Raw genomic sequence first — 142,318 nt, 5'->3', positions numbered from 1 at the left:
AATGGGAAGGGCTTGGAGGAGATAGAGGATTTTGGGTAAGATACACATTTTCAGGAGGTTACATCTGCCGAACCACGAGTGCAGCCCTCTATTCCAGTTTTCTAATAGGGTGTGGGCCTTGGTCAAGATACGGGGGAAGTTGAGCTCATATCTACTGGAATATGGTTCCTAAGTATTTTAGTGCTACAGCTGTTCACCTGAAACGAAAGTGGGCTTGCATTGAACGCATTACTGAAGGGGCGATGGCTATTCGCATGGCTGCTGATTTTGAAAAATGTATTTTTAGATTTGATAGCGCACCATAGGCATCAAATTCTTTAAGAAGATTTGGGAGGGAGATCCTAGGATTGGTCAAAGAAAACAGCAGGTCGTCAGCATAAGCTGAGATTTTACAATGAATGCCACCTAGGGAGAGGCCCTGAATATCAGGGTTCAGGCGTATTTTGCATAGAAAAGGCTCTAGTGAGAGCGCAAATAGGAGGGGGGACAACGGGCACCCCTGCCTTGTTCCATTCATGATAGGGAAAGGAGCTGAGAGGAGGCCATTGCTTTCACCTGCGCCGTGGGGTTAGAATAGATACTGTTGATCCAATTGAGCATCCTGTCTCCCAGGTCTATATGACGGAGCACTGCAAGCATGAACTTCCAGTTCACCCTGTCAAACACTTTCTCAGCGTCGGTGCTCAGAAATACGCAGGGAGAGCCCTCAGTGCTGGCAACATGGAGGAGGTTTAAAACTTTAATGGTATTGTCTCAAGCCTCCCTGGTGGGTATGAAACCCACCTGTCTAGATGGATTAAAGACTGGAGATGATTTGCCAGCCTGGAAGACAGGATCTTGGTGTACAATTTTAAGTCTGTGTTGAACAGAGATATGGGTCTATAGCTTCCGCACAGGGTGGGATCCTTATCCTCTTTGGGGGATCAAGGAAATGTGGGCTTTTAACATGTCTCTGGGAAGGATTGCTTCTGTCCCAATTGAATTAAAGAACGCTACCATTCGTGGGCCTATAATGGGAAGGAAGGTTTTGTAGTAATGAATGGTATATCCATCTGGGCCCAGAGCTTTCCCTAATTTCATGGAACTGATGGTCGTCTGCAGCTCTTCTAAGTTTATGGGTGTAAGCAGAATACAATTTTGGGACTTTAAATGAAGCGAGCATCAAAGACATGCCCGCCTCCATCCCTATCAAAATATTAAAAATGGGGGGAGGGGGGAGAAGGGAAGAAAGTGGGACTTTAGATGAAGCACACAGCAAGTAAACAAGTTGGTCAAGCCACTAGAAAGTTATATTTATTCATATTTCATAATCCATAATCCACCATAAAACATTTTGGGCATTAAGCCTCTAAAAAAACATTTTGGGCATCAAACCTCTATAAGGTGGATCTTGGATAAGCATACAATGTATAGAAAATGTATCCCAATCCGACAGACCTTAACATTTGAAAAAAGCAGCAATGATAATTAATGCATATAGTACACTTTCAGAATTTCATAATAAATTATATTGAATACAAATAAAATCAAATGATGTCTTATTGTTCCATCATTAAAGTAGAAATAAAAAATGATAAAAGCTTGACGCGTTTCGCGGCACGACAAACGCTCATCAGGAGCAAAATCATGGAGTAAATCTAAAATTAAAAATAAAAAAAATGAATAAAAAAAATGAACAAAAAATAATAAAAAATAAAATAACAGAGATTGAGCAAAAAATATAAGAGGAAAAAAAGTATAATTTTATAGTTAATGAGGGCTATGCATCCAACTCACGTCTGCACCCACACACCAGCAGAATAGCATCGGGGATCGCCACAACATCGCAGAGCACAACTCCCGGTCACCACAAAGGCCAGCATGGGCGATAACACCCACCACAGGCACCTCCAAAGTGAAAATGTGCATGTGTGAAGTGAAGTGTGAATGAAAATCCCAAAGGGGAGCCTAAGCGAGAAAAATTTAAAATAAAAATATATTAATAATGTGTACATGTTAGTGTGTCAAAGTGGTGAGAAAAAAAAAATTAACATTTAAGTGTACCTATAGCCATAAAATGGGCCCTGAAAAAGTGAATATGATCCGTCACGTAGAGCAGGTGCACCGACTTTGTCCCGCCCCCAGCACCACGCTGACCGAGACAATACCGACGAGAGGAATGCTTTCACCTGGGCGGCTCAGCCGTCCGGCGATTAGCGCCAGTCCATCTCCCCAGTGTGTCCAAGCCAAGGGATTATGAAATATGAATAAATATAACTTTCTAGTCACTTGACCAACTTGTTTACTTGCTGTGTGCTTCATCTAAAGTCCCACTTTCTTCCCTTCTCCCCCCTCCCCCCATTTTTAAGGTTATGGGTGTCTCTAGCTCATCTCTAACATCTGTAGGGAGGGTTGGCATTTGGGAGCCTGCTACATAGTCGTCAACATCTGATTGAGCGGCTTGACCTCGCGGTAAATTATATAACTTAGCATAAAAGTCGCCAAATACATTTGAAATCTGTTGTGGGAGGGTAGCCTTCTGGCCATTCGGGCCGGTAATATGAGGGATATAGGCAACTTGTTTTAGTTCCCTGACAGCTCTAGCCAACGTTTTCCCACATTTGTCCCCAGACTCATACGCGAGTTGGCGGCAACATTGTATGGCCGCTTTGGCCTTGAAATGCAGTAGGTCTGTGATGTGTTTACGGATTGTCCCAAGCTCTAACTCTAGGGCCTGGGAGGGTGCATGCTTGTGTCGTGCCTCTGTAGTCGATAAAGAAGCCAAGAGTTTTGAAAGCTGTGCTGATCGTTCTCTTTTTATTCTTGCTCCATGGCTGATTAAGAGTCCCCTCAGGACTGCCTTGTGGGCTTCCCATAGAGAGCCTGGGTTACAGTCTGGTGCATCATTCTCCCGGAAGTATAGAGTAATGCCTCGTACACACCATCAAACAATTCGGTGGAAAAGTCCGGCGGACAATCCGCCCGTGTGTAGGCTCCGGCCGACTTTTTTTTACCCAAAAGTCCGGGCTCGCATTTTGGCGGACAGTACGGCCGTGTGTGTACCAGGCCGCTGTACTTTTGAAATGAATGGACTTTTCCCGCCCGGAGAAAAGTCTGCTCATTTTGAGAGTGGCTCCAGGTAGCCGGGGCCAGCTAAGGAAGCGTCGCTGGCCCCGTCACCTGGTATGGACTTAAAGGGGAATCCCTACGCAGAAAAATCAGTGTGGGGGTCTCCCCTAGGTCCATATCAGACCCTTATCTGAGCACGCTACCCGGCCAGCCAGGAAAGGGGGTGGGGACGAGCGAGCGCCCCCCTCCTGAGCCGTACCAGGCCGCATGCCCTCAACATGCGCGCCCCCCCACCCCAAAGCACCTTGTTCCCATGTTGATGAGGACAAGGACCTCTTCCTGACAACCTTGGCCACTGGTTGTCGGGGTCTGCGGGTGGGGGGCTTATCGGAATCCGGGAGCCCCCTTTAATAAGGGGCCACCAGATCCCGGCCCCCTATGTGAATTAGTATGGGGTACAATGTACCCCTACCCATTCACCTGTGGGAATTAAAAAAAAACAACACAACACACAAGTTGTGTGTACGCGGCATGAGTATTAGTTACTTCCTTCAAGATTTCAGGTACTTGGAGGAGACTCTCATTCAGCCGTCAGAACCGTGAGTTGGCCTTCTGTCTCCCAGTAAGGGTATAGGTCAAGGATACAGGAGCATGGTCTGACCATGTAATATGGCATATGGAGGAGTTAGTTACTGAGTGTAGTTGATTGTGGGGTATCAAGAAGTAATCAATTATGGAGTAGAGTTTGTGAGTATGCGAGTAGTATGTGTAATCCCGTTCATCCGAGTGTTGCAGGCGCCATGCTTTCGATGGGACGGGGGTATTGACGAGAGGCCCGTGGAAGTATCTGATGTGGGGATCAGGGGCATGTTAAAATCTCCACCCAGAATCAACTGGCTCGACGTAAAATCACTCAGCTTGTCAAGAATGTGTGTGATAAAAGTGCCCTGGTGTTCATTGGGCGCAAATACCGTTGCTAGGGTCATTTGGACGTCCCCGACAATCCCCTTAAGGAACATGTATCGGCCTTCCGGGTCTCCTAGTACTGCCTGACACCTCCACGGGAGTTTACTAGAGATTAGAATGGATACTCGTTTAGTTTTGGCCATTGAGTTGGTAGAGTGGTATGCGATGGGGAAGAATCTGTTTTTGAGAAGTGGGTATTTATCATGTTGAAAGTGAGTTTCCTGAATAAAGGCTACGTCTGTCTGGGACTTCCAAAGGTCATTCAAAAGCATGCGCCTTTTTTCTGGGATGTTCAGGCCCTTGGCATTAAGCAAAACTATTTTCATAGAATCCATCACCTCGGCTGTGCAAGGGAGGGGGAAGGGGGAGAGATCAAGAAGGAAGAGGGGAGCACGGGAATGAGGTTAGATGAGACAGACAGGAGTTGAGGAAAGGAAAACAACTAGGACAAGAAAGGGGCCCAAGGAAAAGGTACAAGGTAGGGCCACTCTCCTGTGTGTGGAAAAGTAGTAGTGGTGGAGGTCCCAAGTATAGGACCCGACGCTCTATATAGACAAGTTAAAACTTGAACTGACACACTACCCTCCAGATCCTGGGGGTGTGCATAGGCCTATTTGGGGGTAAGGTAGGACTGTGACCGAGAGAGAGGAGGGGCCCCAGCCTCCCCACCCACCCGAACTCAAAGCTTGAAACTTCCATGGTCAAAGAGGAAAAATAACAATAACATGGAGCCGTCAAGAGATACCCTAACAGATACCCCACATTAGGCACTCAACCCTGGCAATTCTATTCAAAAAAGCAGAAACAAAAGTATAAGAACCCTCCCTGGCCAACAACCTCCATCTTATTAACATTTCACCAATAGATTACCTCCCCACTGGTGCTTTTTGCAGAACATGTCCCCCAATGCTCTCGGTCCACCGGACGGGTCTAAGCACATCAGTCAGGCTGCCCCCCTAACCAGAAAGTCATGAAGGTGGTGGGGACTCCGTGAGGGATCCCCCTTGTCCTCCACCGGTTCGCTCCCTATAACAGGGATCAAAAGTGGCGTATCGGTCTGGAGGTGGAGCCATTCCAGGCAGTCTCAACTGCAAATAGGTCGGCCGCTTGGGCATATGTTCACCCTGAACCCCACTCCCACCGTCCCAGGTGGGCAATAAACGAGCAGATAGACCCCGCCCCCACAAGCAATTCCGGGAGGAGGAGGGGGTGGAGTACAGCAGGAGGTAACAGTCGGCCCCCAACCCGGACACTGCCGTACAGGTGACACCTCTTATCAACATCCCACCCGCCCACCAGCCCAAGTCAAAGTTAAACTCTGACCCACCTATATAGGCAAGCCCCGGGAAATAGCAGTGGTGTGAGGGGAAGCGCATGAATGTCATGCTAGCTGAGGCTCCTGTAACAGAGACTCACAGTTGCCCAGGAGGGGCTTGATCCGCCCCATCTATATCCAGGTGTACACAGCCCGGAGGGAGGGAACTCCAGCCCCCCCAGGGATGGCCGGGGTCAAACCCAATGATCAATAGGGAGGCCTACGGCTCCCCCTAACCCAAGCTGTCCCCGGATGGCCGATATTCAGATGAAAAAAAAAGGTGGGGCCACAAGTCAGTGGGGGGGGAACCATAAGTCAAACCGCTAGGTCCTGGTGTGCAGAATCCGCTCGGCAGCTTCCGGGGCTGTTCAAGTCAAGGGTATACCCTTCACCTGCAGAGCGACTGGGGAGGAACCAAAAGTATCAGTTCAAGGCCAGGGGAAAGATGCATAGCATGTACTTACGCTTCACGGGCATCCTCTGGGAATGCTGTGCGAGACCGCCGACGACTTCTCGGAGGTCTGGGAGGCAATCCCCCGCTCACGCTAGCGCTGTTCCTGCGACCCTGGAAGCCGGGAATGTAACCAAGACAGTTAGGGATCTCTATCGGCTCAGCCCCCATAAATGCAAAGAGAGCTGGCAGTGACTCTGGCAAGCGAAGAGTAAAGGAATGTTGATCCCGCCGGAAGGTGACCGATAGGGGGAAACCCCAACGGTAAGTGATGTTTCGTCTCCTCACCAGATCCAAGAGGGGTTTCAGCATTGCTCTGTGCTGTAACGTTGCCCTGGATATGTCAGGCAGGATCTTTAGCTGTGCTCCATCCAACTCCAGGTCCTGGACATCCCACACCTTCCGCGCCACAAACTCCCTGTGGGTGTAGTGATGTAGTCTACAAATCACATCCCGCGGTCTGGCTGGGTCCTCCGACCTGGATCCCAGTGCAAGATAGATCCTGTCGAATGCAAGTCGGCCCTGTAGCTTGTCTCCCGCCACTCTGCGGAAGATAACCGCCACCGTTGCCTCAAGATCCACCTGTCCCGTAGCCTCCGGGAGGCCGCGGAGCCACAGGTTATTCCTGTGGCTTCTGTCCTCCATCTCTTCCAGGTGTAGTTGCATGTCCACTGTTCTCTCGGTCTGGAAACGGTGATGTGCCTCTAGCTCCGAGACTCTGCGGTTGTCAGAAACCATGAATCAGACTGAGACAGAAGTACAATTAAATCACACTTGTTTATTAATAAAAATAAAAAGGTAAATAGAAAAAGCGTGGTCAAGCATAACCAGTGTCCAGTAACCAGATCGGGTAGTCAGCCAGGCCAGAAGTCAGGGATCCAAGTAGAGCAACAGCAAGCAGGATAAGGAGCCAGAAGGGATGTCAGCAAGTGAGTCTTTAGACAAACCGCAGGAGATGGTTTCTAGTGATGTGACCAAGGCGAAGGCAGAGGTGAAGTGAGCTGGAAGGCTTTAAGTAGGCAGGTCAGACGAGCATCATCAGGAACAGCTGGTGGCTGTGGAGAGAGAAGAGAGTTGGCAATTAGCCGACAGCTGAGTAGCCAGCCCAGAGAAGGAAGGGCTAAGACAGCCCTGACAGCGGTCCAGCGCCAACACAGAACCCCCTCGCCGTAAGTCTGGTGGATAGGGACTGCACTTCCTGTTTCACTGCCTGTAACTCCTTATGGTGTGCCGCCTCAACCCGCCCGACCAGAGCTTCAATGTCTGCTTTTGTCGGGAGGGCTCGGAGTATGGCCCTTAGCTCTTCGTCTGCCCAATATGTCAGGGGAAATTGTGGTGACCCTCCCGGTACCGCTGAGATAGCTGACGGGGTGCTGCGTTAAGCTTAGGGCTTTGGGAGCCTGACAGCAAAGCAGGTTGAGTATCATGTTCTGCGCTGTGGGAAGCATGTGCCTCCACCATCTTGGGGTCCGGGGAGACGGACTGTAACTGCTGGAATAAACGTTGTATTTCCCCCGGGCGGAGATGCTGAAGGGGTCTGTTTAGTGGACCTCTTTGATGAGCGCTTCCTCGAGGAGAGCATAATGCAGTCAAAGGAGCAAAATAGATTGGGTAGGATAGGTGATGGCTGGGAGCTCCTCTCAAATACCTCTCTACTCCGCCATGTCCAGGCCACGCCCCAATATATCCAATTCTATACCCACAGTTAATCCATAGGAAGTAATGAGTAATGTGAAGAGAATGAGGTGGGTGATACTTGGAGGGGAGGGAGAGAGTGGGGGCAGAGTGAGGGGGGAAAAAGATAGAAAGAGAAGGGAGAAAGGAAGGTCTCTCTCCTTGCCACTGGGACAATGGGGGAGGAGAGGGGTTAGAGAGGGGGACGTGCTCATGGGAGTGAGAGACAGAGGGGGGTAAGGGGGAAAAGAGAAAAAGGGGGAAGGGGGAAAAGGGGGAAAAGAGAGGGAGAAAGGAAGGTCTCTCTCCTTCCCTGGGGAATGGGGGAGGAGAGGAGTGAGAGAGGGGGACATGCTCATGGGCGTGAGAGACAGAGGGGGAGGTAAGGTGGGGGGAAAGATAGAAAGAGAGGGTGGAAAGGGAGGTCTCTGTAGATCCCCCTAGGGGAATGGGGGAGGAGAGGGGGACGTCCTCATGGGCGTGAGAGGGGGGGGTAAGGGGAAAAAAGACAGAAAGAGAGGGTAGAAAGGAAGGTCTCTCTCCTTCCCCCTGGGGGAAGAGAGGGGGATGTGTTTATGGGCGTGAGAGATGAGGAGGGATGGGGGGGAAGAGAGAAAGAGAGGGGGGAAAGAAAAGGTTTCTCTCCTCCCTGGGGAAAGGGGGGAGGAGAGGGGGGAGAGAGGGGGACATGCTCATGGGCATAAGCATGCACATTTGGATGGACTTTGGCACACAGTAGCCTATGTAAGGTGAAATCTACAGGCTTGGAAAGATCAATTTGTAAATGGATAGAAAACTGGCTAAAAAACTAATTCAGAGAGTAGTGGTTAATTATTCTTACTCTGAATGGTCTAAGGCAGGGGTGCCCAACCAGTGGCCCACGGAGCCCTCTGATGTGGCCCGCGACCTCCTTCTGTGGGATGGCAGAATGGCAAGCCCAGATCATGGGTTGCAGACCCGCCATCCCAGAGCATCTGTGTTAATGAAGCCGGCAAAGCAAGCAGCTGTGGAGCAGAGCTGTATAAGCTGATGCTTCCTGTATAGCGCCATCTCTTGCCACAGGCAGAGTGATATCAAATGCACTCTGCCGGGGACAGCAACAGCCGGCGATACCTGAATGGAAGACTGTTAACCACTTCAATACCCGGCCATAGTCATATGACGGCCACAGATGGGATCTCGCATCCTGGGTGGACGTCATATGACTGCCTCGGTATTTTGCCGCTCCCCCGGGGGCCCACAGCACGGTGATCGTGGATGAGGTGTGTCCCTCGGACACAGCCCATCCCCTTTCTGTGAGATTTTCATCCCCATCCACCCCCTGATACATGTGACCGGCCGTGCCCAATCAAAGCCGGTCACATGTACTGTCCTGTTACAGGGCTCGTACACGTGCCTAAGGCGCATGCAGAGCGCCGATTGGGGATGCGGCTTGTCACCCTGACACAGCCCAGCCCCGATTGCAGTAAAGAGCCAATGAAATTGGCTCTTTATCAAGTGAACAGCCGGTCACAGAATGTAAACAAACCACGGTAACAAGATGTTAACGGGTTCTCCACCTCACTCACTGATCGTGTGTGAGGATGAGATTGCGATAACATCCCGTTACCGCCTAGTGTACACCAATCACACACTGATTACCCCCCCCCCAATAAAGAGGACCTGTCACCACCCACAAAGTACCTGTCATCACCCATCACAGCCCATCTGAGTACCCGAGTACCTGTCCCAGCCCATCTGAGTACCCGAGTACCTGTCCCAGCCCATCTGAGTACCCGAGCATCTGTCCCAGCCCACCTGAGTACCCGAGTACCTGTCCCAGCCCACCTGAGTACCCGAGTACCTGTCCAAGCCCACCTGAGTACCCGAAAACCTGTCCCAGCCCATCTGAGTACCTGTCAGCCCATCTGAGTACACGAGTACCTGTCCCAGCCCATCTGAATACCCGCGTACCTGAGTACCTGTCCCAGCCCATCTGAGTACCTGTCCCAGCCCATCTGAGTACCGGAGTACCTGTCACAGCCCATCTGAGTACCCGAGTACTTGTCACCGCCCATCTGAGTACCCGAGTACCTAGGTACCCATCACAGCCCATCTGAGTACCTGAGTACCTGTCACAGTCCATCTGAGTACCTGTCACAGTCCATCTGAGTACCCGAGTACCTGAGTACCTGTCCCAGCCCATCTGAGTACCTGTCCCAGCCCATCTGAGTACCCGAGTACCTGTCACAGCCCATCTGAGTACCCGAGTACCTGTCACAGCCCATCTGAGTACCTGAGTACCTGTCCTAGCCCATCTGAGTACCCGAGTACCTGTCCCAGCCCATCTGAGTACCTGTCAGCCCATCTGAGTACCCCAGTACCTGTCACAACCCATCTGAGTACCCGAGTACCTGTCACAGTCCATCTGAGTACCTGTCACAGTCCATCTGAATACCCGAGTACTTGAGTATCTGTCACAGCCCATCTGAGTACCCGAGTACCTGTCACAGCCCATCTGAGTACCTGACACAGTTCATCTGAGTACATGTCACAGTTCATCTGAGTACCCGAATGCCTGTCACCAGCCCGTCGGAGTACCCGAGTACCTGTCACCAGCCCGTGGGAGTACCTGAGTACCTGTCACTGGCCTGTCGGAGTACCCAAGTACCTGTCACCAGCCCGTCGGAGTACCTGAGTACCTGTCACCAGCCCATCGGAGTACCCAAGTACCTGTCCCAGCCCATCTGACTACCTGTCAGCCCATCTGAGTACACGAGTACCTGAGCACCTGTCAGCCCATCTGAGTACCCGAGTACCTGTCCCAGCCCATCTGAATACCCGCATACCCGAGTACCTGTCCCAGCCCATCTGAGTACCTGTCCCAGCCCATCTGAGTACCCGAGTACCTGTCACAGCCCATTTGAGTACCCGAGTACCTGAGTACCTGTCACAGCCCATCTGAGTACCCGAGTACCTAGGTACCCATCACAGCCCATCTGAGTACCTGAGTACCTGTCACAGTCCATCTGAGTACCTGTCACAGTCCATCTGAGTACCCAAGTACCAGAGTACCTGTCCCAGCCCATCTGAGTTCCTGTCCCAGCCCATCTGAGTACCCGAGTACCTGTCACAGCCCATCTGAGTACCCGAGTACCTGTCAGCCCATCTGAGTACCCCAGTACCTGTCACAACCCATCCGAGTACCCGAGTACCTGTCACAGTCCATCTGAGTACCTGTCACAGTCCATCTGAATACCCGAGTACTTGAGTATCTGTCACAGCCCATCTGAGTACCCGAGTACCTTTCACAGCCCATCTGAGTACCTGTCACAGTTCATCTGAGTACCTGTCACAGTTCATCTGAGTACCCGAATGCCTGTCACCAGCCTGTCGGAGTACCCGAGTACCTGTCACCAGCCCGTGGGAGTACCCGAGTACCTGTCACCGGCCCGTCGGAGTAACAGAGTACCTGTCACCAGCCCGTCGGAGTAACAGAGTACCTGTCACCAGCTCATCAGAGTACTCGAGTACCTATTTGCAGCCCATGCCTCATAGAATAAACATTGGGGTGTTTGCTTTCCAAAATGGGGTCATTTTGTGGGCAATTCCATTGTCCTGGTGCTCCAGGACCTTCAAAAGTGTGATAGGTAGGAACGAAATGAGATGTGTCATTTATGCTCCTAGAACGCCTGAAGGTACCACTTCCATGTTGGACCTCTGTATAAGGCCAGGCTGTATAAAGGTCTCACACATGTGGTATCGCAATACTCAGGAGGAGTAGCAGAATGTGTTTTGGGGTGTAATTTTTGCTATATACATGCTATGTGTTAGAAATATCTTATAAATGGACAACTTTGTGTAAAAAAAAAAAAAAAAATTAAATTTTCTCTCCATGTTTTCCGAAGACTTGTGTAAAAAAATTAGCTGTTCAAAAGACTCATAATGCTTCATAGAATATACTTTGGGGTGTTTGTTTTCCAAAATGGGGTCATTTCATGGGTTAATACTTTACAAATATAATAGGTCGTTAGGAAATTAGAGGTGTCATTTATGCTCCTAGAACACCTGATGGCGCTCCCTGCATGTTGGGCCTCTGTATGTGGACATGCTGTGTAAAAGTCACATACATGTGGTATCGCCATACTCAGGATGAGTAGCAGAATGTATTTTGGGGTGTAATTTTTGCTATGTACATGCTTTGCTTTGAGTTAGAAATACCTTATAAACTGACCACTTTGTGTAAAAAATAAATGTTTTCATTTTCTTTCCATGTTTTCCGAAGACTTGTGGAAAAAAATTAACTGTTCAAAAGACTCACTGTGCCTCATAGAATATACATTGGGGTGTCTGCTTTCCAAAATGGGGTAATTTTGTGGGTAATTCTACTGTCCTGATGCTCCAGGGCCTTCACAAATGTAATAGGTCGTTAGGAAATTAGAGGTGTCGTTTATGCTCCTAGAACCGCTTACGGTGTTCCCTGCATGTTGGATCTCTCTGTGTGGCCAGCCTGTGTAAAAGTCCCACACATGTGGTATCGCCAAACTCGGGAAGAGTTGCAGAATGTATTTTGGGGTGTAATTGGAAGTATGCATATGCTGTGTATGAGAAATAACTTGTTATTATGACAATTTTGTAAAAACAAAAAAAACTAAAACATTCTTTTTTTTCCCAAGAATTGCGGGAAAAAATTACAACTTCAAAAAACTCACCATGTCTCTTACTAAATACCTTGGACTATCTACTTTTCCAAAAAATTTTGGGGGGGTATTTGTACTTTATTGACATTTCAGAACCTCAAGAAATGAGATAGGCCTTCAGTACATCAGGTGTGATCAGATGTGATCAATTTTCAATGATTTTCACCATAGCTTGTAGACTTTATAACTTTCAAAGAGACTAAATAATATCCACTAATTTGGTTTATTTTTCCAAAGAGATGTAGCCGTATACATTTTGGCCCAAATTTATGAACAAAAATGACTTATTTGCAAAATTTTATCATAGAAACAAAAAAAAGTGTTTTTTTTTTCAAAATTTTCGCTCTTTTTTCACTTATGTCGCAAAAAATAAAAAACCCAGTGGTGATTAAATACCACCAAAAGAAAGCTCTATTTGTATGAAAAAAATGATAACAATTTTGTTTGGGTACAGTGTTGCATGACTGAGTTATTGGCATTCAAAATGTGAGAGCGCTGAAAGCTAAAAATTGGTCTGGTAAGGAAGGTGTATAAATGCCCTGTATTGAAGTGGTTAATAAAGGTCAGTTTATTACTAAAATTGCAGTGTATACATGGGCATATCTGTGTAGTGGTTACTGGGCTTCTTTCAAACTGATCCGCAGGTGCAGTGCACCTTCAGGTTACCTGCACTGAGGCATAGACTTCTGTTATTACCTGCGGGTTTGGTGAGCTTTCAGAAAGTGCACCACACCTGCAGGATATAATAGAAGTCTATGGCAAAGTGTAGCTAATCCGCAGGAAAGACACAGGTGCACTGCACTGCATTAGTGTGAAAGGCCCCTTTCTGTCCAATTAAATCAAACCCTCCATTCACCTCTATGAAACGGCAGATGTAAACAGATTTCCCTATCCCATTGATCCTTTTTAGCTATCTGTAAGGAGGTAATTCTTCCCAGTGACCACCAGTGTTCCTTTGTGTTGAAAAGGTTGAGAAAGGCTGCTCTAGAGTCTCTGCTTTCAGAATATATATAACATTTGGGGGGGTTTATGTCATCTTCAAGCCTAAAATAGTTTTTTAAACATGTAAACAATAAAAAAAAAAAATATTTGCAAAAAATGCTCTGGCAGTGATAGGGTTAAGTCTCCTTATTTCTGGTCATGTGACTACGATTTTACATTTTCCCTGGACTCAGGTCAGCCTGTCAGTTTTTTTTTCCCCACTGTAAGAATTTAAAAATAAATGCTAGTTTGTCTTGCAGTTCATTTTTAACATGAGATATGGATGGACAGATAGACATTAATGTATCTAATATTCAGTTATATTTTGTATATACAGGGACATGAAATCACCTGCCAGCATTATTTTTAAATCCTAACTGAAATGTTAGTTTAAATTGCCTGAATTTTTTTAATATTAATTTCTAACATTGATTTACCCTTGGCACCATGAAAGTCCTGCTTCCATACTAAACAAAAATTCTATATATTTAGGACGTGGTGCCCTTTGACCTTCCCTCTTCCCAGCATTGGTTATGGTTTATATTAATGACATCAATTTATATTATTTCTATCATTACATTAATATCCCCATTGCACTGCACAGGTCTCATGGCTTGGGCACTTTACTCCTATGCCCATATATGGTATTGTCTTGGACACATGCCAAGATTCTGGCAGTTGGTATAGGAGTGGCAGTTGGCAGTTGCTATAGCAACGGCAGTAGATATAAGAGAGGCCAGTTGTTGTCAGAGTCAGTTGTTGCTGGGAGTGTGAGGAGGTAGGTCATGCTTTGCTCTGCACAAATTGTAGAATATGTGTGTGTTTGTATAAAGGGGGGCAGGGTGCCGGTACATGAAAACCAAAGCTGGGCATAATTCTATGGTATGTTCTCCTTACAAAACAGCCATAGTCTATGTAGAAAAGCCTCCATACAATATTATTTATTGCAATATGGCAATTTTTCTTTCAATTACATTACACTAATTACATTAATTATATTAATGAATAACATCATTGCATTATCACAGTAATTCATAACATTTCACAAATGATATGATTATATTAGATCAATTACTGCATTATATTACATTAGTTAATTGGAGAAAAGGGGGCGGAGCAGCCAAGTCTGTGATTTGAACTATTTTTAGATTCCAACTGATCTTTTAGTTTAAATCACCTGCAAGCCGGTACATGATATCCAAAGCTGGGAATAGTCCTAGAGTATGTTTTCTTTAGAAAGCAGCCATAGCCAATGTAGAAAAGCCTGCACTAAGGAAGTGAAAGGGTTATTCCGCCGTGGGGGAAGGGCAGTAAAAGACTTTTCCCTCAGCCCTGCAGTGACATCACTGGTTCTATCTAGCATATTATTGGGAATTATATTTTTTTATAACTATATTATATAAAAGAAGGAAAGAAGAGTGAGAGTTTGGGTTTGCTACCTTTATCTCTCATTTCTTTACCTTAAGGCCCCTTCCACACTGGGGCGGTGCGGGCGTCGGCGGTAAAGCGGTGGTATTTTTACTTACGCTTTACCGCCGTTATATCGGTTTTAACTCCCGCTAGCAGCCGAAAAAGGGTTAAAACTGCCCGCAAAGCACGCTGCAGTGGCGCTTTGCCAGCGGTATAGCTGCATTGATATTGATATATATATATATATATATATCAATATATCATCAATATCAATATATCATCAATATCAATATATCAATATATATCTATATATATATCAATACATCAATATATCAATATATATATTGATATATTGATTTCAATGGGTAGGAGCGGTGAATACACCGCTCCAAAGATGCTGCTATCAGGACTTTTTTTACCGTCCTGCTAGCGCACCGCTCCAGTGTGAAAGCCCTCCGGCTTTCATACTGGAGTGAAAGGAGACGCTTTTTTCAGCCGCTATACAGGCGCTATTTTTAGCGCTGTAGCGCCTGAAAAAACGTGTCAGTGTGAAAGGGGCCTTAATACATCGATCCCACAATCATTGGTGTTTACTGGCACTCTATACCCCCCCCACACCTCCCAACTTTTAAACAAATGATCCCATCATCATAGGTGGTCAGCGGATCTTTAAAGGAAAAGGGATTAAAAATCAGTTAAAATCATAAGACGTTACTACCTTTGCCTGTGGCTCTTGTTCAGTAGTTGTTTAATGTTTAACATTAGTTGTAGTTATGGTCAATGACTTTGTGTGATGTCTGGTTACAAGAATTTATTACTAAATATTGTCTTTTTCTATCTTTACAGATTTAGTGGCCGACAACTTTTTGAGATTTGAGAAATTTGAGGTTTAGCAGGCGTTTGGTAAACGTTTGGGAAACGTATTCATTGTCTTAAAGAGCATCCGATTTTATTTGGAGTTTTCAGAGACAAATTTCAAGATGAGCTATTCAGTAAGTATCTATATATTTTTTCACTATTCTTATATGACTTCACACTCACAACTGCACATACACAAAGGAGAACAAAGGCTCTTGACATTATTGACCTAATATGGTCAGACTTTTTCGCTACATTTTCACTTCCTGTGAAGAACGCATTTCCTGTCCCTGGGTGACTATACTCACTCCTCCACTGTATCTATGTAAGAACTCATTGCTGCCACCCAGGCAGGACTACAAACATGTCTGCCTTTGTTTATTCCAATTACATGGGAGATGGGAAAATTAGCAGTTTACAGAAGAAAGATTAATTTGATAATGCTGTCTATTCACAGCATTTTTTGACAGGTCAGCGGGTACTTTCTGTACTTGCTGAAAATCATGAAAAATGAAAACTAAAGCAGCCATCACATCTAAGGACTATCTAACTTCAACATATTAAATGTTTGTTCTTGACTTTAATTGTCCTTTAAAATTCTATGTGAAGACGTTTATAATTTTTGTATAGAGTGGTGAGAATTTAGACACTGTGTTGAGTTGTTATTGTTATCTGTATTGCCGCTTAGGAGTGGTAATTTAAAAAATTCTGAGCAATTGGGGAGGTAAAGTCTTAAAATGGGGACACCCAATCCTGTGACAATTAAGATAGAAATTACATTCATTTTAGAGAGATTTTCTCAAATTTCCCGTTGCATCTCTAGGACAAGAAGTGATGAGAAATCTCCTGATCACAGGAAAAAAAGAAAAACTCCATAGGGGTTTTAACTCTTCCCTATACTATCTAAAATTATAACAAAAGGTTGTGGCTCAGCATACACTTTAAGAAAACTGTATACAGCGAGGAACGATGCCAAACATAGTCAGAAATAGAATATGAGTTTACATTCACCTCATGTAATGCAGATCAAATATGAACATTTTTTTCAGAAACTTCACAATCATATAATAAACCATACAAAACAAAATCCAAATGAATGCCAATGTTACGCAACTTTTAAATATGAATTTAGGCTGATCTTCTTCTTTTCATTCATAGGGAAAAATGAACACCATCAACTATAGGAGAGTTGATGAGGCGAGCAAATGGGATAAAGTAAGGAGTGTAAAGGAGAAGTGGTTGGAAGAAGAACGCAAGAGAGAGGAGGCTAAAGAGAAACAGAGAAAAGCAGAGGCGAGGGCTAAAGAGCAGAAGAGAAAGGAAAAGGAGGAACAGAGAAGGAAGGAACAATTCAGAGAGGAGGAGGAGAGAAAATGGGAAATCAAAAAAATAGAAGAAAAGAAGCTGCTGGAAGCAGTTCGCAAGAGGGATGAAGCCAATTGGAGAAAAGCAGAGGAGGAGAGAGAAAAACAAAAGAGAGAGGAAAAAGAGGAACAGCAAAGGGAGGAAAAATGCAGAGAGGAGGAGAAGAGAAAATGGGAAAACAAAAAAAGAGAAGAGAAGAAGCTGCTGGAAGCAGTTCGCAAGGGGGAGGAAGCCAATTGGATAAAAGCAGAAGAGAAGATCGATGAACAGAAGAGAAAGGATAAGGAGGAACAGGGAAAGGAGGAAAAACTCATTAATGAGGAGGCGAAAAAATGGAAAAACAGAATAGGAGCAGAAAAGAAGCAGCTTGAAGGGGATCGCATGTACGAAGAAGCTACTTGGAGAAAAGCAGAAGAGATAAGAAAAGAACAGAAGAGAAAGGAAGAAGAGGAACAAAGAAGGATGGCAAAAATCAGAGATGAGGAGCAGCGCAAATGGGAACAGAAAAAAAGAGAAGAAAGGAAGCATCTGGATGATGATCGCAAGAGGGAGGAAGCTCAATGGAAAAAAGCAGAGGAGAGGAGAAAAGAACAGACGAGAAAGGATAAAGAGGAACTGAGAAGGAAGGAAAAATTCAGAGATGAGGAGCAGCGCAAATGGGACAAGAAAAAAAGAGATGAGAAGAAGCAGCTGGAAGAAGATTTTGAGAGGGAGGAAGCCAATTTGAGGAAGACAAGAGAAAAACAGAAGAGAAAGGAAGAGGAGAAACAGAGAAGGGAGGAAAAATTAAAAGCTGAGGAGGCGGAAATATGGGAAAACAGAAAAAGAGAAGAGAAGATGCAAAGACTAGAGCAGGAGAGGCTGCAAGAAAATTACAAGAGGGAAGAAGCTGAATGGAAAAAAGCAGAGGAGAATAGAGAAAAACAGAAGACAAGGGAAGAAGAAGATCAGAGAAGGCTGGACAGAATCATAAATGGGGAGGCAAGAAAATGGGAAAACACAAAAGAAGAAGAGGAGAAGCTGCTGGAAGAATATCGCAAGAAAGAGGAGTCTAAATGCAGAAAAGCAGAGGAGAAGAGAGAAGGAAGGAAGAAAGAGAAAGAAAGGGAACAGATAACAATGGACAGACTCAGAGATAAGCAGACGCAAAGATGGGAAAACAGAAAAACAGAAGAGGAGAACAGGCTGGAAGAAGATCGCAAGAGAGAGGAGGCTAAATGGAGAAAAGCAGAGGAAAAGAGAGAAGAACAGAAGAGAAGGGAAGAAGAGGAAAAGAAAATCTTGGATGAACTCAGAGATAAGCAGACACAAATATGGGAAGACAGAAAAGCAAAAGAGAAGAAGCAGCTGGAAGAAGACCGCAAGAGAGAGGAGGCTAAATGGAGAAAAGATGAGGAGAAGCGAGAAGAACGAAAGAGACAGGAAAAAGAGGAACAGAGAAGGATGGACAAATTCAGAGCTGAGCAGGTGAGAAAATGGGAAAACAGAAAAGCAGCACAGGAGAAGCAGCTGGAAGAAGATCGCAAGAGAGAGGAGGATAAATGTAAAAGAGCAGAGGAGAGGAGAGAAAAACTGAAAAGATGGGAAAGAGAGGTACAGAAAAGGGAGGACAAATTGAAAGAGGAAGAGGCAAAAAGAAGGGATAAAAAATTAAGAGAACAGTGGATGCAGCAGAAAGAAGATCGCATGAGAGAAGAGGCTAGAAGAAGGGGGCTGATGAAAAAAAGGGATGATTAATGTGAAGAGAATGAGGGGGTTGATAGTTGAAGGAGAGGGAGAGTGGGGGGAAAGTAAGAGGGAAAAAGATAGAAAGAGAGGGAGAAAGGAAGGTCTCTCTCCTTCTTACCTGGGGAATGGGGGAGGAGAGGAGTGAGAGAGGGGGACATGCTCATAGGCGTGAGAGACCCCCTTTCCACCCTCTCTTTCTATCTCCCCCCTTACCTAAGAGAGAGGGGGCTAAATGGAGAAAAGAAGAGGAGAAGCGAGAAGAACAAAGGAGAAGGGAAGAAGAGCCGAGAAGAAGGGGGCTGAAGAAAAAAGAGATGAAAAAAGAGATGAGTAATGTGAAGAGAATGAGGGGGGTAATAGTTGGAGGAGAGGGAAAGAGTGGGGGGAAAGTAAGGGGGAAAAAGATAGAAAGAGAGGGAGAAAGGAAGGTCTCTCTCCTTCATACCTGGGGAATGGGGGAGGAGGCTAAATGGAGAAAAGAAGAGGAGAAGCGAGAAGAACGAAGAGAAGGGAAAAAATGGAACAGAGAAGGATGAAGATCGCATGAGAGAAGAGGCTATATGGAGCAGAGCAGGGCTCTGGGCGGCACAGTGGTGTAGTGGTTAGCACTGTCATCTAGCAGTAAGAAGGGTCGCTGGTTCAAATCCCAACCACGACACTACCTGCCTGGAGTTTGCATGTTCTCCCTGTGCCTGCGTGGGTTTCCTCCGGGTACTCCGGTTTCCTCCCACAAACCAAAGACATGCAGGTAGGTTAATTGGCTTTAATTTAATTGGCTTAATTGGTGTCTTTATTCAACTTTAATAACTATGAAACTACGAGAGAAGAATAGAATACAATAAAAAATATTGTACAATCCAATATACCGAATTCTTTTTTGATGCAAGGGAGAGTTCCCAGCATTACAACCAATCTGAAGATGCAACATGTGTACTTAAAACAGTTTCTACATATTTAGGTTACAGATAACATTACAGAGTCCATTGAAAATATACCGTATATACTCGAGTATAGGCCGACCCGAATATAAGCCGAGGCCCCCAATTTACCCCCAAAAAAACTGGCAAACTTATTGACTCGTGTATAAGCCGAGGGTGAGACATGCCTGTCCATCCCTGTGTGTGTGTCCGTCCATCCCTGTGTGTCCGTCCATCCCTGTGTGTCCGTCCATCCCTGTGTGTCCGTCCATCCATCCCTGTGTGTGTGTGTGTCCATCCATCCATCCATCCCTGTGTGTGTGTGTCTCCATCCATCCATCCATCCATCCCTGTGTGTGTGTGTCTCCATCCATCCATGTGTGTGTCTCCATCCATCCACCCATCCCTGTGTGTGTGTGTATCCATCCGTGTGTGTGTGTGTGTGTGTGTGTGTGTGTGTGTGTGTGTGTGTGTGTCCAGCCTACCTGTGTCCCGAGCCTTTGTCCCGAGCCTCCGTCCCGTGCCTTGCCTCCTTGCCTCCGTCCCGTGCCGTGCCTTGCCGCCGTCCCGTGTCGTGCCTTGCCTTGCCTCCGTCCCGTCCCGTGCCGTGCCTTGCCTCCGTCCCGTGCCCTCTTCGTCGGCGCCTCGGCGGCCATTGTAAAATTCAAAAAGCCGCGCCTCCTCCTTCGCCTGTGATAGGCGGAACACTGAATTTCCCAGCAGCCTGTGTTCCGCCTATCACGGACATCGTATCATCCTCGTCCGTAGTACGAGGATGATACGATGTCCGTGATAGGCGGAACACAGGCTGCTGGGAAATTCAGTGTTCCGCCTATCACAGGCGAAGGCGGAGCCGGAGGCGCGGCTTTTGAATTATAGAATGGCCGCTGTCTGTCTGCTCGACACGCTGATCGAGCGGGCAGACAGCGATGACTCGAGTATAAGCCGAGGGGGGCACTTTCAGCCTCAAAAAAGAGGCTGAAAATCTCGGCTTATACTCGAGTATATACGGTAGGTGTTAAGATGGGAAAAGAAACAGAGGGGGCAAAGTTAGAAAAGAGAAAAGCAGAGGTGGGGGGGTTCGTTAGCCGAGGTGAGAGGTGGCGCCAGAATTTGCCTCCTGTGCCATGAAATTATAGCTGGTTATTGGCCATTTATGGCCCTCGGAGGTTAATTCCCTCATCTGAGTAAATAAAGAGGTTCCAGATAGCCCAGGTAGACAAGTATTTCTCGTGTTTATGTTATGCAGTAAGTACCAAGTCTTCTAGCTTACTGCATTCCTCCACCTTACGGATCCAATCTGCCACTGTCGGCGGGCTCTGCTGTTTCCAACGAAGCAGTATACATGCCTTCGCTGCATTCAAAAGATGGCGAATCAGTGATTTCTTGTATTTTTTGATCTGTATTTTTGACAGGTGTAAGAGGAAGAAGGCTGCGTTATCTGGTATTAAATAATCCGTAAATCTTTGGGTAAAGTTCCTAACTGTTCTCCAAAAATTCTAGAGTTCAGAGCAGGACCAAAAGATGTGAAGCATTGTGCCCTCCTCCTGCTCGCACTGCCAACAGCGGTCCGAAGTGTTGGGGAAGCATTTGTGCAACCTGGAAGGCGTGAGGTACCACCTCGTCCAGATTTTATAGTTAGTCTCCTGTGTTTTTGTGCAAATTGACGTTTTGACCGCACAGCTTACGATTTTCTGTTTTGGGTTTCCAAAAATTTGCAACCAAGCTCGCCCTCCCATCCAGCCAGACCGAGTAGATAAGGTTGTGTGGGTGGCGAGTTAATCAGCGAGTACATTTTGGACAGGATTCTTGCCAGTGGCTCAGTACCTGTGCAATACTCTTCAAAAGTGGTTAGTGGACGGGCAAAGTCCTGCGGGTCTGAGATCGAGTGAAGGAAGTGGTGTAACTGCACCACTTTCCAGAAGGGTAGTCGGTAGGTGCCTACCCCCTCAGTCAGTTCTGGTAAGGTGAGCCAACGTCCCGCTATTACAAACTTAGCGACATGGTCCAACCCTGCGCACCGCAACCCACCAAACTCAGAGGACTGAAGGCCTGGTGTAAGATCAGAATGTCCCAGAATTGGGTAGAGCGGAGAGTTGTGCGAAGTGAGGGACGACTGTCTACTGTGACGTAGTGTGGTACCCATGAGTGGATGTGTTTTCAGTCTTGAGGGGAGAGAGGCGAAGCACCATAACGCTCCCTTTAATGGGATGTTTGTCTGAGCTTGCTCAATCTGCACCCATAGTTTAGTCCCTCTATTTCGTCTCCAGTCTAGCAAGCGTCCTATGTGTGTGGCCTGAAAGTATTGTTTAATGTCCGGTACTCCCAAGCCTCCCTGCTGTTTGGCAATGACATCTGTACCCTATTTAAGTGTGTTTTTTTGTTGGCCCAGATAAAGCGTGAAAAAAGGGCATGGACCTGCTTAAAGATAGAGTGTGGTATATGAATGGGAAGGGCTTGGAGGAGATAGAGGATTTTGGGTAAGATACACATTTTCAGGAGGTTACATCTGCCGAACCACGAGTGCAGCCCTCTATTCCAGTTTTCTAATAGGGTGTGGGCCTTGGTCAAGATACGGGGGAAGTTGAGCTCATATCTACTGGAATATGGTTCCTAAGTATTTTAGTGCTACAGCTGTTCACCTGAAACGAAAGTGGGCTTGCATTGAACGCATTACTGAAGGGGCGATGGCTATTCCCATGGCTGCTGATTTTGAAAAATTTATATTTAGATTTGATAGCGCACCATAGGCATCAAATTCTTTAAGAAGATTTGGGAGGGAGATCCTAGGATTGGTCAAAGAAAACAGCAGGTCGTCGGCATAAGCTGAGATTTTACAATGAATGCCACCTAGGGAGAGGCCCTGAATATCAGGGTTCAGGCGTATTTTGCATAGAAAAGGCTCTAGTGAGAGCGCAAATAGGAGGGGGGACAACGGGCACCCCTGCCTTGTTCCATTCATGATAGGGAAAGGAGCTGAGAGGAGGCCATTGCTTTCACCTGCGCCGTGGGGTTAGAATAGATACTGTTGATCCAATTGAGCATCCTGTCTCCCAGGTCTATATGACGGAGCACTGCAAGCATGAACTTCCAGTTCACCCTGTCAAACACTTTCTCAGCGTCGGTGCTCAGAAATACGCAGGGAGAGCCCTCAGTGCTGGCAACATGGAGGAGGTTTAAAACTTTAATGGTATTGTCTCAAGCCTCCCTGGTGGGTATGAAACCCACCTGTCTAGATGGATTAAAGACTGGAGATGATTTGCCAGCCTGGAAGACAGGATCTTGGTGTACAATTTTAAGTCTGTGTTGAACAGAGATATGGGTCTATAGCTTCCGCACAGGGTGGGATCCTTATCCTCTTTGGGGGATCAAGGAAATGTGGGCTTTTAACATGTCTCTGGGAAGGATTGCTTCTGTCCCAATTGAATTAAAGAACGCTACCATTCGTGGGCCTATAATGGGAAGGAAGATTTTGTAGTAATGAATGGTATATCCATCTGGGCCCAGGGCTTTCCCTAATTTCATGGAACTGATGGTCGTCTGCAGCTCTTCTAAGTTTATGGGTGTAAGCAGAATACAATTTTGGGACTTTAAATGAAGCGAGCATCAATGACGTGCCCGCCTCCATCCCTATCAAAATATTAAAAATGGGGGGAGGGGGGAGAAGGGAAGAAAGTGGGACTTTAGATGAAGCACACAGCAAGTAAACAAGTTGGTCAAGCGACTAGAAAGTTATATTTATTCATATTTCATAATCCATAATCCACCATAAAACATTTTGGGCATCAAGCCTCTAAAAAAACATTTTGGGCATCAAACCTCTATAAGGTGGATCTTGGATAAGCATACAATGTATAGAAAATGTATCCCAATCCGACAGACCTTAACATTTGAAAAAAGCAGCAATGATAATTAATGCATATAGTACACTTTCATAATTTCATAATAAATTATATTGAATACAAATAAAATCAAATGATGTCTTATTGTTCCATGATTAAAGTAGAAATAAAAAATGATAAAAGCTTGACGCGTTTCGCGGCACGACAACCGCTCATCAGGAGCAAAATCATGGAGTAAATCTAAAATAAAATAAAAAAATGAATTAAAAAAAATGAACAAAAAATAATAAAAAATAAAATAACAGAGATTGAGTAAGAAATATAAGAGGAAAAAAAGTATAATTTTATAGTTAATGAGGGCTATGCATCCAACTCACGTCTGCACCCACACACCAGCAGAATAGCATCGGAGATCGCCACAACATCGCAGAGCACAACTCCCGGTCACCACAAAGGCCAGCATGGGCGATACCCACCACAGGCACCTCCAAAGTGAAAATTTGCATGTGTGAAGTGAAGTGTGAATGAAAATCCCAAAGGGGAGCCTAAGCGAGAAAAATGTAAAATAAAAATATATTAATAATGTGTGTCAAAGTGGTGAGAAAAAAAAAATTAACATTTAAGTGTACCTATAGCCAAAAAATGGGCCATGAAAAAGTGAACATGATCCGTCACATAGAGCAGGTGCACCGACTTTGTCCTGCCCCCAGCACCACGCTGACCGAGACAATACCGACGAGAGGAATGCTTTCACCTGGGCAGCTCAGCCGTCCGGCGATTAGCGCCAGTCCATCTCCCCAGTGTGTCCAAGCCAAGCGATTATGAAATATGAATAAATATAACTTTCTAGTCGCTTGACCAACTTGTTTACTTGCTGTGTGCTTCATCTAAAGTCCCACTTTCTTCCCTTCTCCCCCCTCCCCCCATTTTTAAGGTTATGGGTGTCTCTAGCTCATCTCTAACATCTGTAGGGGGGGTTGGCATTTGGGAGCCTGCTACATAGTCGTCAACATCTGATTGAGCGGGTTGACCTCGCGGTAAATTATATAACAGCATAAAAGTCGCCAAATACATTTGAAATCTGTTGTGGGAGGGTAGCCTTCTGGCCATTCGGGCTGGTAATATGAGGGATATAGGCAACTTGTTTTAGTTCCCTGACAGCTCTAGCCAACGTTTTCCCACATTTGTCCCCAGACTCATACACGAGTTGGCGGCAATGTTGTATGGCCGCTTTGGCCTTGAAATGCAGTAGGTCTGTGGTGTGTTTACGGATTGTCCCAAGCTCTAACTCTAGGGCCTGGGAGGGTGCATGCTTGTGTCATGCCTCTGTAGTCGATAAAGAAGCCAAGAGTTTTGAAAGCTGTGCTGATCGTTCTCTTTTTATTCTTGCTCCATGGCTGATTAAGAGTCCCCTCAGGACTGCCTTGTGGGCTTCCCATAGGGAGCCTGGGTTACAGTCTGGTGCATCATTCTCCTGGAAGAATAATGTAGTAATGCCTCGTACACACGATCAAACAATTCGGTGGAAAAGTCCAGCGGACAATCCGCCCGTGTGTAGGCTCCGGCCGACTTTTTTTTACCCAAAAGTCCGCGCTCGCATTTTGGCGGACAGTACCGCCCTGTGTGCACCAGGCCGCCGTACTTTTGAAATGAACTGACTTTTCCCGCCCGGAGAAAAGTCCGCTCATTTTGAGCGTGGCTCCAGGTAGCCGGGGCCAGTTAAGGAAGCGTCGCTGGACCCGTCACCTGGTATGGACTTAAAGGGGAATCCCTACGCAGAAAGATCGGTGTGGGGGTCCCCCCTAGGTCCATATCAGACCCTTATCTGAGCACGCTACCCGGCCAGCCAGGAAAGGGGGTGGGGACAAGCGAGCGCCCCCCTCCTGAGCCGTGCCGTGCCCTCAACATGGGGGGTGCCCTGGGGAAGGTGGGGCCGCGCGCCCCCCCACCCCACCCCAAAGCACCTTGTCCCCATGTTGATGAGGACAAGGGCCTCTTCCCGACAACCCTGGCCGTTGGATGTCGGGGTCTGCGGGCGGGGGGCTTATCGGAATCGGGAAGCCCCCTTTAATAAGGGGCCACCAGATCCCGGCCCCCTATGTGAATGAGTATGGGGTACAATGTACCCCTACCCATTCACCTGTGGAAAAAAAATAAAAAAAACACAACACACAAGTTGAGTATTAGTTACTTCCTTCAAGATTTCAGGTACTTGGAGGAGACTCTCATTCAGCCGCCAGAACCGTGAGTTGGCCTTCTGTCTCCCAGTAAGGGTATAGGTCAAGGATACAGGAGCATGGTCTGACCATGTAATATGGCCTATGGAGGAGTTAGTTACTGAGTGTAGTTGATTGTGGGGTATCAAGAAGTAATCAATTATGGAGTAGAGTTTGTGAGTATGCGAATAGTATGTGTAATCCCGTTCACCCGAGTGTTGCAGGCGCTATGCTTTCGCTGGGACGGGGGTATTGACGAGAGGCCCGTGGAAGTATCTGATGTGGGGATCAGGGGCATGTTAAAATCTCCACCCAGAATCAACTGGCTCGACGTAAAATCACTCAGCTTGTTAAGAATGTGTGTGATAAAAGTGCCCTAGTGTTCATTGGGCGCAAATTCCATTGCTAGGGTCATTTGGACGTCCCCGACAATCCCCTTAAGGAACATGTATCAGCCTTCCGGGTCTCCTAGTACTGCCTGACACCTCCACGGGAGTTTACTAGAGATTAGAATGGATACCCCTTTAGTTTTGGCCATTGAGTTGGTAGAGTGGTATGCGATGGGGAAGAATCTGTTTTTGAGAAGTGGGTATTTATCATGTTGAAAGTGAGTTTCCTGAATAAAGGCTACGTCTGTCTGGGACTTCCAAAGGTCATTCATAAGCATGCGCCTTTTTTCTGGGATGTTCAGGCCCTTGGCATTAAGCGAAACTATTTTCATAGAATCCATCACCTCGGCTGTGCAAGGGAGGGGGGAGAGATCAAGAAGGAAGAGGGGAGCACGGGAATGAGGTTAGATGAGACAGACAGGAGTTGAGGAAAGGAAAACGACTAGGACAAGAAAGGGGCCCAAGGAAAAGTTACAAGGTAGGGCCACTCTCCTGTGTGTGGAAAAGTAGTAGTGGTGGAGGTCCCAAGTATAGGACCCGACGTTCTATATAGACAAATTAAAACTTGAACTGACACACTACCCTCCAGATCCTGGGGGTGTGCATAGGCCTATTTGGGGGTAAGGTAGGACTGTAACCGAGAGAGAGGAGGGGCCCCAGCCTCCCCACCCACCCGAACTCAAAGCTTGAAACTTCCATGGTCAAAGAGGAAAAATAACAATAACATGGAGCCGTCAAGAGATACCCTAACAGATACCCCACATTAGGCACTCAACCCTGGCAAGGCAATTCTTTTCAAAAAAGCAGAAACAAAAGTATAAGAACCCCTCTGGCCACCAACCTCCATCTTATTAACATTTCACCAATAGATTACCTCCCCACTGGTGCTATTTGTAGAACATGTCCCCCAATGCTCTCGGTCCACCAGATGGGTCTAAGCATATCAGTCAGGCTGCCCCCCTAACCAGAAAGTCATGAAGGCGGTGGGGACTCCGTGAGGGATCCCCCTTGTCCTCCACCGGTATGCTCTGTATAGCAGGGATCAAAAGTGGCGTACCGGTCCGGAGTTGGAGCCATTCCAGGCAGTCTCAACTGCAAATAGGTCAGCCGCTTGGGCATATGTCCACCCCGAACCCCACTCCCACCGCCCCAGGTGGGCAATAAACTAGCACATAGACCCCTGCCCCCACAAGCAATGCCGGGAGGAGGAGGGGGTGGAGTACAGCAGGAGGTAACAGTCGGCCCCCAACCCGAACACTGCCGTACAGGTGACACCTCTTATCAACATCCCACCCACCCACCAGCCCAAGTCAAAGTTAAACTCTGACCCACCTATATAGGCAAGCCCCGGGGAGTAGCAGTGGTGTGAGGGGAAGCGCATGAATGTCACGCTAGCTGAGGCTCCTGTAACAGAGACTCACAGTTGCCTAGGAGGGGTTTGATCCGCCCCATCTATATCCAGGTGTACACAGCCCAGAGGGAGGGAACTCCAGCCCCCCCAGGGATGGCCGGGGTCAAACCCAATGATCAATAGGGAGGCCTACGGCTCCCCCTAACCCAAGCTGTCCCCGGATGGCCGATATTCAGATGAAAAAAAAGAGGGGGCCACAAGTCAGCGGGGGAACCATAAGTCAAGCCGCTAGGTCCTGGTGTGCAGAATCCGCTCGGCAGCTTCCGGGGCTGTTCAAGTCAAGGGTATACCCTTCACCTGCAGAGCGACTGGGGAGGAACCAAAAGTATGAGTTCAAGGCCAGGGGAAAGATGCATAGCATGTACTTACGCTTCACGGGCATCCTCTGGGAATGCTGTGCGTGAGCGCCGACAACTTCGCGGAGGTCTGGGAGGCAATCCCCCGCTCACGCTAGCGCTGTTCCTGCGACCCTGGAAGCCGGGAATGTAACCAAGCCAGTTAGGGATCTCTATTGGCTCAGCCCCCATAAATGCAAAGAGAGCTGGCAGTGACTCTGGCAAGCGAAGAGTAAAGGAATGTTGATCCCGCCGGAAGGTGACCGATAGGGGGAAACCCCAACGGTAAGTGATGTTTCGTCTCCTCACCAGATCCAAGAGGGGTTTCAGCATTGCTCTGCACTGTAACTTGCCCTGGATATGTCAGGCAGGATCTTTAGCTGTGCTCCATCCAACTCCAGGTCTTGGACATCCCACGCCTTCCGCGCCACAATCTCCTTGTGGGTGTAGTGATGTAGTCTACAAATCACATCCCGCGGTCTGGCTGGGTCCTCCGACCTGGGTCCCAGTGCAGGATGGATCCTGTCGAATGCAAGTCGGCCCTGTAGCTTGTCTCCCGCCACTCTGCGGAAGATAACCGCCACCGTTGCCTCAAGATCCACCTTTCCCGTAGCCTCCGGGAGGCCGCGGAGCCACAGGTTATTCCTGTGGCTTCTGTCCTCCATCTCTTCCAGGTGTAGTTGCATGTCCACTGTTCTCTCGGTCTGGAAACGGTGATGTGCCTCTAGCTCCGAGACTCTGCGGTTGTCAGAAACCATGAATCAGACTGAGACAGAAGTACAATTAAATCACACTTGTTTATTAATAAAAATAAAAAGGTAAATAGAAAAAGCGTGGTCAACATAACCATAGTCCAGTAACCAGATCGGGTAGTCAGCCAGGCCAGAAGTCAGGGATCCAAGTAGAGCAACAGGAAGCAGGATAAGGAGCCAGAAGGGATGTCAGCAAGTGAGTCTTTAGACAAACCGCAGGAGATGGTTTCGAGTGATGTGACCAAGGCGAAGGCAGAGGTGAAGTGAGCTGGAAGGCTTTAAGTAGGCAGGTCAGACGAGCATCATCAGGAACAGCTGGTAGCTGTGTAGAGAGAAGAGAGCTGGCAATTAGCCGACAGCTGAGCAGCCAGCCCAGAGAAGGAAGGGCTAAGCCAGCCCTGACAGCGGTCCAGCGCCGACACAGAACCCTCCCCCGCTGTAAGTCTGGTGGATAGGGACTGCACCTCCTGTTTCACTGCCTGTAACTCCTTATGGTGCGCCGCCTCAACCCGCCCGACCAGAGCTTCAATGTCTGCTTTTGTCGGGAGGGCTCGGAGTATGGCCCCCAGCTCTTCGTCTGCCAAATATGTCAGGGGAAATTGTGGTGACCCTCCCGGTACCGCTGAGATAGCTGACGGGGTGCTGCGGTAAAGCTTAGGGCTTTGGGAGCCTGACGGCAAAGCAGGTTGAGTATCATGTTCTGCGCTGTGGGAAGCATGTGCCTCCTCCATCTTGCGGTCCGGGGAGACGGACTGTAACTGCTGGAATAAACGTTGTATTTCCCCCGGGCGGAGATGCTGAAGGGGTCTGTTTAGTGGACCTCTTTTTTCTCTTTGATGAGCGCTTCCTCGAGGAGAGCATAATGCAGTCAAAGGAGCAAAATAGATTGGGTAGGATAGGTGACGGCCGGGAGCTCCTCTCAAACACCTCTCCACTCCGCCATGTCCAGGCCACGCCCCAATATACCCAATTCTATACCCACAGTTAATCCAGAGGAAGTAATGAGTAATGTGAAGAGAATGAGGTGGGTGATACTTGGAGGAGAGGGAGAGAGTGGGGGCAGAGTGAGGGGGGAAAAAGATAGAAAGAGAAGGGAGAAAGGAAGGTCTCTCTCCTTGCCACTGGGAGAATGGGGGAGGAGAGAGGTTAGAGAGGGGGACGTGCTCATGGGAGTGAGAGACAGAGGGGGGGGTAAGGGGGAAAATAAAGAGAGGGAGAAAGGAAGGTCTCTCTCCTTCCCTGGGGAATGGGGGAGGAGAGGAGTGAGAGAGGGGGACATGCTCATGGGCGTGAGAGACAGAGGGGGAAGTAAGAGGGGGGGAGATAGAAAGAGAGGGTGGAAAGGAAGGCCTCTGTAGATCCCCCTAGGGGAATGGGGGAGGAGAGGGGGGCGTGCTCATCGGCGTGAGAGAGGGGGGGTAAGGAGAAAAAAGACAGAAAGAGAGGGTAGAAAGGAAGGTCTCTCACCTTCCCCCTGGGGGAAGAGAGGGGGATGTGTTTATGGGCGTGAGAGATGAGGAGGGATGGGGGGGAGGAGAGAAAGAGAGGGGGGAAAGAAAAGGTTTCTCTCCTTCTCCCTGGAGAAAGGGGGGAGGAGAGGGGTGAGAGAGGGGGACATGCTCATGGGCATAAGAATGCACATTTGGATGGACTTTGGCACACAGTAGCCTATGTAAGGTGAAATCTACAGGCTTGGAAAGATCAATTTGTAAATGGATAGAAAACTGGCTAAAAAACAAATTCAGAGAGTAGTGGTTAACTATTCTTACTCTGAATGGTCTAAGGCAGGGGTGCCCAACCAGTGGCCCACGGAGCCCTCTGATGTGGCCCGCGACCTCCTTCTGTGGGATGGCAGATTGGCAAGCCCAGATCATGGGTTGCAGACCCGCCATCCCAAAGCATCTGTGTTAATGAAGCCGGCAAAGCAAGCAGCTGTGGAGCAGAGCTGTATAAGCTGATGCTTCCTGTATAGCGCCATCTCTTGCCACAGGCAGAGTGATATCAAATGCACTCTGCCGGGGACAGCAACAGCCGGCGATACCTGAATGGAAGACTGTTAACCACTTCAATACCCGGCCATAGTCATATGACGGCCACAGATGGGATCTCGCATCCTGGGTGGACGTCATATGACTGCCTCGGTATTTTTCCGCTCCCCGGGGGGCCCGCAGCACGGTGATCGTGGATGAGGTGTGTCCCTCGGACACAGCCCATCCCCTTTCTGTGAGATTTTCATCCCCATCCACCCCCTGATACATGTGACCGGCCGTGCCCAATCACAGGCGGTCACATGTACTGTGCTGTTACAGGGCTCGTACACGTGCCTAAGGCGCATGCAGAGCGCCGATCGGGGATGCGGCTTGTCACCCTGACACAGCCCAGCCCCGATCGTAGTAAAGAGCCAATGAAATTGTCTCTTTACCAAGTGAACGGCTGTGTCCAATCACAGCCGGTCACAGAATATAAACAAACCACGGTAACGAGATGTTACCGGGTTCTCCGCCTCACACACTGATCGTGTGTGAGGATGAAATTGCGATAACATCCCGTTACCACCTAGTGTACACCAATCACACACTGATTACCCCCCCAATAAAGTGGACCTGTCACCACCCACAAAGTACTTGTCACCACCCATCAAAGTACCTGTCATCACCCATCACAGCCCATCTGAGTACCCGAGTACCTGTCCCAGCCCATCTGAGTACCCGAGTACCTGTCCCAGCCCATCTGAGTACCCGAGTACCTGTCCCAGCCCATCTGAGTACCTGTCAGCCCATCTGAGTACACAAGTACCTGTCACAGTCCATCTGAGTACCTGAGCACCTGTCAGCCCATCTGAGTACCCGAGTACCTGTCCCAGCGCATCTGAATAACCGCCTACCTGAGTACCTGTCCCAGCCCATCTGAGTACCTGTCCCAGCCCATCTGAGTACCCGAGTACCTGTCACAGCCCATCTGAGTACCCGAGTACCTGAGTACCTGTCACAGCCCATCTGAGTACCCAAGTACCTGAATACCCATCACAGCCCATCTGAGTACCTGAGTACCTGTCACAGTCCATCTGAGTACCCGAGTACCTGTCCCAGCCCATCTGAGTACCTGTCCCAGCCCATCTGAGTACCCAAGTACCTGTCACAGCCCATCTGAGTACCTGTCCCAGCCCATCTGAGTACCCGAGTACCTGTCACAACCCATCTGAGTACCCGAGTACCTGAGTACCTGTCACAGCCCATCTGAATACCTGAGTACTTGAGTATCTGTCACAGCCCATCTGAGTACCCGAGTACCTGTCACAGCCCATCTGAGTACCTGTCACAGTTCATCTGAGTACCTGTCACAGTTCAACTGAGTACCCGAATGCCTGTCACCAGCCCGTCGGCGTACCTGAGTACCTGTCACCAGCCCGTGGGAGTACCCGAGTACCTGTCACCGGCCCGTCGGAGTACCCGAGTACCTGTCACCAGCCCGTCGGAGTACCCGAGTACCTGTCACTAGCCCATCGGAGTACCCGAGTACCTGTCACCAGCCCATCAGAGTACCCGAGTACCTGTCACCAGCCCGTCGGAGTACCCGAGTACCTGTCACCAGCCCGTCGGAGTACCCGAGTACCTGTCACCAGCCCGTTGGAGTAACAGAGTACCTGTCACCAGCCCGTCGGAGTAACAGAGTACCTGTCACCAGCCCGGAGTAACAGAGTACCTGTCACCAGCCCGTCGGAGTAACAGAGTACCTGTCACCAGCCCGTCGGAGTAACAGAGTACCTGTCACCAGCTCGTCGGAGTACCCGAGTACCTGTCTCCAGCCCGTCGGAGTACCCGAGTACCTGTCATCAGCCCGTCGGAGTACCCGAGTACCTGTCACCAGCCCGTTGGAGTAACGGAGTACCTGTCACCAACCCGTCGGAGTAACAGAGTACCTGTCACCAGCTCGTCAGAGTACCCGAGTACCCATTTGCAGCCCATGCCTCATAGAATACACATTGGGGTGTTTGCTTTCCAAAATGGGGTCATTTTGTGGGCAATTCCATTGTCCTGGTGCTCCAGGACCTTCAAAAGTGTGATAGGTAGGAATGAAATGAGATGTGTCATTTATGCTCCTAGAACGCCTGAAGGTACCACTTCAATGTTGGACCTCTGTATAAGGCCAGGCTGTATAAAAGTCTCACATATGTGGTATCGCAATACTCAGGAGGAGTAGCAGAATGTGTTTTGGGGTGTAATTGTTGCTATATACATGCTATGTGTTAGAAATATCTTATAAATGGACAACTTTGTGTAAAAAAATAAAAACTAATTTAATTTTCTTTCCATGTTTTCCGAAGACTTGTGTAAAAAAATTAACCGTTCAAAAGACTCATAATGCTTCATAGAATATACTTTGGGGTGTTTGTTTTCCAAAATGGGGTCATTTCATGGGTAATTCACAAATGTAATAGGTCGTTAGGAAATTAGAGGTGTCATTTATGCTCCTAGAACACCTGATGGCGCTCCCTGCATGTTGGGCCTCTGTATGTGGACATGCTGTGTAAAAGTCACATACATGTGGTATCGCCATACTCAGGATTAGTAGCAGAATGTATTTTGGGGTGTAATTTTTGCTATGTACATGCTTTGCTTTGAGTTAGAAATACCTTATAAACTGACCACTTTGTGTAAAAAAAAAATGTTTTCATTTTCTTTCCATGTTTTCCGAAGACTTGTGGAAAAAAATGAACTGTTCAAAAGACTCATTGTGCCTCATAGAATATACATTGGGGTGTCTGCTTTCCAAAATGGGGTAATTTTGTGGGTAATTCTACTGTCCTGGTGCTCCAGGGCCTTCACAAATGTAATAGGTCGTTAGGAAATTAGAGGTGTTGTTTATGCTCCTAGAACCGCTTACGGTGTTCCCTGCATGTTGGATCTCTCTGTGTGGCCAGCCTGTGTAAAAGTCCCACACATGTAGTATTGCCAAACTCGGGAAGAGTTGCAGAATGTATTTTGGGGTGTAATTGGAAGTATGCATATGCTGTGTATGAGAAATAACTTGTTATTATGACAATTTTGTAAAAACAAAAAAAACAAAAACATTCTTCTTTTTCCCAAGAATTGCGGGAAAAAATTACAACTTCAAAAAACTCACCATGCCTCTTACTAAATACCTTGGACTATCTACTTTTCCCAAAAATTTTGGGGGGGTTTTTGTACTTTATTGACATTTCAGAACTTCAAGAAATGAGATAGGCCTTCAGTACATCAGGTGTGATCAGATGTGATCAATTTTCAATGATTTTCACCATAGCTTGTAGACTTTATAACTTTCAAAGAGACTAAATAATATCCTCTAATTTGGTTTATTTTTCCAAAGAGATGTAGCCGTATACATTTTGGCCCAAATTTATGAACAAAAATTACTTATTTGCAAAATTTTATCATAGAAACAAAAAAATGTTTTTTTTTCAAAATTTTCGCTCTTTTTTCACTTATGTCGCAAAAAATAAAAAACCCAGTGGTGATTAAATACCACCAAAAGAAAGCTCTATTTGTATGAAAAAAATGATAACAATTTTGTTTGGGTACAGTGTTGCATGACTGAGTTATTGGCATTCAAAATGTGAGAGCGCTGAAAGCTAAAAATTGGTCTGGTAAGGAAGGTGTATAAATGCCCTGTATTGAAGTGGTTAATAAAGGTCAGTTTATTACTAAAATTGCAGTGTATACATGGGCATATCTGTGTAGTGGTTACTGCGCTTCTTTCAAACTGATCCGCAGGTGCAGTGCACCTTCAGGTTACCTGCACTGAGGCATAGACTTCTGTTATTACCTGCGGGTTTGGTGAGCTTTCAGAAAGTGCACCACACCTGCAGGATATAATAGAAGTCTATGGTAAAGTGTAGCTAATCCGCAGGAAAGACACAGGTGCACTGCACTGCATTAGTGTGAAAGGCCCCTTTCTGTCCAATTAAATCAAACCCTCCATTCACCTCTATGAAACGGCAGATGTAAACAGATTTCCCTATCCCATTGATCCTTTTTAGCTATCTGTAAGGAGGTAATTCTTCCCAGTGACCACCAGTGTTCCTTTGTGTTGAAAAGGTTGAGAAAGGCTGCTCTAGAGTCTCTGCTTTCAGAATATATATAACATTTGGGGGGGTTTATGTCATCTTCAAGCCTAAAATAGTTTTTTAAACATGTAAACAATAAAAAAAAAAAATATTTGCAAAAAATGCTCTGGCAGTGATAGGGTTAAGTCTCCTTATTTCTGGTCATGTGACTACGATTTTACATTTTCCCTGGACTCAGGTCAGCCTGTCAGTTTTTTTTTCCCCACTGTAAGAATTTAAAAATAAATGCTAGTTTGTCTTGCAGTTCATTTTTAACATGAGATATGGATGGACAGATAGCCATTAATGTATCTAATATTCAGTTATATTTTGTATATACAGGGACATGAAATCACCTGCCAGCATTATTTTTAAATCCTAACTGAAATGTTAGTTTAAATTGCCTGAATTTTTTTAATATTAATTTCTAACATTGATTTACCCTTGGCACCATGAAAGTCCTGCTTCCATACTAAACAAAAATTGTATATATTTAGGACGTGGTGCCCTTTGACCTTCCCTCTTCCCAGCATTGGTTATGGTTTATATTAATGACATCAATTTATATTATTTCTATCATTACATTAATATCCCCATTGCACTGCACAGGTCTCATGGCTTGGGCACTTTACTCCTATGCCCATATATGGTATTGTCTTGGACACATGCCAAGATTCTGGCAGTTGGTATAGGAGTGGCAGTTGGCAGTTGCTATAGCAACGGCAGTAGATATAAGAGAGGCCAGTTGTTGTCAGAGTCAGTTGTTGCTGGGAGTGTGAGGAGGTAGGTCATGCTTTGCTCTGCACAAATTGTAGAATATGTGTGTGTTTGTATAAAGGGGGGCAGGGTGCCGGTACATGAAAACCAAAGCTGGGCATAATTCTATGGTATGTTCTCCTTACAAAACAGCCATAGTCTATGTAGAAAAGCCTCCATACAATATTATTTATTGCAATATGGCAATTTTTCTTTCAATTACATTACACTAATTACATTAATTATATTAATGAATAACATCATTGCATTATCACAGTAATTCATAACATTTCACAAATGATATGATTATATTAGATCAATTACTGCATTATATTACATTAGTTAATTGGAGAAAAGGGGGCGGAGCAGCCAAGTCTGTGATTTGAACTATTTTTAGATTCCACCTGATCTTTTAGTTTAAATCACCTGCAAGCCGGTACATGATATCCAAAGCTGGGAATAGTCCTAGAGTATGTTTTCTTTAGAAAGCAGCCATAGCCAATGTAGAAAAGCCTGCACTAAGGAAGTGAAAGGGTTATTCCGCCGTGGGGGAAGGGCAGTAAAAGACTTTTCCCTCAGCCCTGCAGTGACATCACTGGTTCTATCTAGCATATTATTGGGAATTATATTACATTACATTATATATATATATATATATATATATATATATATATATATATATATTATAACTATATTATATAAAAGAAGAAAAAAAGAGTGAGAGTTTGGGTTTGCTACCTTTATCTCTCATTTCTTTACCTTAAGGCCCCTTCCACACTGGGGCGGTGCGGGCGTCGGCGGTAAAACGGTGGTATTTTTACTTACGCTTTACCGCCGTTATAGCGGTTTTAACTCCCGCTAGCGGCCGAAAAAGGGTTAAAATTGCCCGCAAAGCACGCTGCAGTGGCGCTTTGCCAGCGGTATAGCTGCGCTGCCCCATTGAATTCGATGGGTAGGAGCGGTGAATACACCGCTCCAAAGATGCTGCTATCAGGACTTTTTTTACCGTCCTGCTAGCGCACCGCTCCAGTGTGAAAGCCCTCCGGCTTTCATACTGGAGTGAAAGGAGACGCTTTTTTCAGCCGCTATACAGGCGCTATTTTTAGCGCTGTAGCGCCTGAAAAAACGTGTCAGTGTGAAAGGGGCCTTAATACATCGATCCCACAATCATTGGTGTTTACTGGCACTCTATACCCCCCCACACCTCCCAACTTTTAAACAAATGATCCCATCATCATAGGTGGTCAGCGGCTCTTTAAAGGAAAAGGGATTAAAAATCAGTTAAAATCAAGACGTTACTACCTTTGCCTGTGGCTCTTGTTCAGTAGTTGTTTAATGTTTAACATTAGTTGTAGTTATGGTCAATGACTTTGTGTGATGTCTGGTTACAAGAATTTATTACTAAATATTGTCTTTTTCTATCTTTACAGATTTAGTGGCCGACAACTTTTTGAGATTTGAGAAATTTGAGGTTTAGCAGGCGTTTGGTAAACGTTTGGGAAACGTATTCATTGTCTTAAAGAGCATCCGATTTTATTTGGAGTTTTCAGAGACAAATTTCAAGATGAGCTATTCAGTAAGTATCTATATATTTTTTCACTATTCTTATATGACTTCACACTCACAACTGCACATACACAAAGGAGAACAAAGGCTCTTGACATTATTGACCTAATATGGTCAGACTTTTTCGCTACATTTTCACTTCCTGTGAAGAACGCATTTCCTGTCCCTGGGTGACTATACTCACTCCTCCACTGTATCTATGTAAGAACTCATTGCTGCCACCCAGGCAGGACTACAAACATGTCTGCCTTTGTTTATTCCAATTACATGGGAGATGGGAAAATTAGCAGTTTACAGAAAAAAAATTAATTTGATAATGCTGTCTATTCACAGCATTTTTTGACAGGTCAGCGGGTACTTTCTGTACTTGCTGAAAATCATGAAAAATGAAAACTAAAGCAGCCATCACATCTAAGGACTATCTAACTTCAACATATTAAATGTTTGTTCTTGACTTTAATTGTCCTTTAAAATTCTATGTGAAGACGTTTATAATTTTTGTATAGAGTGGTGAGAATTTAGACACTGTGTTGAGTTGTTATTGTTATCTGTATTGCCGCTTAGGAGTGGTAATTTAAAAAATTCTGAGCAATTGGGGAGGTAAAGTCTTAAAATGGGGACACCCAATCCTGTGACAATTAAGATAGAAATTACATTCATTTTAGAGAGATTTTCTCAAATTTCCCGTTGCATCTCTAGGACAAGAAGTGATGAGAAATCTCCTGATCACAGGAAAAAAAGAAAAACTCCATAGGGGTTTTAACTCTTCCCTATACTATCTAAAATTATAACAAAAGGTTGTGGCTCAGCATACACTTTAAGAAAACTGTATACAGCGAGGAACGATGCCAAACATAGTCAGACATAGAATATGAGTTTACATTCACCTCATGTAATGCAGATCAAATATGAACATTTTTTTCAGAAACTTCACAATCATATAATAAACCATACAAAACAAAATCCAAATGAATGCCAATGTTACGCAACTTTTAAATATGAATTTAGGCTGATCTTCTTCTTTTCATTCATAGGGAAAAATGAACACCATCAACTATAGGAGAGTTGATGAGGCGAGCAAATGGGATAAAGTAAGGAGTGTAAAGGAGAAGTGGTTGGAAGAAGAACGCAAGAGAGAGGAGGCTAAAGAGAAACAGAGAAAAGCAGAGGCGAGGGCTAAAGAGCAGAAGAGAAAGGAAAAGGAGGAACAGAGAAGGAAGGAACAATTCAGAGAGGAGGAGGAGAGAAAATGGGAAATCAAAAAAATAGAAGAAAAGAAGCTGCTGGAAGCAGTTCGCAAGAGGGATGAAGCCAATTGGAGAAAAGCAGAGGAGGAGAGAGAAAAACAAAAGAGAGAGGAAAAAGAGGAACAGCAAAGGGAGGAAAAATGCAGAGAGGAGGAGAAGAGAAAATGGGAAAACAAAAAAAGAGAAGAGAAGAAGCTGCTGGAAGCAGTTCGCAAGGGGGAGGAAGCCAATTGGATAAAAGCAGAAGAGAAGATCGATGAACAGAAGAGAAAGGATAAGGAGGAACAGGGAAAGGAGGAAAAACTCATTAATGAGGAGGCGAAAAAATGGAAAAACAGAATAGGAGCAGAAAAGAAGCAGCTTGAAGGGGATCGCATGTACGAAGAAGCTACTTGGAGAAAAGCAGAAGAGATAAGAAAAGAACAGAAGAGAAAGGAAGAAGAGGAACAAAGAAGGATGGCAAAAATCAGAGATGAGGAGCAGCGCAAATGGGAACAGAAAAAAAGAGAAGAAAGGAAGCATCTGGATGATGATCGCAAGAGGGAGGAAGCTCAATGGAAAAAAGCAGAGGAGAGGAGAAAAGAACAGACGAGAAAGGATAAAGAGGAACTGAGAAGGAAGGAAAAATTCAGAGATGAGGAGCAGCGCAAATGGGACAAGAAAAAAAGAGATGAGAAGAAGCAGCTGGAAGAAGATTTTGAGAGGGAGGAAGCCAATTTGAGGAAGACAAGAGAAAAACAGAAGAGAAAGGAAGAGGAGAAACAGAGAAGGGAGGAAAAATTAAAATCTGAGGAGGCGGAAATATGGGAAAACAGAAAAAGAGAAGAGAAGATGCAAAGACTAGAGCAGGAGAGGCTGCAAGAAAATTACAAGAGGGAAGAAGCTGAATGGAAAAAAGCAGAGGAGAATAGAGAAAAACAGAAGACAAGGGAAGAAGAAGATCAGAGAAGGCTGGACAGAATCATAAATGGGGAGGCAAGAAAATGGGAAAACACAAAAGAAGAAGAGGTGAAGCTGCTGGAAGAATATCGCAAGAAAGAGGAGTCTAAATGCAGAAAAGCAGAGGAGAAGAGAGAAGGAAGGAAGAAAGAGAAAGAAAGGGAACAGATAACAATGGACAGACTCAGAGATAAGCAGACGCAAAGATGGGAAAACAGAAAAACAGAAGAGGAGAACAGGCTGGAAGAAGATCGCAAGAGAGAGGAGGCTAAATGGAGAAAAGCAGAGGAAAAGAGAGAAGAACAGAAGAGAAGGGAAGAAGAGGAAAAGAAAATCTTGGACGAACTCAGAGATAAGCAGACACAAATATGGGAAGACAGAAAAGCAAAAGAGAAGAAGCAGCTGGAAGAAGACCGCAAGAGAGAGGAGGCTAAATGGAGAAAAGATGAGGAGAAGCGAGAAGAACGAAAGAGACAGGAAAAAGAGGAACAGAGAAGGATGGACAAATTCAGAGCTGAGCAGGTGAGAAAATGGGAAAACAGAAAAGCAGCACAGGAGAAGCAGCTGGAAGAAGATCGCAAGAGAGAGGAGGATAAATGTAAAAGAGCAGAGGAGAGGAGAGAAAAACTGAAAAGATGGGAAAGAGAGGTACAGAAAAGGGAGGACAAATTGAAAGAGGAAGAGGCAAAAAGAAGGGATAAAAAATTAAGAGAACAGTGGATGCAGCAGAAAGAAGATCGCATGAGAGAAGAGGCTAGAAGAAGGGGGCTGATGAAAAAAAGAGATGATTAATGTGAAGAGAATGAGGGGGTTGATAGTTGAAGGAGAGGGAGAGTGGGGGGAAAGTAAGAGGGAAAAAGATAGAAAGAGAGGGAGAAAGGAAGGTCTCTCTCCTTCTTACCTGGGGCATGGGGGAGGAGAGGAGTGAGAGAGGGGGACATGCTCATAGGCGTGAGAGACCCCCTTTCCACCCTCTCTTTCTATCTCCCCCCTTACCTAAGAGAGAGGGGGCTAAATGGAGAAAAGAAGAGGAGAAGCGAGAAGAACAAAGGAGAAGGGAAGAAGAGCCGAGAAGAAGGGGGCTGAAGAAAAAAGAGATGAAAAAAGAGATGAGTAATGTGAAGAGAATGAGGGGGGTAATAGTTGGAGGAGAGGGAAAGAGTGGGGGGAAAGTAAGGGGGAAAAAGATAGAAAGAGAGGGAGAAAGGAAGGTCTCTCTCCTTCATACCTGGGGAATGGGGGAGGAGGCTAAATGGAGAAAAGAAGAGGAGAAGCGAGAAGAACGAAGAGAAGGGAAAAAATGGAACAGAGAAGGATGAAGATCGCATGAGAGAAGAGGCTATATGGAGCAGAGCAGGGCTCTGGGCGGCACAGTGGTGTAGTGGTTAGCACTGTCATCTAGCAGTAAGAAGGGTCGCTGGTTCAAATCCCAACCACGACACTACCTGCCTGGAGTTTGCATGTTCTCCCTGTGCCTGCGTGGGTTTCCTCCGGGTACTCCGGTTTCCTCCCACAAACCAAAGACATGCAGGTAGGTTAATTGGCTTTAATTTAATTGGCTTAATTGGTGTCTTTATTCAACTTTAATAACTATGAAACTACGAGAGAAGAATAGAATACAATAAAAAATATTGTACAATCCAATATACCGAATTCTTTTTTGATGCAAGGGAGAGTTCCCAGCATTACAACCAATCTGAAGATGCAACATGTGTACTTAAAACAGTTTCTACATATTTAGGTTACAGATAACATTACAGAGTCCATTGAAAATATAGGTGTTAAGATGGGAAAAGAAACAGAGGGGGCAAAGTTAGAAAAGAGAAAAGCAGAGGTGGGGGGGTTCGTTAGCCGAGGTGAGAGGTGGCGCCAGAATTTGCCTCCTGTGCCATGAAATTATAGCTGGTTATTGGCCATTTATGGCCCTCGGAGGTTAATTCCCTCATCTGAGTAAATAAAGAGGTTCCAGATAGCCCAGGTAGACAAGTATTTCTCGTGTTTATGTTATGCAGTAAGTACCAAGTCTTCTAGCTTACTGCATTCCTCCACCTTACGGATCCAATCTGCCACTGTCGGCGGGCTCTGCTGTTTCCACTGAAGCAGTATACATGCCTTCGCTGCATTCAAAAGATGGCGAATCAGTGATTTCTTGTATTTTTTGATCTGTATTTTTGACAGGTGTAAGAGGAAGAAGGCTGCGTTATCTGGTATTAAATAATCCGTAAATCTTTGGGTAAAGTTCCTAACTGTTCTCCAAAAATTCTAGAGTTCAGAGCAGGACCAAAAGATGTGAAGCATTGTGCCCTCCTCCTGCTCGCACTGCCAACAGCGGTCCGAAGTGTTGGGGAAGCATTTGTGCAACCTGGAAGGCGTGAGGTACCACCTCGTCCAGATTTTATAGTTAGTCTCCTGTGTTTTTGTGCAAATTGACGTTTTGACCGCACAGCTTACGATTTTCTGTTTTGGGTTTCCAAAAATTTGCAACCAAGCTCGCCCTCCCATCCAGCCAGACCGAGTAGATAAGGTTGTGTGGGTGGCGAGTTAATCAGCGAGTACATTTTGGACAGGATTCTTGCCAGTGGCTCAGTACCTGTGCAATACTCTTCAAAAGTGGTTAGTGGACGGGCAAAGTCCTGCGTGTCTGAGATCGAGTGAAGGAAGTGGTGTAACTGCACCACTTTCCAGAAGGGTAGTCGGTAGGTGCCTACCCCCTCAGTCAGTTCTGGTAAGGTGAGCCAACGTCCCGCTATTACAAACTTAGCGACATGGTCCAACCCTGCGCACCGCAACCCACCAAACTCAGAGGACTGAAGGCCTGGTGTAAGATCAGAATGTCCCAGAATTGGGTAGAGCGGAGAGTTGTGCGAAGTGAGGGACGACTGCACAGCCGTCTGTCTACTGTGACGTAGTGTGGTACCCATGAGTGGATGTGTTTTCAGTCTTGAGGGGAGAGAGGCGAAGCACCATAACGCTCCCTTTAATGGGATGTTTGTCTGAGCTTGCTCAATCTGCACCCATAGTTTAGTCCCTCTATTTCGTCTCCAGTCTAGCAAGCGTCCTATGTGTGTGGCCTGAAAGTATTGTTTAATGTCTGGTACTCCCAAGCCTCCCTGCTGTTTGGCAATGACATCTGTACCCTATTTAAGTGTGTTTTTTTGTTGGCCCAGATAAAGCGTGAAAAAAGGGCATGGACCTGCTTAAAGATAGAGTGTGGTATATGAATGGGAAGGGCTTGGAGGAGATAGAGGATTTTGGGTAAGATACACATTTTCAGGAGGTTACATCTGCCGAACCACGAGTGCAGCCCTCTATTCCAGTTTTCTAATAGGGTGTGGGCCTTGGTCAAGATACGGGGGAAGTTGAGCTCATATCTACTGGAATATGGTTCCTAAGTATTTTAGTGCTACAGCTGTTCACCTGAAACGAAAGTGGGCTTGCATTGAACGCATTACTGAAGGGGCGATGGCTATTCCCATGGCTGCTGATTTTGAAAAATTTATATTTAGATTTGATAGCGCACCATAGGCATCAAATTCTTTAAGAAGATTTGGGAGGGAGATCCTAGGATTGGTCAAAGAAAACAGCAGGTCGTCGGCATAAGCCGAGATTTTACAATGAATGCCACCTAGGGAGAGGCCCTGAATATCAGGGTTCAGGCGTATTTTGCATAGAAAAGGCTCTAGTGAGAGCGCAAATAGGAGGGGGGACAACGGGCACCCCTGCCTTGTTCCATTCATGATAGGGAAAGGAGCTGAGAGGAGGCCATTGCTTTCACCTGCGCCGTGGGGTTAGAATAGATACTGTTGATCCAATTGAGCATCCTGTCTCCCAGGTCTATATGACGGAGCACTGCAAGCATGAACTTCCAGTTCACCCTGTCAAACACTTTCTCAGCGTCGGTGCTCAGAAATACGCAGGGAGAGCCCTCAGTGCTGGCAACATGGAGGAGGTTTAAAACTTTAATGGTATTGTCTCAAGCCTCCCTGGTGGGTATGAAACCCACCTGTCTAGATGGATTAAAGACTGGAGATGATTTGCCAGCCTGGAAGACAGGATCTTGGTGTACAATTTTAAGTCTGTGTTGAACAGAGATATGGGTCTATAGCTTCCGCACAGGGTGGGATCCTTATCCTCTTTGGGGGATCAAGGAAATGTGGGCTTTTAACATGTCTCTGGGAAGGATTGCTTCTGTCCCAATTGAATTAAAGAACGCTACCATTCGTGGGCCTATAATGGGAAGGAAGATTTTGTAGTAATGAATGGTATATCCATCTGGGCCCAGGGCTTTCCCTAATTTCATGGAACTGATGGTCGTCTGCAGCTCTTCTAAGTTTATGGGTGTAAGCAGAATACAATTTTGGGACTTTAAATGAAGCGAGCATCAAAGACGTGCCCGCCTCCATCCCTATCAAAATATTAAAAATGGGGGGAGGGGGGAGAAGGGAAGAAAGTGGGACTTTAGATGAAGCACACAGCAAGTAAACAAGTTGGTCAAGCGACTAGAAAGTTATATTTATTCATATTTCATAATCCATAATCCACCATAAAACATTTTGGGCATCAAGCCTCTAAAAAAACATTTTGGGCATCAAACCTCTATAAGGTGGATCTTGGATAAGCATACAATGTATAGAAAATGTATCCCAATCCGACAGACCTTAACATTTGAAAAAAGCAGCAATGATAATTAATGCATATAGTACACTTTCATAATTTCATAATAAATTATATTGAATACAAATAAAATCAAATGATGTCTTATTGTTCCATGATTAAAGTAGAAATAAAAAATGATAAAATCTTGACGCGTTTCGCGGCACGACAACCGCTCATCAGGAGCAAAATCATGGAGTAAATCTAAAATAAAATAAAAAAATGAATTAAAAAAAATGAACAAAAAATAATAAAAAATAAAATAACAGAGATTGAGTAAGAAATATAAGAGGAAAAAAAGTATAATTTTATAGTTAATGAGGGCTATGCATCCAACTCACGTCTGCACCCACACACCAGCAGAATAGCATCGGAGATCGCCACAACATCGCAGAGCACAACTCCCGGTCACCACAAAGGCCAGCATGGGCGATACCCACCACAGGCACCTCCAAAGTGAAAATTTGCATGTGTGAAGTGAAGTGTGAATGAAAATCCCAAAGGGGAGCCTAAGCGAGAAAAATGTAAAATAAAAATATATTAATAATGTGTGTCAAAGTGGTGAGAAAAAAAAAATTAACATTTAAGTGTACCTATAGCCAAAAAATGGGCCATGAAAAAGTGAACATGATCCGTCACGTAGAGCAGGTGCACCGACTTTGTCCTGCCCCCAGCACCACGCTGACCGAGACAATACCGACGAGAGGAATACTTTCACCTGGGCGGCTCAGCCGTCCGGCGATTAGCGCCAGTCCATCTCCCCAGTGTGTCCAAGCCAAGCGATTATGAAATATGAATAAATATAACTTTCTAGTCGCTTGACCAACTTGTTTACTTGCTGTGTGCTTCATCTAAAGTCCCACTTTCTTCCCTTCTCCCCCCTCCCCCCATTTTTAAGGTTATGGGTGTCTCTAGCTCATCTCTAACATCTGTAGGGAGGGTTGGCATTTGGGAGCCTGCTACATAGTCGTCAACATCTGATTGAGCGGGTTGACCTCGCGGTAAATTATATAACAGCATAAAAGTCGCCAAATACATTTGAAATCTGTTGTGGGAGGGTAGCCTTCTGGCCATTCGGGCTGGTAATATGAGGGATATAGGCAACTTGTTTTAGTTCCCTGACAGCTCTAGCCAACGTTTTCCCACATTTGTCCACAGACTCATACACGAGTTGGCGGCAATGTTGTATGGCCGCTTTGGCCTTGAAATGCAGTAGGTCTGTGGTGTGTTTACGGATTGTCCCAAGCTCTAACTCTAGGGCCTGGGAGGGTGCATGCTTGTGTCATGCCTCTGTAGTCGATAAAGAAGCCAAGAGTTTTGAAAGCTGTGCTGATCGTTCTCTTTTTATTCTTGCTCCATGGCTGATTAAGAGTCCCCTCAGGACTGCCTTGTGGGCTTCCCATAGGGAGCCTGGGTTACAGTCTGGTGCATCATTCTCCTGGAAGAATAATGTAGTAATGCCTCGTACACACGATCAAACAATTCGGTGGAAAAGTCCGGCGGACAATCCGCCCGTGTGTAGGCTCCGGCCGACTTTTTTTTACCCAAAAGTCCGCGCTCGCATTTTGGCGGACAGTACGGCCCTGTGTGCACCAGGCCGCCGTACTTTTGAAATGAACTGACTTTTCCCGCCCGGAGAAAAGTCCGCTCATTTTGAGCGTGGCTCCAGGTAGCCGGGGCCAGTTAAGGAAGCGTCGCTGGACCCGTCACCTGGTATGGACTTAAAGGGGAATCCCTACGCAGAAAGATCGGTGTGGGGGTCCCCCCTAGGTCCATATCAGACCCTTATCTGAGCACGCTACCCGGCCAGCCAGGAAAGGGGGTGGGGACAAGCGAGCGCCCCCCTCCTGAGCCGTGCCGTGCCCTCAACATGGGGGGTGCCCTGGGGAAGGTGGGGCCGCGCGCCCCCCCACCCCACCCCAAAGCACCTTGTCCCCATGTTGATGAGGACAAGGGCCTCTTCCCGACAACCCTGGCCGTTGGATGTCGGGGTCTGCGGGCGGGGGGCTTATCGGAATCGGGAAGCCCCCTTTAATAAGGGGCCACCAGATCCCAGCCCCCTATGTGAATGAGTATGGGGTACAATGTACCCCTACCCATTCACCTGTGGAAAAAAAATAAAAAAAACACAACACACAAGTTGAGTATTAGTTACTTCCTTCAAGATTTCAGGTACTTGGAGGAGACTCTCATTCAGCCGCCAGAACCGTGAGTTGGCCTTCTGTCTCCCAGTAAGGGTATAGGTCAAGGATACAGGAGCATGGTCTGACCATGTAATATGGCCTATGGAGGAGTTAGTTACTGAGTGTAGTTGATTGTGGGGTATCAAGAAGTAATCAATTATGGAGTAGAGTTTGTGAGTATGCGAATAGTATGTGTAATCCCGTTCACCCGAGTGTTGCAGGCGCTATGCTTTCGCTGGGACGGGGGTATTGACGAGAGGCCCGTGGAAGTATCTGATGTGGGGATCAGGGGCATGTTAAAATCTCCACCCAGAATCAACTGGCTCGACGTAAAATCACTCAGCTTGTTAAGAATGTGTGTGATAAAAGTGCCCTGGTGTTCATTGGGCGCAAATTCCATTGCTAGGGTCATTTGGACGTCCCCGACAATCCCCTTAAGGAACATGTATCAGCCTTCCGGGTCTCCTAGTACTGCCTGACACCTCCACGGGAGTTTACTAGAGATTAGAATGGATACCCCTTTAGTTTTGGCCATTGAGTTGGTAGAGTGGTATGCGATGGGGAAGAATCTGTTTTTGAGAAGTGGGTATTTATCATGTTGAAAGTGAGTTTCCTGAATAAAGGCTACGTCTGTCTGGGACTTCCAAAGGTCATTCATAAGCATGCGCCTTTTTTCTGGGATGTTCAGGCCCTTGGCATTAAGCGAAACTATTTTCATAGAATCCATCACCTCGGCTGTGCAAGGGAGGGGGGAGAGATCAAGAAGGAAGAGGGGAGCACGGGAATGAGGTTAGATGAGACAGACAGGAGTTGAGGAAAGGAAAACGACTAGGACAAGAAAGGGGCCCAAGGAAAAGTTACAAGGTAGGGCCACTCTCCTGTGTGTGGAAAAGTAGTAGTGGTGGAGGTCCCAAGTATAGGACCCGACGTTCTATATAGACAAATTAAAACTTGAACTGACACACTACCCTCCAGATCCTGGGGGTGTGCATAGGCCTATTTGGGGGTAAGGTAGGACTGTAACCGAGAGAGAGGAGGGGCCCCAGCCTCCCCACCCACCCGAACTCAAAGCTTGAAACTTCCATGGTCAAAGAGGAAAAATAACAATAACATGGAGCCGTCAAGAGATACCCTAACAGATACCCCACATTAGGCACTCAACCCTGGCAAGGCAATTCTTTTCAAAAAAGCAGAAACAAAAGTATAAGAACCCCTCTGGCCACCAACCTCCATCTTATTAACATTTCACCAATAGATTACCTCCCCACTGGTGCTATTTGTAGAACATGTCCCCCAATGCTCTCGGTCCACCAGATGGGTCTAAGCATATCAGTCAGGCTGCCCCCCTAACCAGAAAGTCATGAAGGCGGTGGGGACTCCGTGAGGGATCCCCCTTGTCCTCCACCGGTATGCTCTGTATAGCAGGGATCAAAAGTGGCGTACCGGTCCAGAGTTGGAGCCATTCCAGGCAGTCTCAACTGCAAATAGGTCGGCCGCTTGGGCATATGTCCACCCCGAACCCCACTCCCACCGCCCCAGGTGGGCAATAAACTAGCACATAGACCCCCGCCCCCACAAGCAATGCCGGGAGGAGGAGGGGGTGGAGTACAGCAGGAGGTAACAGTCGGCCCCCAACCCGAACACTGCCGTACAGGTGACACCTCTTATCAACATCCCACCCACCCACCAGCCCAAGTCAAAGTTAAACTCTGACCCACCTATATAGGCAAGCCCCGGGGAGTAGCAGTGGTGTGAGGGGAAGCGCATGAATGTCACGCTAGCTGAGGCTCCTGTAACAGAGACTCACAGTTGCCTAGGAGGGGCTTGATCCGCCCCATCTATATCCAGGTGTACACAGCCCAGAGGGAGGGAACTCCAGCCCCCCCAGGGATGGCCGGGGTCAAACCCAATGATCAATAGGGAGGCCTACGGCTCCCCCTAACCCAAGCTGTCCCCGGATGGCCGATATTCAGATGAAAAAAAAAGGGGGGGCCACAAGTCAGCGGGGGAACCATAAGTCAAGCCGCTAGGTCCTGGTGTGCAGAATCCGCTCGGCAGCTTCCGGGGCTGTTCAAGTCAAGGGTATACCCTTCACCTGCAGAGCGACTGGGGAGGAACCAAAAGTATGAGTTCAAGGCCAGGGGAAAGATGCATAGCATGTACTTACGCTTCACGGGCATCCTCTGGGAATGCTGTGCGTGAGCGCCGACAACTTCGCGGAGGTCTGGGAGGCAATCCCCCGCTCACGCTAGCGCTGTTCCTGCGACCCTGGAAGCCGGGAATGTAACCAAGCCAGTTAGGGATCTCTATAGGCTCAGCCCCCATAAATGCAAAGAGAGCTGGCAGTGACTCTGGCAAGCGAAGAGTAAAGGAATGTTGATCCCGCCGGAAGGTGACCGATAGGGGGAAACCCCAACGGTAAGTGATGTTTCGTCTCCTCACCAGATCCAAGAGGGGTTTCAGCATTGCTCTGCACTGTAACTTGCCCTGGATATGTCAGGCAGGATCTTTAGCTGTGCTCCATCCAACTCCAGGTCTTGGACATCCCACGCCTTCCGCGCCACAATCTCCTTGTGGGTGTAGTGATGTAGTCTACAAATCACATCCCGCGGTCTGGCTGGGTCCTCCGACCTGGGTCCCAGTGCAGGATGGATCCTGTCGAATGCAAGTCGGCCCTGTAGCTTGTCTCCCGCCACTCTGCGGAAGATAACCGCCACCGTTGCCTCAAGATCCACCTTTCCCGTAGCCTCCGGGAGGCCGCGGAGCCACAGGTTATTCCTGTGGCTTCTGTCCTCCATCTCTTCCAGGTGTAGTTGCATGTCCACTGTTCTCTCGGTCTGGAAACGGTGATGTGCCTCTAGCTCCGAGACTCTGCGGTTGTCAGAAACCATGAATCAGACTGAGACAGAAGTACAATTAAATCACACTTGTTTATTAATAAAAATAAAAAGGTAAATAGAAAAAGCGTGGTCAACATAACCATAGTCCAGTAACCAGATCGGGTAGTCAGCCAGGCCAGAAGTCAGGGATCCAAGTAGAGCAACAGGAAGCAGGATAAGGAGCCAGAAGGGATGTCAGCAAGTGAGTCTTTAGACAAACCGCAGGAGATGGTTTCGAGTGATGTGACCAAGGCGAAGGGAGAGGTGAAGTGAGCTGGAAGGCTTTAAGTAGGCAGGTCAGACGAGCATCATCAGGAACAGCTGGTAGCTGTGTAGAGAGAAGAGAGCTGGCAATTAGCCGACAGCTGAGCAGCCAGCCCAGAGAAGGAAGGGCTAAGCCAGCCCTGACAGCGGTCCAGCGCCGACACAGAACCCTCCCCCGCTGTAAGTCTGGTGGATAGGGACTGCACCTCCTGTTTCACTGCCTGTAACTCCTTATGGTGCGCCGCCTCAACCCGCCCGACCAGAGCTTCAATGTCTGCTTTTGTCGGGAGGGCTCGGAGTATGGCCCCCAGCTCTTCGTTTGCCAAATATGTCAGGGGAAATTGTGGTGACCCTCCCGGTACCGCTGAGATAGCTGACGGGGTGCTGCGGTAAAGCTTAGGGCTTTGGGAGCCTGACGGCAAAGCAGGTTGAGTATCATGTTCTGCGCTGTGGGAAGCATGTGCCTCCTCCATCTTGCGGTCCGGGGAGACGGACTGTAACTGCTGGAATAAACGTTGTATTTCCCCCGGGCGGAGATGCTGAAGGGGTCTGTTTAGTGGACCTCTTTTTTCTCTTTGATGAGCGCTTCCTCGAGGAGAGCATAATGCAGTCAAAGGAGCAAAATAGATTGGGTAGGATAGGTGACGGCCTGGAGCTCCTCTCAAACACCTCTCCACTCCGCCATGTCCAGGCCACGCCCCAATATACCCAATTCTATACCCACAGTTAATCCAGAGGAAGTAATGAGTAATGTGAAGAGAATGAGGTGGGTGATACTTGGAGGAGAGGGAGAGAGTGGGGGCAGAGTGAGGGGGGAAAAAGATAGAAAGAGAAGGGAGAAAGGAAGGTCTCTCTCCTTGCCACTGGGAGAATGGGGGAGGAGAGAGGTTAGAGAGGGGGACGTGCTCATGGGAGTGAGAGACAGAGGGGGGGTAAGGGGGAAAATAAAGAGAGGGAGAAAGGAAGGTCTCTCTCCTTCCCTGGGGAATGGGGGAGGAGAGGAGTGAGAGAGGGGGACATGCTCATGGGCGTGAGAGACAGAGGGGGAAGTAAGAGGGGGGGAGATAGAAAGAGAGGGTGGAAAGGAAGGCCTCTGTAGATCCCCCTAGGGGAATGGGGGAGGAGAGGGGGGCGTGCTCATCGGCGTGAGAGAGGGGGGGTAAGGAGAAAAAAGACAGAAAGAGAGGGTAGAAAGGAAGGTCTCTCACCTTCCCCCTGGGGGAAGAGAGGGGGATGTGTTTATGGGCGTGAGAGATGAGGAGGGATGGGGGGGAGGAGAGAAAGAGAGGGGGGAAAGAAAAGGTTTCTCTCCTTCTCCCTGGAGAAAGGGGGGAGGAGAGGGGTGAGAGAGGGGGACATGCTCATGGGCATAAGCATGCACATTTGGATGGACTTTGGCACACAGTAGCCTATGTAAGGTGAAATCTACAGGCTTGGAAAGATCAATTTGTAAATGGATAGAAAACTGGCTAAAAAACAAATTCAGAGAGTAGTGGTTAACTATTCTTACTCTGAATGGTCTAAGGCAGGGGTGCCCAACCAGTGGCCCACGGAGCCCTCTGATGTGGCCCGCGACCTCCTTCTGTGGGATGGCAGATTGGCAAGCCCAGATCATGGGTTGCAGACCCGCCATCCCAAAGCATCTGTGTTAATGAAGCCGGCAAAGCAAGCAGCTGTGGAGCAGAGCTGTATAAGCTGATGCTTCCTGTATAGCGCCATCTCTTGCCACAGGCAGAGTGATATCAAATGCACTCTGCCGGGGACAGCAACAGCCGGCGATACCTGAATGGAAGACTGTTAACCACTTCAATACCCGGCCATAGTCATATGACGGCCACAGATGGGATCTCGCATCCTGGGTGGACGTCATATGACTGCCTCGGTATTTTTCCGCTCCCCGGGGGGCCCGCAGCACGGTGATCGTGGATGAGGTGTGTCCCTCGGACACAGCCCATCCCCTTTCTGTGAGATTTTCATCCCCATCCACCCCCTGATACATGTGACCGGCCGTGCCCAATCACAGGCGGTCACATGTACTGTGCTGTTACAGGGCTCGTACACGTGCCTAAGGCGCATGCAGAGCGCCGATCGGGGATGCGGCTTGTCACCCTGACACAGCCCAGCCCCGATCGTAGTAAAGAGCCAATGAAATTGTCTCTTTACCAAGTGAACGGCTGTGTCCAATCACAGCCGGTCACAGAATATAAACAAACCACGGTAACGAGATGTTACCGGGTTCTCCGCCTCACACACTGATCGTGTGTGAGGATCAAATTGCGATAACATCCCGTTACCACCTAGTGTACACCAATCACACACTGATTACCCCCCCAATAAAGTGGACCTGTCACCACCCACAAAGTACTTGTCACCACCCATCAAAGTGCCTGTCATCACCCATCACAGCCCATCTGAGTACCCGAGTACCTGTCCCAGCCCATCTGAGTACCCAAGTACCTGTCCTAGCCCATTTTGAGTACCCGAGTACCTGTCCCAGCCCATCTGAGTACCTGTCAGCCCATCTGAGTACACAAGTACCTGTCACAGTCCATCTGAGTACCTGAGCACCTGTCAGCCCATCTGAGTACCCGAGTACCTGTCCCAGCGCATCTGAATAACCGCCTACCTGAGTACCTGTCCCAGCCCATCTGAGTACCTGTCCCAGCCCATCTGAGTACCCGAGTACCTGTCACAGCCCATCTGAGTACCCGAGTACCTGAGTACCTGTCACAGCCCATCTGAGTACCCAAGTACCTGAATACCCATCACAGCCCATCTGAGTACCTGAGTACCTGTCACAGTCCATCTGAGTACCCGAGTACCTGTCCCAGCCCATCTGAGTACCTGTCCCAGCCCATCTGAGTACCCAAGTACCTGTCACAGCCCATCTGAGTACCTGTCCCAGCCCATCTGAGTACCCGAGTACCTGTCACAACCCATCTGAGTACCCGAGTACCTGAGTACCTGTCACAGCCCATCTGAATACCTGAGTACTTGAGTATCTGTCACAGCCCATCTGAGTACCCGAGTACCTGTCACAGCCCATCTGAGTACCTGTCACAGTTCATCTGAGTACCTGTCACAGTTCAACTGAGTACCCGAATGCCTGTCACCAGCCCGTCGGCGTACCTGAGTACCTGTCACCAGCCCGTGGGAGTACCCGAGTACCTGTCACCGGCCCGTCGGAGTACCCGAGTACCTGTCACCAGCCCGTCGGAGTACCCGAGTACCTGTCACTAGCCCATCGGAGTACCCGAGTACCTGTCACCAGCCCATCAGAGTACCCGAGTACCTGTCACCAGCCCGTCGGAGTACCCGAGTACCTGTCACCAGCCCGTCGGAGTACCCGAGTACCTGTCACCAGCCCGTTGGAGTAACAGAGTACCTGTCACCAGCCCGTCGGAGTAACAGAGTACCTGTCACCAGCCCGGAGTAACAGAGTACCTGTCACCAGCCCGTCGGAGTAACAGAGTACCTGTCACCAGCCCGTCGGAGTAACAGAGTACCTGTCACCAGCTCGTCGGAGTACCCGAGTACCTGTCTCCAGCCCGTCGGAGTACCCGAGTACCTGTCATCAGCCCGTCGGAGTACCCGAGTACCTGTCACCAGCCCGTTGGAGTAACGGAGTACCTGTCACCAACCCGTCGGAGTAACAGAGTACCTGTCACCAGCTCGTCAGAGTACCCGAGTACCCATTTGCAGCCCATGCCTCATAGAATACACATTGGGGTGTTTGCTTTCCAAAATGGGGTCATTTTGTGGGCAATTCCATTGTCCTGGTGCTCCAGGACCTTCAAAAGTGTGATAGGTAGGAATGAAATGAGATGTGTCATTTATGCTCCTAGAACGCCTGAAGGTACCACTTCAATGTTGGACCTCTGTATAAGGCCAGGCTGTATAAAAGTCTCACATATGTGGTATCGCAATACTCAGGAGGAGTAGCAGAATGTGTTTTGGGGTGTAATTGTTGCTATATACATGCTATGTGTTAGAAATATCTTATAAATGGACAACTTTGTGTAAAAAAATAAAAACTAATTTAATTTTCTTTCCATGTTTTCCGAAGACTTGTGTAAAAAAATTAACCGTTCAAAAGACTCATAATGCTTCATAGAATATACTTTGGGGTGTTTGTTTTCCAAAATGGGGTCATTTCATGGGTAATTCACAAATGTAATAGGTCGTTAGGAAATTAGAGGTGTCATTTATGCTCCTAGAACACCTGATGGCGCTCCCTGCATGTTGGGCCTCTGTATGTGGACATGCTGTGTAAAAGTCACATACATGTGGTATCGCCATACTCAGGATTAGTAGCAGAATGTATTTTGGGGTGTAATTTTTGCTATGTACATGCTTTGCTTTGAGTTAGAAATACCTTATAAACTGACCACTTTGTGTAAAAAAAAAATGTTTTCATTTTCTTTCCATGTTTTCCGAAGACTTGTGGAAAAAAATGAACTGTTCAAAAGACTCATTGTGCCTCATAGAATATACATTGGGGTGTCTGCTTTCCAAAATGGGGTAATTTTGTGGGTAATTCTACTGTCCTGGTGCTCCAGGGCCTTCACAAATGTAATAGGTCGTTAGGAAATTAGAGGTGTTGTTTATGCTCCTAGAACCGCTTACGGTGTTCCCTGCATGTTGGATCTCTCTGTGTGGCCAGCCTGTGTAAAAGTCCCACACATGTAGTATTGCCAAACTCGGGAAGAGTTGCAGAATGTATTTTGGGGTGTAATTGGAAGTATGCATATGCTGTGTATGAGAAATAACTTGTTATTATGACAATTTTGTAAAAACAAAAAAAACAAAAACATTCTTCTTTTTCCCAAGAATTGCGGGAAAAAATTACAACTTCAAAAAACTCACCATGCCTCTTACTAAATACCTTGGACTATCTACTTTTCCCAAAAATTTTGGGGGGGTTTTTGTACTTTATTGACATTTCAGAACTTCAAGAAATGAGATAGGCCTTCAGTACATCAGGTGTGATCAGATGTGATCAATTTTCAATGATTTTCACCATAGCTTGTAGACTTTATAACTTTCAAAGAGACTAAATAATATCCTCTAATTTGGTTTATTTTTCCAAAGAGATGTAGCCGTATACATTTTGGCCCAAATTTATGAACAAAAATTACTTATTTGCAAAATTTTATCATAGAAACAAAAAAATGTTTTTTTTTCAAAATTTTCGCTCTTTTTTCACTTATGTCGCAAAAAATAAAAAACCCAGTGGTGATTAAATACCACCAAAAGAAAGCTCTATTTGTATGAAAAAAATGATAACAATTTTGTTTGGGTACAGTGTTGCATGACTGAGTTATTGGCATTCAAAATGTGAGAGCGCTGAAAGCTAAAAATTGGTCTGGTAAGGAAGGTGTATAAATGCCCTGTATTGAAGTGGTTAATAAAGGTCAGTTTATTACTAAAATTGCAGTGTATACATGGGCATATCTGTGTAGTGGTTACTGCGCTTCTTTCAAACTGATCCGCAGGTGCAGTGCACCTTCAGGTTACCTGCACTGAGGCATAGACTTCTGTTATTACCTGCGGGTTTGGTGAGCTTTCAGAAAGTGCACCACACCTGCAGGATATAATAGAAGTCTATGGTAAAGTGTAGCTAATCCGCAGGAAAGACACAGGTGCACTGCACTGCATTAGTGTGAAAGGCCCCTTTCTGTCCAATTAAATCAAACCCTCCATTCACCTCTATGAAACGGCAGATGTAAACAGATTTCCCTATCCCATTGATCCTTTTTAGCTATCTGTAAGGAGGTAATTCTTCCCAGTGACCACCAGTGTTCCTTTGTGTTGAAAAGGTTGAGAAAGGCTGCTCTAGAGTCTCTGCTTTCAGAATATATATAACATTTGGGGGGGTTTATGTCATCTTCAAGCCTAAAATAGTTTTTTAAACATGTAAACAATAAAAAAAAAAAATATTTGCAAAAAATGCTCTGGCAGTGATAGGGTTAAGTCTCCTTATTTCTGGTCATGTGACTACGATTTTACATTTTCCCTGGACTCAGGTCAGCCTGTCAGTTTTTTTTTCCCCACTGTAAGAATTTAAAAATAAATGCTAGTTTGTCTTGCAGTTCATTTTTAACATGAGATATGGATGGACAGATAGCCATTAATGTATCTAATATTCAGTTATATTTTGTATATACAGGGACATGAAATCACCTGCCAGCATTATTTTTAAATCCTAACTGAAATGTTAGTTTAAATTGCCTGAATTTTTTTAATATTAATTTCTAACATTGATTTACCCTTGGCACCATGAAAGTCCTGCTTCCATACTAAACAAAAATTCTATATATTTAGGACGTGGTGCCCTTTGACCTTCCCTCTTCCCAGCATTGGTTATGGTTTATATTAATGACATCAATTTATATTATTTCTATCATTACATTAATATCCCCATTGCACTGCACAGGTCTCATGGCTTGGGCACTTTACTCCTATGCCCATATATGGTATTGTCTTGGACACATGCCAAGATTCTGGCAGTTGGTATAGGAGTGGCAGTTGGCAGTTGCTATAGCAACGGCAGTAGATATAAGAGAGGCCAGTTGTTGTCAGAGTCAGTTGTTGCTGGGAGTGTGAGGAGGTAGGTCATGCTTTGCTCTGCACAAATTGTAGAATATGTGTGTGTTTGTATAAAGGGGGGCAGGGTGCCGGTACATGAAAACCAAAGCTGGGCATAATTCTATGGTATGTTCTCCTTACAAAACAGCCATAGTCTATGTAGAAAAGCCTCCATACAATATTATTTATTGCAATATGGCAATTTTTCTTTCAATTACATTACACTAATTACATTAATTATATTAATGAATAACATCATTGCATTATCACAGTAATTCATAACATTTCACAAATGATATGATTATATTAGATCAATTACTGCATTATATTACATTAGTTAATTGGAGAAAAGGGGGCGGAGCAGCCAAGTCTGTGATTTGAACTATTTTTAGATTCCACCTGATCTTTTAGTTTAAATCACCTGCAAGCCGGTACATGATATCCAAAGCTGGGAATAGTCCTAGAGTATGTTTTCTTTAGAAAGCAGCCATAGCCAATGTAGAAAAGCCTGCACTAAGGAAGTGAAAGGGTTATTCCGCCGTGGGGGAAGGGCAGTAAAAGACTTTTCCCTCAGCCCTGCAGTGACATCACTGGTTCTATCTAGCATATTATTGGGAATTATATTACATTACATTATATATATATATATATATATATATATATATATATATATATATATATATATATATTATAACTATATTATATAAAAGAAGAAAAAAAGAGTGAGAGTTTGGGTTTGCTACCTTTATCTCTCATTTCTTTACCTTAAGGCCCCTTCCACACTGGGGCGGTGCGGGCGTCGGCGGTAAAACGGTGGTATTTTTACTTACGCTTTACCGCCGTTATAGCGGTTTTAACTCCCGCTAGCGGCCGAAAAAGGGTTAAAATTGCCCGCAAAGCACGCTGCAGTGGCGCTTTGCCAGCGGTATAGCTGCGCTGCCCCATTGAATTCGATGGGTAGGAGCGGTGAATACACCGCTCCAAAGATGCTGCTATCAGGACTTTTTTTACCGTCCTGCTAGCGCACCGCTCCAGTGTGAAAGCCCTCCGGCTTTCATACTGGAGTGAAAGGAGACGCTTTTTTCAGCCGCTATACAGGCGCTATTTTTAGCGCTGTAGCGCCTGAAAAAACGTGTCAGTGTGAAAGGGGCCTTAATACATCGATCCCACAATCATTGGTGTTTACTGGCACTCTATACCCCCCCACACCTCCCAACTTTTAAACAAATGATCCCATCATCATAGGTGGTCAGCGGCTCTTTAAAGGAAAAGGGATTAAAAATCAGTTAAAATCAAGACGTTACTACCTTTGCCTGTGGCTCTTGTTCAGTAGTTGTTTAATGTTTAACATTAGTTGTAGTTATGGTCAATGACTTTGTGTGATGTCTGGTTACAAGAATTTATTACTAAATATTGTCTTTTTCTATCTTTACAGATTTAGTGGCCGACAACTTTTTGAGATTTGAGAAATTTGAGGTTTAGCAGGCGTTTGGTAAACGTTTGGGAAACGTATTCATTGTCTTAAAGAGCATCCGATTTTATTTGGAGTTTTCAGAGACAAATTTCAAGATGAGCTATTCAGTAAGTATCTATATATTTTTTCACTATTCTTATATGACTTCACACTCACAACTGCACATACACAAAGGAGAACAAAGGCTCTTGACATTATTGACCTAATATGGTCAGACTTTTTCGCTACATTTTCACTTCCTGTGAAGAACGCATTTCCTGTCCCTGGGTGACTATACTCACTCCTCCACTGTATCTATGTAAGAACTCATTGCTGCCACCCAGGCAGGACTACAAACATGTCTGCCTTTGTTTATTCCAATTACATGGGAGATGGGAAAATTAGCAGTTTACAGAAAAAAAATTAATTTGATAATGCTGTCTATTCACAGCATTTTTTGACAGGTCAGCGGGTACTTTCTGTACTTGCTGAAAATCATGAAAAATGAAAACTAAAGCAGCCATCACATCTAAGGACTATCTAACTTCAACATATTAAATGTTTGTTCTTGACTTTAATTGTCCTTTAAAATTCTATGTGAAGACGTTTATAATTTTTGTATAGAGTGGTGAGAATTTAGACACTGTGTTGAGTTGTTATTGTTATCTGTATTGCCGCTTAGGAGTGGTAATTTAAAAAATTCTGAGCAATTGGGGAGGTAAAGTCTTAAAATGGGGACACCCAATCCTGTGACAATTAAGATAGAAATTACATTCATTTTAGAGAGATTTTCTCAAATTTCCCGTTGCATCTCTAGGACAAGAAGTGATGAGAAATCTCCTGATCACAGGAAAAAAAGAAAAACTCCATAGGGGTTTTAACTCTTCCCTATACTATCTAAAATTATAACAAAAGGTTGTGGCTCAGCATACACTTTAAGAAAACTGTATACAGCGAGGAACGATGCCAAACATAGTCAGACATAGAATATGAGTTTACATTCACCTCATGTAATGCAGATCAAATATGAACATTTTTTTCAGAAACTTCACAATCATATAATAAACCATACAAAACAAAATCCAAATGAATGCCAATGTTACGCAACTTTTAAATATGAATTTAGGCTGATCTTCTTCTTTTCATTCATAGGGAAAAATGAACACCATCAACTATAGGAGAGTTGATGAGGCGAGCAAATGGGATAAAGTAAGGAGTGTAAAGGAGAAGTGGTTGGAAGAAGAACGCAAGAGAGAGGAGGCTAAAGAGAAACAGAGAAAAGCAGAGGCGAGGGCTAAAGAGCAGAAGAGAAAGGAAAAGGAGGAACAGAGAAGGAAGGAACAATTCAGAGAGGAGGAGGAGAGAAAATGGGAAATCAAAAAAATAGAAGAAAAGAAGCTGCTGGAAGCAGTTCGCAAGAGGGATGAAGCCAATTGGAGAAAAGCAGAGGAGGAGAGAGAAAAACAAAAGAGAGAGGAAAAAGAGGAACAGCAAAGGGAGGAAAAATGCAGAGAGGAGGAGAAGAGAAAATGGGAAAACAAAAAAAGAGAAGAGAAGAAGCTGCTGGAAGCAGTTCGCAAGGGGGAGGAAGCCAATTGGATAAAAGCAGAAGAGAAGATCGATGAACAGAAGAGAAAGGATAAGGAGGAACAGGGAAAGGAGGAAAAACTCATTAATGAGGAGGCGAAAAAATGGAAAAACAGAATAGGAGCAGAAAAGAAGCAGCTTGAAGGGGATCGCATGTACGAAGAAGCTACTTGGAGAAAAGCAGAAGAGATAAGAAAAGAACAGAAGAGAAAGGAAGAAGAGGAACAAAGAAGGATGGCAAAAATCAGAGATGAGGAGCAGCGCAAATGGGAACAGAAAAAAAGAGAAGAAAGGAAGCATCTGGATGATGATCGCAAGAGGGAGGAAGCTCAATGGAAAAAAGCAGAGGAGAGGAGAAAAGAACAGACGAGAAAGGATAAAGAGGAACTGAGAAGGAAGGAAAAATTCAGAGATGAGGAGCAGCGCAAATGGGACAAGAAAAAAAGAGATGAGAAGAAGCAGCTGGAAGAAGATTTTGAGAGGGAGGAAGCCAATTTGAGGAAGACAAGAGAAAAACAGAAGAGAAAGGAAGAGGAGAAACAGAGAAGGGAGGAAAAATTAAAATCTGAGGAGGCGGAAATATGGGAAAACAGAAAAAGAGAAGAGAAGATGCAAAGACTAGAGCAGGAGAGGCTGCAAGAAAATTACAAGAGGGAAGAAGCTGAATGGAAAAAAGCAGAGGAGAATAGAGAAAAACAGAAGACAAGGGAAGAAGAAGATCAGAGAAGGCTGGACAGAATCATAAATGGGGAGGCAAGAAAATGGGAAAACACAAAAGAAGAAGAGGTGAAGCTGCTGGAAGAATATCGCAAGAAAGAGGAGTCTAAATGCAGAAAAGCAGAGGAGAAGAGAGAAGGAAGGAAGAAAGAGAAAGAAAGGGAACAGATAACAATGGACAGACTCAGAGATAAGCAGACGCAAAGATGGGAAAACAGAAAAACAGAAGAGGAGAACAGGCTGGAAGAAGATCGCAAGAGAGAGGAGGCTAAATGGAGAAAAGCAGAGGAAAAGAGAGAAGAACAGAAGAGAAGGGAAGAAGAGGAAAAGAAAATCTTGGACGAACTCAGAGATAAGCAGACACAAATATGGGAAGACAGAAAAGCAAAAGAGAAGAAGCAGCTGGAAGAAGACCGCAAGAGAGAGGAGGCTAAATGGAGAAAAGATGAGGAGAAGCGAGAAGAACGAAAGAGACAGGAAAAAGAGGAACAGAGAAGGATGGACAAATTCAGAGCTGAGCAGGTGAGAAAATGGGAAAACAGAAAAGCAGCACAGGAGAAGCAGCTGGAAGAAGATCGCAAGAGAGAGGAGGATAAATGTAAAAGAGCAGAGGAGAGGAGAGAAAAACTGAAAAGATGGGAAAGAGAGGTACAGAAAAGGGAGGACAAATTGAAAGAGGAAGAGGCAAAAAGAAGGGATAAAAAATTAAGAGAACAGTGGATGCAGCAGAAAGAAGATCGCATGAGAGAAGAGGCTAGAAGAAGGGGGCTGATGAAAAAAAGAGATGATTAATGTGAAGAGAATGAGGGGGTTGATAGTTGAAGGAGAGGGAGAGTGGGGGGAAAGTAAGAGGGAAAAAGATAGAAAGAGAGGGAGAAAGGAAGGTCTCTCTCCTTCTTACCTGGGGCATGGGGGAGGAGAGGAGTGAGAGAGGGGGACATGCTCATAGGCGTGAGAGACCCCCTTTCCACCCTCTCTTTCTATCTCCCCCCTTACCTAAGAGAGAGGGGGCTAAATGGAGAAAAGAAGAGGAGAAGCGAGAAGAACAAAGGAGAAGGGAAGAAGAGCCGAGAAGAAGGGGGCTGAAGAAAAAAGAGATGAAAAAAGAGATGAGTAATGTGAAGAGAATGAGGGGGGTAATAGTTGGAGGAGAGGGAAAGAGTGGGGGGAAAGTAAGGGGGAAAAAGATAGAAAGAGAGGGAGAAAGGAAGGTCTCTCTCCTTCATACCTGGGGAATGGGGGAGGAGGCTAAATGGAGAAAAGAAGAGGAGAAGCGAGAAGAACGAAGAGAAGGGAAAAAATGGAACAGAGAAGGATGAAGATCGCATGAGAGAAGAGGCTATATGGAGCAGAGCAGGGCTCTGGGCGGCACAGTGGTGTAGTGGTTAGCACTGTCATCTAGCAGTAAGAAGGGTCGCTGGTTCAAATCCCAACCACGACACTACCTGCCTGGAGTTTGCATGTTCTCCCTGTGCCTGCGTGGGTTTCCTCCGGGTACTCCGGTTTCCTCCCACAAACCAAAGACATGCAGGTAGGTTAATTGGCTTTAATTTAATTGGCTTAATTGGTGTCTTTATTCAACTTTAATAACTATGAAACTACGAGAGAAGAATAGAATACAATAAAAAATATTGTACAATCCAATATACCGAATTCTTTTTTGATGCAAGGGAGAGTTCCCAGCATTACAACCAATCTGAAGATGCAACATGTGTACTTAAAACAGTTTCTACATATTTAGGTTACAGATAACATTACAGAGTCCATTGAAAATATAGGTGTTAAGATGGGAAAAGAAACAGAGGGGGCAAAGTTAGAAAAGAGAAAAGCAGAGGTGGGGGGGTTCGTTAGCCGAGGTGAGAGGTGGCGCCAGAATTTGCCTCCTGTGCCATGAAATTATAGCTGGTTATTGGCCATTTATGGCCCTCGGAGGTTAATTCCCTCATCTGAGTAAATAAAGAGGTTCCAGATAGCCCAGGTAGACAAGTATTTCTCGTGTTTATGTTATGCAGTAAGTACCAAGTCTTCTAGCTTACTGCATTCCTCCACCTTACGGATCCAATCTGCCACTGTCGGCGGGCTCTGCTGTTTCCACTGAAGCAGTATACATGCCTTCGCTGCATTCAAAAGATGGCGAATCAGTGATTTCTTGTATTTTTTGATCTGTATTTTTGACAGGTGTAAGAGGAAGAAGGCTGCGTTATCTGGTATTAAATAATCCGTAAATCTTTGGGTAAAGTTCCTAACTGTTCTCCAAAAATTCTAGAGTTCAGAGCAGGACCAAAAGATGTGAAGCATTGTGCCCTCCTCCTGCTCGCACTGCCAACAGCGGTCCGAAGTGTTGGGGAAGCATTTGTGCAACCTGGAAGGCGTGAGGTACCACCTCGTCCAGATTTTATAGTTAGTCTCCTGTGTTTTTGTGCAAATTGACGTTTTGACCGCACAGCTTACGATTTTCTGTTTTGGGTTTCCAAAAATTTGCAACCAAGCTCGCCCTCCCATCCAGCCAGACCGAGTAGATAAGGTTGTGTGGGTGGCGAGTTAATCAGCGAGTACATTTTGGACAGGATTCTTGCCAGTGGCTCAGTACCTGTGCAATACTCTTCAAAAGTGGTTAGTGGACGGGCAAAGTCCTGCGTGTCTGAGATCGAGTGAAGGAAGTGGTGTAACTGCACCACTTTCCAGAAGGGTAGTCGGTAGGTGCCTACCCCCTCAGTCAGTTCTGGTAAGGTGAGCCAACGTCCCGCTATTACAAACTTAGCGACATGGTCCAACCCTGCGCACCGCAACCCACCAAACTCAGAGGACTGAAGGCCTGGTGTAAGATCAGAATGTCCCAGAATTGGGTAGAGCGGAGAGTTGTGCGAAGTGAGGGACGACTGCACAGCCGTCTGTCTACTGTGACGTAGTGTGGTACCCATGAGTGGATGTGTTTTCAGTCTTGAGGGGAGAGAGGCGAAGCACCATAACGCTCCCTTTAATGGGATGTTTGTCTGAGCTTGCTCAATCTGCACCCATAGTTTAGTCCCTCTATTTCGTCTCCAGTCTAGCAAGCGTCCTATGTGTGTGGCCTGAAAGTATTGTTTAATGTCTGGTACTCCCAAGCCTCCCTGCTGTTTGGCAATGACATCTGTACCCTATTTAAGTGTGTTTTTTTGTTGGCCCAGATAAAGCGTGAAAAAAGGGCATGGACCTGCTTAAAGATAGAGTGTGGTATATGAATGGGAAGGGCTTGGAGGAGATAGAGGATTTTGGGTAAGATACACATTTTCAGGAGGTTACATCTGCCGAACCACGAGTGCAGCCCTCTATTCCAGTTTTCTAATAGGGTGTGGGCCTTGGTCAAGATACGGGGGAAGTTGAGCTCATATCTACTGGAATATGGTTCCTAAGTATTTTAGTGCTACAGCTGTTCACCTGAAACGAAAGTGGGCTTGCATTGAACGCATTACTGAAGGGGCGATGGCTATTCCCATGGCTGCTGATTTTGAAAAATTTATATTTAGATTTGATAGCGCACCATAGGCATCAAATTCTTTAAGAAGATTTGGGAGGGAGATCCTAGGATTGGTCAAAGAAAACAGCAGGTCGTCGGCATAAGCCGAGATTTTACAATGAATGCCACCTAGGGAGAGGCCCTGAATATCAGGGTTCAGGCGTATTTTGCATAGAAAAGGCTCTAGTGAGAGCGCAAATAGGAGGGGGGACAACGGGCACCCCTGCCTTGTTCCATTCATGATAGGGAAAGGAGCTGAGAGGAGGCCATTGCTTTCACCTGCGCCGTGGGGTTAGAATAGATACTGTTGATCCAATTGAGCATCCTGTCTCCCAGGTCTATATGACGGAGCACTGCAAGCATGAACTTCCAGTTCACCCTGTCAAACACTTTCTCAGCGTCGGTGCTCAGAAATACGCAGGGAGAGCCCTCAGTGCTGGCAACATGGAGGAGGTTTAAAACTTTAATGGTATTGTCTCAAGCCTCCCTGGTGGGTATGAAACCCACCTGTCTAGATGGATTAAAGACTGGAGATGATTTGCCAGCCTGGAAGACAGGATCTTGGTGTACAATTTTAAGTCTGTGTTGAACAGAGATATGGGTCTATAGCTTCCGCACAGGGTGGGATCCTTATCCTCTTTGGGGGATCAAGGAAATGTGGGCTTTTAACATGTCTCTGGGAAGGATTGCTTCTGTCCCAATTGAATTAAAGAACGCTACCATTCGTGGGCCTATAATGGGAAGGAAGATTTTGTAGTAATGAATGGTATATCCATCTGGGCCCAGGGCTTTCCCTAATTTCATGGAACTGATGGTCGTCTGCAGCTCTTCTAAGTTTATGGGTGTAAGCAGAATACAATTTTGGGACTTTAAATGAAGCGAGCATCAAAGACGTGCCCGCCTCCATCCCTATCAAAATATTAAAAATGGGGGGAGGGGGGAGAAGGGAAGAAAGTGGGACTTTAGATGAAGCACACAGCAAGTAAACAAGTTGGTCAAGCGACTAGAAAGTTATATTTATTCATATTTCATAATCCATAATCCACCATAAAACATTTTGGGCATCAAGCCTCTAAAAAAACATTTTGGGCATCAAACCTCTATAAGGTGGATCTTGGATAAGCATACAATGTATAGAAAATGTATCCCAATCCGACAGACCTTAACATTTGAAAAAAGCAGCAATGATAATTAATGCATATAGTACACTTTCATAATTTCATAATAAATTATATTGAATACAAATAAAATCAAATGATGTCTTATTGTTCCATGATTAAAGTAGAAATAAAAAATGATAAAATCTTGACGCGTTTCGCGGCACGACAACCGCTCATCAGGAGCAAAATCATGGAGTAAATCTAAAATAAAATAAAAAAATGAATTAAAAAAAATGAACAAAAAATAATAAAAAATAAAATAACAGAGATTGAGTAAGAAATATAAGAGGAAAAAAAGTATAATTTTATAGTTAATGAGGGCTATGCATCCAACTCACGTCTGCACCCACACACCAGCAGAATAGCATCGGAGATCGCCACAACATCGCAGAGCACAACTCCCGGTCACCACAAAGGCCAGCATGGGCGATACCCACCACAGGCACCTCCAAAGTGAAAATTTGCATGTGTGAAGTGAAGTGTGAATGAAAATCCCAAAGGGGAGCCTAAGCGAGAAAAATGTAAAATAAAAATATATTAATAATGTGTGTCAAAGTGGTGAGAAAAAAAAATTAACATTTAAGTGTACCTATAGCCAAAAAATGGGCCATGAAAAAGTGAACATGATCCGTCACGTAGAGCAGGTGCACCGACTTTGTCCTGCCCCCAGCACCACGCTGACCGAGACAATACCGACGAGAGGAATACTTTCACCTGGGCGGCTCAGCCGTCCGGCGATTAGCGCCAGTCCATCTCCCCAGTGTGTCCAAGCCAAGCGATTATGAAATATGAATAAATATAACTTTCTAGTCGCTTGACCAACTTGTTTACTTGCTGTGTGCTTCATCTAAAGTCCCACTTTCTTCCCTTCTCCCCCCTCCCCCCATTTTTAAGGTTATGGGTGTCTCTAGCTCATCTCTAACATCTGTAGGGAGGGTTGGCATTTGGGAGCCTGCTACATAGTCGTCAACATCTGATTGAGCGGGTTGACCTCGCGGTAAATTATATAACAGCATAAAAGTCGCCAAATACATTTGAAATCTGTTGTGGGAGGGTAGCCTTCTGGCCATTCGGGCTGGTAATATGAGGGATATAGGCAACTTGTTTTAGTTCCCTGACAGCTCTAGCCAACGTTTTCCCACATTTGTCCACAGACTCATACACGAGTTGGCGGCAATGTTGTATGGCCGCTTTGGCCTTGAAATGCAGTAGGTCTGTGGTGTGTTTACGGATTGTCCCAAGCTCTAACTCTAGGGCCTGGGAGGGTGCATGCTTGTGTCATGCCTCTGTAGTCGATAAAGAAGCCAAGAGTTTTGAAAGCTGTGCTGATCGTTCTCTTTTTATTCTTGCTCCATGGCTGATTAAGAGTCCCCTCAGGACTGCCTTGTGGGCTTCCCATAGGGAGCCTGGGTTACAGTCTGGTGCATCATTCTCCTGGAAGAATAATGTAGTAATGCCTCGTACACACGATCAAACAATTCGGTGGAAAAGTCCGGCGGACAATCCGCCCGTGTGTAGGCTCCGGCCGACTTTTTTTTACCCAAAAGTCCGCGCTCGCATTTTGGCGGACAGTACGGCCCTGTGTGCACCAGGCCGCCGTACTTTTGAAATGAACTGACTTTTCCCGCCCGGAGAAAAGTCCGCTCATTTTGAGCGTGGCTCCAGGTAGCCGGGGCCAGTTAAGGAAGCGTCGCTGGACCCGTCACCTGGTATGGACTTAAAGGGGAATCCCTACGCAGAAAGATCGGTGTGGGGGTCCCCCCTAGGTCCATATCAGACCCTTATCTGAGCACGCTACCCGGCCAGCCAGGAAAGGGGGTGGGGACAAGCGAGCGCCCCCCTCCTGAGCCGTGCCGTGCCCTCAACATGGGGGGTGCCCTGGGGAAGGTGGGGCCGCGCGCCCCCCCACCCCACCCCAAAGCACCTTGTCCCCATGTTGATGAGGACAAGGGCCTCTTCCCGACAACCCTGGCCGTTGGATGTCGGGGTCTGCGGGCGGGGGGCTTATCGGAATCGGGAAGCCCCCTTTAATAAGGGGCCACCAGATCCCGGCCCCCTATGTGAATGAGTATGGGGTACAATGTACCCCTACCCATTCACCTGTGGAAAAAAAATAAAAAAAACACAACACACAAGTTGAGTATTAGTTACTTCCTTCAAGATTTCAGGTACTTGGAGGAGACTCTCATTCAGCCGCCAGAACCGTGAGTTGGCCTTCTGTCTCCCAGTAAGGGTATAGGTCAAGGATACAGGAGCATGGTCTGACCATGTAATATGGCCTATGGAGGAGTTAGTTACTGAGTGTAGTTGATTGTGGGGTATCAAGAAGTAATCAATTATGGAGTAGAGTTTGTGAGTATGCGAATAGTATGTGTAATCCCGTTCACCCGAGTGTTGCAGGCGCTATGCTTTCGCTGGGACGGGGGTATTGACGAGAGGCCCGTGGAAGTATCTGATGTGGGGATCAGGGGCATGTTAAAATCTCCACCCAGAATCAACTGGCTCGACGTAAAATCACTCAGCTTGTTAAGAATGTGTGTGATAAAAGTGCCCTGGTGTTCATTGGGCGCAAATTCCATTGCTAGGGTCATTTGGACGTCCCCGACAATCCCCTTAAGGAACATGTATCAGCCTTCCGGGTCTCCTAGTACTGCCTGACACCTCCACGGGAGTTTACTAGAGATTAGAATGGATACCCCTTTAGTTTTGGCCATTGAGTTGGTAGAGTGGTATGCGATGGGGAAGAATCTGTTTTTGAGAAGTGGGTATTTATCATGTTGAAAGTGAGTTTCCTGAATAAAGGCTACGTCTGTCTGGGACTTCCAAAGGTCATTCATAAGCATGCGCCTTTTTTCTGGGATGTTCAGGCCCTTGGCATTAAGCGAAACTATTTTCATAGAATCCATCACCTCGGCTGTGCAAGGGAGGGGGGAGAGATCAAGAAGGAAGAGGGGAGCACGGGAATGAGGTTAGATGAGACAGACAGGAGTTGAGGAAAGGAAAACGACTAGGACAAGAAAGGGGCCCAAGGAAAAGTTACAAGGTAGGGCCACTCTCCTGTGTGTGGAAAAGTAGTAGTGGTGGAGGTCCCAAGTATAGGACCCGACGTTCTATATAGACAAATTAAAACTTGAACTGACACACTACCCTCCAGATCCTGGGGGTGTGCATAGGCCTATTTGGGGGTAAGGTAGGACTGTAACCGAGAGAGAGGAGGGGCCCCAGCCTCCCCACCCACCCGAACTCAAAGCTTGAAACTTCCATGGTCAAAGAGGAAAAATAACAATAACATGGAGCCGTCAAGAGATACCCTAACAGATACCCCACATTAGGCACTCAACCCTGGCAAGGCAATTCTTTTCAAAAAAGCAGAAACAAAAGTATAAGAACCCCTCTGGCCACCAACCTCCATCTTATTAACATTTCACCAATAGATTACCTCCCCACTGGTGCTATTTGTAGAACATGTCCCCCAATGCTCTCGGTCCACCAGATGGGTCTAAGCATATCAGTCAGGCTGCCCCCCTAACCAGAAAGTCATGAAGGCGGTGGGGACTCCGTGAGGGATCCCCCTTGTCCTCCACCGGTATGCTCTGTATAGCAGGGATCAAAAGTGGCGTACCGGTCCAGAGTTGGAGCCATTCCAGGCAGTCTCAACTGCAAATAGGTCGGCCGCTTGGGCATATGTCCACCCCGAACCCCACTCCCACCGCCCCAGGTGGGCAATAAACTAGCACATAGACCCCCGCCCCCACAAGCAATGCCGGGAGGAGGAGGGGGTGGAGTACAGCAGGAGGTAACAGTCGGCCCCCAACCCGAACACTGCCGTACAGGTGACACCTCTTATCAACATCCCACCCACCCACCAGCCCAAGTCAAAGTTAAACTCTGACCCACCTATATAGGCAAGCCCCGGGGAGTAGCAGTGGTGTGAGGGGAAGCGCATGAATGTCACGCTAGCTGAGGCTCCTGTAACAGAGACTCACAGTTGCCTAGGAGGGGCTTGATCCGCCCCATCTATATCCAGGTGTACACAGCCCAGAGGGAGGGAACTCCAGCCCCCCCAGGGATGGCCGGGGTCAAACCCAATGATCAATAGGGAGGCCTACGGCTCCCCCTAACCCAAGCTGTCCCCGGATGGCCGATATTCAGATGAAAAAAAAAGGGGGGGCCACAAGTCAGCGGGGGAACCATAAGTCAAGCCGCTAGGTCCTGGTGTGCAGAATCCGCTCGGCAGCTTCCGGGGCTGTTCAAGTCAAGGGTATACCCTTCACCTGCAGAGCGACTGGGGAGGAACCAAAAGTATGAGTTCAAGGCCAGGGGAAAGATGCATAGCATGTACTTACGCTTCACGGGCATCCTCTGGGAATGCTGTGCGTGAGCGCCGACAACTTCGCGGAGGTCTGGGAGGCAATCCCCCGCTCACGCTAGCGCTGTTCCTGCGACCCTGGAAGCCGGGAATGTAACCAAGCCAGTTAGGGATCTCTATAGGCTCAGCCCCCATAAATGCAAAGAGAGCTGGCAGTGACTCTGGCAAGCGAAGAGTAAAGGAATGTTGATCCCGCCGGAAGGTGACCGATAGGGGGAAACCCCAACGGTAAGTGATGTTTCGTCTCCTCACCAGATCCAAGAGGGGTTTCAGCATTGCTCTGCACTGTAACTTGCCCTGGATATGTCAGGCAGGATCTTTAGCTGTGCTCCATCCAACTCCAGGTCTTGGACATCCCACGCCTTCCGCGCCACAATCTCCTTGTGGGTGTAGTGATGTAGTCTACAAATCACATCCCGCGGTCTGGCTGGGTCCTCCGACCTGGGTCCCAGTGCAGGATGGATCCTGTCGAATGCAAGTCGGCCCTGTAGCTTGTCTCCCGCCACTCTGCGGAAGATAACCGCCACCGTTGCCTCAAGATCCACCTTTCCCGTAGCCTCCGGGAGGCCGCGGAGCCACAGGTTATTCCTGTGGCTTCTGTCCTCCATCTCTTCCAGGTGTAGTTGCATGTCCACTGTTCTCTCGGTCTGGAAACGGTGATGTGCCTCTAGCTCCGAGACTCTGCGGTTGTCAGAAACCATGAATCAGACTGAGACAGAAGTACAATTAAATCACACTTGTTTATTAATAAAAATAAAAAGGTAAATAGAAAAAGCGTGGTCAACATAACCATAGTCCAGTAACCAGATCGGGTAGTCAGCCAGGCCAGAAGTCAGGGATCCAAGTAGAGCAACAGGAAGCAGGATAAGGAGCCAGAAGGGATGTCAGCAAGTGAGTCTTTAGACAAACCGCAGGAGATGGTTTCGAGTGATGTGACCAAGGCGAAGGGAGAGGTGAAGTGAGCTGGAAGGCTTTAAGTAGGCAGGTCAGACGAGCATCATCAGGAACAGCTGGTAGCTGTGTAGAGAGAAGAGAGCTGGCAATTAGCCGACAGCTGAGCAGCCAGCCCAGAGAAGGAAGGGCTAAGCCAGCCCTGACAGCGGTCCAGCGCCGACACAGAACCCTCCCCCGCTGTAAGTCTGGTGGATAGGGACTGCACCTCCTGTTTCACTGCCTGTAACTCCTTATGGTGCGCCGCCTCAACCCGCCCGACCAGAGCTTCAATGTCTGCTTTTGTCGGGAGGGCTCGGAGTATGGCCCCCAGCTCTTCGTTTGCCAAATATGTCAGGGGAAATTGTGGTGACCCTCCCGGTACCGCTGAGATAGCTGACGGGGTGCTGCGGTAAAGCTTAGGGCTTTGGGAGCCTGACGGCAAAGCAGGTTGAGTATCATGTTCTGCGCTGTGGGAAGCATGTGCCTCCTCCATCTTGCGGTCCGGGGAGACGGACTGTAACTGCTGGAATAAACGTTGTATTTCCCCCGGGCGGAGATGCTGAAGGGGTCTGTTTAGTGGACCTCTTTTTTCTCTTTGATGAGCGCTTCCTCGAGGAGAGCATAATGCAGTCAAAGGAGCAAAATAGATTGGGTAGGATAGGTGACGGCCTGGAGCTCCTCTCAAACACCTCTCCACTCCGCCATGTCCAGGCCACGCCCCAATATACCCAATTCTATACCCACAGTTAATCCAGAGGAAGTAATGAGTAATGTGAAGAGAATGAGGTGGGTGATACTTGGAGGAGAGGGAGAGAGTGGGGGCAGAGTGAGGGGGGAAAAAGATAGAAAGAGAAGGGAGAAAGGAAGGTCTCTCTCCTTGCCACTGGGAGAATGGGGGAGGAGAGAGGTTAGAGAGGGGGACGTGCTCATGGGAGTGAGAGACAGAGGGGGGGTAAGGGGGAAAATAAAGAGAGGGAGAAAGGAAGGTCTCTCTCCTTCCCTGGGGAATGGGGGAGGAGAGGAGTGAGAGAGGGGGACATGCTCATGGGCGTGAGAGACAGAGGGGGAAGTAAGAGGGGGGGAGATAGAAAGAGAGGGTGGAAAGGAAGGCCTCTGTAGATCCCCCTAGGGGAATGGGGGAGGAGAGGGGGGCGTGCTCATCGGCGTGAGAGAGGGGGGGTAAGGAGAAAAAAGACAGAAAGAGAGGGTAGAAAGGAAGGTCTCTCACCTTCCCCCTGGGGGAAGAGAGGGGGATGTGTTTATGGGCGTGAGAGATGAGGAGGGATGGGGGGGAGGAGAGAAAGAGAGGGGGGAAAGAAAAGGTTTCTCTCCTTCTCCCTGGAGAAAGGGGGGAGGAGAGGGGTGAGAGAGGGGGACATGCTCATGGGCATAAGCATGCACATTTGGATGGACTTTGGCACACAGTAGCCTATGTAAGGTGAAATCTACAGGCTTGGAAAGATCAATTTGTAAATGGATAGAAAACTGGCTAAAAAACAAATTCAGAGAGTAGTGGTTAACTATTCTTACTCTGAATGGTCTAAGGCAGGGGTGCCCAACCAGTGGCCCACGGAGCCCTCTGATGTGGCCCGCGACCTCCTTCTGTGGGATGGCAGATTGGCAAGCCCAGATCATGGGTTGCAGACCCGCCATCCCAAAGCATCTGTGTTAATGAAGCCGGCAAAGCAAGCAGCTGTGGAGCAGAGCTGTATAAGCTGATGCTTCCTGTATAGCGCCATCTCTTGCCACAGGCAGAGTGATATCAAATGCACTCTGCCGGGGACAGCAACAGCCGGCGATACCTGAATGGAAGACTGTTAACCACTTCAATACCCGGCCATAGTCATATGACGGCCACAGATGGGATCTCGCATCCTGGGTGGACGTCATATGACTGCCTCGGTATTTTTCCGCTCCCCGGGGGGCCCGCAGCACGGTGATCGTGGATGAGGTGTGTCCCTCGGACACAGCCCATCCCCTTTCTGTGAGATTTTCATCCCCATCCACCCCCTGATACATGTGACCGGCCGTGCCCAATCACAGGCGGTCACATGTACTGTGCTGTTACAGGGCTCGTACACGTGCCTAAGGCGCATGCAGAGCGCCGATCGGGGATGCGGCTTGTCACCCTGACACAGCCCAGCCCCGATCGTAGTAAAGAGCCAATGAAATTGTCTCTTTACCAAGTGAACGGCTGTGTCCAATCACAGCCGGTCACAGAATATAAACAAACCACGGTAACGAGATGTTACCGGGTTCTCCGCCTCACACACTGATCGTGTGTGAGGATCAAATTGCGATAACATCCCGTTACCACCTAGTGTACACCAATCACACACTGATTACCCCCCCAATAAAGTGGACCTGTCACCACCCACAAAGTACTTGTCACCACCCATCAAAGTGCCTGTCATCACCCATCACAGCCCATCTGAGTACCCGAGTACCTGTCCCAGCCCATCTGAGTACCCAAGTACCTGTCCTAGCCCATTTTGAGTACCCGAGTACCTGTCCCAGCCCATCTGAGTACCTGTCAGCCCATCTGAGTACACAAGTACCTGTCACAGTCCATCTGAGTACCTGAGCACCTGTCAGCCCATCTGAGTACCCGAGTACCTGTCCCAGCGCATCTGAATAACCGCCTACCTGAGTACCTGTCCCAGCCCATCTGAGTACCTGTCCCAGCCCATCTGAGTACCCGAGTACCTGTCACAGCCCATCTGAGTACCCGAGTACCTGAGTACCTGTCACAGCCCATCTGAGTACCCAAGTACCTGAATACCCATCACAGCCCATCTGAGTACCTGAGTACCTGTCACAGTCCATCTGAGTACCCGAGTACCTGTCCCAGCCCATCTGAGTACCTGTCCCAGCCCATCTGAGTACCCAAGTACCTGTCACAGCCCATCTGAGTACCTGTCCCAGCCCATCTGAGTACCCGAGTACCTGTCACAACCCATCTGAGTACCCGAGTACCTGAGTACCTGTCACAGCCCATCTGAATACCTGAGTACTTGAGTATCTGTCACAGCCCATCTGAGTACCCGAGTACCTGTCACAGCCCATCTGAGTACCTGTCACAGTTCATCTGAGTACCTGTCACAGTTCAACTGAGTACCCGAATGCCTGTCACCAGCCCGTCGGCGTACCTGAGTACCTGTCACCAGCCCGTGGGAGTACCCGAGTACCTGTCACCGGCCCGTCGGAGTACCCGAGTACCTGTCACCAGCCCGTCGGAGTACCCGAGTACCTGTCACTAGCCCATCGGAGTACCCGAGTACCTGTCACCAGCCCATCAGAGTACCCGAGTACCTGTCACCAGCCCGTCGGAGTACCCGAGTACCTGTCACCAGCCCGTCGGAGTACCCGAGTACCTGTCACCAGCCCGTTGGAGTAACAGAGTACCTGTCACCAGCCCGTCGGAGTAACAGAGTACCTGTCACCAGCCCGGAGTAACAGAGTACCTGTCACCAGCCCGTCGGAGTAACAGAGTACCTGTCACCAGCCCGTCGGAGTAACAGAGTACCTGTCACCAGCTCGTCGGAGTACCCGAGTACCTGTCTCCAGCCCGTCGGAGTACCCGAGTACCTGTCATCAGCCCGTCGGAGTACCCGAGTACCTGTCACCAGCCCGTTGGAGTAACGGAGTACCTGTCACCAACCCGTCGGAGTAACAGAGTACCTGTCACCAGCTCGTCAGAGTACCCGAGTACCCATTTGCAGCCCATGCCTCATAGAATACACATTGGGGTGTTTGCTTTCCAAAATGGGGTCATTTTGTGGGCAATTCCATTGTCCTGGTGCTCCAGGACCTTCAAAAGTGTGATAGGTAGGAATGAAATGAGATGTGTCATTTATGCTCCTAGAACGCCTGAAGGTACCACTTCAATGTTGGACCTCTGTATAAGGCCAGGCTGTATAAAAGTCTCACATATGTGGTATCGCAATACTCAGGAGGAGTAGCAGAATGTGTTTTGGGGTGTAATTGTTGCTATATACATGCTATGTGTTAGAAATATCTTATAAATGGACAACTTTGTGTAAAAAAATAAAAACTAATTTAATTTTCTTTCCATGTTTTCCGAAGACTTGTGTAAAAAAATTAACCGTTCAAAAGACTCATAATGCTTCATAGAATATACTTTGGGGTGTTTGTTTTCCAAAATGGGGTCATTTCATGGGTAATTCACAAATGTAATAGGTCGTTAGGAAATTAGAGGTGTCATTTATGCTCCTAGAACACCTGATGGCGCTCCCTGCATGTTGGGCCTCTGTATGTGGACATGCTGTGTAAAAGTCACATACATGTGGTATCGCCATACTCAGGATTAGTAGCAGAATGTATTTTGGGGTGTAATTTTTGCTATGTACATGCTTTGCTTTGAGTTAGAAATACCTTATAAACTGACCACTTTGTGTAAAAAAAAAATGTTTTCATTTTCTTTCCATGTTTTCCGAAGACTTGTGGAAAAAAATGAACTGTTCAAAAGACTCATTGTGCCTCATAGAATATACATTGGGGTGTCTGCTTTCCAAAATGGGGTAATTTTGTGGGTAATTCTACTGTCCTGGTGCTCCAGGGCCTTCACAAATGTAATAGGTCGTTAGGAAATTAGAGGTGTTGTTTATGCTCCTAGAACCGCTTACGGTGTTCCCTGCATGTTGGATCTCTCTGTGTGGCCAGCCTGTGTAAAAGTCCCACACATGTAGTATTGCCAAACTCGGGAAGAGTTGCAGAATGTATTTTGGGGTGTAATTGGAAGTATGCATATGCTGTGTATGAGAAATAACTTGTTATTATGACAATTTTGTAAAAACAAAAAAAACAAAAACATTCTTCTTTTTCCCAAGAATTGCGGGAAAAAATTACAACTTCAAAAAACTCACCATGCCTCTTACTAAATACCTTGGACTATCTACTTTTCCCAAAAATTTTGGGGGGGTTTTTGTACTTTATTGACATTTCAGAACTTCAAGAAATGAGATAGGCCTTCAGTACATCAGGTGTGATCAGATGTGATCAATTTTCAATGATTTTCACCATAGCTTGTAGACTTTATAACTTTCAAAGAGACTAAATAATATCCTCTAATTTGGTTTATTTTTCCAAAGAGATGTAGCCGTATACATTTTGGCCCAAATTTATGAACAAAAATTACTTATTTGCAAAATTTTATCATAGAAACAAAAAAATGTTTTTTTTTCAAAATTTTCGCTCTTTTTTCACTTATGTCGCAAAAAATAAAAAACCCAGTGGTGATTAAATACCACCAAAAGAAAGCTCTATTTGTATGAAAAAAATGATAACAATTTTGTTTGGGTACAGTGTTGCATGACTGAGTTATTGGCATTCAAAATGTGAGAGCGCTGAAAGCTAAAAATTGGTCTGGTAAGGAAGGTGTATAAATGCCCTGTATTGAAGTGGTTAATAAAGGTCAGTTTATTACTAAAATTGCAGTGTATACATGGGCATATCTGTGTAGTGGTTACTGCGCTTCTTTCAAACTGATCCGCAGGTGCAGTGCACCTTCAGGTTACCTGCACTGAGGCATAGACTTCTGTTATTACCTGCGGGTTTGGTGAGCTTTCAGAAAGTGCACCACACCTGCAGGATATAATAGAAGTCTATGGTAAAGTGTAGCTAATCCGCAGGAAAGACACAGGTGCACTGCACTGCATTAGTGTGAAAGGCCCCTTTCTGTCCAATTAAATCAAACCCTCCATTCACCTCTATGAAACGGCAGATGTAAACAGATTTCCCTATCCCATTGATCCTTTTTAGCTATCTGTAAGGAGGTAATTCTTCCCAGTGACCACCAGTGTTCCTTTGTGTTGAAAAGGTTGAGAAAGGCTGCTCTAGAGTCTCTGCTTTCAGAATATATATAACATTTGGGGGGGTTTATGTCATCTTCAAGCCTAAAATAGTTTTTTAAACATGTAAACAATAAAAAAAAAAAATATTTGCAAAAAATGCTCTGGCAGTGATAGGGTTAAGTCTCCTTATTTCTGGTCATGTGACTACGATTTTACATTTTCCCTGGACTCAGGTCAGCCTGTCAGTTTTTTTTTCCCCACTGTAAGAATTTAAAAATAAATGCTAGTTTGTCTTGCAGTTCATTTTTAACATGAGATATGGATGGACAGATAGCCATTAATGTATCTAATATTCAGTTATATTTTGTATATACAGGGACATGAAATCACCTGCCAGCATTATTTTTAAATCCTAACTGAAATGTTAGTTTAAATTGCCTGAATTTTTTTAATATTAATTTCTAACATTGATTTACCCTTGGCACCATGAAAGTCCTGCTTCCATACTAAACAAAAATTCTATATATTTAGGACGTGGTGCCCTTTGACCTTCCCTCTTCCCAGCATTGGTTATGGTTTATATTAATGACATCAATTTATATTATTTCTATCATTACATTAATATCCCCATTGCACTGCACAGGTCTCATGGCTTGGGCACTTTACTCCTATGCCCATATATGGTATTGTCTTGGACACATGCCAAGATTCTGGCAGTTGGTATAGGAGTGGCAGTTGGCAGTTGCTATAGCAACGGCAGTAGATATAAGAGAGGCCAGTTGTTGTCAGAGTCAGTTGTTGCTGGGAGTGTGAGGAGGTAGGTCATGCTTTGCTCTGCACAAATTGTAGAATATGTGTGTGTTTGTATAAAGGGGGGCAGGGTGCCGGTACATGAAAACCAAAGCTGGGCATAATTCTATGGTATGTTCTCCTTACAAAACAGCCATAGTCTATGTAGAAAAGCCTCCATACAATATTATTTATTGCAATATGGCAATTTTTCTTTCAATTACATTACACTAATTACATTAATTATATTAATGAATAACATCATTGCATTATCACAGTAATTCATAACATTTCACAAATGATATGATTATATTAGATCAATTACTGCATTATATTACATTAGTTAATTGGAGAAAAGGGGGCGGAGCAGCCAAGTCTGTGATTTGAACTATTTTTAGATTCCACCTGATCTTTTAGTTTAAATCACCTGCAAGCCGGTACATGATATCCAAAGCTGGGAATAGTCCTAGAGTATGTTTTCTTTAGAAAGCAGCCATAGCCAATGTAGAAAAGCCTGCACTAAGGAAGTGAAAGGGTTATTCCGCCGTGGGGGAAGGGCAGTAAAAGACTTTTCCCTCAGCCCTGCAGTGACATCACTGGTTCTATCTAGCATATTATTGGGAATTATATTACATTACATTATATATATATATATATATATATATATATATATATATATATATATATATATATATATATATTATAACTATATTATATAAAAGAAGAAAAAAAGAGTGAGAGTTTGGGTTTGCTACCTTTATCTCTCATTTCTTTACCTTAAGGCCCCTTCCACACTGGGGCGGTGCGGGCGTCGGCGGTAAAACGGTGGTATTTTTACTTACGCTTTACCGCCGTTATAGCGGTTTTAACTCCCGCTAGCGGCCGAAAAAGGGTTAAAATTGCCCGCAAAGCACGCTGCAGTGGCGCTTTGCCAGCGGTATAGCTGCGCTGCCCCATTGAATTCGATGGGTAGGAGCGGTGAATACACCGCTCCAAAGATGCTGCTATCAGGACTTTTTTTACCGTCCTGCTAGCGCACCGCTCCAGTGTGAAAGCCCTCCGGCTTTCATACTGGAGTGAAAGGAGACGCTTTTTTCAGCCGCTATACAGGCGCTATTTTTAGCGCTGTAGCGCCTGAAAAAACGTGTCAGTGTGAAAGGGGCCTTAATACATCGATCCCACAATCATTGGTGTTTACTGGCACTCTATACCCCCCCACACCTCCCAACTTTTAAACAAATGATCCCATCATCATAGGTGGTCAGCGGCTCTTTAAAGGAAAAGGGATTAAAAATCAGTTAAAATCAAGACGTTACTACCTTTGCCTGTGGCTCTTGTTCAGTAGTTGTTTAATGTTTAACATTAGTTGTAGTTATGGTCAATGACTTTGTGTGATGTCTGGTTACAAGAATTTATTACTAAATATTGTCTTTTTCTATCTTTACAGATTTAGTGGCCGACAACTTTTTGAGATTTGAGAAATTTGAGGTTTAGCAGGCGTTTGGTAAACGTTTGGGAAACGTATTCATTGTCTTAAAGAGCATCCGATTTTATTTGGAGTTTTCAGAGACAAATTTCAAGATGAGCTATTCAGTAAGTATCTATATATTTTTTCACTATTCTTATATGACTTCACACTCACAACTGCACATACACAAAGGAGAACAAAGGCTCTTGACATTATTGACCTAATATGGTCAGACTTTTTCGCTACATTTTCACTTCCTGTGAAGAACGCATTTCCTGTCCCTGGGTGACTATACTCACTCCTCCACTGTATCTATGTAAGAACTCATTGCTGCCACCCAGGCAGGACTACAAACATGTCTGCCTTTGTTTATTCCAATTACATGGGAGATGGGAAAATTAGCAGTTTACAGAAAAAAAATTAATTTGATAATGCTGTCTATTCACAGCATTTTTTGACAGGTCAGCGGGTACTTTCTGTACTTGCTGAAAATCATGAAAAATGAAAACTAAAGCAGCCATCACATCTAAGGACTATCTAACTTCAACATATTAAATGTTTGTTCTTGACTTTAATTGTCCTTTAAAATTCTATGTGAAGACGTTTATAATTTTTGTATAGAGTGGTGAGAATTTAGACACTGTGTTGAGTTGTTATTGTTATCTGTATTGCCGCTTAGGAGTGGTAATTTAAAAAATTCTGAGCAATTGGGGAGGTAAAGTCTTAAAATGGGGACACCCAATCCTGTGACAATTAAGATAGAAATTACATTCATTTTAGAGAGATTTTCTCAAATTTCCCGTTGCATCTCTAGGACAAGAAGTGATGAGAAATCTCCTGATCACAGGAAAAAAAGAAAAACTCCATAGGGGTTTTAACTCTTCCCTATACTATCTAAAATTATAACAAAAGGTTGTGGCTCAGCATACACTTTAAGAAAACTGTATACAGCGAGGAACGATGCCAAACATAGTCAGACATAGAATATGAGTTTACATTCACCTCATGTAATGCAGATCAAATATGAACATTTTTTTCAGAAACTTCACAATCATATAATAAACCATACAAAACAAAATCCAAATGAATGCCAATGTTACGCAACTTTTAAATATGAATTTAGGCTGATCTTCTTCTTTTCATTCATAGGGAAAAATGAACACCATCAACTATAGGAGAGTTGATGAGGCGAGCAAATGGGATAAAGTAAGGAGTGTAAAGGAGAAGTGGTTGGAAGAAGAACGCAAGAGAGAGGAGGCTAAAGAGAAACAGAGAAAAGCAGAGGCGAGGGCTAAAGAGCAGAAGAGAAAGGAAAAGGAGGAACAGAGAAGGAAGGAACAATTCAGAGAGGAGGAGGAGAGAAAATGGGAAATCAAAAAAATAGAAGAAAAGAAGCTGCTGGAAGCAGTTCGCAAGAGGGATGAAGCCAATTGGAGAAAAGCAGAGGAGGAGAGAGAAAAACAAAAGAGAGAGGAAAAAGAGGAACAGCAAAGGGAGGAAAAATGCAGAGAGGAGGAGAAGAGAAAATGGGAAAACAAAAAAAGAGAAGAGAAGAAGCTGCTGGAAGCAGTTCGCAAGGGGGAGGAAGCCAATTGGATAAAAGCAGAAGAGAAGATCGATGAACAGAAGAGAAAGGATAAGGAGGAACAGGGAAAGGAGGAAAAACTCATTAATGAGGAGGCGAAAAAATGGAAAAACAGAATAGGAGCAGAAAAGAAGCAGCTTGAAGGGGATCGCATGTACGAAGAAGCTACTTGGAGAAAAGCAGAAGAGATAAGAAAAGAACAGAAGAGAAAGGAAGAAGAGGAACAAAGAAGGATGGCAAAAATCAGAGATGAGGAGCAGCGCAAATGGGAACAGAAAAAAAGAGAAGAAAGGAAGCATCTGGATGATGATCGCAAGAGGGAGGAAGCTCAATGGAAAAAAGCAGAGGAGAGGAGAAAAGAACAGACGAGAAAGGATAAAGAGGAACTGAGAAGGAAGGAAAAATTCAGAGATGAGGAGCAGCGCAAATGGGACAAGAAAAAAAGAGATGAGAAGAAGCAGCTGGAAGAAGATTTTGAGAGGGAGGAAGCCAATTTGAGGAAGACAAGAGAAAAACAGAAGAGAAAGGAAGAGGAGAAACAGAGAAGGGAGGAAAAATTAAAAGCTGAGGAGGCGGAAATATGGGAAAACAGAAAAAGAGAAGAGAAGATGCAAAGACTAGAGCAGGAGAGGCTGCAAGAAAATTACAAGAGGGAAGAAGCTGAATGGAAAAAAGCAGAGGACAATAGAGAAAAACAGAAGACAAGGGAAGAAGAAGATCAGAGAAGGCTGGACAGAATCATAAATGGGGAGGCAAGAAAATGGGAAAACACAAAAGAAGAAGAGGTGAAGCTGCTGGAAGAATATCGCAAGAAAGAGGAGTCTAAATGCAGAAAAGCAGAGGAGAAGAGAGAAGGAAGGAAGAAAGAGAAAGAAAGGGAACAGATAACAATGGACAGACTCAGAGATAAGCAGACGCAAAGATGGGAAAACAGAAAAACAGAAGAGGAGAACAGGCTGGAAGAAGATCGCAAGAGAGAGGAGGCTAAATGGAGAAAAGCAGAGGAAAAGAGAGAAGAACAGAAGAGAAGGGAAGAAGAGGAAAAGAAAATCTTGGACGAACTCAGAGATAAGCAGACACAAATATGGGAAGACAGAAAAGCAAAAGAGAAGAAGCAGCTGGAAGAAGACCGCAAGAGAGAGGAGGCTAAATGGAGAAAAGATGAGGAGAAGCGAGAAGAACGAAAGAGACAGGAAAAAGAGGAACAGAGAAGGATGGACAAATTCAGAGCTGAGCAGGTGAGAAAATGGGAAAACAGAAAAGCAGCACAGGAGAAGCAGCTGGAAGAAGATCGCAAGAGAGAGGAGGATAAATGTAAAAGAGCAGAGGAGAGGAGAGAAAAACTGAAAAGATGGGAAAGAGAGGTACAGAAAAGGGAGGACAAATTGAAAGAGGAAGAGGCAAAAAGAAGGGATAAAAAATTAAGAGAACAGTGGATGCAGCAGAAAGAAGATCGCATGAGAGAAGAGGCTAGAAGAAGGGGGCTGATGAAAAAAAGAGATGATTAATGTGAAGAGAATGAGGGGGTTGATAGTTGAAGGAGAGGGAGAGTGGGGGGAAAGTAAGAGGGAAAAAGATAGAAAGAGAGGGAGAAAGGAAGGTCTCTCTCCTTCTTACCTGGGGCATGGGGGAGGAGAGGAGTGAGAGAGGGGGACATGCTCATAGGCGTGAGAGACCCCCTTTCCACCCTCTCTTTCTATCTCCCCCCTTACCTAAGAGAGAGGGGGCTAAATGGAGAAAAGAAGAGGAGAAGCGAGAAGAACAAAGGAGAAGGGAAGAAGAGCCGAGAAGAAGGGGGCTGAAGAAAAAAGAGATGAAAAAAGAGATGAGTAATGTGAAGAGAATGAGGGGGGTAATAGTTGGAGGAGAGGGAAAGAGTGGGGGGAAAGTAAGGGGGAAAAAGATAGAAAGAGAGGGAGAAAGGAAGGTCTCTCTCCTTCATACCTGGGGAATGGGGGAGGAGGCTAAATGGAGAAAAGAAGAGGAGAAGCGAGAAGAACGAAGAGAAGGGAAAAAATGGAACAGAGAAGGATGAAGATCGCATGAGAGAAGAGGCTATATGGAGCAGAGCAGGGCTCTGGGCGGCACAGTGGTGTAGTGGTTAGCACTGTCATCTAGCAGTAAGAAGGGTCGCTGGTTCAAATCCCAACCACGACACTACCTGCCTGGAGTTTGCATGTTCTCCCTGTGCCTGCGTGGGTTTCCTCCGGGTACTCCGGTTTCCTCCCACAAACCAAAGACATGCAGGTAGGTTAATTGGCTTTAATTTAATTGGCTTAATTGGTGTCTTTATTCAACTTTAATAACTATGAAACTACGAGAGAAGAATAGAATACAATAAAAAATATTGTACAATCCAATATACCGAATTCTTTTTTGATGCAAGGGAGAGTTCCCAGCATTACAACCAATCTGAAGATGCAACATGTGTACTTAAAACAGTTTCTACATATTTAGGTTACAGATAACATTACAGAGTCCATTGAAAATATAGGTGTTAAGATGGGAAAAGAAACAGAGGGGGCAAAGTTAGAAAAGAGAAAAGCAGAGGTGGGGGGGTTCGTTAGCCGAGGTGAGAGGTGGCGCCAGAATTTGCCTCCTGTGCCATGAAATTATAGCTGGTTATTGGCCATTTATGGCCCTCGGAGGTTAATTCCCTCATCTGAGTAAATAAAGAGGTTCCAGATAGCCCAGGTAGACAAGTATTTCTCGTGTTTATGTTATGCAGTAAGTACCAAGTCTTCTAGCTTACTGCATTCCTCCACCTTACGGATCCAATCTGCCACTGTCGGCGGGCTCTGCTGTTTCCACTGAAGCAGTATACATGCCTTCGCTGCATTCAAAAGATGGCGAATCAGTGATTTCTTGTATTTTTTGATCTGTATTTTTGACAGGTGTAAGAGGAAGAAGGCTGCGTTATCTGGTATTAAATAATCCGTAAATCTTTGGGTAAAGTTCCTAACTGTTCTCCAAAAATTCTAGAGTTCAGAGCAGGACCAAAAGATGTGAAGCATTGTGCCCTCCTCCTGCTCGCACTGCCAACAGCGGTCCGAAGTGTTGGGGAAGCATTTGTGCAACCTGGAAGGCGTGAGGTACCACCTCGTCCAGATTTTATAGTTAGTCTCCTGTGTTTTTGTGCAAATTGACGTTTTGACCGCACAGCTTACGATTTTCTGTTTTGGGTTTCCAAAAATTTGCAACCAAGCTCGCCCTCCCATCCAGCCAGACCGAGTAGATAAGGTTGTGTGGGTGGCGAGTTAATCAGCGAGTACATTTTGGACAGGATTCTTGCCAGTGGCTCAGTACCTGTGCAATACTCTTCAAAAGTGGTTAGTGGACGGGCAAAGTCCTGCGTGTCTGAGATCGAGTGAAGGAAGTGGTGTAACTGCACCACTTTCCAGAAGGGTAGTCGGTAGGTGCCTACCCCCTCAGTCAGTTCTGGTAAGGTGAGCCAACGTCCCGCTATTACAAACTTAGCGACATGGTCCAACCCTGCGCACCGCAACCCACCAAACTCAGAGGACTGAAGGCCTGGTGTAAGATCAGAATGTCCCAGAATTGGGTAGAGCGGAGAGTTGTGCGAAGTGAGGGACGACTGCACAGCCGTCTGTCTACTGTGACGTAGTGTGGTACCCATGAGTGGATGTGTTTTCAGTCTTGAGGGGAGAGAGGCGAAGCACCATAACGCTCCCTTTAATGGGATGTTTGTCTGAGCTTGCTCAATCTGCACCCATAGTTTAGTCCCTCTATTTCGTCTCCAGTCTAGCAAGCGTCCTATGTGTGTGGCCTGAAAGTATTGTTTAATGTCTGGTACTCCCAAGCCTCCCTGCTGTTTGGCAATGACATCTGTACCCTATTTAAGTGTGTTTTTTTGTTGGCCCAGATAAAGCGTGAAAAAAGGGCATGGACCTGCTTAAAGATAGAGTGTGGTATATGAATGGGAAGGGCTTGGAGGAGATAGAGGATTTTGGGTAAGATACACATTTTCAGGAGGTTACATCTGCCGAACCACGAGTGCAGCCCTCTATTCCAGTTTTCTAATAGGGTGTGGGCCTTGGTCAAGATACGGGGGAAGTTGAGCTCATATCTACTGGAATATGGTTCCTAAGTATTTTAGTGCTACAGCTGTTCACCTGAAACGAAAGTGGGCTTGCATTGAACGCATTACTGAAGGGGCGATGGCTATTCCCATGGCTGCTGATTTTGAAAAATTTATATTTAGATTTGATAGCGCACCATAGGCATCAAATTCTTTAAGAAGATTTGGGAGGGAGATCCTAGGATTGGTCAAAGAAAACAGCAGGTCGTCGGCATAAGCCGAGATTTTACAATGAATGCCACCTAGGGAGAGGCCCTGAATATCAGGGTTCAGGCGTATTTTGCATAGAAAAGGCTCTAGTGAGAGCGCAAATAGGAGGGGGGACAACGGGCACCCCTGCCTTGTTCCATTCATGATAGGGAAAGGAGCTGAGAGGAGGCCATTGCTTTCACCTGCGCCGTGGGGTTAGAATAGATACTGTTGATCCAATTGAGCATCCTGTCTCCCAGGTCTATATGACGGAGCACTGCAAGCATGAACTTCCAGTTCACCCTGTCAAACACTTTCTCAGCGTCGGTGCTCAGAAATACGCAGGGAGAGCCCTCAGTGCTGGCAACATGGAGGAGGTTTAAAACTTTAATGGTATTGTCTCAAGCCTCCCTGGTGGGTATGAAACCCACCTGTCTAGATGGATTAAAGACTGGAGATGATTTGCCAGCCTGGAAGACAGGATCTTGGTGTACAATTTTAAGTCTGTGTTGAACAGAGATATGGGTCTATAGCTTCCGCACAGGGTGGGATCCTTATCCTCTTTGGGGGATCAAGGAAATGTGGGCTTTTAACATGTCTCTGGGAAGGATTGCTTCTGTCCCAATTGAATTAAAGAACGCTACCATTCGTGGGCCTATAATGGGAAGGAAGATTTTGTAGTAATGAATGGTATATCCATCTGGGCCCAGGGCTTTCCCTAATTTCATGGAACTGATGGTCGTCTGCAGCTCTTCTAAGTTTATGGGTGTAAGCAGAATACAATTTTGGGACTTTAAATGAAGCGAGCATCAAAGACGTGCCCGCCTCCATCCCTATCAAAATATTAAAAATGGGGGGAGGGGGGAGAAGGGAAGAAAGTGGGACTTTAGATGAAGCACACAGCAAGTAAACAAGTTGGTCAAGCGACTAGAAAGTTATATTTATTCATATTTCATAATCCATAATCCACCATAAAACATTTTGGGCATCAAGCCTCTAAAAAAACATTTTGGGCATCAAACCTCTATAAGGTGGATCTTGGATAAGCATACAATGTATAGAAAATGTATCCCAATCCGACAGACCTTAACATTTGAAAAAAGCAGCAATGATAATTAATGCATATAGTACACTTTCATAATTTCATAATAAATTATATTGAATACAAATAAAATCAAATGATGTCTTATTGTTCCATGATTAAAGTAGAAATAAAAAATGATAAAATCTTGACGCGTTTCGCGGCACGACAACCGCTCATCAGGAGCAAAATCATGGAGTAAATCTAAAATAAAATAAAAAAATGAATTAAAAAAAATGAACAAAAAATAATAAAAAATAAAATAACAGAGATTGAGTAAGAAATATAAGAGGAAAAAAAGTATAATTTTATAGTTAATGAGGGCTATGCATCCAACTCACGTCTGCACCCACACACCAGCAGAATAGCATCGGAGATCGCCACAACATCGCAGAGCACAACTCCCGGTCACCACAAAGGCCAGCATGGGCGATACCCACCACAGGCACCTCCAAAGTGAAAATTTGCATGTGTGAAGTGAAGTGTGAATGAAAATCCCAAAGGGGAGCCTAAGCGAGAAAAATGTAAAATAAAAATATATTAATAATGTGTGTCAAAGTGGTGAGAAAAAAAAAATTAACATTTAAGTGTACCTATAGCCAAAAAATGGGCCATGAAAAAGTGAACATGATCCGTCACGTAGAGCAGGTGCACCGACTTTGTCCTGCCCCCAGCACCACGCTGACCGAGACAATACCGACGAGAGGAATACTTTCACCTGGGCGGCTCAGCCGTCCGGCGATTAGCGCCAGTCCATCTCCCCAGTGTGTCCAAGCCAAGCGATTATGAAATATGAATAAATATAACTTTCTAGTCGCTTGACCAACTTGTTTACTTGCTGTGTGCTTCATCTAAAGTCCCACTTTCTTCCCTTCTCCCCCCTCCCCCCATTTTTAAGGTTATGGGTGTCTCTAGCTCATCTCTAACATCTGTAGGGAGGGTTGGCATTTGGGAGCCTGCTACATAGTCGTCAACATCTGATTGAGCGGGTTGACCTCGCGGTAAATTATATAACAGCATAAAAGTCGCCAAATACATTTGAAATCTGTTGTGGGAGGGTAGCCTTCTGGCCATTCGGGCTGGTAATATGAGGGATATAGGCAACTTGTTTTAGTTCCCTGACAGCTCTAGCCAACGTTTTCCCACATTTGTCCACAGACTCATACACGAGTTGGCGGCAATGTTGTATGGCCGCTTTGGCCTTGAAATGCAGTAGGTCTGTGGTGTGTTTACGGATTGTCCCAAGCTCTAACTCTAGGGCCTGGGAGGGTGCATGCTTGTGTCATGCCTCTGTAGTCGATAAAGAAGCCAAGAGTTTTGAAAGCTGTGCTGATCGTTCTCTTTTTATTCTTGCTCCATGGCTGATTAAGAGTCCCCTCAGGACTGCCTTGTGGGCTTCCCATAGGGAGCCTGGGTTACAGTCTGGTGCATCATTCTCCTGGAAGAATAATGTAGTAATGCCTCGTACACACGATCAAACAATTCGGTGGAAAAGTCCGGCGGACAATCCGCCCGTGTGTAGGCTCCGGCCGACTTTTTTTTACCCAAAAGTCCGCGCTCGCATTTTGGCGGTCAGTACGGCCCTGTGTGCACCAGGCCGCCGTACTTTTGAAATGAACTGACTTTTCCCGCCCGGAGAAAAGTCCGCTCATTTTGAGCGTGGCTCCAGGTAGCCGGGGCCAGTTAAGGAAGCGTCGCTGGACCCGTCACCTGGTATGGACTTAAAGGGGAATCCCTACGCAGAAAGATCGGTGTGGGGGTCCCCCCTAGGTCCATATCAGACCCTTATCTGAGCACGCTACCCGGCCAGCCAGGAAAGGGGGTGGGGACAAGCGAGCGCCCCCCTCCTGAGCCGTGCCGTGCCCTCAACATGGGGGGTGCCCTGGGGAAGGTGGGGCCGCGCGCCCCCCCACCCCACCCCAAAGCACCTTGTCCCCATGTTGATGAGGACAAGGGCCTCTTCCCGACAACCCTGGCCGTTGGATGTCGGGGTCTGCGGGCGGGGGGCTTATCGGAATCGGGAAGCCCCCTTTAATAAGGGGCCACCAGATCCCGGCCCCCTATGTGAATGAGTATGGGGTACAATGTACCCCTACCCATTCACCTGTGGAAAAAAAATAAAAAAAACACAACACACAAGTTGAGTATTAGTTACTTCCTTCAAGATTTCAGGTACTTGGAGGAGACTCTCATTCAGCCGCCAGAACCGTGAGTTGGCCTTCTGTCTCCCAGTAAGGGTATAGGTCAAGGATACAGGAGCATGGTCTGACCATGTAATATGGCCTATGGAGGAGTTAGTTACTGAGTGTAGTTGATTGTGGGGTATCAAGAAGTAATCAATTATGGAGTAGAGTTTGTGAGTATGCGAATAGTATGTGTAATCCCGTTCACCCGAGTGTTGCAGGCGCTATGCTTTCGCTGGGACGGGGGTATTGACGAGAGGCCCGTGGAAGTATCTGATGTGGGGATCAGGGGCATGTTAAAATCTCCACCCAGAATCAACTGGCTCGACGTAAAATCACTCAGCTTGTTAAGAATGTGTGTGATAAAAGTGCCCTGGTGTTCATTGGGCGCAAATTCCATTGCTAGGGTCATTTGGACGTCCCCGACAATCCCCTTAAGGAACATGTATCAGCCTTCCGGGTCTCCTAGTACTGCCTGACACCTCCACGGGAGTTTACTAGAGATTAGAATGGATACCCCTTTAGTTTTGGCCATTGAGTTGGTAGAGTGGTATGCGATGGGGAAGAATCTGTTTTTGAGAAGTGGGTATTTATCATGTTGAAAGTGAGTTTCCTGAATAAAGGCTACGTCTGTCTGGGACTTCCAAAGGTCATTCATAAGCATGCGCCTTTTTTCTGGGATGTTCAGGCCCTTGGCATTAAGCGAAACTATTTTCATAGAATCCATCACCTCGGCTGTGCAAGGGAGGGGGGAGAGATCAAGAAGGAAGAGGGGAGCACGGGAATGAGGTTAGATGAGACAGACAGGAGTTGAGGAAAGGAAAACGACTAGGACAAGAAAGGGGCCCAAGGAAAAGTTACAAGGTAGGGCCACTCTCCTGTGTGTGGAAAAGTAGTAGTGGTGGAGGTCCCAAGTATAGGACCCGACGTTCTATATAGACAAATTAAAACTTGAACTGACACACTACCCTCCAGATCCTGGGGGTGTGCATAGGCCTATTTGGGGGTAAGGTAGGACTGTAACCGAGAGAGAGGAGGGGCCCCAGCCTCCCCACCCACCCGAACTCAAAGCTTGAAACTTCCATGGTCAAAGAGGAAAAATAACAATAACATGGAGCCGTCAAGAGATACCCTAACAGATACCCCACATTAGGCACTCAACCCTGGCAAGGCAATTCTTTTCAAAAAAGCAGAAACAAAAGTATAAGAACCCCTCTGGCCACCAACCTCCATCTTATTAACATTTCACCAATAGATTACCTCCCCACTGGTGCTATTTGTAGAACATGTCCCCCAATGCTCTCGGTCCACCAGATGGGTCTAAGCATATCAGTCAGGCTGCCCCCCTAACCAGAAAGTCATGAAGGCGGTGGGGACTCCGTGAGGGATCCCCCTTGTCCTCCACCGGTATGCTCTGTATAGCAGGGATCAAAAGTGGCGTACCGGTCCAGAGTTGGAGCCATTCCAGGCAGTCTCAACTGCAAATAGGTCGGCCGCTTGGGCATATGTCCACCCCGAACCCCACTCCCACCGCCCCAGGTGGGCAATAAACTAGCACATAGACCCCCGCCCCCACAAGCAATGCCGGGAGGAGGAGGGGGTGGAGTACAGCAGGAGGTAACAGTCGGCCCCCAACCCGAACACTGCCGTACAGGTGACACCTCTTATCAACATCCCACCCACCCACCAGCCCAAGTCAAAGTTAAACTCTGACCCACCTATATAGGCAAGCCCCGGGGAGTAGCAGTGGTGTGAGGGGAAGCGCATGAATGTCACGCTAGCTGAGGCTCCTGTAACAGAGACTCACAGTTGCCTAGGAGGGGCTTGATCCGCCCCATCTATATCCAGGTGTACACAGCCCAGAGGGAGGGAACTCCAGCCCCCCCAGGGATGGCCGGGGTCAAACCCAATGATCAATAGGGAGGCCTACGGCTCCCCCTAACCCAAGCTGTCCCCGGATGGCCGATATTCAGATGAAAAAAAAAGGGGGGGCCACAAGTCAGCGGGGGAACCATAAGTCAAGCCGCTAGGTCCTGGTGTGCAGAATCCGCTCGGCAGCTTCCGGGGCTGTTCAAGTCAAGGGTATACCCTTCACCTGCAGAGCGACTGGGGAGGAACCAAAAGTATGAGTTCAAGGCCAGGGGAAAGATGCATAGCATGTACTTACGCTTCACGGGCATCCTCTGGGAATGCTGTGCGTGAGCGCCGACAACTTCGCGGAGGTCTGGGAGGCAATCCCCCGCTCACGCTAGCGCTGTTCCTGCGACCCTGGAAGCCGGGAATGTAACCAAGCCAGTTAGGGATCTCTATAGGCTCAGCCCCCATAAATGCAAAGAGAGCTGGCAGTGACTCTGGCAAGCGAAGAGTAAAGGAATGTTGATCCCGCCGGAAGGTGACCGATAGGGGGAAACCCCAACGGTAAGTGATGTTTCGTCTCCTCACCAGATCCAAGAGGGGTTTCAGCATTGCTCTGCACTGTAACTTGCCCTGGATATGTCAGGCAGGATCTTTAGCTGTGCTCCATCCAACTCCAGGTCTTGGACATCCCACGCCTTCCGCGCCACAATCTCCTTGTGGGTGTAGTGATGTAGTCTACAAATCACATCCCGCGGTCTGGCTGGGTCCTCCGACCTGGGTCCCAGTGCAGGATGGATCCTGTCGAATGCAAGTCGGCCCTGTAGCTTGTCTCCCGCCACTCTGCGGAAGATAACCGCCACCGTTGCCTCAAGATCCACCTTTCCCGTAGCCTCCGGGAGGCCGCGGAGCCACAGGTTATTCCTGTGGCTTCTGTCCTCCATCTCTTCCAGGTGTAGTTGCATGTCCACTGTTCTCTCGGTCTGGAAACGGTGATGTGCCTCTAGCTCCGAGACTCTGCGGTTGTCAGAAACCATGAATCAGACTGAGACAGAAGTACAATTAAATCACACTTGTTTATTAATAAAAATAAAAAGGTAAATAGAAAAAGCGTGGTCAACATAACCATAGTCCAGTAACCAGATCGGGTAGTCAGCCAGGCCAGAAGTCAGGGATCCAAGTAGAGCAACAGGAAGCAGGATAAGGAGCCAGAAGGGATGTCAGCAAGTGAGTCTTTAGACAAACCGCAGGAGATGGTTTCGAGTGATGTGACCAAGGCGAAGGGAGAGGTGAAGTGAGCTGGAAGGCTTTAAGTAGGCAGGTCAGACGAGCATCATCAGGAACAGCTGGTAGCTGTGTAGAGAGAAGAGAGCTGGCAATTAGCCGACAGCTGAGCAGCCAGCCCAGAGAAGGAAGGGCTAAGCCAGCCCTGACAGCGGTCCAGCGCCGACACAGAACCCTCCCCCGCTGTAAGTCTGGTGGATAGGGACTGCACCTCCTGTTTCACTGCCTGTAACTCCTTATGGTGCGCCGCCTCAACCCGCCCGACCAGAGCTTCAATGTCTGCTTTTGTCGGGAGGGCTCGGAGTATGGCCCCCAGCTCTTCGTTTGCCAAATATGTCAGGGGAAATTGTGGTGACCCTCCCGGTACCGCTGAGATAGCTGACGGGGTGCTGCGGTAAAGCTTAGGGCTTTGGGAGCCTGACGGCAAAGCAGGTTGAGTATCATGTTCTGCGCTGTGGGAAGCATGTGCCTCCTCCATCTTGCGGTCCGGGGAGACGGACTGTAACTGCTGGAATAAACGTTGTATTTCCCCCGGGCGGAGATGCTGAAGGGGTCTGTTTAGTGGACCTCTTTTTTCTCTTTGATGAGCGCTTCCTCGAGGAGAGCATAATGCAGTCAAAGGAGCAAAATAGATTGGGTAGGATAGGTGACGGCCTGGAGCTCCTCTCAAACACCTCTCCACTCCGCCATGTCCAGGCCACGCCCCAATATACCCAATTCTATACCCACAGTTAATCCAGAGGAAGTAATGAGTAATGTGAAGAGAATGAGGTGGGTGATACTTGGAGGAGAGGGAGAGAGTGGGGGCAGAGTGAGGGGGGAAAAAGATAGAAAGAGAAGGGAGAAAGGAAGGTCTCTCTCCTTGCCACTGGGAGAATGGGGGAGGAGAGAGGTTAGAGAGGGGGACGTGCTCATGGGAGTGAGAGACAGAGGGGGGGTAAGGGGGAAAATAAAGAGAGGGAGAAAGGAAGGTCTCTCTCCTTCCCTGGGGAATGGGGGAGGAGAGGAGTGAGAGAGGGGGACATGCTCATGGGCGTGAGAGACAGAGGGGGAAGTAAGAGGGGGGGAGATAGAAAGAGAGGGTGGAAAGGAAGGCCTCTGTAGATCCCCCTAGGGGAATGGGGGAGGAGAGGGGGGCGTGCTCATCGGCGTGAGAGAGGGGGGGTAAGGAGAAAAAAGACAGAAAGAGAGGGTAGAAAGGAAGGTCTCTCACCTTCCCCCTGGGGGAAGAGAGGGGGATGTGTTTATGGGCGTGAGAGATGAGGAGGGATGGGGGGGAGGAGAGAAAGAGAGGGGGGAAAGAAAAGGTTTCTCTCCTTCTCCCTGGAGAAAGGGGGGAGGAGAGGGGTGAGAGAGGGGGACATGCTCATGGGCATAAGCATGCACATTTGGATGGACTTTGGCACACAGTAGCCTATGTAAGGTGAAATCTACAGGCTTGGAAAGATCAATTTGTAAATGGATAGAAAACTGGCTAAAAAACAAATTCAGAGAGTAGTGGTTAACTATTCTTACTCTGAATGGTCTAAGGCAGGGGTGCCCAACCAGTGGCCCACGGAGCCCTCTGATGTGGCCCGCGACCTCCTTCTGTGGGATGGCAGATTGGCAAGCCCAGATCATGGGTTGCAGACCCGCCATCCCAAAGCATCTGTGTTAATGAAGCCGGCAAAGCAAGCAGCTGTGGAGCAGAGCTGTATAAGCTGATGCTTCCTGTATAGCGCCATCTCTTGCCACAGGCAGAGTGATATCAAATGCACTCTGCCGGGGACAGCAACAGCCGGCGATACCTGAATGGAAGACTGTTAACCACTTCAATACCCGGCCATAGTCATATGACGGCCACAGATGGGATCTCGCATCCTGGGTGGACGTCATATGACTGCCTCGGTATTTTTCCGCTCCCCGGGGGGCCCGCAGCACGGTGATCGTGGATGAGGTGTGTCCCTCGGACACAGCCCATCCCCTTTCTGTGAGATTTTCATCCCCATCCACCCCCTGATACATGTGACCGGCCGTGCCCAATCACAGGCGGTCACATGTACTGTGCTGTTACAGGGCTCGTACACGTGCCTAAGGCGCATGCAGAGCGCCGATCGGGGATGCGGCTTGTCACCCTGACACAGCCCAGCCCCGATCGTAGTAAAGAGCCAATGAAATTGTCTCTTTACCAAGTGAACGGCTGTGTCCAATCACAGCCGGTCACAGAATATAAACAAACCACGGTAACGAGATGTTACCGGGTTCTCCGCCTCACACACTGATCGTGTGTGAGGATCAAATTGCGATAACATCCCGTTACCACCTAGTGTACACCAATCACACACTGATTACCCCCCCAATAAAGTGGACCTGTCACCACCCACAAAGTACTTGTCACCACCCATCAAAGTGCCTGTCATCACCCATCACAGCCCATCTGAGTACCCGAGTACCTGTCCCAGCCCATCTGAGTACCCAAGTACCTGTCCTAGCCCATTTTGAGTACCCGAGTACCTGTCCCAGCCCATCTGAGTACCTGTCAGCCCATCTGAGTACACAAGTACCTGTCACAGTCCATCTGAGTACCTGAGCACCTGTCAGCCCATCTGAGTACCCGAGTACCTGTCCCAGCGCATCTGAATAACCGCCTACCTGAGTACCTGTCCCAGCCCATCTGAGTACCTGTCCCAGCCCATCTGAGTACCCGAGTACCTGTCACAGCCCATCTGAGTACCCGAGTACCTGAGTACCTGTCACAGCCCATCTGAGTACCCAAGTACCTGAATACCCATCACAGCCCATCTGAGTACCTGAGTACCTGTCACAGTCCATCTGAGTACCCGAGTACCTGTCCCAGCCCATCTGAGTACCTGTCCCAGCCCATCTGAGTACCCAAGTACCTGTCACAGCCCATCTGAGTACCTGTCCCAGCCCATCTGAGTACCCGAGTACCTGTCACAACCCATCTGAGTACCCGAGTACCTGAGTACCTGTCACAGCCCATCTGAATACCTGAGTACTTGAGTATCTGTCACAGCCCATCTGAGTACCCGAGTACCTGTCACAGCCCATCTGAGTACCTGTCACAGTTCATCTGAGTACCTGTCACAGTTCAACTGAGTACCCGAATGCCTGTCACCAGCCCGTCGGCGTACCTGAGTACCTGTCACCAGCCCGTGGGAGTACCCGAGTACCTGTCACCGGCCCGTCGGAGTACCCGAGTACCTGTCACCAGCCCGTCGGAGTACCCGAGTACCTGTCACTAGCCCATCGGAGTACCCGAGTACCTGTCACCAGCCCATCAGAGTACCCGAGTACCTGTCACCAGCCCGTCGGAGTACCCGAGTACCTGTCACCAGCCCGTCGGAGTACCCGAGTACCTGTCACCAGCCCGTTGGAGTAACAGAGTACCTGTCACCAGCCCGTCGGAGTAACAGAGTACCTGTCACCAGCCCGGAGTAACAGAGTACCTGTCACCAGCCCGTCGGAGTAACAGAGTACCTGTCACCAGCCCGTCGGAGTAACAGAGTACCTGTCACCAGCTCGTCGGAGTACCCGAGTACCTGTCTCCAGCCCGTCGGAGTACCCGAGTACCTGTCATCAGCCCGTCGGAGTACCCGAGTACCTGTCACCAGCCCGTTGGAGTAACGGAGTACCTGTCACCAACCCGTCGGAGTAACAGAGTACCTGTCACCAGCTCGTCAGAGTACCCGAGTACCCATTTGCAGCCCATGCCTCATAGAATACACATTGGGGTGTTTGCTTTCCAAAATGGGGTCATTTTGTGGGCAATTCCATTGTCCTGGTGCTCCAGGACCTTCAAAAGTGTGATAGGTAGGAATGAAATGAGATGTGTCATTTATGCTCCTAGAACGCCTGAAGGTACCACTTCAATGTTGGACCTCTGTATAAGGCCAGGCTGTATAAAAGTCTCACATATGTGGTATCGCAATACTCAGGAGGAGTAGCAGAATGTGTTTTGGGGTGTAATTGTTGCTATATACATGCTATGTGTTAGAAATATCTTATAAATGGACAACTTTGTGTAAAAAAATAAAAACTAATTTAATTTTCTTTCCATGTTTTCCGAAGACTTGTGTAAAAAAATTAACCGTTCAAAAGACTCATAATGCTTCATAGAATATACTTTGGGGTGTTTGTTTTCCAAAATGGGGTCATTTCATGGGTAATTCACAAATGTAATAGGTCGTTAGGAAATTAGAGGTGTCATTTATGCTCCTAGAACACCTGATGGCGCTCCCTGCATGTTGGGCCTCTGTATGTGGACATGCTGTGTAAAAGTCACATACATGTGGTATCGCCATACTCAGGATTAGTAGCAGAATGTATTTTGGGGTGTAATTTTTGCTATGTACATGCTTTGCTTTGAGTTAGAAATACCTTATAAACTGACCACTTTGTGTAAAAAAAAAATGTTTTCATTTTCTTTCCATGTTTTCCGAAGACTTGTGGAAAAAAATGAACTGTTCAAAAGACTCATTGTGCCTCATAGAATATACATTGGGGTGTCTGCTTTCCAAAATGGGGTAATTTTGTGGGTAATTCTACTGTCCTGGTGCTCCAGGGCCTTCACAAATGTAATAGGTCGTTAGGAAATTAGAGGTGTTGTTTATGCTCCTAGAACCGCTTACGGTGTTCCCTGCATGTTGGATCTCTCTGTGTGGCCAGCCTGTGTAAAAGTCCCACACATGTAGTATTGCCAAACTCGGGAAGAGTTGCAGAATGTATTTTGGGGTGTAATTGGAAGTATGCATATGCTGTGTATGAGAAATAACTTGTTATTATGACAATTTTGTAAAAACAAAAAAAACAAAAACATTCTTCTTTTTCCCAAGAATTGCGGGAAAAAATTACAACTTCAAAAAACTCACCATGCCTCTTACTAAATACCTTGGACTATCTACTTTTCCCAAAAATTTTGGGGGGGTTTTTGTACTTTATTGACATTTCAGAACTTCAAGAAATGAGATAGGCCTTCAGTACATCAGGTGTGATCAGATGTGATCAATTTTCAATGATTTTCACCATAGCTTGTAGACTTTATAACTTTCAAAGAGACTAAATAATATCCTCTAATTTGGTTTATTTTTCCAAAGAGATGTAGCCGTATACATTTTGGCCCAAATTTATGAACAAAAATTACTTATTTGCAAAATTTTATCATAGAAACAAAAAAATGTTTTTTTTTCAAAATTTTCGCTCTTTTTTCACTTATGTCGCAAAAAATAAAAAACCCAGTGGTGATTAAATACCACCAAAAGAAAGCTCTATTTGTATGAAAAAAATGATAACAATTTTGTTTGGGTACAGTGTTGCATGACTGAGTTATTGGCATTCAAAATGTGAGAGCGCTGAAAGCTAAAAATTGGTCTGGTAAGGAAGGTGTATAAATGCCCTGTATTGAAGTGGTTAATAAAGGTCAGTTTATTACTAAAATTGCAGTGTATACATGGGCATATCTGTGTAGTGGTTACTGCGCTTCTTTCAAACTGATCCGCAGGTGCAGTGCACCTTCAGGTTACCTGCACTGAGGCATAGACTTCTGTTATTACCTGCGGGTTTGGTGAGCTTTCAGAAAGTGCACCACACCTGCAGGATATAATAGAAGTCTATGGTAAAGTGTAGCTAATCCGCAGGAAAGACACAGGTGCACTGCACTGCATTAGTGTGAAAGGCCCCTTTCTGTCCAATTAAATCAAACCCTCCATTCACCTCTATGAAACGGCAGATGTAAACAGATTTCCCTATCCCATTGATCCTTTTTAGCTATCTGTAAGGAGGTAATTCTTCCCAGTGACCACCAGTGTTCCTTTGTGTTGAAAAGGTTGAGAAAGGCTGCTCTAGAGTCTCTGCTTTCAGAATATATATAACATTTGGGGGGGTTTATGTCATCTTCAAGCCTAAAATAGTTTTTTAAACATGTAAACAATAAAAAAAAAAAATATTTTCAAAAAATGCTCTGGCAGTGATAGGGTTAAGTCTCCTTATTTCTGGTCATGTGACTACGATTTTACATTTTCCCTGGACTCAGGTCAGCCTGTCAGTTTTTTTTTCCCCACTGTAAGAATTTAAAAATAAATGCTAGTTTGTCTTGCAGTTCATTTTTAACATGAGATATGGATGGACAGATAGCCATTAATGTATCTAATATTCAGTTATATTTTGTATATACAGGGACATGAAATCACCTGCCAGCATTATTTTTAAATCCTAACTGAAATGTTAGTTTAAATTGCCTGAATTTTTTTAATATTAATTTCTAACATTGATTTACCCTTGGCACCATGAAAGTCCTGCTTCCATACTAAACAAAAATTCTATATATTTAGGACGTGGTGCCCTTTGACCTTCCCTCTTCCCAGCATTGGTTATGGTTTATATTAATGACATCAATTTATATTATTTCTATCATTACATTAATATCCCCATTGCACTGCACAGGTCTCATGGCTTGGGCACTTTACTCCTATGCCCATATATGGTATTGTCTTGGACACATGCCAAGATTCTGGCAGTTGGTATAGGAGTGGCAGTTGGCAGTTGCTATAGCAACGGCAGTAGATATAAGAGAGGCCAGTTGTTGTCAGAGTCAGTTGTTGCTGGGAGTGTGAGGAGGTAGGTCATGCTTTGCTCTGCACAAATTGTAGAATATGTGTGTGTTTGTATAAAGGGGGGCAGGGTGCCGGTACATGAAAACCAAAGCTGGGCATAATTCTATGGTATGTTCTCCTTACAAAACAGCCATAGTCTATGTAGAAAAGCCTCCATACAATATTATTTATTGCAATATGGCAATTTTTCTTTCAATTACATTACACTAATTACATTAATTATATTAATGAATAACATCATTGCATTATCACAGTAATTCATAACATTTCACAAATGATATGATTATATTAGATCAATTACTGCATTATATTACATTAGTTAATTGGAGAAAAGGGGGCGGAGCAGCCAAGTCTGTGATTTGAACTATTTTTAGATTCCACCTGATCTTTTAGTTTAAATCACCTGCAAGCCGGTACATGATATCCAAAGCTGGGAATAGTCCTAGAGTATGTTTTCTTTAGAAAGCAGCCATAGCCAATGTAGAAAAGCCTGCACTAAGGAAGTGAAAGGGTTATTCCGCCGTGGGGGAAGGGCAGTAAAAGACTTTTCCCTCAGCCCTGCAGTGACATCACTGGTTCTATCTAGCATATTATTGGGAATTATATTACATTACATTATATATATATATATATATATATATATATATATATATATATATATATTATAACTATATTATATAAAAGAAGAAAAAAAGAGTGAGAGTTTGGGTTTGCTACCTTTATCTCTCATTTCTTTACCTTAAGGCCCCTTCCACACTGGGGCGGTGCGGGCGTCGGCGGTAAAACGGTGGTATTTTTACTTACGCTTTACCGCCGTTATAGCGGTTTTAACTCCCGCTAGCGGCCGAAAAAGGGTTAAAATTGCCCGCAAAGCACGCTGCAGTGGCGCTTTGCCAGCGGTATAGCTGCGCTGCCCCATTGAATTCGATGGGTAGGAGCGGTGAATACACCGCTCCAAAGATGCTGCTATCAGGACTTTTTTTACCGTCCTGCTAGCGCACCGCTCCAGTGTGAAAGCCCTCCGGCTTTCATACTGGAGTGAAAGGAGACGCTTTTTTCAGCCGCTATACAGGCGCTATTTTTAGCGCTGTAGCGCCTGAAAAAACGTGTCAGTGTGAAAGGGGCCTTAATACATCGATCCCACAATCATTGGTGTTTACTGGCACTCTATACCCCCCCACACCTCCCAACTTTTAAACAAATGATCCCATCATCATAGGTGGTCAGCGGCTCTTTAAAGGAAAAGGGATTAAAAATCAGTTAAAATCAAGACGTTACTACCTTTGCCTGTGGCTCTTGTTCAGTAGTTGTTTAATGTTTAACATTAGTTGTAGTTATGGTCAATGACTTTGTGTGATGTCTGGTTACAAGAATTTATTACTAAATATTGTCTTTTTCTATCTTTACAGATTTAGTGGCCGACAACTTTTTGAGATTTGAGAAATTTGAGGTTTAGCAGGCGTTTGGTAAACGTTTGGGAAACGTATTCATTGTCTTAAAGAGCATCCGATTTTATTTGGAGTTTTCAGAGACAAATTTCAAGATGAGCTATTCAGTAAGTATCTATATATTTTTTCACTATTCTTATATGACTTCACACTCACAACTGCACATACACAAAGGAGAACAAAGGCTCTTGACATTATTGACCTAATATGGTCAGACTTTTTCGCTACATTTTCACTTCCTGTGAAGAACGCATTTCCTGTCCCTGGGTGACTATACTCACTCCTCCACTGTATCTATGTAAGAACTCATTGCTGCCACCCAGGCAGGACTACAAACATGTCTGCCTTTGTTTATTCCAATTACATGGGAGATGGGAAAATTAGCAGTTTACAGAAAAAAAATTAATTTGATAATGCTGTCTATTCACAGCATTTTTTGACAGGTCAGCGGGTACTTTCTGTACTTGCTGAAAATCATGAAAAATGAAAACTAAAGCAGCCATCACATCTAAGGACTATCTAACTTCAACATATTAAATGTTTGTTCTTGACTTTAATTGTCCTTTAAAATTCTATGTGAAGACGTTTATAATTTTTGTATAGAGTGGTGAGAATTTAGACACTGTGTTGAGTTGTTATTGTTATCTGTATTGCCGCTTAGGAGTGGTAATTTAAAAAATTCTGAGCAATTGGGGAGGTAAAGTCTTAAAATGGGGACACCCAATCCTGTGACAATTAAGATAGAAATTACATTCATTTTAGAGAGATTTTCTCAAATTTCCCGTTGCATCTCTAGGACAAGAAGTGATGAGAAATCTCCTGATCACAGGAAAAAAAGAAAAACTCCATAGGGGTTTTAACTCTTCCCTATACTATCTAAAATTATAACAAAAGGTTGTGGCTCAGCATACACTTTAAGAAAACTGTATACAGCGAGGAACGATGCCAAACATAGTCAGACATAGAATATGAGTTTACATTCACCTCATGTAATGCAGATCAAATATGAACATTTTTTTCAGAAACTTCACAATCATATAATAAACCATACAAAACAAAATCCAAATGAATGCCAATGTTACGCAACTTTTAAATATGAATTTAGGCTGATCTTCTTCTTTTCATTCATAGGGAAAAATGAACACCATCAACTATAGGAGAGTTGATGAGGCGAGCAAATGGGATAAAGTAAGGAGTGTAAAGGAGAAGTGGTTGGAAGAAGAACGCAAGAGAGAGGAGGCTAAAGAGAAACAGAGAAAAGCAGAGGCGAGGGCTAAAGAGCAGAAGAGAAAGGAAAAGGAGGAACAGAGAAGGAAGGAACAATTCAGAGAGGAGGAGGAGAGAAAATGGGAAATCAAAAAAATAGAAGAAAAGAAGCTGCTGGAAGCAGTTCGCAAGAGGGATGAAGCCAATTGGAGAAAAGCAGAGGAGGAGAGAGAAAAACAAAAGAGAGAGGAAAAAGAGGAACAGCAAAGGGAGGAAAAATGCAGAGAGGAGGAGAAGAGAAAATGGGAAAACAAAAAAAGAGAAGAGAAGAAGCTGCTGGAAGCAGTTCGCAAGGGGGAGGAAGCCAATTGGATAAAAGCAGAAGAGAAGATCGATGAACAGAAGAGAAAGGATAAGGAGGAACAGGGAAAGGAGGAAAAACTCATTAATGAGGAGGCGAAAAAATGGAAAAACAGAATAGGAGCAGAAAAGAAGCAGCTTGAAGGGGATCGCATGTACGAAGAAGCTACTTGGAGAAAAGCAGAAGAGATAAGAAAAGAACAGAAGAGAAAGGAAGAAGAGGAACAAAGAAGGATGGCAAAAATCAGAGATGAGGAGCAGCGCAAATGGGAACAGAAAAAAAGAGAAGAAAGGAAGCATCTGGATGATGATCGCAAGAGGGAGGAAGCTCAATGGAAAAAAGCAGAGGAGAGGAGAAAAGAACAGACGAGAAAGGATAAAGAGGAACTGAGAAGGAAGGAAAAATTCAGAGATGAGGAGCAGCGCAAATGGGACAAGAAAAAAAGAGATGAGAAGAAGCAGCTGGAAGAAGATTTTGAGAGGGAGGAAGCCAATTTGAGGAAGACAAGAGAAAAACAGAAGAGAAAGGAAGAGGAGAAACAGAGAAGGGAGGAAAAATTAAAATCTGAGGAGGCGGAAATATGGGAAAACAGAAAAAGAGAAGAGAAGATGCAAAGACTAGAGCAGGAGAGGCTGCAAGAAAATTACAAGAGGGAAGAAGCTGAATGGAAAAAAGCAGAGGACAATAGAGAAAAACAGAAGACAAGGGAAGAAGAAGATCAGAGAAGGCTGGACAGAATCATAAATGGGGAGGCAAGAAAATGGGAAAACACAAAAGAAGAAGAGGTGAAGCTGCTGGAAGAATATCGCAAGAAAGAGGAGTCTAAATGCAGAAAAGCAGAGGAGAAGAGAGAAGGAAGGAAGAAAGAGAAAGAAAGGGAACAGATAACAATGGACAGACTCAGAGATAAGCAGACGCAAAGATGGGAAAACAGAAAAACAGAAGAGGAGAACAGGCTGGAAGAAGATCGCAAGAGAGAGGAGGCTAAATGGAGAAAAGCAGAGGAAAAGAGAGAAGAACAGAAGAGAAGGGAAGAAGAGGAAAAGAAAATCTTGGACGAACTCAGAGATAAGCAGACACAAATATGGGAAGACAGAAAAGCAAAAGAGAAGAAGCAGCTGGAAGAAGACCGCAAGAGAGAGGAGGCTAAATGGAGAAAAGATGAGGAGAAGCGAGAAGAACGAAAGAGACAGGAAAAAGAGGAACAGAGAAGGATGGACAAATTCAGAGCTGAGCAGGTGAGAAAATGGGAAAACAGAAAAGCAGCACAGGAGAAGCAGCTGGAAGAAGATCGCAAGAGAGAGGAGGATAAATGTAAAAGAGCAGAGGAGAGGAGAGAAAAACTGAAAAGATGGGAAAGAGAGGTACAGAAAAGGGAGGACAAATTGAAAGAGGAAGAGGCAAAAAGAAGGGATAAAAAATTAAGAGAACAGTGGATGCAGCAGAAAGAAGATCGCATGAGAGAAGAGGCTAGAAGAAGGGGGCTGATGAAAAAAAGAGATGATTAATGTGAAGAGAATGAGGGGGTTGATAGTTGAAGGAGAGGGAGAGTGGGGGGAAAGTAAGAGGGAAAAAGATAGAAAGAGAGGGAGAAAGGAAGGTCTCTCTCCTTCTTACCTGGGGCATGGGGGAGGAGAGGAGTGAGAGAGGGGGACATGCTCATAGGCGTGAGAGACCCCCTTTCCACCCTCTCTTTCTATCTCCCCCCTTACCTAAGAGAGAGGGGGCTAAATGGAGAAAAGAAGAGGAGAAGCGAGAAGAACAAAGGAGAAGGGAAGAAGAGCCGAGAAGAAGGGGGCTGAAGAAAAAAGAGATGAAAAAAGAGATGAGTAATGTGAAGAGAATGAGGGGGGTAATAGTTGGAGGAGAGGGAAAGAGTGGGGGGAAAGTAAGGGGGAAAAAGATAGAAAGAGAGGGAGAAAGGAAGGTCTCTCTCCTTCATACCTGGGGAATGGGGGAGGAGGCTAAATGGAGAAAAGAAGAGGAGAAGCGAGAAGAACGAAGAGAAGGGAAAAAATGGAACAGAGAAGGATGAAGATCGCATGAGAGAAGAGGCTATATGGAGCAGAGCAGGGCTCTGGGCGGCACAGTGGTGTAGTGGTTAGCACTGTCATCTAGCAGTAAGAAGGGTCGCTGGTTCAAATCCCAACCACGACACTACCTGCCTGGAGTTTGCATGTTCTCCCTGTGCCTGCGTGGGTTTCCTCCGGGTACTCCGGTTTCCTCCCACAAACCAAAGACATGCAGGTAGGTTAATTGGCTTTAATTTAATTGGCTTAATTGGTGTCTTTATTCAACTTTAATAACTATGAAACTACGAGAGAAGAATAGAATACAATAAAAAATATTGTACAATCCAATATACCGAATTCTTTTTTGATGCAAGGGAGAGTTCCCAGCATTACAACCAATCTGAAGATGCAACATGTGTACTTAAAACAGTTTCTACATATTTAGGTTACAGATAACATTACAGAGTCCATTGAAAATATAGGTGTTAAGATGGGAAAAGAAACAGAGGGGGCAAAGTTAGAAAAGAGAAAAGCAGAGGTGGGGGGGTTCGTTAGCCGAGGTGAGAGGTGGCGCCAGAATTTGCCTCCTGTGCCATGAAATTATAGCTGGTTATTGGCCATTTATGGCCCTCGGAGGTTAATTCCCTCATCTGAGTAAATAAAGAGGTTCCAGATAGCCCAGGTAGACAAGTATTTCTCGTGTTTATGTTATGCAGTAAGTACCAAGTCTTCTAGCTTACTGCATTCCTCCACCTTACGGATCCAATCTGCCACTGTCGGCGGGCTCTGCTGTTTCCACTGAAGCAGTATACATGCCTTCGCTGCATTCAAAAGATGGCGAATCAGTGATTTCTTGTATTTTTTGATCTGTATTTTTGACAGGTGTAAGAGGAAGAAGGCTGCGTTATCTGGTATTAAATAATCCGTAAATCTTTGGGTAAAGTTCCTAACTGTTCTCCAAAAATTCTAGAGTTCAGAGCAGGACCAAAAGATGTGAAGCATTGTGCCCTCCTCCTGCTCGCACTGCCAACAGCGGTCCGAAGTGTTGGGGAAGCATTTGTGCAACCTGGAAGGCGTGAGGTACCACCTCGTCCAGATTTTATAGTTAGTCTCCTGTGTTTTTGTGCAAATTGACGTTTTGACCGCACAGCTTACGATTTTCTGTTTTGGGTTTCCAAAAATTTGCAACCAAGCTCGCCCTCCCATCCAGCCAGACCGAGTAGATAAGGTTGTGTGGGTGGCGAGTTAATCAGCGAGTACATTTTGGACAGGATTCTTGCCAGTGGCTCAGTACCTGTGCAATACTCTTCAAAAGTGGTTAGTGGACGGGCAAAGTCCTGCGTGTCTGAGATCGAGTGAAGGAAGTGGTGTAACTGCACCACTTTCCAGAAGGGTAGTCGGTAGGTGCCTACCCCCTCAGTCAGTTCTGGTAAGGTGAGCCAACGTCCCGCTATTACAAACTTAGCGACATGGTCCAACCCTGCGCACCGCAACCCACCAAACTCAGAGGACTGAAGGCCTGGTGTAAGATCAGAATGTCCCAGAATTGGGTAGAGCGGAGAGTTGTGCGAAGTGAGGGACGACTGCACAGCCGTCTGTCTACTGTGACGTAGTGTGGTACCCATGAGTGGATGTGTTTTCAGTCTTGAGGGGAGAGAGGCGAAGCACCATAACGCTCCCTTTAATGGGATGTTTGTCTGAGCTTGCTCAATCTGCACCCATAGTTTAGTCCCTCTATTTCGTCTCCAGTCTAGCAAGCGTCCTATGTGTGTGGCCTGAAAGTATTGTTTAATGTCTGGTACTCCCAAGCCTCCCTGCTGTTTGGCAATGACATCTGTACCCTATTTAAGTGTGTTTTTTTGTTGGCCCAGATAAAGCGTGAAAAAAGGGCATGGACCTGCTTAAAGATAGAGTGTGGTATATGAATGGGAAGGGCTTGGAGGAGATAGAGGATTTTGGGTAAGATACACATTTTCAGGAGGTTACATCTGCCGAACCACGAGTGCAGCCCTCTATTCCAGTTTTCTAATAGGGTGTGGGCCTTGGTCAAGATACGGGGGAAGTTGAGCTCATATCTACTGGAATATGGTTCCTAAGTATTTTAGTGCTACAGCTGTTCACCTGAAACGAAAGTGGGCTTGCATTGAACGCATTACTGAAGGGGCGATGGCTATTCCCATGGCTGCTGATTTTGAAAAATTTATATTTAGATTTGATAGCGCACCATAGGCATCAAATTCTTTAAGAAGATTTGGGAGGGAGATCCTAGGATTGGTCAAAGAAAACAGCAGGTCGTCGGCATAAGCCGAGATTTTACAATGAATGCCACCTAGGGAGAGGCCCTGAATATCAGGGTTCAGGCGTATTTTGCATAGAAAAGGCTCTAGTGAGAGCGCAAATAGGAGGGGGGACAACGGGCACCCCTGCCTTGTTCCATTCATGATAGGGAAAGGAGCTGAGAGGAGGCCATTGCTTTCACCTGCGCCGTGGGGTTAGAATAGATACTGTTGATCCAATTGAGCATCCTGTCTCCCAGGTCTATATGACGGAGCACTGCAAGCATGAACTTCCAGTTCACCCTGTCAAACACTTTCTCAGCGTCGGTGCTCAGAAATACGCAGGGAGAGCCCTCAGTGCTGGCAACATGGAGGAGGTTTAAAACTTTAATGGTATTGTCTCAAGCCTCCCTGGTGGGTATGAAACCCACCTGTCTAGATGGATTAAAGACTGGAGATGATTTGCCAGCCTGGAAGACAGGATCTTGGTGTACAATTTTAAGTCTGTGTTGAACAGAGATATGGGTCTATAGCTTCCGCACAGGGTGGGATCCTTATCCTCTTTGGGGGATCAAGGAAATGTGGGCTTTTAACATGTCTCTGGGAAGGATTGCTTCTGTCCCAATTGAATTAAAGAACGCTACCATTCGTGGGCCTATAATGGGAAGGAAGATTTTGTAGTAATGAATGGTATATCCATCTGGGCCCAGGGCTTTCCCTAATTTCATGGAACTGATGGTCGTCTGCAGCTCTTCTAAGTTTATGGGTGTAAGCAGAATACAATTTTGGGACTTTAAATGAAGCGAGCATCAAAGACGTGCCCGCCTCCATCCCTATCAAAATATTAAAAATGGGGGGAGGGGGGAGAAGGGAAGAAAGTGGGACTTTAGATGAAGCACACAGCAAGTAAACAAGTTGGTCAAGCGACTAGAAAGTTATATTTATTCATATTTCATAATCCATAATCCACCATAAAACATTTTGGGCATCAAGCCTCTAAAAAAACATTTTGGGCATCAAACCTCTATAAGGTGGATCTTGGATAAGCATACAATGTATAGAAAATGTATCCCAATCCGACAGACCTTAACATTTGAAAAAAGCAGCAATGATAATTAATGCATATAGTACACTTTCATAATTTCATAATAAATTATATTGAATACAAATAAAATCAAATGATGTCTTATTGTTCCATGATTAAAGTAGAAATAAAAAATGATAAAATCTTGACGCGTTTCGCGGCACGACAACCGCTCATCAGGAGCAAAATCATGGAGTAAATCTAAAATAAAATAAAAAAATGAATTAAAAAAAATGAACAAAAAATAATAAAAAATAAAATAACAGAGATTGAGTAAGAAATATAAGAGGAAAAAAAGTATAATTTTATAGTTAATGAGGGCTATGCATCCAACTCACGTCTGCACCCACACACCAGCAGAATAGCATCGGAGATCGCCACAACATCGCAGAGCACAACTCCCGGTCACCACAAAGGCCAGCATGGGCGATACCCACCACAGGCACCTCCAAAGTGAAAATTTGCATGTGTGAAGTGAAGTGTGAATGAAAATCCCAAAGGGGAGCCTAAGCGAGAAAAATGTAAAATAAAAATATATTAATAATGTGTGTCAAAGTGGTGAGAAAAAAAAAATTAACATTTAAGTGTACCTATAGCCAAAAAATGGGCCATGAAAAAGTGAACATGATCCGTCACGTAGAGCAGGTGCACCGACTTTGTCCTGCCCCCAGCACCACGCTGACCGAGACAATACCGACGAGAGGAATACTTTCACCTGGGCGGCTCAGCCGTCCGGCGATTAGCGCCAGTCCATCTCCCCAGTGTGTCCAAGCCAAGCGATTATGAAATATGAATAAATATAACTTTCTAGTCGCTTGACCAACTTGTTTACTTGCTGTGTGCTTCATCTAAAGTCCCACTTTCTTCCCTTCTCCCCCCTCCCCCCATTTTTAAGGTTATGGGTGTCTCTAGCTCATCTCTAACATCTGTAGGGAGGGTTGGCATTTGGGAGCCTGCTACATAGTCGTCAACATCTGATTGAGCGGGTTGACCTCGCGGTAAATTATATAACAGCATAAAAGTCGCCAAATACATTTGAAATCTGTTGTGGGAGGGTAGCCTTCTGGCCATTCGGGCTGGTAATATGAGGGATATAGGCAACTTGTTTTAGTTCCCTGACAGCTCTAGCCAACGTTTTCCCACATTTGTCCACAGACTCATACACGAGTTGGCGGCAATGTTGTATGGCCGCTTTGGCCTTGAAATGCAGTAGGTCTGTGGTGTGTTTACGGATTGTCCCAAGCTCTAACTCTAGGGCCTGGGAGGGTGCATGCTTGTGTCATGCCTCTGTAGTCGATAAAGAAGCCAAGAGTTTTGAAAGCTGTGCTGATCGTTCTCTTTTTATTCTTGCTCCATGGCTGATTAAGAGTCCCCTCAGGACTGCCTTGTGGGCTTCCCATAGGGAGCCTGGGTTACAGTCTGGTGCATCATTCTCCTGGAAGAATAATGTAGTAATGCCTCGTACACACGATCAAACAATTCGGTGGAAAAGTCCGGCGGACAATCCGCCCGTGTGTAGGCTCCGGCCGACTTTTTTTTACCCAAAAGTCCGCGCTCGCATTTTGGCGGACAGTACGGCCCTGTGTGCACCAGGCCGCCGTACTTTTGAAATGAACTGACTTTTCCCGCCCGGAGAAAAGTCCGCTCATTTTGAGCGTGGCTCCAGGTAGCCGGGGCCAGTTAAGGAAGCGTCGCTGGACCCGTCACCTGGTATGGACTTAAAGGGGAATCCCTACGCAGAAAGATCGGTGTGGGGGTCCCCCCTAGGTCCATATCAGACCCTTATCTGAGCACGCTACCCGGCCAGCCAGGAAAGGGGGTGGGGACAAGCGAGCGCCCCCCTCCTGAGCCGTGCCGTGCCCTCAACATGGGGGGTGCCCTGGGGAAGGTGGGGCCGCGCGCCCCCCCACCCCACCCCAAAGCACCTTGTCCCCATGTTGATGAGGACAAGGGCCTCTTCCCGACAACCCTGGCCGTTGGATGTCGGGGTCTGCGGGCGGGGGGCTTATCGGAATCGGGAAGCCCCCTTTAATAAGGGGCCACCAGATCCCAGCCCCCTATGTGAATGAGTATGGGGTACAATGTACCCCTACCCATTCACCTGTGGAAAAAAAATAAAAAAAACACAACACACAAGTTGAGTATTAGTTACTTCCTTCAAGATTTCAGGTACTTGGAGGAGACTCTCATTCAGCCGCCAGAACCGTGAGTTGGCCTTCTGTCTCCCAGTAAGGGTATAGGTCAAGGATACAGGAGCATGGTCTGACCATGTAATATGGCCTATGGAGGAGTTAGTTACTGAGTGTAGTTGATTGTGGGGTATCAAGAAGTAATCAATTATGGAGTAGAGTTTGTGAGTATGCGAATAGTATGTGTAATCCCGTTCACCCGAGTGTTGCAGGCGCTATGCTTTCGCTGGGACGGGGGTATTGACGAGAGGCCCGTGGAAGTATCTGATGTGGGGATCAGGGGCATGTTAAAATCTCCACCCAGAATCAACTGGCTCGACGTAAAATCACTCAGCTTGTTAAGAATGTGTGTGATAAAAGTGCCCTGGTGTTCATTGGGCGCAAATTCCATTGCTAGGGTCATTTGGACGTCCCCGACAATCCCCTTAAGGAACATGTATCAGCCTTCCGGGTCTCCTAGTACTGCCTGACACCTCCACGGGAGTTTACTAGAGATTAGAATGGATACCCCTTTAGTTTTGGCCATTGAGTTGGTAGAGTGGTATGCGATGGGGAAGAATCTGTTTTTGAGAAGTGGGTATTTATCATGTTGAAAGTGAGTTTCCTGAATAAAGGCTACGTCTGTCTGGGACTTCCAAAGGTCATTCATAAGCATGCGCCTTTTTTCTGGGATGTTCAGGCCCTTGGCATTAAGCGAAACTATTTTCATAGAATCCATCACCTCGGCTGTGCAAGGGAGGGGGGAGAGATCAAGAAGGAAGAGGGGAGCACGGGAATGAGGTTAGATGAGACAGACAGGAGTTGAGGAAAGGAAAACGACTAGGACAAGAAAGGGGCCCAAGGAAAAGTTACAAGGTAGGGCCACTCTCCTGTGTGTGGAAAAGTAGTAGTGGTGGAGGTCCCAAGTATAGGACCCGACGTTCTATATAGACAAATTAAAACTTGAACTGACACACTACCCTCCAGATCCTGGGGGTGTGCATAGGCCTATTTGGGGGTAAGGTAGGACTGTAACCGAGAGAGAGGAGGGGCCCCAGCCTCCCCACCCACCCGAACTCAAAGCTTGAAACTTCCATGGTCAAAGAGGAAAAATAACAATAACATGGAGCCGTCAAGAGATACCCTAACAGATACCCCACATTAGGCACTCAACCCTGGCAAGGCAATTCTTTTCAAAAAAGCAGAAACAAAAGTATAAGAACCCCTCTGGCCACCAACCTCCATCTTATTAACATTTCACCAATAGATTACCTCCCCACTGGTGCTATTTGTAGAACATGTCCCCCAATGCTCTCGGTCCACCAGATGGGTCTAAGCATATCAGTCAGGCTGCCCCCCTAACCAGAAAGTCATGAAGGCGGTGGGGACTCCGTGAGGGATCCCCCTTGTCCTCCACCGGTATGCTCTGTATAGCAGGGATCAAAAGTGGCGTACCGGTCCAGAGTTGGAGCCATTCCAGGCAGTCTCAACTGCAAATAGGTCGGCCGCTTGGGCATATGTCCACCCCGAACCCCACTCCCACCGCCCCAGGTGGGCAATAAACTAGCACATAGACCCCCGCCCCCACAAGCAATGCCGGGAGGAGGAGGGGGTGGAGTACAGCAGGAGGTAACAGTCGGCCCCCAACCCGAACACTGCCGTACAGGTGACACCTCTTATCAACATCCCACCCACCCACCAGCCCAAGTCAAAGTTAAACTCTGACCCACCTATATAGGCAAGCCCCGGGGAGTAGCAGTGGTGTGAGGGGAAGCGCATGAATGTCACGCTAGCTGAGGCTCCTGTAACAGAGACTCACAGTTGCCTAGGAGGGGCTTGATCCGCCCCATCTATATCCAGGTGTACACAGCCCAGAGGGAGGGAACTCCAGCCCCCCCAGGGATGGCCGGGGTCAAACCCAATGATCAATAGGGAGGCCTACGGCTCCCCCTAACCCAAGCTGTCCCCGGATGGCCGATATTCAGATGAAAAAAAAAGGGGGGGCCACAAGTCAGCGGGGGAACCATAAGTCAAGCCGCTAGGTCCTGGTGTGCAGAATCCGCTCGGCAGCTTCCGGGGCTGTTCAAGTCAAGGGTATACCCTTCACCTGCAGAGCGACTGGGGAGGAACCAAAAGTATGAGTTCAAGGCCAGGGGAAAGATGCATAGCATGTACTTACGCTTCACGGGCATCCTCTGGGAATGCTGTGCGTGAGCGCCGACAACTTCGCGGAGGTCTGGGAGGCAATCCCCCGCTCACGCTAGCGCTGTTCCTGCGACCCTGGAAGCCGGGAATGTAACCAAGCCAGTTAGGGATCTCTATAGGCTCAGCCCCCATAAATGCAAAGAGAGCTGGCAGTGACTCTGGCAAGCGAAGAGTAAAGGAATGTTGATCCCGCCGGAAGGTGACCGATAGGGGGAAACCCCAACGGTAAGTGATGTTTCGTCTCCTCACCAGATCCAAGAGGGGTTTCAGCATTGCTCTGCACTGTAACTTGCCCTGGATATGTCAGGCAGGATCTTTAGCTGTGCTCCATCCAACTCCAGGTCTTGGACATCCCACGCCTTCCGCGCCACAATCTCCTTGTGGGTGTAGTGATGTAGTCTACAAATCACATCCCGCGGTCTGGCTGGGTCCTCCGACCTGGGTCCCAGTGCAGGATGGATCCTGTCGAATGCAAGTCGGCCCTGTAGCTTGTCTCCCGCCACTCTGCGGAAGATAACCGCCACCGTTGCCTCAAGATCCACCTTTCCCGTAGCCTCCGGGAGGCCGCGGAGCCACAGGTTATTCCTGTGGCTTCTGTCCTCCATCTCTTCCAGGTGTAGTTGCATGTCCACTGTTCTCTCGGTCTGGAAACGGTGATGTGCCTCTAGCTCCGAGACTCTGCGGTTGTCAGAAACCATGAATCAGACTGAGACAGAAGTACAATTAAATCACACTTGTTTATTAATAAAAATAAAAAGGTAAATAGAAAAAGCGTGGTCAACATAACCATAGTCCAGTAACCAGATCGGGTAGTCAGCCAGGCCAGAAGTCAGGGATCCAAGTAGAGCAACAGGAAGCAGGATAAGGAGCCAGAAGGGATGTCAGCAAGTGAGTCTTTAGACAAACCGCAGGAGATGGTTTCGAGTGATGTGACCAAGGCGAAGGGAGAGGTGAAGTGAGCTGGAAGGCTTTAAGTAGGCAGGTCAGACGAGCATCATCAGGAACAGCTGGTAGCTGTGTAGAGAGAAGAGAGCTGGCAATTAGCCGACAGCTGAGCAGCCAGCCCAGAGAAGGAAGGGCTAAGCCAGCCCTGACAGCGGTCCAGCGCCGACACAGAACCCTCCCCCGCTGTAAGTCTGGTGGATAGGGACTGCACCTCCTGTTTCACTGCCTGTAACTCCTTATGGTGCGCCGCCTCAACCCGCCCGACCAGAGCTTCAATGTCTGCTTTTGTCGGGAGGGCTCGGAGTATGGCCCCCAGCTCTTCGTTTGCCAAATATGTCAGGGGAAATTGTGGTGACCCTCCCGGTACCGCTGAGATAGCTGACGGGGTGCTGCGGTAAAGCTTAGGGCTTTGGGAGCCTGACGGCAAAGCAGGTTGAGTATCATGTTCTGCGCTGTGGGAAGCATGTGCCTCCTCCATCTTGCGGTCCGGGGAGACGGACTGTAACTGCTGGAATAAACGTTGTATTTCCCCCGGGCGGAGATGCTGAAGGGGTCTGTTTAGTGGACCTCTTTTTTCTCTTTGATGAGCGCTTCCTCGAGGAGAGCATAATGCAGTCAAAGGAGCAAAATAGATTGGGTAGGATAGGTGACGGCCTGGAGCTCCTCTCAAACACCTCTCCACTCCGCCATGTCCAGGCCACGCCCCAATATACCCAATTCTATACCCACAGTTAATCCAGAGGAAGTAATGAGTAATGTGAAGAGAATGAGGTGGGTGATACTTGGAGGAGAGGGAGAGAGTGGGGGCAGAGTGAGGGGGGAAAAAGATAGAAAGAGAAGGGAGAAAGGAAGGTCTCTCTCCTTGCCACTGGGAGAATGGGGGAGGAGAGAGGTTAGAGAGGGGGACGTGCTCATGGGAGTGAGAGACAGAGGGGGGGTAAGGGGGAAAATAAAGAGAGGGAGAAAGGAAGGTCTCTCTCCTTCCCTGGGGAATGGGGGAGGAGAGGAGTGAGAGAGGGGGACATGCTCATGGGCGTGAGAGACAGAGGGGGAAGTAAGAGGGGGGGAGATAGAAAGAGAGGGTGGAAAGGAAGGCCTCTGTAGATCCCCCTAGGGGAATGGGGGAGGAGAGGGGGGCGTGCTCATCGGCGTGAGAGAGGGGGGGTAAGGAGAAAAAAGACAGAAAGAGAGGGTAGAAAGGAAGGTCTCTCACCTTCCCCCTGGGGGAAGAGAGGGGGATGTGTTTATGGGCGTGAGAGATGAGGAGGGATGGGGGGGAGGAGAGAAAGAGAGGGGGGAAAGAAAAGGTTTCTCTCCTTCTCCCTGGAGAAAGGGGGGAGGAGAGGGGTGAGAGAGGGGGACATGCTCATGGGCATAAGCATGCACATTTGGATGGACTTTGGCACACAGTAGCCTATGTAAGGTGAAATCTACAGGCTTGGAAAGATCAATTTGTAAATGGATAGAAAACTGGCTAAAAAACAAATTCAGAGAGTAGTGGTTAACTATTCTTACTCTGAATGGTCTAAGGCAGGGGTGCCCAACCAGTGGCCCACGGAGCCCTCTGATGTGGCCCGCGACCTCCTTCTGTGGGATGGCAGATTGGCAAGCCCAGATCATGGGTTGCAGACCCGCCATCCCAAAGCATCTGTGTTAATGAAGCCGGCAAAGCAAGCAGCTGTGGAGCAGAGCTGTATAAGCTGATGCTTCCTGTATAGCGCCATCTCTTGCCACAGGCAGAGTGATATCAAATGCACTCTGCCGGGGACAGCAACAGCCGGCGATACCTGAATGGAAGACTGTTAACCACTTCAATACCCGGCCATAGTCATATGACGGCCACAGATGGGATCTCGCATCCTGGGTGGACGTCATATGACTGCCTCGGTATTTTTCCGCTCCCCGGGGGGCCCGCAGCACGGTGATCGTGGATGAGGTGTGTCCCTCGGACACAGCCCATCCCCTTTCTGTGAGATTTTCATCCCCATCCACCCCCTGATACATGTGACCGGCCGTGCCCAATCACAGGCGGTCACATGTACTGTGCTGTTACAGGGCTCGTACACGTGCCTAAGGCGCATGCAGAGCGCCGATCGGGGATGCGGCTTGTCACCCTGACACAGCCCAGCCCCGATCGTAGTAAAGAGCCAATGAAATTGTCTCTTTACCAAGTGAACGGCTGTGTCCAATCACAGCCGGTCACAGAATATAAACAAACCACGGTAACGAGATGTTACCGGGTTCTCCGCCTCACACACTGATCGTGTGTGAGGATCAAATTGCGATAACATCCCGTTACCACCTAGTGTACACCAATCACACACTGATTACCCCCCCAATAAAGTGGACCTGTCACCACCCACAAAGTACTTGTCACCACCCATCAAAGTGCCTGTCATCACCCATCACAGCCCATCTGAGTACCCGAGTACCTGTCCCAGCCCATCTGAGTACCCAAGTACCTGTCCTAGCCCATTTTGAGTACCCGAGTACCTGTCCCAGCCCATCTGAGTACCTGTCAGCCCATCTGAGTACACAAGTACCTGTCACAGTCCATCTGAGTACCTGAGCACCTGTCAGCCCATCTGAGTACCCGAGTACCTGTCCCAGCGCATCTGAATAACCGCCTACCTGAGTACCTGTCCCAGCCCATCTGAGTACCTGTCCCAGCCCATCTGAGTACCCGAGTACCTGTCACAGCCCATCTGAGTACCCGAGTACCTGAGTACCTGTCACAGCCCATCTGAGTACCCAAGTACCTGAATACCCATCACAGCCCATCTGAGTACCTGAGTACCTGTCACAGTCCATCTGAGTACCCGAGTACCTGTCCCAGCCCATCTGAGTACCTGTCCCAGCCCATCTGAGTACCCAAGTACCTGTCACAGCCCATCTGAGTACCTGTCCCAGCCCATCTGAGTACCCGAGTACCTGTCACAACCCATCTGAGTACCCGAGTACCTGAGTACCTGTCACAGCCCATCTGAATACCTGAGTACTTGAGTATCTGTCACAGCCCATCTGAGTACCCGAGTACCTGTCACAGCCCATCTGAGTACCTGTCACAGTTCATCTGAGTACCTGTCACAGTTCAACTGAGTACCCGAATGCCTGTCACCAGCCCGTCGGCGTACCTGAGTACCTGTCACCAGCCCGTGGGAGTACCCGAGTACCTGTCACCGGCCCGTCGGAGTACCCGAGTACCTGTCACCAGCCCGTCGGAGTACCCGAGTACCTGTCACTAGCCCATCGGAGTACCCGAGTACCTGTCACCAGCCCATCAGAGTACCCGAGTACCTGTCACCAGCCCGTCGGAGTACCCGAGTACCTGTCACCAGCCCGTCGGAGTACCCGAGTACCTGTCACCAGCCCGTTGGAGTAACAGAGTACCTGTCACCAGCCCGTCGGAGTAACAGAGTACCTGTCACCAGCCCGGAGTAACAGAGTACCTGTCACCAGCCCGTCGGAGTAACAGAGTACCTGTCACCAGCCCGTCGGAGTAACAGAGTACCTGTCACCAGCTCGTCGGAGTACCCGAGTACCTGTCTCCAGCCCGTCGGAGTACCCGAGTACCTGTCATCAGCCCGTCGGAGTACCCGAGTACCTGTCACCAGCCCGTTGGAGTAACGGAGTACCTGTCACCAACCCGTCGGAGTAACAGAGTACCTGTCACCAGCTCGTCAGAGTACCCGAGTACCCATTTGCAGCCCATGCCTCATAGAATACACATTGGGGTGTTTGCTTTCCAAAATGGGGTCATTTTGTGGGCAATTCCATTGTCCTGGTGCTCCAGGACCTTCAAAAGTGTGATAGGTAGGAATGAAATGAGATGTGTCATTTATGCTCCTAGAACGCCTGAAGGTACCACTTCAATGTTGGACCTCTGTATAAGGCCAGGCTGTATAAAAGTCTCACATATGTGGTATCGCAATACTCAGGAGGAGTAGCAGAATGTGTTTTGGGGTGTAATTGTTGCTATATACATGCTATGTGTTAGAAATATCTTATAAATGGACAACTTTGTGTAAAAAAATAAAAACTAATTTAATTTTCTTTCCATGTTTTCCGAAGACTTGTGTAAAAAAATTAACCGTTCAAAAGACTCATAATGCTTCATAGAATATACTTTGGGGTGTTTGTTTTCCAAAATGGGGTCATTTCATGGGTAATTCACAAATGTAATAGGTCGTTAGGAAATTAGAGGTGTCATTTATGCTCCTAGAACACCTGATGGCGCTCCCTGCATGTTGGGCCTCTGTATGTGGACATGCTGTGTAAAAGTCACATACATGTGGTATCGCCATACTCAGGATTAGTAGCAGAATGTATTTTGGGGTGTAATTTTTGCTATGTACATGCTTTGCTTTGAGTTAGAAATACCTTATAAACTGACCACTTTGTGTAAAAAAAAAATGTTTTCATTTTCTTTCCATGTTTTCCGAAGACTTGTGGAAAAAAATGAACTGTTCAAAAGACTCATTGTGCCTCATAGAATATACATTGGGGTGTCTGCTTTCCAAAATGGGGTAATTTTGTGGGTAATTCTACTGTCCTGGTGCTCCAGGGCCTTCACAAATGTAATAGGTCGTTAGGAAATTAGAGGTGTTGTTTATGCTCCTAGAACCGCTTACGGTGTTCCCTGCATGTTGGATCTCTCTGTGTGGCCAGCCTGTGTAAAAGTCCCACACATGTAGTATTGCCAAACTCGGGAAGAGTTGCAGAATGTATTTTGGGGTGTAATTGGAAGTATGCATATGCTGTGTATGAGAAATAACTTGTTATTATGACAATTTTGTAAAAACAAAAAAAACAAAAACATTCTTCTTTTTCCCAAGAATTGCGGGAAAAAATTACAACTTCAAAAAACTCACCATGCCTCTTACTAAATACCTTGGACTATCTACTTTTCCCAAAAATTTTGGGGGGGTTTTTGTACTTTATTGACATTTCAGAACTTCAAGAAATGAGATAGGCCTTCAGTACATCAGGTGTGATCAGATGTGATCAATTTTCAATGATTTTCACCATAGCTTGTAGACTTTATAACTTTCAAAGAGACTAAATAATATCCTCTAATTTGGTTTATTTTTCCAAAGAGATGTAGCCGTATACATTTTGGCCCAAATTTATGAACAAAAATTACTTATTTGCAAAATTTTATCATAGAAACAAAAAAATGTTTTTTTTTCAAAATTTTCGCTCTTTTTTCACTTATGTCGCAAAAAATAAAAAACCCAGTGGTGATTAAATACCACCAAAAGAAAGCTCTATTTGTATGAAAAAAATGATAACAATTTTGTTTGGGTACAGTGTTGCATGACTGAGTTATTGGCATTCAAAATGTGAGAGCGCTGAAAGCTAAAAATTGGTCTGGTAAGGAAGGTGTATAAATGCCCTGTATTGAAGTGGTTAATAAAGGTCAGTTTATTACTAAAATTGCAGTGTATACATGGGCATATCTGTGTAGTGGTTACTGCGCTTCTTTCAAACTGATCCGCAGGTGCAGTGCACCTTCAGGTTACCTGCACTGAGGCATAGACTTCTGTTATTACCTGCGGGTTTGGTGAGCTTTCAGAAAGTGCACCACACCTGCAGGATATAATAGAAGTCTATGGTAAAGTGTAGCTAATCCGCAGGAAAGACACAGGTGCACTGCACTGCATTAGTGTGAAAGGCCCCTTTCTGTCCAATTAAATCAAACCCTCCATTCACCTCTATGAAACGGCAGATGTAAACAGATTTCCCTATCCCATTGATCCTTTTTAGCTATCTGTAAGGAGGTAATTCTTCCCAGTGACCACCAGTGTTCCTTTGTGTTGAAAAGGTTGAGAAAGGCTGCTCTAGAGTCTCTGCTTTCAGAATATATATAACATTTGGGGGGGTTTATGTCATCTTCAAGCCTAAAATAATTTTTTAAACATGTAAACAATAAAAAAAAAATATTTGCAAAAAATGCTCTGGCAGTGATAGGGTTAAGTCTCCTTATTTCTGGTCATGTGACTACGATTTTACATTTTCCCTGGACTCAGGTCAGCCTGTCAGTTTTTTTTTCCCCACTGTAAGAATTTAAAAATAAATGCTAGTTTGTCTTGCAGTTCATTTTTAACATGAGATTTGGATGGACAGATAGCCATTAATGTATCTAATATTCAGTTATATTTTGTATATACAGGGACATGAAATCACCTGCCAGCATTATTTTTAAATCCTAACTGAAATGTTAGTTTAAATTGCCTGAATTTTTTTAATATTAATTTCTAACATTGATTTACCCTTGGCACCATGAAAGTCCTGCTTCCATACTAAACAAAAATTGTATATATTTAGGACGTGGTGCCCTTTGACCTTCCCTCTTCCCAGCATTGGTTATGGTTTATATTAATGACATCAATTTATATTATTTCTATCATTACATTAATATCCCCATTGCACTGCACAGGTCTCATGGCTTGGGCACTTTACTCCTATGCCCATATATGGTATTGTCTTGGACACATGCCAAGATTCTGGCAGTTGGTATAGGAGTGGCAGTTGGCAGTTGCTATAGCAACGGCAGTAGATATAAGAGAGGCCAGTTGTTGTCAGAGTCAGTTGTTGCTGGGAGTGTGAGGAGGTAGGTCATGCTTTGCTCTGCACAAATTGTAGAATATGTGTGTGTTTGTATAAAGGGGGGCAGGGTGCCGGTACATGAAAACCAAAGCTGGGCATAATTCTATGGTATGTTCTCCTTACAAAACAGCCATAGTCTATGTAGAAAAGCCTCCATACAATATTATTTATTGCAATATGGCAATTTTTCTTTCAATTACATTACACTAATTACATTAATTATATTAATGAATAACATCATTGCATTATCACAGTAATTCATAACATTTCACAAATGATATGATTATATTAGATCAATTACTGCATTATATTACATTAGTTAATTGGAGAAAAGGGGGCGGAGCAGCCAAGTCTGTGATTTGAACTATTTTTAGATTCCACCTGATCTTTTAGTTTAAATCACCTGCAAGCCGGTACATGATATCCAAAGCTGGGAATAGTCCTAGAGTATGTTTTCTTTAGAAAGCAGCCATAGCCAATGTAGAAAAGCCTGCACTAAGGAAGTGAAAGGGTTATTCCGCCGTGGGGGAAGGGCAGTAAAAGACTTTTCCCTCAGCCCTGCAGTGACATCACTGGTTCTATCTAGCATATTATTGGGAATTATATTACATTACATTATATATATATATATATATATATATATATATATATATATATATATATTATAACTATATTATATAAAAGAAGAAAAAAAGAGTGAGAGTTTGGGTTTGCTACCTTTATCTCTCATTTCTTTACCTTAAGGCCCCTTCCACACTGGGGCGGTGCGGGCGTCGGGGGTAAAACGGTGGTATTTTTACTTACGCTTTACCGCCGTTATAGCGGTTTTAACTCCCGCTAGCGGCCGAAAAAGGGTTAAAATTGCCCGCAAAGCACGCTGCAGTGGCGCTTTGCCAGCGGTATAGCTGCGCTGCCCCATTGAATTCGATGGGTAGGAGCGGTGAATACACCGCTCCAAAGATGCTGCTATCAGGACTTTTTTTACCGTCCTGCTAGCGCACCGCTCCAGTGTGAAAGCCCTCCGGCTTTCATACTGGAGTGAAAGGAGACGCTTTTTTCAGCCGCTATACAGGCGCTATTTTTAGCGCTGTAGCGCCTGAAAAAACGTGTCAGTGTGAAAGGGGCCTTAATACATCGATCCCACAATCATTGGTGTTTACTGGCACTCTATACCCCCCCACACCTCCCAACTTTTAAACAAATGATCCCATCATCATAGGTGGTCAGCGGCTCTTTAAAGGAAAAGGGATTAAAAATCAGTTAAAATCAAGACGTTACTACCTTTGCCTGTGGCTCTTGTTCAGTAGTTGTTTAATGTTTAACATTAGTTGTAGTTATGGTCAATGACTTTGTGTGATGTCTGGTTACAAGAATTTATTACTAAATATTGTCTTTTTCTATCTTTACAGATTTAGTGGCCGACAACTTTTTGAGATTTGAGAAATTTGAGGTTTAGCAGGCGTTTGGTAAACGTTTGGGAAACGTATTCATTGTCTTAAAGAGCATCCGATTTTATTTGGAGTTTTCAGAGACAAATTTCAAGATGAGCTATTCAGTAAGTATCTATATATTTTTTCACTATTCTTATATGACTTCACACTCACAACTGCACATACACAAAGGAGAACAAAGGCTCTTGACATTATTGACCTAATATGGTCAGACTTTTTCGCTACATTTTCACTTCCTGTGAAGAACGCATTTCCTGTCCCTGGGTGACTATACTCACTCCTCCACTGTATCTATGTAAGAACTCATTGCTGCCACCCAGGCAGGACTACAAACATGTCTGCCTTTGTTTATTCCAATTACATGGGAGATGGGAAAATTAGCAGTTTACAGAAAAAAAATTAATTTGATAATGCTGTCTATTCACAGCATTTTTTGACAGGTCAGCGGGTACTTTCTGTACTTGCTGAAAATCATGAAAAATGAAAACTAAAGCAGCCATCACATCTAAGGACTATCTAACTTCAACATATTAAATGTTTGTTCTTGACTTTAATTGTCCTTTAAAATTCTATGTGAAGACGTTTATAATTTTTGTATAGAGTGGTGAGAATTTAGACACTGTGTTGAGTTGTTATTGTTATCTGTATTGCCGCTTAGGAGTGGTAATTTAAAAAATTCTGAGCAATTGGGGAGGTAAAGTCTTAAAATGGGGACACCCAATCCTGTGACAATTAAGATAGAAATTACATTCATTTTAGAGAGATTTTCTCAAATTTCCCGTTGCATCTCTAGGACAAGAAGTGATGAGAAATCTCCTGATCACAGGAAAAAAAGAAAAACTCCATAGGGGTTTTAACTCTTCCCTATACTATCTAAAATTATAACAAAAGGTTGTGGCTCAGCATACACTTTAAGAAAACTGTATACAGCGAGGAACGATGCCAAACATAGTCAGACATAGAATATGAGTTTACATTCACCTCATGTAATGCAGATCAAATATGAACATTTTTTTCAGAAACTTCACAATCATATAATAAACCATACAAAACAAAATCCAAATGAATGCCAATGTTACGCAACTTTTAAATATGAATTTAGGCTGATCTTCTTCTTTTCATTCATAGGGAAAAATGAACACCATCAACTATAGGAGAGTTGATGAGGCGAGCAAATGGGATAAAGTAAGGAGTGTAAAGGAGAAGTGGTTGGAAGAAGAACGCAAGAGAGAGGAGGCTAAAGAGAAACAGAGAAAAGCAGAGGCGAGGGCTAAAGAGCAGAAGAGAAAGGAAAAGGAGGAACAGAGAAGGAAGGAACAATTCAGAGAGGAGGAGGAGAGAAAATGGGAAATCAAAAAAATAGAAGAAAAGAAGCTGCTGGAAGCAGTTCGCAAGAGGGATGAAGCCAATTGGAGAAAAGCAGAGGAGGAGAGAGAAAAACAAAAGAGAGAGGAAAAAGAGGAACAGCAAAGGGAGGAAAAATGCAGAGAGGAGGAGAAGAGAAAATGGGAAAACAAAAAAAGAGAAGAGAAGAAGCTGCTGGAAGCAGTTCGCAAGGGGGAGGAAGCCAATTGGATAAAAGCAGAAGAGAAGATCGATGAACAGAAGAGAAAGGATAAGGAGGAACAGGGAAAGGAGGAAAAACTCATTAATGAGGAGGCGAAAAAATGGAAAAACAGAATAGGAGCAGAAAAGAAGCAGCTTGAAGGGGATCGCATGTACGAAGAAGCTACTTGGAGAAAAGCAGAAGAGATAAGAAAAGAACAGAAGAGAAAGGAAGAAGAGGAACAAAGAAGGATGGCAAAAATCAGAGATGAGGAGCAGCGCAAATGGGAACAGAAAAAAAGAGAAGAAAGGAAGCATCTGGATGATGATCGCAAGAGGGAGGAAGCTCAATGGAAAAAAGCAGAGGAGAGGAGAAAAGAACAGACGAGAAAGGATAAAGAGGAACTGAGAAGGAAGGAAAAATTCAGAGATGAGGAGCAGCGCAAATGGGACAAGAAAAAAAGAGATGAGAAGAAGCAGCTGGAAGAAGATTTTGAGAGGGAGGAAGCCAATTTGAGGAAGACAAGAGAAAAACAGAAGAGAAAGGAAGAGGAGAAACAGAGAAGGGAGGAAAAATTAAAAGCTGAGGAGGCGGAAATATGGGAAAACAGAAAAAGAGAAGAGAAGATGCAAAGACTAGAGCAGGAGAGGCTGCAAGAAAATTACAAGAGGGAAGAAGCTGAATGGAAAAAAGCAGAGGACAATAGAGAAAAACAGAAGACAAGGGAAGAAGAAGATCAGAGAAGGCTGGACAGAATCATAAATGGGGAGGCAAGAAAATGGGAAAACACAAAAGAAGAAGAGGTGAAGCTGCTGGAAGAATATCGCAAGAAAGAGGAGTCTAAATGCAGAAAAGCAGAGGAGAAGAGAGAAGGAAGGAAGAAAGAGAAAGAAAGGGAACAGATAACAATGGACAGACTCAGAGATAAGCAGACGCAAAGATGGGAAAACAGAAAAACAGAAGAGGAGAACAGGCTGGAAGAAGATCGCAAGAGAGAGGAGGCTAAATGGAGAAAAGCAGAGGAAAAGAGAGAAGAACAGAAGAGAAGGGAAGAAGAGGAAAAGAAAATCTTGGACGAACTCAGAGATAAGCAGACACAAATATGGGAAGACAGAAAAGCAAAAGAGAAGAAGCAGCTGGAAGAAGACCGCAAGAGAGAGGAGGCTAAATGGAGAAAAGATGAGGAGAAGCGAGAAGAACGAAAGAGACAGGAAAAAGAGGAACAGAGAAGGATGGACAAATTCAGAGCTGAGCAGGTGAGAAAATGGGAAAACAGAAAAGCAGCACAGGAGAAGCAGCTGGAAGAAGATCGCAAGAGAGAGGAGGATAAATGTAAAAGAGCAGAGGAGAGGAGAGAAAAACTGAAAAGATGGGAAAGAGAGGTACAGAAAAGGGAGGACAAATTGAAAGAGGAAGAGGCAAAAAGAAGGGATAAAAAATTAAGAGAACAGTGGATGCAGCAGAAAGAAGATCGCATGAGAGAAGAGGCTAGAAGAAGGGGGCTGATGAAAAAAAGAGATGATTAATGTGAAGAGAATGAGGGGGTTGATAGTTGAAGGAGAGGGAGAGTGGGGGGAAAGTAAGAGGGAAAAAGATAGAAAGAGAGGGAGAAAGGAAGGTCTCTCTCCTTCTTACCTGGGGCATGGGGGAGGAGAGGAGTGAGAGAGGGGGACATGCTCATAGGCGTGAGAGACCCCCTTTCCACCCTCTCTTTCTATCTCCCCCCTTACCTAAGAGAGAGGGGGCTAAATGGAGAAAAGAAGAGGAGAAGCGAGAAGAACAAAGGAGAAGGGAAGAAGAGCCGAGAAGAAGGGGGCTGAAGAAAAAAGAGATGAAAAAAGAGATGAGTAATGTGAAGAGAATGAGGGGGGTAATAGTTGGAGGAGAGGGAAAGAGTGGGGGGAAAGTAAGGGGGAAAAAGATAGAAAGAGAGGGAGAAAGGAAGGTCTCTCTCCTTCATACCTGGGGAATGGGGGAGGAGGCTAAATGGAGAAAAGAAGAGGAGAAGCGAGAAGAACGAAGAGAAGGGAAAAAATGGAACAGAGAAGGATGAAGATCGCATGAGAGAAGAGGCTATATGGAGCAGAGCAGGGCTCTGGGCGGCACAGTGGTGTAGTGGTTAGCACTGTCATCTAGCAGTAAGAAGGGTCGCTGGTTCAAATCCCAACCACGACACTACCTGCCTGGAGTTTGCATGTTCTCCCTGTGCCTGCGTGGGTTTCCTCCGGGTACTCCGGTTTCCTCCCACAAACCAAAGACATGCAGGTAGGTTAATTGGCTTTAATTTAATTGGCTTAATTGGTGTCTTTATTCAACTTTAATAACTATGAAACTACGAGAGAAGAATAGAATACAATAAAAAATATTGTACAATCCAATATACCGAATTCTTTTTTGATGCAAGGGAGAGTTCCCAGCATTACAACCAATCTGAAGATGCAACATGTGTACTTAAAACAGTTTCTACATATTTAGGTTACAGATAACATTACAGAGTCCATTGAAAATATAGGTGTTAAGATGGGAAAAGAAACAGAGGGGGCAAAGTTAGAAAAGAGAAAAGCAGAGGTGGGGGGGTTCGTTAGCCGAGGTGAGAGGTGGCGCCAGAATTTGCCTCCTGTGCCATGAAATTATAGCTGGTTATTGGCCATTTATGGCCCTCGGAGGTTAATTCCCTCATCTGAGTAAATAAAGAGGTTCCAGATAGCCCAGGTAGACAAGTATTTCTCGTGTTTATGTTATGCAGTAAGTACCAAGTCTTCTAGCTTACTGCATTCCTCCACCTTACGGATCCAATCTGCCACTGTCGGCGGGCTCTGCTGTTTCCAACGAAGCAGTATACATGCCTTCGCTGCATTCAAAAGATGGCGAATCAGTGATTTCTTGTATTTTTTGATCTGTATTTTTGACAGGTGTAAGAGGAAGAAGGCTGCGTTATCTGGTATTAAATAATCCGTAAATCTTTGGGTAAAGTTCCTAACTGTTCTCCAAAAATTCTAGAGTTCAGAGCAGGACCAAAAGATGTGAAGCATTGTGCCCTCCTCCTGCTCGCACTGCCAACAGCGGTCCGAAGTGTTGGGGAAGCATTTGTGCAACCTGGAAGGCGTGAGGTACCACCTCGTCCAGATTTTATAGTTAGTCTCCTGTGTTTTTGTGCAAATTGACGTTTTGACCGCACAGCTTACGATTTTCTGTTTTGGGTTTCCAAAAATTTGCAACCAAGCTCGCCCTCCCATCCAGCCAGACCGAGTAGATAAGGTTGTGTGGGTGGCGAGTTAATCAGCGAGTACATTTTGGACAGGATTCTTGCCAGTGGCTCAGTACCTGTGCAATACTCTTCAAAAGTGGTTAGTGGACGGGCAAAGTCCTGCGTGTCTGAGATCGAGTGAAGGAAGTGGTGTAACTGCACCACTTTCCAGAAGGGTAGTCGGTAGGTGCCTACCCCCTCAGTCAGTTCTGGTAAGGTGAGCCAACGTCCCGCTATTACAAACTTAGCGACATGGTCCAACCCTGCGCACCGCAACCCACCAAACTCAGAGGACTGAAGGCCTGGTGTAAGATCAGAATGTCCCAGAATTGGGTAGAGCGGAGAGTTGTGCGAAGTGAGGGACGACTGCACAGCCGTCTGTCTACTGTGACGTAGTGTGGTACCCATGAGTGGATGTGTTTTCAGTCTTGAGGGGAGAGAGGCGAAGCACCATAACGCTCCCTTTAATGGGATGTTTGTCTGAGCTTGCTCAATCTGCACCCATAGTTTAGTCCCTCTATTTCGTCTCCAGTCTAGCAAGCGTCCTATGTGTGTGGCCTGAAAGTATTGTTTAATGTCTGGTACTCCCAAGCCTCCCTGCTGTTTGGCAATGACATCTGTACCCTATTTAAGTGTGTTTTTTTGTTGGCCCAGATAAAGCGTGAAAAAAGGGCATGGACCTGCTTAAAGATAGAGTGTGGTATATGAATGGGAAGGGCTTGGAGGAGATAGAGGATTTTGGGTAAGATACACATTTTCAGGAGGTTACATCTGCCGAACCACGAGTGCAGCCCTCTATTCCAGTTTTCTAATAGGGTGTGGGCCTTGGTCAAGATACGGGGGAAGTTGAGCTCATATCTACTGGAATATGGTTCCTAAGTATTTTAGTGCTACAGCTGTTCACCTGAAACGAAAGTGGGCTTGCATTGAACGCATTACTGAAGGGGCGATGGCTATTCCCATGGCTGCTGATTTTGAAAAATTTATATTTAGATTTGATAGCGCACCATAGGCATCAAATTCTTTAAGAAGATTTGGGAGGGAGATCCTAGGATTGGTCAAAGAAAACAGCAGGTCGTCGGCATAAGCCGAGATTTTACAATGAATGCCACCTAGGGAGAGGCCCTGAATATCAGGGTTCAGGCGTATTTTGCATAGAAAAGGCTCTAGTGAGAGCGCAAATAGGAGGGGGGACAACGGGCACCCCTGCCTTGTTCCATTCATGATAGGGAAAGGAGCTGAGAGGAGGCCATTGCTTTCACCTGCGCCGTGGGGTTAGAATAGATACTGTTGATCCAATTGAGCATCCTGTCTCCCAGGTCTATATGACGGAGCACTGCAAGCATGAACTTCCAGTTCACCCTGTCAAACACTTTCTCAGCGTCGGTGCTCAGAAATACGCAGGGAGAGCCCTCAGTGCTGGCAACATGGAGGAGGTTTAAAACTTTAATGGTATTGTCTCAAGCCTCCCTGGTGGGTATGAAACCCACCTGTCTAGATGGATTAAAGACTGGAGATGATTTGCCAGCCTGGAAGACAGGATCTTGGTGTACAATTTTAAGTCTGTGTTGAACAGAGATATGGGTCTATAGCTTCCGCACAGGGTGGGATCCTTATCCTCTTTGGGGGATCAAGGAAATGTGGGCTTTTAACATGTCTCTGGGAAGGATTGCTTCTGTCCCAATTGAATTAAAGAACGCTACCATTCGTGGGCCTATAATGGGAAGGAAGATTTTGTAGTAATGAATGGTATATCCATCTGGGCCCAGGGCTTTCCCTAATTTCATGGAACTGATGGTCGTCTGCAGCTCTTCTAAGTTTATGGGTGTAAGCAGAATACAATTTTGGGACTTTAAATGAAGCGAGCATCAAAGACGTGCCCGCCTCCATCCCTATCAAAATATTAAAAATGGGGGGAGGGGGGAGAAGGGAAGAAAGTGGGACTTTAGATGAAGCACACAGCAAGTAAACAAGTTGGTCAAGCGACTAGAAAGTTATATTTATTCATATTTCATAATCCATAATCCACCATAAAACATTTTGGGCATCAAGCCTCTAAAAAAACATTTTGGGCATCAAACCTCTATAAGGTGGATCTTGGATAAGCATACAATGTATAGAAAATGTATCCCAATCCGACAGACCTTAACATTTGAAAAAAGCAGCAATGATAATTAATGCATATAGTACACTTTCATAATTTCATAATAAATTATATTGAATACAAATAAAATCAAATGATGTCTTATTGTTCCATGATTAAAGTAGAAATAAAAAATGATAAAATCTTGACGCGTTTCGCGGCACGACAACCGCTCATCAGGAGCAAAATCATGGAGTAAATCTAAAATAAAATAAAAAAATGAATTAAAAAAAATGAACAAAAAATAATAAAAAATAAAATAACAGAGATTGAGTAAGAAATATAAGAGGAAAAAAAGTATAATTTTATAGTTAATGAGGGCTATGCATCCAACTCACGTCTGCACCCACACACCAGCAGAATAGCATCGGAGATCGCCACAACATCGCAGAGCACAACTCCCGGTCACCACAAAGGCCAGCATGGGCGATACCCACCACAGGCACCTCCAAAGTGAAAATTTGCATGTGTGAAGTGAAGTGTGAATGAAAATCCCAAAGGGGAGCCTAAGCGAGAAAAATGTAAAATAAAAATATATTAATAATGTGTGTCAAAGTGGTGAGAAAAAAAAATTAACATTTAAGTGTACCTATAGCCAAAAAATGGGCCATGAAAAAGTGAACATGATCCGTCACGTAGAGCAGGTGCACCGACTTTGTCCTGCCCCCAGCACCACGCTGACCGAGACAATACCGACGAGAGGAATACTTTCACCTGGGCGGCTCAGCCGTCCGGCGATTAGCGCCAGTCCATCTCCCCAGTGTGTCCAAGCCAAGCGATTATGAAATATGAATAAATATAACTTTCTAGTCGCTTGACCAACTTGTTTACTTGCTGTGTGCTTCATCTAAAGTCCCACTTTCTTCCCTTCTCCCCCCTCCCCCCATTTTTAAGGTTATGGGTGTCTCTAGCTCATCTCTAACATCTGTAGGGAGGGTTGGCATTTGGGAGCCTGCTACATAGTCGTCAACATCTGATTGAGCGGGTTGACCTCGCGGTAAATTATATAACAGCATAAAAGTCGCCAAATACATTTGAAATCTGTTGTGGGAGGGTAGCCTTCTGGCCATTCGGGCTGGTAATATGAGGGATATAGGCAACTTGTTTTAGTTCCCTGACAGCTCTAGCCAACGTTTTCCCACATTTGTCCACAGACTCATACACGAGTTGGCGGCAATGTTGTATGGCCGCTTTGGCCTTGAAATGCAGTAGGTCTGTGGTGTGTTTACGGATTGTCCCAAGCTCTAACTCTAGGGCCTGGGAGGGTGCATGCTTGTGTCATGCCTCTGTAGTCGATAAAGAAGCCAAGAGTTTTGAAAGCTGTGCTGATCGTTCTCTTTTTATTCTTGCTCCATGGCTGATTAAGAGTCCCCTCAGGACTGCCTTGTGGGCTTCCCATAGGGAGCCTGGGTTACAGTCTGGTGCATCATTCTCCTGGAAGAATAATGTAGTAATGCCTCGTACACACGATCAAACAATTCGGTGGAAAAGTCCGGCGGACAATCCGCCCGTGTGTAGGCTCCGGCCGACTTTTTTTTACCCAAAAGTCCGCGCTCGCATTTTGGCGGACAGTACGGCCCTGTGTGCACCAGGCCGCCGTACTTTTGAAATGAACTGACTTTTCCCGCCCGGAGAAAAGTCCGCTCATTTTGAGCGTGGCTCCAGGTAGCCGGGGCCAGTTAAGGAAGCGTCGCTGGACCCGTCACCTGGTATGGACTTAAAGGGGAATCCCTACGCAGAAAGATCGGTGTGGGGGTCCCCCCTAGGTCCATATCAGACCCTTATCTGAGCACGCTACCCGGCCAGCCAGGAAAGGGGGTGGGGACAAGCGAGCGCCCCCCTCCTGAGCCGTGCCGTGCCCTCAACATGGGGGGTGCCCTGGGGAAGGTGGGGCCGCGCGCCCCCCCACCCCACCCCAAAGCACCTTGTCCCCATGTTGATGAGGACAAGGGCCTCTTCCCGACAACCCTGGCCGTTGGATGTCGGGGTCTGCGGGCGGGGGGCTTATCGGAATCGGGAAGCCCCCTTTAATAAGGGGCCACCAGATCCCGGCCCCCTATGTGAATGAGTATGGGGTACAATGTACCCCTACCCATTCACCTGTGGAAAAAAAATAAAAAAAACACAACACACAAGTTGAGTATTAGTTACTTCCTTCAAGATTTCAGGTACTTGGAGGAGACTCTCATTCAGCCGCCAGAACCGTGAGTTGGCCTTCTGTCTCCCAGTAAGGGTATAGGTCAAGGATACAGGAGCATGGTCTGACCATGTAATATGGCCTATGGAGGAGTTAGTTACTGAGTGTAGTTGATTGTGGGGTATCAAGAAGTAATCAATTATGGAGTAGAGTTTGTGAGTATGCGAATAGTATGTGTAATCCCGTTCACCCGAGTGTTGCAGGCGCTATGCTTTCGCTGGGACGGGGGTATTGACGAGAGGCCCGTGGAAGTATCTGATGTGGGGATCAGGGGCATGTTAAAATCTCCACCCAGAATCAACTGGCTCGACGTAAAATCACTCAGCTTGTTAAGAATGTGTGTGATAAAAGTGCCCTGGTGTTCATTGGGCGCAAATTCCATTGCTAGGGTCATTTGGACGTCCCCGACAATCCCCTTAAGGAACATGTATCAGCCTTCCGGGTCTCCTAGTACTGCCTGACACCTCCACGGGAGTTTACTAGAGATTAGAATGGATACCCCTTTAGTTTTGGCCATTGAGTTGGTAGAGTGGTATGCGATGGGGAAGAATCTGTTTTTGAGAAGTGGGTATTTATCATGTTGAAAGTGAGTTTCCTGAATAAAGGCTACGTCTGTCTGGGACTTCCAAAGGTCATTCATAAGCATGCGCCTTTTTTCTGGGATGTTCAGGCCCTTGGCATTAAGCGAAACTATTTTCATAGAATCCATCACCTCGGCTGTGCAAGGGAGGGGGGAGAGATCAAGAAGGAAGAGGGGAGCACGGGAATGAGGTTAGATGAGACAGACAGGAGTTGAGGAAAGGAAAACGACTAGGACAAGAAAGGGGCCCAAGGAAAAGTTACAAGGTAGGGCCACTCTCCTGTGTGTGGAAAAGTAGTAGTGGTGGAGGTCCCAAGTATAGGACCCGACGTTCTATATAGACAAATTAAAACTTGAACTGACACACTACCCTCCAGATCCTGGGGGTGTGCATAGGCCTATTTGGGGGTAAGGTAGGACTGTAACCGAGAGAGAGGAGGGGCCCCAGCCTCCCCACCCACCCGAACTCAAAGCTTGAAACTTCCATGGTCAAAGAGGAAAAATAACAATAACATGGAGCCGTCAAGAGATACCCTAACAGATACCCCACATTAGGCACTCAACCCTGGCAAGGCAATTCTTTTCAAAAAAGCAGAAACAAAAGTATAAGAACCCCTCTGGCCACCAACCTCCATCTTATTAACATTTCACCAATAGATTACCTCCCCACTGGTGCTATTTGTAGAACATGTCCCCCAATGCTCTCGGTCCACCAGATGGGTCTAAGCATATCAGTCAGGCTGCCCCCCTAACCAGAAAGTCATGAAGGCGGTGGGGACTCCGTGAGGGATCCCCCTTGTCCTCCACCGGTATGCTCTGTATAGCAGGGATCAAAAGTGGCGTACCGGTCCAGAGTTGGAGCCATTCCAGGCAGTCTCAACTGCAAATAGGTCGGCCGCTTGGGCATATGTCCACCCCGAACCCCACTCCCACCGCCCCAGGTGGGCAATAAACTAGCACATAGACCCCCGCCCCCACAAGCAATGCCGGGAGGAGGAGGGGGTGGAGTACAGCAGGAGGTAACAGTCGGCCCCCAACCCGAACACTGCCGTACAGGTGACACCTCTTATCAACATCCCACCCACCCACCAGCCCAAGTCAAAGTTAAACTCTGACCCACCTATATAGGCAAGCCCCGGGGAGTAGCAGTGGTGTGAGGGGAAGCGCATGAATGTCACGCTAGCTGAGGCTCCTGTAACAGAGACTCACAGTTGCCTAGGAGGGGCTTGATCCGCCCCATCTATATCCAGGTGTACACAGCCCAGAGGGAGGGAACTCCAGCCCCCCCAGGGATGGCCGGGGTCAAACCCAATGATCAATAGGGAGGCCTACGGCTCCCCCTAACCCAAGCTGTCCCCGGATGGCCGATATTCAGATGAAAAAAAAAGGGGGGGCCACAAGTCAGCGGGGGAACCATAAGTCAAGCCGCTAGGTCCTGGTGTGCAGAATCCGCTCGGCAGCTTCCGGGGCTGTTCAAGTCAAGGGTATACCCTTCACCTGCAGAGCGACTGGGGAGGAACCAAAAGTATGAGTTCAAGGCCAGGGGAAAGATGCATAGCATGTACTTACGCTTCACGGGCATCCTCTGGGAATGCTGTGCGTGAGCGCCGACAACTTCGCGGAGGTCTGGGAGGCAATCCCCCGCTCACGCTAGCGCTGTTCCTGCGACCCTGGAAGCCGGGAATGTAACCAAGCCAGTTAGGGATCTCTATAGGCTCAGCCCCCATAAATGCAAAGAGAGCTGGCAGTGACTCTGGCAAGCGAAGAGTAAAGGAATGTTGATCCCGCCGGAAGGTGACCGATAGGGGGAAACCCCAACGGTAAGTGATGTTTCGTCTCCTCACCAGATCCAAGAGGGGTTTCAGCATTGCTCTGCACTGTAACTTGCCCTGGATATGTCAGGCAGGATCTTTAGCTGTGCTCCATCCAACTCCAGGTCTTGGACATCCCACGCCTTCCGCGCCACAATCTCCTTGTGGGTGTAGTGATGTAGTCTACAAATCACATCCCGCGGTCTGGCTGGGTCCTCCGACCTGGGTCCCAGTGCAGGATGGATCCTGTCGAATGCAAGTCGGCCCTGTAGCTTGTCTCCCGCCACTCTGCGGAAGATAACCGCCACCGTTGCCTCAAGATCCACCTTTCCCGTAGCCTCCGGGAGGCCGCGGAGCCACAGGTTATTCCTGTGGCTTCTGTCCTCCATCTCTTCCAGGTGTAGTTGCATGTCCACTGTTCTCTCGGTCTGGAAACGGTGATGTGCCTCTAGCTCCGAGACTCTGCGGTTGTCAGAAACCATGAATCAGACTGAGACAGAAGTACAATTAAATCACACTTGTTTATTAATAAAAATAAAAAGGTAAATAGAAAAAGCGTGGTCAACATAACCATAGTCCAGTAACCAGATCGGGTAGTCAGCCAGGCCAGAAGTCAGGGATCCAAGTAGAGCAACAGGAAGCAGGATAAGGAGCCAGAAGGGATGTCAGCAAGTGAGTCTTTAGACAAACCGCAGGAGATGGTTTCGAGTGATGTGACCAAGGCGAAGGGAGAGGTGAAGTGAGCTGGAAGGCTTTAAGTAGGCAGGTCAGACGAGCATCATCAGGAACAGCTGGTAGCTGTGTAGAGAGAAGAGAGCTGGCAATTAGCCGACAGCTGAGCAGCCAGCCCAGAGAAGGAAGGGCTAAGCCAGCCCTGACAGCGGTCCAGCGCCGACACAGAACCCTCCCCCGCTGTAAGTCTGGTGGATAGGGACTGCACCTCCTGTTTCACTGCCTGTAACTCCTTATGGTGCGCCGCCTCAACCCGCCCGACCAGAGCTTCAATGTCTGCTTTTGTCGGGAGGGCTCGGAGTATGGCCCCCAGCTCTTCGTTTGCCAAATATGTCAGGGGAAATTGTGGTGACCCTCCCGGTACCGCTGAGATAGCTGACGGGGTGCTGCGGTAAAGCTTAGGGCTTTGGGAGCCTGACGGCAAAGCAGGTTGAGTATCATGTTCTGCGCTGTGGGAAGCATGTGCCTCCTCCATCTTGCGGTCCGGGGAGACGGACTGTAACTGCTGGAATAAACGTTGTATTTCCCCCGGGCGGAGATGCTGAAGGGGTCTGTTTAGTGGACCTCTTTTTTCTCTTTGATGAGCGCTTCCTCGAGGAGAGCATAATGCAGTCAAAGGAGCAAAATAGATTGGGTAGGATAGGTGACGGCCTGGAGCTCCTCTCAAACACCTCTCCACTCCGCCATGTCCAGGCCACGCCCCAATATACCCAATTCTATACCCACAGTTAATCCAGAGGAAGTAATGAGTAATGTGAAGAGAATGAGGTGGGTGATACTTGGAGGAGAGGGAGAGAGTGGGGGCAGAGTGAGGGGGGAAAAAGATAGAAAGAGAAGGGAGAAAGGAAGGTCTCTCTCCTTGCCACTGGGAGAATGGGGGAGGAGAGAGGTTAGAGAGGGGGACGTGCTCATGGGAGTGAGAGACAGAGGGGGGGTAAGGGGGAAAATAAAGAGAGGGAGAAAGGAAGGTCTCTCTCCTTCCCTGGGGAATGGGGGAGGAGAGGAGTGAGAGAGGGGGACATGCTCATGGGCGTGAGAGACAGAGGGGGAAGTAAGAGGGGGGGAGATAGAAAGAGAGGGTGGAAAGGAAGGCCTCTGTAGATCCCCCTAGGGGAATGGGGGAGGAGAGGGGGGCGTGCTCATCGGCGTGAGAGAGGGGGGGTAAGGAGAAAAAAGACAGAAAGAGAGGGTAGAAAGGAAGGTCTCTCACCTTCCCCCTGGGGGAAGAGAGGGGGATGTGTTTATGGGCGTGAGAGATGAGGAGGGATGGGGGGGAGGAGAGAAAGAGAGGGGGGAAAGAAAAGGTTTCTCTCCTTCTCCCTGGAGAAAGGGGGGAGGAGAGGGGTGAGAGAGGGGGACATGCTCATGGGCATAAGCATGCACATTTGGATGGACTTTGGCACACAGTAGCCTATGTAAGGTGAAATCTACAGGCTTGGAAAGATCAATTTGTAAATGGATAGAAAACTGGCTAAAAAACAAATTCAGAGAGTAGTGGTTAACTATTCTTACTCTGAATGGTCTAAGGCAGGGGTGCCCAACCAGTGGCCCACGGAGCCCTCTGATGTGGCCCGCGACCTCCTTCTGTGGGATGGCAGATTGGCAAGCCCAGATCATGGGTTGCAGACCCGCCATCCCAAAGCATCTGTGTTAATGAAGCCGGCAAAGCAAGCAGCTGTGGAGCAGAGCTGTATAAGCTGATGCTTCCTGTATAGCGCCATCTCTTGCCACAGGCAGAGTGATATCAAATGCACTCTGCCGGGGACAGCAACAGCCGGCGATACCTGAATGGAAGACTGTTAACCACTTCAATACCCGGCCATAGTCATATGACGGCCACAGATGGGATCTCGCATCCTGGGTGGACGTCATATGACTGCCTCGGTATTTTTCCGCTCCCCGGGGGGCCCGCAGCACGGTGATCGTGGATGAGGTGTGTCCCTCGGACACAGCCCATCCCCTTTCTGTGAGATTTTCATCCCCATCCACCCCCTGATACATGTGACCGGCCGTGCCCAATCACAGGCGGTCACATGTACTGTGCTGTTACAGGGCTCGTACACGTGCCTAAGGCGCATGCAGAGCGCCGATCGGGGATGCGGCTTGTCACCCTGACACAGCCCAGCCCCGATCGTAGTAAAGAGCCAATGAAATTGTCTCTTTACCAAGTGAACGGCTGTGTCCAATCACAGCCGGTCACAGAATATAAACAAACCACGGTAACGAGATGTTACCGGGTTCTCCGCCTCACACACTGATCGTGTGTGAGGATCAAATTGCGATAACATCCCGTTACCACCTAGTGTACACCAATCACACACTGATTACCCCCCCAATAAAGTGGACCTGTCACCACCCACAAAGTACTTGTCACCACCCATCAAAGTGCCTGTCATCACCCATCACAGCCCATCTGAGTACCCGAGTACCTGTCCCAGCCCATCTGAGTACCCAAGTACCTGTCCTAGCCCATTTTGAGTACCCGAGTACCTGTCCCAGCCCATCTGAGTACCTGTCAGCCCATCTGAGTACACAAGTACCTGTCACAGTCCATCTGAGTACCTGAGCACCTGTCAGCCCATCTGAGTACCCGAGTACCTGTCCCAGCGCATCTGAATAACCGCCTACCTGAGTACCTGTCCCAGCCCATCTGAGTACCTGTCCCAGCCCATCTGAGTACCCGAGTACCTGTCACAGCCCATCTGAGTACCCGAGTACCTGAGTACCTGTCACAGCCCATCTGAGTACCCAAGTACCTGAATACCCATCACAGCCCATCTGAGTACCTGAGTACCTGTCACAGTCCATCTGAGTACCCGAGTACCTGTCCCAGCCCATCTGAGTACCTGTCCCAGCCCATCTGAGTACCCAAGTACCTGTCACAGCCCATCTGAGTACCTGTCCCAGCCCATCTGAGTACCCGAGTACCTGTCACAACCCATCTGAGTACCCGAGTACCTGAGTACCTGTCACAGCCCATCTGAATACCTGAGTACTTGAGTATCTGTCACAGCCCATCTGAGTACCCGAGTACCTGTCACAGCCCATCTGAGTACCTGTCACAGTTCATCTGAGTACCTGTCACAGTTCAACTGAGTACCCGAATGCCTGTCACCAGCCCGTCGGCGTACCTGAGTACCTGTCACCAGCCCGTGGGAGTACCCGAGTACCTGTCACCGGCCCGTCGGAGTACCCGAGTACCTGTCACCAGCCCGTCGGAGTACCCGAGTACCTGTCACTAGCCCATCGGAGTACCCGAGTACCTGTCACCAGCCCATCAGAGTACCCGAGTACCTGTCACCAGCCCGTCGGAGTACCCGAGTACCTGTCACCAGCCCGTCGGAGTACCCGAGTACCTGTCACCAGCCCGTTGGAGTAACAGAGTACCTGTCACCAGCCCGTCGGAGTAACAGAGTACCTGTCACCAGCCCGGAGTAACAGAGTACCTGTCACCAGCCCGTCGGAGTAACAGAGTACCTGTCACCAGCCCGTCGGAGTAACAGAGTACCTGTCACCAGCTCGTCGGAGTACCCGAGTACCTGTCTCCAGCCCGTCGGAGTACCCGAGTACCTGTCATCAGCCCGTCGGAGTACCCGAGTACCTGTCACCAGCCCGTTGGAGTAACGGAGTACCTGTCACCAACCCGTCGGAGTAACAGAGTACCTGTCACCAGCTCGTCAGAGTACCCGAGTACCCATTTGCAGCCCATGCCTCATAGAATACACATTGGGGTGTTTGCTTTCCAAAATGGGGTCATTTTGTGGGCAATTCCATTGTCCTGGTGCTCCAGGACCTTCAAAAGTGTGATAGGTAGGAATGAAATGAGATGTGTCATTTATGCTCCTAGAACGCCTGAAGGTACCACTTCAATGTTGGACCTCTGTATAAGGCCAGGCTGTATAAAAGTCTCACATATGTGGTATCGCAATACTCAGGAGGAGTAGCAGAATGTGTTTTGGGGTGTAATTGTTGCTATATACATGCTATGTGTTAGAAATATCTTATAAATGGACAACTTTGTGTAAAAAAATAAAAACTAATTTAATTTTCTTTCCATGTTTTCCGAAGACTTGTGTAAAAAAATTAACCGTTCAAAAGACTCATAATGCTTCATAGAATATACTTTGGGGTGTTTGTTTTCCAAAATGGGGTCATTTCATGGGTAATTCACAAATGTAATAGGTCGTTAGGAAATTAGAGGTGTCATTTATGCTCCTAGAACACCTGATGGCGCTCCCTGCATGTTGGGCCTCTGTATGTGGACATGCTGTGTAAAAGTCACATACATGTGGTATCGCCATACTCAGGATTAGTAGCAGAATGTATTTTGGGGTGTAATTTTTGCTATGTACATGCTTTGCTTTGAGTTAGAAATACCTTATAAACTGACCACTTTGTGTAAAAAAAAAATGTTTTCATTTTCTTTCCATGTTTTCCGAAGACTTGTGGAAAAAAATGAACTGTTCAAAAGACTCATTGTGCCTCATAGAATATACATTGGGGTGTCTGCTTTCCAAAATGGGGTAATTTTGTGGGTAATTCTACTGTCCTGGTGCTCCAGGGCCTTCACAAATGTAATAGGTCGTTAGGAAATTAGAGGTGTTGTTTATGCTCCTAGAACCGCTTACGGTGTTCCCTGCATGTTGGATCTCTCTGTGTGGCCAGCCTGTGTAAAAGTCCCACACATGTAGTATTGCCAAACTCGGGAAGAGTTGCAGAATGTATTTTGGGGTGTAATTGGAAGTATGCATATGCTGTGTATGAGAAATAACTTGTTATTATGACAATTTTGTAAAAACAAAAAAAACAAAAACATTCTTCTTTTTCCCAAGAATTGCGGGAAAAAATTACAACTTCAAAAAACTCACCATGCCTCTTACTAAATACCTTGGACTATCTACTTTTCCCAAAAATTTTGGGGGGGTTTTTGTACTTTATTGACATTTCAGAACTTCAAGAAATGAGATAGGCCTTCAGTACATCAGGTGTGATCAGATGTGATCAATTTTCAATGATTTTCACCATAGCTTGTAGACTTTATAACTTTCAAAGAGACTAAATAATATCCTCTAATTTGGTTTATTTTTCCAAAGAGATGTAGCCGTATACATTTTGGCCCAAATTTATGAACAAAAATTACTTATTTGCAAAATTTTATCATAGAAACAAAAAAATGTTTTTTTTTCAAAATTTTCGCTCTTTTTTCACTTATGTCGCAAAAAATAAAAAACCCAGTGGTGATTAAATACCACCAAAAGAAAGCTCTATTTGTATGAAAAAAATGATAACAATTTTGTTTGGGTACAGTGTTGCATGACTGAGTTATTGGCATTCAAAATGTGAGAGCGCTGAAAGCTAAAAATTGGTCTGGTAAGGAAGGTGTATAAATGCCCTGTATTGAAGTGGTTAATAAAGGTCAGTTTATTACTAAAATTGCAGTGTATACATGGGCATATCTGTGTAGTGGTTACTGCGCTTCTTTCAAACTGATCCGCAGGTGCAGTGCACCTTCAGGTTACCTGCACTGAGGCATAGACTTCTGTTATTACCTGCGGGTTTGGTGAGCTTTCAGAAAGTGCACCACACCTGCAGGATATAATAGAAGTCTATGGTAAAGTGTAGCTAATCCGCAGGAAAGACACAGGTGCACTGCACTGCATTAGTGTGAAAGGCCCCTTTCTGTCCAATTAAATCAAACCCTCCATTCACCTCTATGAAACGGCAGATGTAAACAGATTTCCCTATCCCATTGATCCTTTTTAGCTATCTGTAAGGAGGTAATTCTTCCCAGTGACCACCAGTGTTCCTTTGTGTTGAAAAGGTTGAGAAAGGCTGCTCTAGAGTCTCTGCTTTCAGAATATATATAACATTTGGGGGGGTTTATGTCATCTTCAAGCCTAAAATAGTTTTTTAAACATGTAAACAATAAAAAAAAAAAATATTTGCAAAAAATGCTCTGGCAGTGATAGGGTTAAGTCTCCTTATTTCTGGTCATGTGACTACGATTTTACATTTTCCCTGGACTCAGGTCAGCCTGTCAGTTTTTTTTTCCCCACTGTAAGAATTTAAAAATAAATGCTAGTTTGTCTTGCAGTTCATTTTTAACATGAGATTTGGATGGACAGATAGCCATTAATGTATCTAATATTCAGTTATATTTTGTATATACAGGGACATGAAATCACCTGCCAGCATTATTTTTAAATCCTAACTGAAATGTTAGTTTAAATTGCCTGAATTTTTTTAATATTAATTTCTAACATTGATTTACCCTTGGCACCATGAAAGTCCTGCTTCCATACTAAACAAAAATTGTATATATTTAGGACGTGGTGCCCTTTGACCTTCCCTCTTCCCAGCATTGGTTATGGTTTATATTAATGACATCAATTTATATTATTTCTATCATTACATTAATATCCCCATTGCACTGCACAGGTCTCATGGCTTGGGCACTTTACTCCTATGCCCATATATGGTATTGTCTTGGACACATGCCAAGATTCTGGCAGTTGGTATAGGAGTGGCAGTTGGCAGTTGCTATAGCAACGGCAGTAGATATAAGAGAGGCCAGTTGTTGTCAGAGTCAGTTGTTGCTGGGAGTGTGAGGAGGTAGGTCATGCTTTGCTCTGCACAAATTGTAGAATATGTGTGTGTTTGTATAAAGGGGGGCAGGGTGCCGGTACATGAAAACCAAAGCTGGGCATAATTCTATGGTATGTTCTCCTTACAAAACAGCCATAGTCTATGTAGAAAAGCCTCCATACAATATTATTTATTGCAATATGGCAATTTTTCTTTCAATTACATTACACTAATTACATTAATTATATTAATGAATAACATCATTGCATTATCACAGTAATTCATAACATTTCACAAATGATATGATTATATTAGATCAATTACTGCATTATATTACATTAGTTAATTGGAGAAAAGGGGGCGGAGCAGCCAAGTCTGTGATTTGAACTATTTTTAGATTCCACCTGATCTTTTAGTTTAAATCACCTGCAAGCCGGTACATGATATCCAAAGCTGGGAATAGTCCTAGAGTATGTTTTCTTTAGAAAGCAGCCATAGCCAATGTAGAAAAGCCTGCACTAAGGAAGTGAAAGGGTTATTCCGCCGTGGGGGAAGGGCAGTAAAAGACTTTTCCCTCAGCCCTGCAGTGACATCACTGGTTCTATCTAGCATATTATTGGGAATTATATTACATTACATTATATATATATATATATATATATATATATATATATATATATATATATATATATATTATAACTATATTATATAAAAGAAGAAAAAAAGAGTGAGAGTTTGGGTTTGCTACCTTTATCTCTCATTTCTTTACCTTAAGGCCCCTTCCACACTGGGGCGGTGCGGGCGTCGGCGGTAAAACGGTGGTATTTTTACTTACGCTTTACCGCCGTTATAGCGGTTTTAACTCCCGCTAGCGGCCGAAAAAGGGTTAAAATTGCCCGCAAAGCACGCTGCAGTGGCGCTTTGCCAGCGGTATAGCTGCGCTGCCCCATTGAATTCGATGGGTAGGAGCGGTGAATACACCGCTCCAAAGATGCTGCTATCAGGACTTTTTTTACCGTCCTGCTAGCGCACCGCTCCAGTGTGAAAGCCCTCCGGCTTTCATACTGGAGTGAAAGGAGACGCTTTTTTCAGCCGCTATACAGGCGCTATTTTTAGCGCTGTAGCGCCTGAAAAAACGTGTCAGTGTGAAAGGGGCCTTAATACATCGATCCCACAATCATTGGTGTTTACTGGCACTCTATACCCCCCCACACCTCCCAACTTTTAAACAAATGATCCCATCATCATAGGTGGTCAGCGGCTCTTTAAAGGAAAAGGGATTAAAAATCAGTTAAAATCAAGACGTTACTACCTTTGCCTGTGGCTCTTGTTCAGTAGTTGTTTAATGTTTAACATTAGTTGTAGTTATGGTCAATGACTTTGTGTGATGTCTGGTTACAAGAATTTATTACTAAATATTGTCTTTTTCTATCTTTACAGATTTAGTGGCCGACAACTTTTTGAGATTTGAGAAATTTGAGGTTTAGCAGGCGTTTGGTAAACGTTTGGGAAACGTATTCATTGTCTTAAAGAGCATCCGATTTTATTTGGAGTTTTCAGAGACAAATTTCAAGATGAGCTATTCAGTAAGTATCTATATATTTTTTCACTATTCTTATATGACTTCACACTCACAACTGCACATACACAAAGGAGAACAAAGGCTCTTGACATTATTGACCTAATATGGTCAGACTTTTTCGCTACATTTTCACTTCCTGTGAAGAACGCATTTCCTGTCCCTGGGTGACTATACTCACTCCTCCACTGTATCTATGTAAGAACTCATTGCTGCCACCCAGGCAGGACTACAAACATGTCTGCCTTTGTTTATTCCAATTACATGGGAGATGGGAAAATTAGCAGTTTACAGAAAAAAAATTAATTTGATAATGCTGTCTATTCACAGCATTTTTTGACAGGTCAGCGGGTACTTTCTGTACTTGCTGAAAATCATGAAAAATGAAAACTAAAGCAGCCATCACATCTAAGGACTATCTAACTTCAACATATTAAATGTTTGTTCTTGACTTTAATTGTCCTTTAAAATTCTATGTGAAGACGTTTATAATTTTTGTATAGAGTGGTGAGAATTTAGACACTGTGTTGAGTTGTTATTGTTATCTGTATTGCCGCTTAGGAGTGGTAATTTAAAAAATTCTGAGCAATTGGGGAGGTAAAGTCTTAAAATGGGGACACCCAATCCTGTGACAATTAAGATAGAAATTACATTCATTTTAGAGAGATTTTCTCAAATTTCCCGTTGCATCTCTAGGACAAGAAGTGATGAGAAATCTCCTGATCACAGGAAAAAAAGAAAAACTCCATAGGGGTTTTAACTCTTCCCTATACTATCTAAAATTATAACAAAAGGTTGTGGCTCAGCATACACTTTAAGAAAACTGTATACAGCGAGGAACGATGCCAAACATAGTCAGACATAGAATATGAGTTTACATTCACCTCATGTAATGCAGATCAAATATGAACATTTTTTTCAGAAACTTCACAATCATATAATAAACCATACAAAACAAAATCCAAATGAATGCCAATGTTACGCAACTTTTAAATATGAATTTAGGCTGATCTTCTTCTTTTCATTCATAGGGAAAAATGAACACCATCAACTATAGGAGAGTTGATGAGGCGAGCAAATGGGATAAAGTAAGGAGTGTAAAGGAGAAGTGGTTGGAAGAAGAACGCAAGAGAGAGGAGGCTAAAGAGAAACAGAGAAAAGCAGAGGCGAGGGCTAAAGAGCAGAAGAGAAAGGAAAAGGAGGAACAGAGAAGGAAGGAACAATTCAGAGAGGAGGAGGAGAGAAAATGGGAAATCAAAAAAATAGAAGAAAAGAAGCTGCTGGAAGCAGTTCGCAAGAGGGATGAAGCCAATTGGAGAAAAGCAGAGGAGGAGAGAGAAAAACAAAAGAGAGAGGAAAAAGAGGAACAGCAAAGGGAGGAAAAATGCAGAGAGGAGGAGAAGAGAAAATGGGAAAACAAAAAAAGAGAAGAGAAGAAGCTGCTGGAAGCAGTTCGCAAGGGGGAGGAAGCCAATTGGATAAAAGCAGAAGAGAAGATCGATGAACAGAAGAGAAAGGATAAGGAGGAACAGGGAAAGGAGGAAAAACTCATTAATGAGGAGGCGAAAAAATGGAAAAACAGAATAGGAGCAGAAAAGAAGCAGCTTGAAGGGGATCGCATGTACGAAGAAGCTACTTGGAGAAAAGCAGAAGAGATAAGAAAAGAACAGAAGAGAAAGGAAGAAGAGGAACAAAGAAGGATGGCAAAAATCAGAGATGAGGAGCAGCGCAAATGGGAACAGAAAAAAAGAGAAGAAAGGAAGCATCTGGATGATGATCGCAAGAGGGAGGAAGCTCAATGGAAAAAAGCAGAGGAGAGGAGAAAAGAACAGACGAGAAAGGATAAAGAGGAACTGAGAAGGAAGGAAAAATTCAGAGATGAGGAGCAGCGCAAATGGGACAAGAAAAAAAGAGATGAGAAGAAGCAGCTGGAAGAAGATTTTGAGAGGGAGGAAGCCAATTTGAGGAAGACAAGAGAAAAACAGAAGAGAAAGGAAGAGGAGAAACAGAGAAGGGAGGAAAAATTAAAATCTGAGGAGGCGGAAATATGGGAAAACAGAAAAAGAGAAGAGAAGATGCAAAGACTAGAGCAGGAGAGGCTGCAAGAAAATTACAAGAGGGAAGAAGCTGAATGGAAAAAAGCAGAGGAGAATAGAGAAAAACAGAAGACAAGGGAAGAAGAAGATCAGAGAAGGCTGGACAGAATCATAAATGGGGAGGCAAGAAAATGGGAAAACACAAAAGAAGAAGAGGTGAAGCTGCTGGAAGAATATCGCAAGAAAGAGGAGTCTAAATGCAGAAAAGCAGAGGAGAAGAGAGAAGGAAGGAAGAAAGAGAAAGAAAGGGAACAGATAACAATGGACAGACTCAGAGATAAGCAGACGCAAAGATGGGAAAACAGAAAAACAGAAGAGGAGAACAGGCTGGAAGAAGATCGCAAGAGAGAGGAGGCTAAATGGAGAAAAGCAGAGGAAAAGAGAGAAGAACAGAAGAGAAGGGAAGAAGAGGAAAAGAAAATCTTGGACGAACTCAGAGATAAGCAGACACAAATATGGGAAGACAGAAAAGCAAAAGAGAAGAAGCAGCTGGAAGAAGACCGCAAGAGAGAGGAGGCTAAATGGAGAAAAGATGAGGAGAAGCGAGAAGAACGAAAGAGACAGGAAAAAGAGGAACAGAGAAGGATGGACAAATTCAGAGCTGAGCAGGTGAGAAAATGGGAAAACAGAAAAGCAGCACAGGAGAAGCAGCTGGAAGAAGATCGCAAGAGAGAGGAGGATAAATGTAAAAGAGCAGAGGAGAGGAGAGAAAAACTGAAAAGATGGGAAAGAGAGGTACAGAAAAGGGAGGACAAATTGAAAGAGGAAGAGGCAAAAAGAAGGGATAAAAAATTAAGAGAACAGTGGATGCAGCAGAAAGAAGATCGCATGAGAGAAGAGGCTAGAAGAAGGGGGCTGATGAAAAAAAGAGATGATTAATGTGAAGAGAATGAGGGGGTTGATAGTTGAAGGAGAGGGAGAGTGGGGGGAAAGTAAGAGGGAAAAAGATAGAAAGAGAGGGAGAAAGGAAGGTCTCTCTCCTTCTTACCTGGGGCATGGGGGAGGAGAGGAGTGAGAGAGGGGGACATGCTCATAGGCGTGAGAGACTCCCTTTCCACCCTCTCTTTCTATCTCCCCCCTTACCTAAGAGAGAGGGGGCTAAATGGAGAAAAGAAGAGGAGAAGCGAGAAGAACAAAGGAGAAGGGAAGAAGAGCCGAGAAGAAGGGGGCTGAAGAAAAAAGAGATGAAAAAAGAGATGAGTAATGTGAAGAGAATGAGGGGGGTAATAGTTGGAGGAGAGGGAAAGAGTGGGGGGAAAGTAAGGGGGAAAAAGATAGAAAGAGAGGGAGAAAGGAAGGTCTCTCTCCTTCATACCTGGGGAATGGGGGAGGAGGCTAAATGGAGAAAAGAAGAGGAGAAGCGAGAAGAACGAAGAGAAGGGAAAAAATGGAACAGAGAAGGATGAAGATCGCATGAGAGAAGAGGCTATATGGAGCAGAGCAGGGCTCTGGGCGGCACAGTGGTGTAGTGGTTAGCACTGTCATCTAGCAGTAAGAAGGGTCGCTGGTTCAAATCCCAACCACGACACTACCTGCCTGGAGTTTGCATGTTCTCCCTGTGCCTGCGTGGGTTTCCTCCGGGTACTCCGGTTTCCTCCCACAAACCAAAGACATGCAGGTAGGTTAATTGGCTTTAATTTAATTGGCTTAATTGGTGTCTTTATTCAACTTTAATAACTATGAAACTACGAGAGAAGAATAGAATACAATAAAAAATATTGTACAATCCAATATACCGAATTCTTTTTTGATGCAAGGGAGAGTTCCCAGCATTACAACCAATCTGAAGATGCAACATGTGTACTTAAAACAGTTTCTACATATTTAGGTTACAGATAACATTACAGAGTCCATTGAAAATATAGGTGT

At 46.0% G+C, this 142,318-nt stretch overlaps 7 protein-coding genes and 6 long non-coding RNA genes across 13 annotated transcripts; 7 read left to right on the top strand and 6 right to left on the bottom strand.

The window, feature by feature from the left end:
• Positions 1 to 15,374: 15,374 nt before the first annotated feature.
• LOC143962073 (uncharacterized) lies at positions 15,375 to 18,484 on the top strand. The gene is made up of 2 exons (XM_077471406.1): positions 15,375 to 15,516; positions 16,541 to 18,484. Exons 1-2 carry the CDS (start codon positions 15,505 to 15,507, stop codon positions 18,482 to 18,484), a joined length of 1,956 nt encoding a protein of 651 aa, XP_077327532.1. The 5' UTR covers positions 15,375 to 15,504.
• A 4,624-nt stretch (positions 18,485 to 23,108) lies between these two features.
• Positions 23,109 to 23,878, bottom strand: LOC143960319 (uncharacterized). The gene is made up of 2 exons (XR_013270299.1): positions 23,612 to 23,878; positions 23,109 to 23,474 (listed from the first exon to the last, which is right to left on the bottom strand). It is a non-coding gene; the product is annotated as an uncharacterized LOC143960319 (long non-coding RNA).
• Positions 23,879 to 36,612: 12,734 nt separating this feature from the next.
• On the top strand, positions 36,613 to 39,753 carry LOC143962840 (uncharacterized). The gene is made up of 2 exons (XM_077472307.1): positions 36,613 to 36,754; positions 37,779 to 39,753. Exons 1-2 carry the CDS (start codon positions 36,743 to 36,745, stop codon positions 39,720 to 39,722), a joined length of 1,956 nt encoding a protein of 651 aa, XP_077328433.1. The 5' UTR covers positions 36,613 to 36,742; the 3' UTR covers positions 39,723 to 39,753.
• A 3,668-nt stretch (positions 39,754 to 43,421) lies between these two features.
• LOC143960316 (uncharacterized) lies at positions 43,422 to 44,238 on the bottom strand. Its single transcript, XR_013270298.1, has 2 exons — positions 43,925 to 44,238; positions 43,422 to 43,787 (listed from the first exon to the last, which is right to left on the bottom strand). It is a non-coding gene; the product is annotated as an uncharacterized LOC143960316 (long non-coding RNA).
• A 12,698-nt stretch (positions 44,239 to 56,936) lies between these two features.
• LOC143962831 (uncharacterized) lies at positions 56,937 to 60,077 on the top strand. The gene is made up of 2 exons (XM_077472304.1): positions 56,937 to 57,078; positions 58,103 to 60,077. The coding sequence occupies exons 1-2, from the start codon at positions 57,067 to 57,069 to the stop codon at positions 60,044 to 60,046; spliced, it is 1,956 nt and encodes a 651-aa protein (XP_077328430.1). The 5' UTR covers positions 56,937 to 57,066; the 3' UTR covers positions 60,047 to 60,077.
• Positions 60,078 to 63,745: 3,668 nt separating this feature from the next.
• LOC143962838 (uncharacterized) lies at positions 63,746 to 64,549 on the bottom strand. The gene is made up of 2 exons (XR_013270811.1): positions 64,249 to 64,549; positions 63,746 to 64,111 (listed from the first exon to the last, which is right to left on the bottom strand). It is a non-coding gene; the product is annotated as an uncharacterized LOC143962838 (long non-coding RNA).
• Positions 64,550 to 77,265: 12,716 nt separating this feature from the next.
• LOC143962828 (uncharacterized) lies at positions 77,266 to 80,406 on the top strand. The gene is made up of 2 exons (XM_077472302.1): positions 77,266 to 77,407; positions 78,432 to 80,406. Exons 1-2 carry the CDS (start codon positions 77,396 to 77,398, stop codon positions 80,373 to 80,375), a joined length of 1,956 nt encoding a protein of 651 aa, XP_077328428.1. The 5' UTR covers positions 77,266 to 77,395; the 3' UTR covers positions 80,376 to 80,406.
• Positions 80,407 to 84,074: 3,668 nt separating this feature from the next.
• LOC143962835 (uncharacterized) lies at positions 84,075 to 84,891 on the bottom strand. The gene is made up of 2 exons (XR_013270808.1): positions 84,578 to 84,891; positions 84,075 to 84,440 (listed from the first exon to the last, which is right to left on the bottom strand). It is a non-coding gene; the product is annotated as an uncharacterized LOC143962835 (long non-coding RNA).
• A 12,690-nt stretch (positions 84,892 to 97,581) lies between these two features.
• LOC143962833 (uncharacterized) lies at positions 97,582 to 100,722 on the top strand. Its single transcript, XM_077472306.1, has 2 exons — positions 97,582 to 97,723; positions 98,748 to 100,722. Exons 1-2 carry the CDS (start codon positions 97,712 to 97,714, stop codon positions 100,689 to 100,691), a joined length of 1,956 nt encoding a protein of 651 aa, XP_077328432.1. The 5' UTR covers positions 97,582 to 97,711; the 3' UTR covers positions 100,692 to 100,722.
• A 3,668-nt stretch (positions 100,723 to 104,390) lies between these two features.
• On the bottom strand, positions 104,391 to 105,207 carry LOC143962834 (uncharacterized). Its single transcript, XR_013270807.1, has 2 exons — positions 104,894 to 105,207; positions 104,391 to 104,756 (listed from the first exon to the last, which is right to left on the bottom strand). It is a non-coding gene; the product is annotated as an uncharacterized LOC143962834 (long non-coding RNA).
• A 12,688-nt stretch (positions 105,208 to 117,895) lies between these two features.
• LOC143962827 (uncharacterized) lies at positions 117,896 to 121,036 on the top strand. Its single transcript, XM_077472301.1, has 2 exons — positions 117,896 to 118,037; positions 119,062 to 121,036. The coding sequence occupies exons 1-2, from the start codon at positions 118,026 to 118,028 to the stop codon at positions 121,003 to 121,005; spliced, it is 1,956 nt and encodes a 651-aa protein (XP_077328427.1). The 5' UTR covers positions 117,896 to 118,025; the 3' UTR covers positions 121,006 to 121,036.
• Positions 121,037 to 124,704: 3,668 nt separating this feature from the next.
• On the bottom strand, positions 124,705 to 125,508 carry LOC143962837 (uncharacterized). Its single transcript, XR_013270810.1, has 2 exons — positions 125,208 to 125,508; positions 124,705 to 125,070 (listed from the first exon to the last, which is right to left on the bottom strand). It is a non-coding gene; the product is annotated as an uncharacterized LOC143962837 (long non-coding RNA).
• Positions 125,509 to 138,218: 12,710 nt separating this feature from the next.
• LOC143962829 (uncharacterized) lies at positions 138,219 to 141,359 on the top strand. The gene is made up of 2 exons (XM_077472303.1): positions 138,219 to 138,360; positions 139,385 to 141,359. Exons 1-2 carry the CDS (start codon positions 138,349 to 138,351, stop codon positions 141,326 to 141,328), a joined length of 1,956 nt encoding a protein of 651 aa, XP_077328429.1. The 5' UTR covers positions 138,219 to 138,348; the 3' UTR covers positions 141,329 to 141,359.
• Positions 141,360 to 142,318: the final 959 nt, after the last annotated feature.

The sequence above is a fragment of the Lithobates pipiens genome, unplaced genomic scaffold, assembly GCF_037356315.1.
Source record: "Lithobates pipiens isolate NorthernLeopardFrog02 unplaced genomic scaffold, aLitPip1_a1.2 Scaffold_8, whole genome shotgun sequence".
Lineage (NCBI taxonomy): Eukaryota > Metazoa > Chordata > Amphibia > Anura > Ranidae > Lithobates > Lithobates pipiens.
Note: the sequence above shows the minus strand (reverse complement) of the source record. Positions and strands in the feature narration are given on the sequence as shown.